Source organism: Leptopilina boulardi, unplaced genomic scaffold (assembly GCF_019393585.1).
Source record: "Leptopilina boulardi isolate dan_hultmark-lab unplaced genomic scaffold, ZJU_Lbou_2.1 LbouV2_399, whole genome shotgun sequence".
Classification (NCBI taxonomy): domain Eukaryota; kingdom Metazoa; phylum Arthropoda; class Insecta; order Hymenoptera; family Figitidae; genus Leptopilina; species Leptopilina boulardi.
This window is the reverse complement of record NW_026137972.1, coordinates 938,548-1,082,726: the sequence shown is the minus strand read 5'-3', so window position 1 is coordinate 1,082,726 and position 144,179 is coordinate 938,548. Positions and strand designations below refer to the sequence as shown.

General features: G+C 26.7%; 6 protein-coding genes across 10 annotated transcripts; 4 read left to right on the top strand and 2 right to left on the bottom strand.

Moving 5' to 3' along the window:
* The first annotated feature begins 17,949 nt into the window (after positions 1-17,949).
* On the top strand, positions 17,950-18,795 carry LOC127289009 (uncharacterized). Its single transcript, XM_051316750.1, has 2 exons — positions 17,950-18,525; positions 18,614-18,795. The coding sequence occupies exon 1, from the start codon at positions 17,970-17,972 to the stop codon at positions 18,483-18,485; it is 516 nt and encodes a 171-aa protein (XP_051172707.1). The 5' UTR covers positions 17,950-17,969; the 3' UTR covers positions 18,486-18,525; positions 18,614-18,795.
* Positions 18,796-30,893: 12,098 nt separating this feature from the next.
* On the top strand, positions 30,894-36,210 carry LOC127289000 (uncharacterized). Its single transcript, XM_051316731.1, has 3 exons — positions 30,894-31,038; positions 31,103-33,428; positions 33,499-36,210. The coding sequence occupies exons 1-3, from the start codon at positions 30,937-30,939 to the stop codon at positions 35,667-35,669; spliced, it is 4,599 nt and encodes a 1,532-aa protein (XP_051172688.1). The 5' UTR covers positions 30,894-30,936; the 3' UTR covers positions 35,670-36,210.
* A 6,439-nt stretch (positions 36,211-42,649) lies between these two features.
* Positions 42,650-46,557, bottom strand: LOC127289006 (putative ankyrin repeat protein RF_0381). Its single transcript, XM_051316745.1, has 2 exons — positions 46,346-46,557; positions 42,650-44,630 (listed from the first exon to the last, which is right to left on the bottom strand). The coding sequence occupies exon 2, from the start codon at positions 44,591-44,593 to the stop codon at positions 42,878-42,880; it is 1,716 nt and encodes a 571-aa protein (XP_051172702.1). The 5' UTR covers positions 44,594-44,630; positions 46,346-46,557; the 3' UTR covers positions 42,650-42,877.
* A 106-nt stretch (positions 46,558-46,663) lies between these two features.
* Positions 46,664-50,586, top strand: LOC127289007 (tudor domain-containing protein 1-like). The gene is made up of 5 exons (XM_051316746.1): positions 46,664-46,827; positions 48,307-48,509; positions 48,921-49,059; positions 49,389-49,604; positions 49,802-50,586. Exons 1-5 carry the CDS (start codon positions 46,786-46,788, stop codon positions 50,507-50,509), a joined length of 1,308 nt encoding a protein of 435 aa, XP_051172703.1. The 5' UTR covers positions 46,664-46,785; the 3' UTR covers positions 50,510-50,586.
* A 10,851-nt stretch (positions 50,587-61,437) lies between these two features.
* On the bottom strand, positions 61,438-117,257 carry LOC127289001 (R3H domain-containing protein 1). 5 transcript variants are annotated; one of them, XM_051316732.1, is made up of 18 exons: positions 86,249-86,441; positions 85,262-85,596; positions 84,727-84,896; positions 82,592-82,848; positions 82,174-82,405; positions 81,607-82,014; positions 78,481-79,087; positions 75,689-75,864; positions 75,190-75,614; positions 74,733-75,101; positions 74,282-74,461; positions 72,419-72,557; positions 71,403-71,596; positions 69,287-69,463; positions 69,021-69,177; positions 68,670-68,856; positions 67,432-67,535; positions 61,438-66,023 (listed from the first exon to the last, which is right to left on the bottom strand). In XM_051316732.1, exons 3-18 carry the CDS (start codon positions 84,740-84,742, stop codon positions 65,974-65,976), a joined length of 3,678 nt encoding a protein of 1,225 aa, XP_051172689.1. In that variant the 5' UTR covers positions 84,743-84,896; positions 85,262-85,596; positions 86,249-86,441; the 3' UTR covers positions 61,438-65,973. The 5 variants fall into 5 exon arrangements, with proteins under 5 accessions (XP_051172689.1, XP_051172693.1, XP_051172692.1 ...); XM_051316736.1 differs by having other exon boundaries at positions 74,733-75,095; XM_051316735.1 differs by having other exon boundaries at positions 74,733-75,098; positions 86,249-86,440.
* Positions 117,258-137,824: 20,567 nt separating this feature from the next.
* On the top strand, positions 137,825-140,511 carry LOC127288999 (translin). The gene is made up of 5 exons (XM_051316730.1): positions 137,825-138,095; positions 138,936-139,032; positions 139,112-139,327; positions 139,654-139,733; positions 139,815-140,511. The coding sequence occupies exons 1-5, from the start codon at positions 138,024-138,026 to the stop codon at positions 140,055-140,057; spliced, it is 708 nt and encodes a 235-aa protein (XP_051172687.1). The 5' UTR covers positions 137,825-138,023; the 3' UTR covers positions 140,058-140,511.
* Positions 140,512-144,179: the final 3,668 nt, after the last annotated feature.

The window sequence follows — 144,179 nt, the reverse complement described above, 5'->3', positions numbered from 1 at the left end:
AGAAGAATCCAGTGAAGAAGAATCTAATGAAGAAGAATCCAATAATGAAGAATTCAGTGAAAATAATTCTAATAAAGAAAAACTTAAGAAAGAAAAATCAAATGAAAAAGAATCAAATGAAGAATCAAGTATGAAATCATATAAATTTCAAGAAATTCAAGAAAAACAATTCGATGAAGAAGAATCCATCGACAAAAAATCAAATAAACAAAAAGAAAAGAAAATAAAAAACACTAAAAACAACTGCAAAATAAATGTAGTTGTAACAAGAAAGCAAGCAAGGAAAAATTATGATGAAAATCTCGAAGAAAATAAGAAAATCGAATTCAATGAAGAAATAAAAAGGAAAAACGTTAAGAAAAATAAAAAAAATACAAGAAGAGAAACTAGTGAATCTGAAGAAGTATATAAAAATACGAAGAAACAAACAAAAATTATTAAAAGAAAAACTCCCCTTCAAAAAAAAAGAGGGAGACCCAAGAAACAAAATGATGAAATAAATAAATCCAATGATTCTTCTAACCCAGAATATAATAATAAAAATGAAGAAAATTATGACACTAGTTCCAGTGACAAAGAATTTTTTACAGATGAAAGTGAAAGTGAGTCCTTAGAAAAAATATTTTTACCTAAACTTAATCCAGAAATAGAAAATACACAACATCAAGCAACAGATAATAAATCTCGACCCCCACCGGAGCCACCCCCTTCTCAAGATATTCCGTCGATCGAACAATTACCTATAAAACGAAACATAATAGAATGTAGAGACCAACTTACAATGCGAAAAGATAATTACGCTTATTTTACTTCAATAACAGGTGAACCTAGAGATACAGGATCAAAATTACTTTTTCAAAGAAACGAATTGCCAAAATTTAAAAATTTAACCTTAGGACAAGTCAAGGAATATCACCGTGGTAATAAATATCACTTAGTATTACCAATTGATTCAAATATAAAACTGAACCTTACAGATAAACTAAATTTTATTAAATCAGCTATAAACTCATTATATGTAAAAGCTAGAGAATTAAAATTACATTCAATAAGTATATCAAAAACTGCAGAAATAAACCATATATCCTGGAATGAAATTTTAAATATTATAAATGACGTTTTTTCCGATTTTTCATTAAAAATAATTATTTGTTTGGGAATAACCCAATTCCCATCCAAAGAGAAACAAAAAGATTTGATTGAGGAAGCACATTCTTCGGCGTTAGGAGGACATAAGGGTGTATCAAAAACATACAACAGAATACGTCAAAATTTTTATTGGCAAAACATGAAATTAGACATACAAAAATATATACAATCTTGCCTTAAATGCCAAATAAAAAAATTGGTGCGCGTAAAAACTAAAAATCCAATGGTTATCACTGATACCCCAGGTACAGCGTTTGAAAAGGTCTCCATGGATATAGTAGGGCCATTACCTGTAACAGAAAAAGAAAATGAATATATATTAACGATACAAGATAATTTTACTAAATATTCTTTAGCTATTGCACTACCCAATCAATTAGCAAGTACAATAGCAGATGCTTTTATTAAAAAATTTATTTGTATTTTTGGTTCCCCAAAAGCGGTACTAACTGATCAAGGAAGAAATTTTCTTAGTAATCTCATCAAAAGATTAGCCAAAAGATTTCGTATTAGACAATTCAAAACAACAGCTTTTCATCCACAATCAAATGGTTCTCTAGAAAGATCACATCATGTTCTTGCGGAATATTTAAAACAATTTGTAAATAAAAATTCTCAATGGGACGATTGGCTTGAATTAGCAACCTTTTCTTATAATACTAGTATTCATGAAGGAACACGTTGCACCCCATACGAATTAGTTTTCGGCAAACTAGCCAGACAACCATCTAGTGAATCTCCAGCAGATCATGAAAAACTTGAAACATACGATGATTATTTAATAAAACTAATAACTCGTTTACATGAAATCAGAGGAATAGCTAGAGAACATCTAATTACCGCAAAAGAAAAATCAAAAACATATTATGACAAAAAATAAACCCCCAAAATTTCAACATAGATGATGAAGTATTTTTATTAAGCGGACCTAAACCAAAGAAATTCGGTGATCAATATACTGGACCTCATAAAATTCTAGAAATTTTATGAAAAGGAAATGTTAAAATTGAAATAAAGAATAAACCAAAAATAGTACATGTTAACAGACTCAAAAAGTCAAAAATAAAACAAAATATATAATTTTCTTTCAGATAAATATTGAACAACAAAGAAGAAACTATAAAATGCCCAAAATTACACTTAAATCAACAGAATTAATTGAAGGAGAACTGGAATTCCAAGTCCTATTAAACACAAAACACAGCTTTTTATCAGCTAATGTTTTAAACGTACCTTACGAACCTATTAATAAAGAAACAATTTTGATAGGTAATCATTGCTTTTCTATTGTTGGAGGAATAGAAATAACTGTAGAAAACAATTTATTATTTTTCTTAATCATAGACCCTGATACAATATCATCACTTCAAATAAATTCAGGAATTATCGGATCAAAAAACGCACTAGCACTAGGACTAGTCGATCTTCAAACATTAGAATTATACAATTTCATACGCAACCATTTATAAAACAAACATAAAACTTTCAGAATGAATGAAGAAAATCGAAAAACAATAGAAAAATACTGTGACCTTATAGCTAATCACGTTGCTATGATTAAACTATGGCCACATTTATTTAACAAAAGAATATTTAATCTGGACGACTGTAATGTACCAAGATGGAAAGATAATCTCAATACATTAGAAACAAAAAAGGATATAATATTAACCATAAAAACACGAGGACCATACGCTTTTCGTAATTTTATAAATAGTCTACGTGAGTCAAACCAAGAAATTTTTGCAGACATATTACAAGAGGTAGTTTAATTACAAAAATACATACATAACAATATAAAATACTATCAAATCAATAGAGAGAAAAAGAGAAACATTTTAACTAAATCTCTTTTTACAGAGATACCTATCAGAATGATGGCAGGAAAAATTCTGATACTCTTGATCTTATACCTGACGTCAATACAGGCTTTCATTGGTTTTGATTGCGGAACTAGTATGCTTAATATAACTACAATATCACTTCTGGAAGTAGGAGATTGCGACATACCTGAACCTCAGGTACATACAGAATCACAATATATTCAATTAATACAAATAGCTGATTTTACACTAACTAAAGTTAAACAATGTAAAATACAAATAACTAGAACAATTTCACATTGTGGAATGAGTTCTTATATTTCCGCAATGGCCAATGGAATAAGCGAATACATACAAGAAGTTACTTTTGAACAATGTAAAGGTTTACACTCAGGAGGCACAATAATTTTAGGACAAAGTGCTCAAATTTCAGGCTTAAAAGTTAATCAAACAACTTATCATAGCATTTTAATGGCAGGATCATTAGCATTTGACGGATCTTGTGACGGAACTCAATATTCAGACCCACTTGGAACATGGAATAACGTAATTGTTCAAGCAGTAGTAAAAATAACATTAAAAGAATATTACGCATCAGTTAACGTAAACACAAATAAAATTCATCTGAAATCAGGAGTTACATGTCTTTTATCAGACTTGAATTGTTTTGATTTAGAAGGTGGACAAACTTTTTGGGATTCTGTACCCCAAGATATTTGTAGACTTAACAAATACGATGTAATATATCAAGGATACGCAAATAAAACTAAAGAAATAAACTCAAACAGTTCAGAAATATTATACTCATTAAATACTGATGATATAACATTCGTACTTACTCAAAAATCACAAACAGCGGTTTGTAGTTATGTTATGTATCATACAGAACATCCTAAACTCTTAATAATTGAAACAACCCCAGAACGAGCAATAATTAAGGATAGAGAAGTAACAGTTCAAAATATGGACCTATTTACATATGTAAATTCAAAATTTGTCTACACTGAAAAACATATTCGTACCCAAATGAAACAAATATATTATGATGTCCTAATACAAAAATGTGAACTTGAACAAAAAGTATTTAAAAATTCATTAACATTAGCATCTCAATCCCCAGATGAATTCGCATATAACTTAATGAACGGACCAGGCTATACATCTGTTATTGCCGGTGAAGTAGTACATATAATTAAATGTGTCCCAGTAGAAGTTCAATACCGTAAGACAGAAGAATGTTTTCTACATTTACCCATTTTTAAAGGGAATCACTCTATGTTTCTTACACCTAAAACCCACATAATTATTAGTAAAGGAACACAAACAAATTGTAATTCATTTATTCCCTTAATGTATTTCTTAGGAGAAACATGGTATAAAATATTACCAAACCCTGTCGAATCAGTACCCCCCACTATTATGAAACCTTCAACACAACATACGTGGCATTATACTAACCCTTCATCTTTAGCAACAAGCGGAATTTATTCTCAAGCAGATTTAAGTAAATTACATAACCACATAATGTTTTCGGCGGAAAAACCAATGGTTTTAAGTAATTTAGCACGCACTATAACCGGACAGACAAGCGTAAATCAGGGTATGTCTTTATTACATCTATTAGACGAAGAAACTATGGAAAGAATCGCGCAATCAACTTGGACTAAATTATGGACAGCTTTTTCTAGTTTCGGAACAATTAGTGCAGGATTTATAGGTGTCATAATTATGATTAGAACAATCAAACTGCTCATCGACACTATAATTCACGGTTACACACTTTATACTGTATTTGGATGGTCTTTTCAATTACTAGGATGCATATGGGATTCAGTAACTAATTTACTTTTACATTTAGGAAAACCAGAAGTATCACAGAAACCAGATACACAATATACACAACAAATCAGAGTTCCAGAAGAAGAAGAAGAAGAAAAAGATCCAACAAAACAAAAACAAGGTAATATACATACAGTCGAATCAAATATCTACCCTCACCAAGAATTATATCAATTAAATAAAAATAACACTAATTTCAACTTCTAACAAAAACAAGAATAAAACTTCAGCATGCAGCCCTCAGCAAGAATCGAAGAAATAATGCGCATGACTAATAAACCACCAATCAATTATAGATATAAAATAACTGAAGACCATAACAAAAAACTAATTTTCGAAATAACAATTAAACACGATAAATTTAACTATACTGGTATCGGAAACGACCCAGATTTGGTAAAAGAGCATGTTGCCTTTAAATTTCTACAAACATTACCTGATATTGATAACACTCCTATTAATTACCCTCGAATGATAAATGTAGAAAACGAACTAGAGAGAATATGCAAAACAATTGGAATGCCAACACCAAAATATTCATCCTTTTTTACAAAATCTCACCACTCGAACAGAACATAATAGTAGTTTGCAAAGTAGGAAACATTAAAGAAAGCGCAATTGCACGAATCTCAGAAATCGCATCAATTCAAGCAGCATCAAAAGTACTACATATAGTGTCTAAAAAACATGAAGAAGTCAACACAAAAATAGTAAACTCAATAAAAAATTTGAACTTAAACCAACCTTCATTACCACCAAAGAAAAAACCTATACAAAATATACACCCAGAAAAGAAATTAATTAGAAACGCAAAAATGATTAATAAATGTAATAAACATGAATTTTCTTCTCAACCAGAAACCAGTAACACTACTAAAAATTTCAAAAAATGTTTAAACTGTAATTACAGACCACCTAATCAATATTTTAAAGTTTGACTGATTATTTCCATTTTAATAGGAAATGGATCATACCTACGAAGAACCACGCCAAACTCAAAGATCAAGAAAAACCAGACGCAACTCTATGCACATCCTTAACCATATGAAAATATTATCGGATTTTTTAATTAAATATGGCCTTCCGCCACCTCAAATCACATCCTACGTCAGTCAAAACATTAATGACACATATTTTGTAACACAATTAATGGTGTTAGAACACCTAATAATACAAACAGGCAAAACACAAGAATTATCTGAAAACAAAGCTGCACTTAACTTATTACAATTATTAATAAAAACCTATGATCTTTGTGATGATGAAGTCTATAACTATTTTGATACAAGAAAAATTAAAGATCAGGAAGTTCAAACAGATCCGCGTCCAAAATTAGTATCGTGGCGCAATTCATGTAAATACTGTTACACTATTCTACATTCTACCACAGAATGCCGAAGACATAAAAATATATTCAAAACTAACAAAAGCACACAATTCCCTTCTCCAAGTAGAATTCCTGCATTATCTCGACTATTAAAACCTTTCTATAAAAACAGACCAAAATCTACTTATGTATAAATAAAATTTTAGATTTCCCATTCTTTTCATTTTCAGATTCAAAATGTATACTCTATTAATTTTGTTACTTCTAAAAACAACCCATTCGCAATACATCAATACACCTTTTCTTCATCCTGGAGGATTACTTTTTGAAAAGGACATTGATATTAAAATTCTATCCGAAGAATTCCACTTCATCTCCTACCTAAATATTACTCAACTTATTCATGTTAAATATAATATAACGATAATTTATAATGAACTACACAAAGGTTGTAAAAACTGCGATACACTTAAAGAAGAAACTTAATTTACCGTAAAAGATAGAATGATAAGTAATTTAATAGAAAGAATCTTTAATATCCTACCAAACAGGACAAACGAGATACCCTTAAATATTAAAAATTTGTTTTCACAAATAACAAACAACAATAATATGTTCAATACAAAAGAGAACAATTCACTTTTATATGAAAACAAATTTTTATCAAAAATGTCAGAAATAATTTACCCAATAATAACATGTCGTGAATATATTAAAAATGGAAAACGTAATCGAACTAATATACTACCTTTTTTTAATGTCATACACGAAACTCAAGATAATTATATTAAATTCCTATTAGATATTCTTGAAAGCTTTATACATATTTCTAATGGATTTTGGGATCCCTTTCTACTTCCCCATATATTACTAATACCACAAAAGAATAACTCTATATTTAATATAGAAAACATATTTTTCTATACATCAGAAATATTACCATTTTCAAAAATTAATCTTCATATTTATAAAAATCACCTAATTTTTAATCTTTTAACATATATACCATCTTCTTTTCAATTTCAATTATTTAAAATACATTCAGTCCCTATTCTTACAAAAGACACCAATAAAAACATTTCAATCAACATATTATCTAAATTACCTTATATAGCAATAACAGAAGACAAACAAACATATTTACCAGTGACTGACGAATTATTTAAAAAATCTTGTTACAAAACAACAAAAGGAAATTTTTGTTTTACAAAAAATCCAACATTTTCCACTTTCAAATACCCAAACTGTGAAACAGAATTACTTACTAAACCAATGAGTAATAGATGCAAATACTCAATCAATTTAGAAACACAAAATACTTGGACTCCTCTACAAAATCATAACGGATGGATCTACTCTCTTCCTTACGCAGAAAAAATTCAAATATTATGTCAAAATTCCGAACAATATAACTTAAAATTAAAAGATACCGGAATCTTAAGAATACAACATTCCTGCAATCTAACCCTTATAAACTCAACATATTTCTTGGAAAATAAACACTTAAACGAATCTCCTTTTTCATTAGAAGCCTCAGATTCTTTTATCATGCCATTATTAACAAATTATTTAAATAATTCTAAGAAATTATTTACTAAAATAATTCTAAGAAATTATTTACTAAAATAATTGATAAATTATCTAATGAAAAGAAAATTCTATTTTTATACAAAGAATATCAGATTTTTAATACTAATATTTTCTATAATTTAGAAGAAGTTATTATCATTATATTAATAATAGTAATATTTTTTTTACTAACTTTACTAATATTTTTAAAAAAACGAAATAAAACCATTAAAGGCATGAAAGGCATTAAAAGAAAAACAAAACAAAGTACAGAAATACCATTGACAGAAACTAATTACGAATGTTTAAAAGATATAGAATTTCAATTTAACCCTCAAAATACAGAAGAAGTAAAGTAAATTTTATTTTTTATTTTTAGCATGTCAAACACTACAGATAAAACAGCAACAATATCTACAATCCCATGTATAACAGAAATATACAGTAATGTATCCTTCAGAGAATTTGAACCACCCACCGGACAACAAAATATCGTAGAACTTTTGCAATTTTTCGTCTTTGAATTTGAACTTCCCTTACCAAAAATTTCTTTGACAATAGAAAAAAGAAGAAATTTTTTGCCATTATTTAGGGTTTGCATCTCAATTGATAACAAAATGGCTACATTGCAAATATTTAATTTTCGAACCCAGAAAACCGGTAATACTCTTAGCACAAAATCACGAACTATACTATTTACTTAATTTTATACGTCAAAAATGGTCAACTTCTAATTTTATAAAAGATAACTAATATAAAAATTCTATATTTTCTAGTTCAACTGTCAATCCTACTGCATATACGGAATACAAATAATTAATTTACAGGAATAAAAGGAAAATTTTTGGTAAATTAACTCTTATTTTTACTAACACTCTTTCATAACTCTACTTCTAACATTTCTATTAAAAAATAAATAAATAAATAAAAAAAAAAAATAAAAAAAAAAAAAAAAAAAAAAAAAAAAAAAAAAAAAATAAAAAAAAAATAATAAATAAATAAATAAAAAAATAAATAAATAAATAAATAATAATAATAATAAATAAAATTTTTTTTTTTTTTTTTAATAAAAACATGATAAAATAAATAAACACTTACCTACAGAAACATTATTGTTGAAAAACAGTCTTTTTTTTTAATCAAAAACCTAAAAACAAATAAATTAACATAAATAATTTTACCAATAGATAATTTTTTTTTAACTTTAATAAATTTTTCCTTACTCGAACCAATTTATGAAGTCTTCCTTTAATTTTCCACCGACATCCTTTAAAAGTAAATGTCTCCTCGAGACATTTATCATTCTTTAATAAAATTTTCTTAATCTGGATTGCATAATTTTTCCTTGTTGATGGACACAATTCTAACCATCTTAGTGGGCACAAAATCTTTTTGCCTTCAAAGATGAAAGATGGTCGAGAAACAAGAAGTCTCTTATTTCCTTCATATCTTATTAGCATTTTATCAATCTAAAACAAATATATATTATTTATTATTAATATTAACTTTAAAAATTATTTAATAACATTTTGTTTTTATTACTTACCATTTGAAGAGAATTGTTTTTAATAATAAAAAATCTTTCGTTATAAAAATAAACCCCTTTAATATCTTTTAAATTTTGACCCCCTATTCTTTCTCTAATCTCCCCTTGCTGTCCAGCAGGTAATGTGGACCAAAAACTTGGTCCATATATTTTCCTATTCCCCACTTGCACTAAGAAGAAATTCTAGCTATTATCACTAAAGGACCAAATATTGTTCTCCCATTTATTAATTTCATATCTATGATTCACCTCATCATCACCACTATACTCAGAATCACTATCTATTTCTTGACTATTTTCAACATCTTCCTCAATATCTATTTCACTTATTATTCTATCTAACTCTTTTTGTGTACTATTATTTACAACTTTGTCTAATAACAAATCTAAATTTTCAAAATCAAAATCTAAAATATCCATTTTTCTGAAGTGTATACTCTCACAGAAAAATAGAAACTGAATCAATAATACAAAATTATCAGAAAAATATATTTGACGTTACCCTTCGCTCGTAAAATTTGGAGTTCTTTTAATGACATCATAAAAAACCCTAAAGATTTTTTTTGAGATAAATGCAAGAACATATGCAAATAAGTTTGTATATATATATGTATAGAACAAAAAAAAAAACAATTTTTTCTTTTTTTTGTTGTTCTCTTTAGATGCTTCCAATCGATCAACAACCAAATGAAGTTCAAGAGAACGTATATAAAAAAAAGCATTAATTATTAAACATATTTTGTCTTTATTTTACTGCTGCGTGATGTACAAACATCCTATTGTTTATAAAAAAGAAAACGAACTTTTATGTGACAATTGTTTTAACACTAGCGAAAATAGAAATTTATATAACGAGTTTTATAGTATACATTTTCCGTCAAATAATATTAACAACTTAAAATGTAAATTTTGCCATATTCAATTGTATTATGTAAAAAGACGTGCAAATGAATGCGAGAGCTGCACGATTGAAATAAAGAGGAATGCCCACAAATACCACCCAGATCTGGTAGGTGTTCCGATTTACTTTGATCCAAGATATCCATTCATTATGGACAAATATTACGATTCTGAAGCAGAAACAGATACTGAAAATTAACAATAAATTTTTTTTTTCTCTCTACAGAAATATCACGAAAATATTCAAATATTACATATAAATATAAAATAATATATATATTTATACATATACATATAAAAAAAATATATATAATAATAATAAATATGTAAAAAAAAAAAAAAAAAATAATAATAATAAACATAGGGGAATAGTGTCAGGGTTGGACACTTGTCAGGGTTGGACACTTGGCTTTTTTTAAATAATAACACTAGCGCCACCTGTGTGCGTACGAGACGAATCTTCTAGTAGTGTAACCTAACTTTTTGTGGCATTACATTTTTGGAGAATCAAAAGTAGCGTCTCCTGTGACTTCGGTGCAATCGAAGAGACAAAAAAAGTTTTGTTTGACTTGTGAATACACCTAAAAAATGTGTAAAAAAAGCAAGAATTCGGCAAGGTAAGCTTATTGAATGTATTGTGGGGTACATAATTTAAGAAGAAAAAAAGTGAAAAATCGAATGGCGACACATGTCTGGTTATGGTTAGCACAATTCGAAAATGATGCTTCTAGTTAGGGTTGGACACTTTATACAGTTAGGGTTAGACACCCATATTAATTATGAATTTGACATAATTTATAAATAAATATACAAATAAATTTTATTTTATTGATATTTCAGTGCAAAATTGTGCCAAAGATATTAGAAAAATAATACTTAAATTGTATAAATTTTGTTCATCATTTCATTGAGTTATTTGGAACAATAAAGCGTTATTTTTTGTAATTTGAGTTCATTCCTTTTTTAAACCCATGAAGCTTTACAATTTGTAAACAATAAGTAAAGATAACATGAAAAAATAAGAATAAAAAACATTACAAATGTTATTTTACGTTTTTACCAATAATGCGTTTCGATTTTCAAAAAGTGTCCAACCCTGACTGAAAAGTCCAACCCTGACTAGTTTTTTTTTTTTTTTTAATGTTTATAACTTTTTTAATTTTGGACCAATCAATTTACGGTCCACAGCAAAAGTCTTCCTCTTTTGTAGATCTTTCCACCCATATACCACAATTGACTGAATTTATCTAAACAAAATATTTATAAACAAAAAACCGAAACTGTGTCCAACCCTGACACTATTCCCCTACAAAATTTTTTTTTTTTAATTTTTTTAGATAACGAAGAATACCGACACATCTTAAATATAAAAAAAATATATATATATATATATATATATATATACAATATGATTCCTACAATGGAAATTCCAAAAATTGTTACAAATAAAACAATAGACGGTGTAAAACCAATTGATCATCCCGCCACATATAGTCTATTACTTGGATGCTCATGTTTGATGATGTTGCCGCACATTTTATTTATGTATTTCAATGAAAAAACAGAAGTTAGGTTATGTTCATTTTGCTTCGAAACATTAAATGACACAGACAAATTAAAATATACAGAATATTTTGAATGGCATTCAATCGCCAATATAAATAGAATTTTTACATACTGTCATATGTGTAGAGAAGAATTGATTACACCTCGTTGTAAAGCATCTGAATGTTTAGCATGTATCGAACAATTTCTTAATAGCAAAAAACAAATCAGACAGGGAATTGATGTGTTAGTTAAGGTCGAAAATTAAAATAACAAAATAAAACTTACTGTAAGAATATAAAATTGTCGACCATGTCGTTTCACTTCGTTCCACCACCATGCTCGATTTGGGGGGGGAGGTGTCACGTCACCGTAACATATTTTATAAATAAAAGTTATTATTTTTAATTAATTAATTAAATAAATAAATATATTTGTAAATAAATAATTGTTTATAATTAAACAAATATTTGTAAACAAATATTTGTAAATAAACAGTTGTTTATAAATAAACAAATATATTTATAAATAAATAAATGTTTATAAATAAACAAGTATTTTTTAAATAAACAAATACTTGTAAATTAACAATTGTTTATAAATAAACAATTGTTTCTAAATGAATATATGTATTTATAAATAAATAATTATGAAACAAGTATTTGTAAATAAACAAATACTTGTTAATAAACAATTATATGTAAACAAATAATATTTTATAATAATATTATATTTATAATGCAAAAGATATATATGTTGTTTTTGATGTTTGGTGGTTGAGGAATATAATTTTCAAATGAATGGACCATATATGTGAGTCACTACTACATAGAAGAGGGGACTAATACTGTTTACATCGGTGAGGTGGTACCGTCCTAGAAAAAGACTTCCTGGGTTAGCTGGTCCCATCGAAAGATTTACATTATAAAATTTTTGTATATAAAGGGAAATCTTTCCCATGGAGGACAGTCAAAATCAGTATCAATATCAGTATCAGTTGTGAAGCAGTTTAGTTCGACGAATATATACATATATATATACATAAGTGTCGGCAGTATCTACAGTTACAAAAAGTCATTCATAAGTGCTATAAAAATACAAGTGTTCAGCAATTAAAGAAAAAGGGTCAAAGAACTTAGTGAAATACAGAAAATACGGTCCAGAAGTTCCAGTGAAAATTCTGTCATAAAATTTTTACGAGCGACCTTTTAACATCTGACATAGAAGATCTTATCTGACGTTGAGTGGTCCAGCTGTCGAAACACCAATAAAAGACTCGAGGTAAACAAGAACCCAAATCTTATAGGAAGGAATATTTGATAATTGTTTCTCAACCATTAAATAATTAAAAGCATAATATTTTCTTTTAAATAAACTTTTATATTTTGTTTATTAATAAATAGTTTTATTAAATAAATAATATTTTTTGACCATTCATTTAATACCTCTTCCCAACTTAATTTATTTAATTAAGTTAAATTGAGGAAACAGATTAGGGAATAATTATAAGTTCATTAGATTAGGAAAATTTAATAATATTTAAAAATTTCAAATTTAAATTTTAGTCATAACATTATGTTATGTCATATTTATTTAAAGATTTTAATTATTATTAATTTTTCCTACTCTTTGAATTTATAATATTTCCGTATTCTAACTCCTGAATTTAATTTAGTTAAAAGAAACTGTTATGTCATAAATATTATTTTTAACTAATCTGAACTTATAATTGTTCCCTATTCTAATTTCCTCAATTTAACTTAGTTAAATTAACTAAGTTGGGAAGAGGTTTATCAAATGAATGATTTAATATAATATAAAAATTATTTATTTAAAAAAAAAATGTAAAATGTTCTTAACAATTTGTACAATCAAATAATTCCTTGTTTGAATATTTGGTATGGTTACCTTTAATATGTTTATATTGAGGAGTCTTCAATGGGCACCTGTTGTATTAACCTCCTAAGGATGGATCTTCTTGGTCGTTAAGATTTTATTACTGTATTGACACGTATATTTTAACTGATGTACTATGACGACACTTTAAAAAACTTTGATAGAGCAAAAATTATATAAAAAATTGTTATTTATTTTAAAAAATAGATACAATCCATTATCCTCAACTTTTGAAGAATGTAATAAATTAATGACTCTTTGTACAAAACATAAATTAGAAAAATTTATATATAAATTTTTCTCACAAATTAAAAAAGAATGCTCTATTTCAGTTTATGTACACGATAAAGTAGAAACTGTTTTTATAAACGATTTTTCTGTTGGCCAAACTCTTGTCGCCAATAAAATGATAAAAAAAATATTATCTATTTCAAACTCTTTTCAAATTAAAAACAAAAAACCAAAAAGAAAGAGTTATTCTTAATATTCCTAATATTAAAAGACGAAAGAATTCAATAATTTTCTCTACTCCTGAATGCTAAACTGCTAACAAATTGTTACCTAAATCCTCAATTTCCAACATCATTAATGATCCTAAGTTCCAAAATTCTAATTTCTCTAAAATTTCTCCAAATTCTAAAATTCGTCAAAATAGTAAGAAAAAGGTCAAGAGTCTGGTCATTTGTAAAAAATGTATTAATTGTGGTTATCATATAAAAAAATATAAATAAAATAAAATAGAATAAATTAATGAATAAATCTCTGTTTCAGAAGCAACAACTCAGTTTAAGTTTTTCAAACTTTCTATATCTTCTCTATTTTTTAATCCAATAGTCAACTACAATGGTTTTTTTTCTTCGTAAAAGATGACACTTTAATGTCGATTGAAGAACTAAAAGCAATCACGTTTTTTTTAATCAATAAATTTAAAAATTTCTTTTTTTCAAAAAAGTTACTGTCAGATAAAAACGTAAATATTGCGCGAACTATAAGTCTAATTGAAAAATGTCATCAATACTTTTTTGTAGAGAATTTAATTAGCTTTAACATGAGCACAAAAAAAATCGGGTGAGTACTTACCGAGATATTTGCAAATTAGTGTAGTATAAATTTTTGTTTTTCTGATTTATAAAATTTTCCTATAAATTTTTTTTTTATTATTTTTAATATAAAATATTATTTATTTACACACACACAAAATACATACATACATACATTAAAAATACAAATATATTTATTTTTACACTAAATCCGAAATTATATTTTTTTTATAATAATACTGCCTGCCCATAAACCACCTTGCCCCTTGTTGAGACTTTCTCATCTCCTTTACAAGTGCAACTTTTAAATGCACGGGATATTCGTGCCATTCATATGGAAGCGTATATGTCACTCCATCATACAAGAGCTCTGGATATACCCTTTCGAACCTTTTTCCTCTCAATTCAATAAAGGCTTTTGCGGGAACCTGTAATAATGAATACATGGTATACTCAGATTTCAAAAGTATATTCCTGTAACTAAAATTTAAACCATTAAAAATGAATTTAAAATGAAAAGAATTTGGGCGAGAGGGGGGTGTCCGAGTTGAAAAAGAATGCCTCTTAACCCACACAGCACAGTATATTGCTGTAAGCTTACCTCAAGCTTACATGTAATTTTTGTAAGCTAACCCTGTAAGCTTCAGGTAAGGTCGAGGTAATATAAAAATGTCCGCCATACAGTAAGCTTACACAGTAATGTCATGGTTAACTTACATTGTAAAGTCATGGTAAGGTTACAGTAAGCTTACACGGCAAGTTTTCAAAGGTATCAATAAATAATTTTTTAAAAATATTTATGCGCAGTAGCTTTCTATGGCACTTACGAATGCGCAGTAAATTTTTTTAAGCAAACCCTACCGGGGTTTTTATATAAATGATAAAATAAATATAATTGTGCAAAACAATTTATTGTTTACTGTAAGTTGATAAATTAATACTTTGTTCTTTGTTAGCAATTAATATAAGCTTACCGTGTAAGCTTACTGTAACCGTACAGTGATGTTACCGTGTAAGCTTACCATGACTTTGCAATGTAAGTTAACCATGACATTACTGTGTAAGCTTACTGTATGGAGGACATTTTTATATTACCTCGACCTTACCTGAAGCTTACAGGGTTAGCTTACAAAAATTACATGTAAGCTTGAGGTAAGCTTACAGCAATATATTGTGCTGTGTGGGAATATATGTGACAGTCCCCGAGAGAAGGGACCTTAGCTCACCAGAGGTCAATATTGAGTTTTATATGGTAAATGATAGATTTTGAATTGCTTTTTCACATGCAAAAGTCAAAAACTGATTAGGATAATTGCTTTTGACACAATAACATTTTGAAGATGGGTATGTCAAGCGCATTTCGAGGCGGATTGTGGCACTCAAGAAATCAGCCCCACTACTTTACTTACACAACTATACTCTCGCGTACGTGAGCTTCGCTCGGTTCGTGCTGACTGAGACCCGAAGATACACGAAGTAGACGAAGCTCACGTATACAGAAACACAACGTTGTGTTAGTGTGGTGGGGGAACTTTTCAGAAGTTCCGCCCCACTCTTCGAGTTCCGCGTTTCTGCTTCTTCTTCAAACGCTTGCCCTGTGAAATTCGTTTTGGTGAGCTAAGGTCCCTTCTCTCGGGGACTGTCACATATATAAATTTTTCTAATTTATTGTTATGTCATAAATATTATTTTTTATCTAGTCTAAACTTATAATCGTTCCCTATTCTAATTTCCTCAATTTAACTTAGTTAAAATAACTAAGTTGGGAAGAGGTTTTTACTAAATGAATGATATAGTATTATATAAAAATTATTTATTTTAAAGAATATAAATGTTCCCGACAATTTGTACAATCAAATAATTATGAAATCTATTATATAAGATTTGGTAAAGCTACCTTATTTTATGTTATGGTGGAGTTTCCAAATTTTCTTCGTGAGTTTTGATGATTCGGTATTCTATTGAGTTTTTTTTACGACCGCTCGTAAAAGTTTGTTATTGATGGGTGTCACTGTTGAAACTTAGACTTTTAACTTCCGTATATACTAGAACTGTATTTTAACACATGAACTCCGTACGTATGATTTTTGGGACTGCCTTTGAAGTGAAAGGTCTCCCTTTATATAGGTATATTTTCCTACGTATTCTTCGCGGCGGTACCAGCTCGCCTCTTTGGGTTAGTTTCAAGATTTCCTCCCCAAATCGAGCATGGTGGTGAAACGAAGTGTAACAACGTGGTCGACAATTTTGTTTACATATATATTAGTAGATTTATTATTATTTTTTTTGTTATTATTTTTATTTATTTATTTCCCTTTTTTTGTTATTAGTTATATATATATATGTATATGTATATATATATTCTTTTTTTTTTTACATGTATTAATTGAAAGATATTATTTTAACAAAGGTATAAATATTTATTATAAATGTTTTAGTTCTGTTACATATGTTATATAAACGAAGTTATTGTTACGTCTCAAAAATAAGAAATAACTTTAGAAACAATATTTTATTTTATTTATGGCCGCTCGGTGATTCAGTGAATTCCTGTTTCATTTACAGAGCAGAAGGCTCTGAACTAAGGGTACAGGAAAGAAAGAGAATAGTAATTAATTTTATAATTAGATTACAATATCGCTCGAAACATCGTTCGCAAGAAGAACTCCATTTTATTAATTGGACTTTATCGCTCCAGGTATCTATCTCATTTTCATGATTATTGAAATCATATCGCATATGTAATCTTTTTAACATTGTCTGAGCGAGTTTTCTTTTAGTGTCTTTTGTATTTGAATGTTTCTCTATAGATACTTCTAAATAATCATTTTCATGTTCTATAGAACACGTCGCTATGTCTTGGTCCCTCGATTCCGGTATTAAGTATATAGGTTTTGTAAACGAGAATTCAATGGCTAAATTCTCCAAATCTGTTACTGGAGAATTTACCCGTTTCATAGTTTGCGCGTTCATATTACCTAAAAGAATTTAGGATCCAGTTAGGTAAGGTCATAAATTTTCTTAAAAGGTTACAAGTTAAAAAGAGATTCTATTCTTAATTCTATGTTTTCTTTTTTTTTTTTTTTTTAGAATTTTTTTTTGCATGTTTTCTTTTAGAATAAATGGGAAAAGAAAAGGTATATCCGTTTTTTTATAGAACATATATATATATATATATGTATATACAGATATATATATCTATATGTTCCAAGAGAGAAAAGTAAAGGTGTTATAGAAGAAAAGATAGTTTTTTGGAAAATAGTCATAGTAAGAAATTTGTGAAAAGAAAAAAAAATTGTAAAAGTGGGGAAAATTGTACAAGAGGTGGGGAGAAAATGTCCAAGAATTATAAAAAGGTGTTAGGATGGGTTGACAACTTTAGTTTAGGAAAGGTCAGTGCCTATTTACTTGTCATCAAAGTTCTTATTTTTTTTTTTTACAATAACGCGATGTCTGAAGATTTTAGTGTCGATTTAGATGCTTTTTTGCAAGAGGAGAAATTCTCCTCAAGTGAAATAGAGGAGTTTTTAAATGATTTGGAATTTAAAAATTTTATTTCTAAATTGGAGGAAGTGGAAGCCAGGAATTCCGAAGACAGTGAAGGTGTAGAAGAGGAGGCAGTTTCTGTATCAATAAAAAGGAAAAATGAGGAAAAAGATTCGATAGAAAAAAGAAGAAAAAGTGACAGTGTGGTGGAGAAGTCAATGTCAACGGTAGAGAGGAAACAAAATGAATATATTGAACTTGATGGTGTAAAGGAGGAGTTACCCACCCATTTAAGGTCTATAAATAAAAGAACTGAACTAGTGGCCGAGTACAACTGTCAGGGGCCAAAAGGTGTTCTGTGTTAGAGGAGCTTATTATTCAATAAAGAATAATCGGCTGGTAAATGTAAGTACATTTATATTTCATAGTTATAATTATTATTATTATCAATAATTTTGAATTTGAAAATAAGTAATAAATTTTATTGTTACAGATTCCTTCAAAGTCAATCTTTGAATTAGGGGGAAAAAGATTTGAGAGGATGTATCCCGAATTTTTATATGATGACGTCACCTATATTTTGCCTTACGAGTGGCACGGCTATCCACAATTTTTAAAATTAGAATTAGTGAGAGAGATGAGGAGCGCTCATCACGGTTTACGATGGTTTATGGGCCGTCAATATTATTATAAGGGAAATGTGATATCGGATTTAAATTGAAAATATATTTTGATGTATGTATGTATGTTGTATGTGTGCATGTATGTATATTATAATTAAATTGACAATAAAAAAAAAGATAAATAAATAAATTTTATAGGAAAAATGTTTTTGTTTTAATATACCTGTATCCTTTCCTTAAAGTTATATTGCATAATTATAAATTCTATATTAATTTATAAAAGTATCTTATTATTATATTTTTTTATATATATATTTTTTTTATTTATTTATTATTATAATTATAAAATTATTATTATTATTATTATTATTATTAGGGAGAGTGGTCCTATGTCGGCCCTGTGGGTAAAGTTGGCCCCCCCGAGTTTCTCAGAGCTGGCGTTCGCGTCGAATTAATAATTTTGTGGTGTGACATATTAACAAACACTAAAATAATTATTTTAGTGTATGTAAAAAAAGAGTTTGTTTAAAATTATTAATTGGACGCGAACGCCAGCTCTGAGAAACCTGGGGGGCCAACTTTACCCACAGGGCCGACATAGGACCACTTTCCCCTATTATTATTGAATACAATTACAATTACAATTATTATTATTACAATTACAATTACAATTATTTTTGAAATTAATTGATATAATGGTAAAGTAGATTCAAAAAAAATTAATCTTCTCCTTTGATAATAATGTAATTTGATTTATGTTATTCTTTACTATATAAACTTATACTGAACTTTAATCATTATAGCGCCTACCTAGATTTAGTTAATATTTTATATTTTGTATTGTTACTTACGTAACTATTAGAATTTAGGAGTACTTTTGTACGAAAGGGCATGTCCCGTTAATAAATGAAATTGAAATTAAAATTATTATTATTTTTTTTTTTTCTTTTTTTGAATTTGAATTTGAATTTTGAATTTTTATTTGAATTTTAAGCAACTGGGGTATCTAAAAAAAAATTTGTAGATGAGATTAAAAGAAATTTTGAAAATTTGAAAAAAAATAAATAAAATCTCAATTTACATGTTTTAAATCTCAAAATTTCGTGGCACGTTGTGGTAATCAAATTTCGGTATTGATACGAACTACAAGAAAATGAAGTTTAAAAATTTTTAAAAATTGATTTTTTTTTATTTTCGAATATTTGAATTTGGGAAGAGAAAAAAAAATTTCAATCTCGATTTACATGTTTTAAATCTCAAAATTTCGTGTCACGTTGTGGTAATCAAATTTCGGTATTGATTAAAAGAATTCTTATAATTATGAATGTAAAAGTTACGGTGACGTGACATTATATAGATTATTCTAACGAAGATAGAAATATTTATTACAAATGTTTCAGTTTCTTACATATATTATTTAAATGAAGTTACATAGATTATTTGAACAAAGGTTACATTTTTAACAATATTTGTTATAAAAAATTTTATTTTGTTAAATAAATTATTTAAGCGATGGTAAGTATATTTTAACATGTTTTATTTTTGTTATTTTAATCTTCGATCTTAACTAATACATCAACTCCCTGTCGGATTTCTTTTCTACTTTTAAGGAATTTTTCAATACATGCAAGGCATTCTGATGCCTTGCATCTATCTGTAACTAATTCTTCTCTGCATAAATGGCAATAGGTAAATATACGAATAAAATTGGCAATTGAGTGCCATTCAAAAAATTCTGTGTATTTTTCCTTATCAGTATCGTCTAGGGTTTCGTAACAAAATGAACATAGTCTAACTTCTGTTTTTTCGTTAAAGTATAAAAAGAAAATATAAGGTAACAATTTCATGCAGGAGCATGCTAATAATAGGCTATAAGTCGCTGGGTATTCTGTGGGTATTACACCGTCGATTGTTTTATTTGGAATAACTTTAGGAATTTCTTTTGTAGGAATCATTTCGTTATTCCTTGTAATCTAAAGTAAAGTATTTCGTATGTTTATTATCTTGTTTTTATTTTTATTTATTTATTTTTTTTTATTTTATTTTTTTTTATTATATATATATTTTTTTTTTAACATATATTTTTACTTATATTCTATATATAAAAGTTTTAATAGTAATTCTTATTTAATATCTATTAAAGAGAAAAAATTTTAAATTAATTAATTAACCATAGTTAATTTCGGTCTCGGCATCGGAATCGTAATTTTCGCCTTCAATGAATGGATATCTTGGATCAAAGTAAATAGGAACACCTACCAGATCTGGGTGGTATTTGTGGGCGTTCCTCTTTATTTCGATCGTGCAGCTCTCGCATTCATTTGCACGTCTTTTTATATAATATAATTGAATTTGGCAAAAATTACATTTTAAATTATTAATGTTATTACATGGCAAATGTGTTACATTAAATTCCTCATATAGATTTATATTCTCGCAACAATTTTCGCACGAAAACTTATCTCCTATTTTATATATTCTGCGGTGTTAGTAAATGACACAGCAATAGAATAATGACAGTATATGTTTAATTATGTGAACTTTTTTCTGATACGTATTTTCTTGTACTTTATTCGGTTGCTGATCTACCGGAAGCATCTGAACAAAATAATAATAATAATTTTTTTTTATAACATACTTATTTTTTGATTATAACTTTTATTATTATTATTATTTTATATATACAATACTATTCTCATGCAGTTTTTTTGTTAGAAAAATTAATGTTTATTTGTTAATTAACTTTTTTTTTGTTTGGGGGCTTTTTTGTCTCTTTTTTTTATTTTTTGAAGGAAAAAAGAAAATCTTTGTTACTTCAAGATAAAAGTTTTGCAATTTTTTTATTTGCAAAAAGAATTTTTTCTCTTTATTTTTATATATATATATATAGATATACATCTATACATCCCTCCCTCCTTTAAGAGAAAAACGAGAAGCATTCGAAGTTTTGACATGAATACAGAGTTAATGATGTTAATGATATTTAGATATACAACAAATTTTGGCTTAATTCTAATCTGGGTATTTTTTATTTCTTTTAAAATTAAAGCAATTTGTCGCCACATGGTATCGTTCGAAACATCGCTCGCAGGAAGATTCCCATTTAATTAATTGAACTTTATCGCTCCATTCATCTATATCAGTTTCAATGTTATTGAAATCATATCGATCATATAATCTTTTTAACATTACTAGAGCTAGCTTTCTTTTTGTGACTTTGATATTTAACTGTTTTTCTATAGACACTTCCTCCAAATAATCGTTTTTATGTTCTATGGAACATGTTGCTATTTCTTGGTTACTCAATTCCGGTATTGAATATACGGGTTTTGAAAATGAAAATTCGATGGCTTAATTTTCCAAGTCTGTCACTGGAGAATTTATCCTTTTCGTAATTTGCGCGTTCATATTACCTAAAAGAATTTAGGATCCAGTTAGGTAAAGTCATAAATTTTTTAAAAGGTTACAAGTTTAAAGATATAGAGTGTTCTTAATTCTATGTTTATTTTTTTTATTACTTTACTTTTTTTTTCTTTTCCTTAAATGTATATATATATATATATTTGAGAGAAAACAAAAAAAATTCCTTTTTGAACTTTTAGGTACGTTTTTAGAATAAATGGAGAAAGAATAAGGTGTGTCCGTTTTTTTATAACTTTGTTCTTATATATACATTATATATATATCTATATATTTTGAGAGAAAAAACAAAGGTGTTATAAATGAAAAGATAGTTTTTGGAAAATGGTCATAGTAAGGAATTTGTGAAAAAAAGGGAAAAATTGTACAAGAGGTGGGGAGAAAATGTCCAAAAATTATAAAAGGATGTTAGGATGGGTTTAAAACTTTAGTTTAAGAAAGATCAGTGCCTTATATTTATCATTAACGCGATGTCGTCAAAAAAATACTCAAGATTGTAGTATCGATTTATATACATTTTTTGAAGAGGAGAAGTTTTCTCCTAGTGAAATAGAGGAGTTTCTCAGCGATTTAGATTTCACAAACTTTATGGCAAATTTAGGCGAAATAGAGTCAGTGAATTTAGAAGAAATTAAAAGTGTAAATGAGGAGGCAGTTTCCGTAGGAGTGAAAAGGAAAAGTGATGGTGAAGAGGAAGTGCTAAAAAAAAACATGCGGGGAATCATTACATCCAGTTCGACAAAGTGGCAGTGGAATTACCCACACAGTTAAGGTCTGTCGACAAAAGGACAGAATTAGTGGCGGAGTATAACCGCCAAGGACCACTAGGAGTATACCATGTGAGGGGTATATATTATTCTATAAAGAATAATCAAATGGTGGTGGTAAGTAACTTAATTTTTAATATTTTAAATATTGTTCAATAATTTGAATTGAAAATAAAAAAAAATTCATTATTACAGGTTCCCGCAAAAGCCTTTATTGAATCGAGAGGAAAAAGGTTCGAAAGGGTATATCCAGAGCTCTTGTATGATGGAGTGACATATACGCTTCCATACGAATGGCACGAATATCCCGTGCATTTAAAAGTTGCACTTGTAAAGGAGATGAGAAAGTCTCATCAAGGGGCAAGGTGGTTTATGGGCAGGCAGTATTATTATAAAAAAAATATAATTTCGGATTTAGTGTAAAAATAAATATATTTGTATTTTTAATGTATGTATGTATGTATTTTGTGTGTGTGTAAATAAATAATATTTTATATTAAAAATAATAAAAAAAAATTTATAGGAAAATTTTAAAAATCAGAAAAACAAAAATTTATACTACACTAATTTGCAAATATCTCGGTAAGTACTCACCCGATTTTTTTTTGTGCTCATGTTAAAGCTAATTAAATTCTCTACAAAAAAGTATTGATGACATTTTTCAATTAGACTTATAGGTCGCGCAATATTTACGTTTTTATCTGACAGTAACTTTTTTGAAAAAAAGAAATTTTTAAATTTATTGATTAAAAAAAAACGTGATTGCTTTTAGTTCTTCAATCGGCATTAAAGTGTCATCTTTTACGAAGAAAATAAACTATTGTAGTTGATTATTGGATTAAAAATAGAGAAGATATAAAAAATTTGAAAAACTTAAACTGAGTTGTTGCTTCTGAAACAGAGATTTATTCATTAATTTATTCTATTTTATTTTATTTATATTTTTTTATATGATAACCACAATTAATACATTTTTTACAAATGACCAGACTTTTGATCTTTTCTTTATTATTTTGACTGCTTTCACTTTTGGATCGACTTTCACTTATAGAATTGTCATTTGTGTTAAATGTAAGTAAGAAATAGAAGGATTTTTAGATTTATTGGTTCAAGAATTTTTTCTCCTCTCTCATTATTTTTGAAAAATATTTTAGAAAAAAGAATGAATTTAGTTTTTCTTCCCTGTTTACAGCGGAAGATGAACAAAAAATTATATTTTTAGTGTATAGATTTTAAATTTATATTCTCTTTCCTGTTCACACCGGCCGATGCACCAAAAATTTTATTTTTAGTACATAGACGTAGGAAGATACAAAACGCAAGGGTCATTTATACATAAAAGAAAGATTTTTTATAAGGTGTTATTATTGTTGATCAGAGTCCAATTATTGTCATAGATGTTGATTTTGTTTATATATACTGATCTTTATTTCATAAAAATAATAATGTTCTATTGAGAAATTTCTCAATGATTACAAATAAAATAATAAAAAATCCAGCTTTCGCCTCTCTAAGAAAGGCCTTTTCAAGATAACGGTTTTAAAACTGTAACATAACAAGTTAAAAAGTTATAAAGATTACGTCGGAATAAGTCAAATTATCAATATTGCAGACGTTTCTAACCTATACGGACCATGTGAGCATTTACACTTTGTTCCTTTCGGAAACATAAAGGCATATCAATTTATATTTTTTCATAAAGTAAGAGTAAAAAATTGTATTTGTGTTTAAGCATTAATATTTTTGGATAGAGAACTTGGTATTTGTGAAAAACAATTGTTTTTGCAAGAACACACAATATAGTATTCTTCTTATTTTTTTTTTTTAAAGTCAATTCTTTGACAAAAGGTAGAGAAAAAATTTAGAAAAGTGCAAGAGGTGGGGAAAAATGACTAAAAAAAAATTGAGAAAAGTGCAAGAAGTGGGGAAAAATGACTAAAAAAAAATTAGGAAGGTACAAGGATGGGTTGACAAGCTAGTGTAAGAAAGGTCAGTACTATTTTGCTTCTTACATAGTAAACTTTGAAAATCTCAAATCTTACTAAGTCTCAAAATTCTAAGTGTCTCAGTTGATTTTTTTTTTAAATTTCTTAAAAGAAAAAGATATGGCCGCTGAAAGTTTCGATAATTTTGATTCTATTTTTGAGAAGGGAATTTTGTCCCCTACTACTATTGAAAGGGTTCTAGGAGACACTAATTGTGTTCAAGAAAGTGAAAATAGTGTTAGTAAGAGTGCAGGGCATGTGAGAGCTGTTAAAAGAAAAATTGAAAAGGGGAATAACATTGGAGAGAAATTTAAGCTGATATATTGCATTAAACTCGGGGAGGAAGAAGTTGAACTACCCTCAACTCTTCGATTTATTAATTTGCGGCAGGAGCTGCTTAGAGAATATGAGCTACAAGGACCAGAAGGGGTGTATAAAGTTAACGAAGTATTCTATAAGCTGGAAAATAAACAACTGTATGTGGTAAGTAATTTTAATCTTGTTGTTATTGTTAGGATTTATTAATTATTTGAAGTAGACTGTAAACAATAAAATTTATTGTTACAGGTCCCTTCAAGAGCGGTTATAAGATTGGGGGCGAGACGGTATGTAAAAAATTTTCCAACAATTATTTATAAAGGGGGTACCTATGTTTTACCTTACAAATGGCATGGGTACCATGAATTTCTAAAATTAAAGTTAGTAAAGGAAATGTCAAGGGGAAACCAAGGAATAAGATGGTTCATGGAGCAACAGTTTTATTTTAAAAATAATAAAATTAGTGAGTTAGATTAGGTTTTTTTTTTGATTTATATATGTATATATTTTATATGAGTGATATTTAAAATAGATTAGAATTTGTATGGGAATTCTAAGATTAAGGTTTGAATGTATATGTTTATATGTATCAAATTAAAGCTTATTAAATTCTCTACAAAAAAGTATTGATGACATTTTTTTTATTAGACTTATAGTTTACGAGATATTTATGTTTTAATCTGGCAGTACTTTTTTTAATTTTCGAATATTTTGAATTTGGAAAAAAAAATTTCAATCTCGATTTTTTAAAAGAAAAAAAAAGTAAATTTTATAATGTTAAAATATATCCTGGAAGAAAAATAGCAAATATTAATATAATGAATGTCCATAATATATTTTAATCACCTGAAACAGAAATATCTCTATATTATTATCAATTATTTAATGTCTCTTTTTATTATATCTAAAAATTAAAATGTATGCTTAAGAAAATACTCCAGTTGTTCAATATAAAATTCGAGTCATCTTGATTTATTACAGATAATTATATATTTTTTATTTTTTAATATGATAACCACAATGAGTACATCTTTTACAGATGACCAGACTCTTGATTTTTTTCGTATTACTTTGACGAATTTTTGAATTAGGAGGTTCATGTGAGAGAGTATTAATAAATTTGGAAATTGAGGATACTGATGGTATTTGACTTATAATTCTGGAAATTGAGGATAAAGGTGACAATTTATTTGCAGTTGGGTCTTTAAGAATAGGAGAGGTTTTTGAATTTTTTCGTCTTTTAGTTTGAGGAATATTAAGAATTACTTTTTCTTTTGGTTTTTTGTTTTTCATTTGAAAATAGTTTGGAATAAATAATATTTTTCTAATCATTTTATTGGCAACAAGAGTTTGGCCAACAGAAAAGTCATCTATAAAACCATTTTCTATTTTATCATGTACTTGAACTGAAATAGAGCATTGTTTTTTATTTTGCGAAGAAAATTTATATACAGGTTTTTCTAATTTATATTCTGTACAAAGAGCCATTAATTTATTACATTCTTCAAAAGTTGACGATAATGTCCGTGGGAGTTAAGAGGAGAAATAATGAAGAAGATGATTTGTCAAAAAAGAAACAGAACCAATACATTGAATTCAATGATGTGAAGGTGGAATTACCTACTCATTTAAAATCCATCGATAGGAGGACGGAACTGGTGGCGGAGTATAACCACCAAGGATCATTAGGAGTTTATTATGTGAGAGGAACATATTATTCTATAAAGAATAATCGTTTGGTGGTGGTAAGTACATTTACATTTTATAGTTGTTGAACTATTTTAGCAAATTGAGGAAGAGGTGGAAATGGACAACATGGCGGAGACGGGGCTAATGGCGCCGATGGGAGAACTTAGGACATACCGCAATTAGAATGTTCATCAAATTTGACCAACTGGGAATGTAAGCGAATCGGAAAAGATTATCAGAAAGCTCATGATAATTAAACATTGGGAGCACCAAGTTTTTCCCACCGAGAGATTTATGAAATAAAGGGAAAGCCTGGACAGATTGGTGGAAACGGAGGTAATGAAGGTAAAGAAGGAAAAAAAGGTAGTGTTATTATTATTAGTGTTATTTTATAGTGTTATTATTAGTGTAATTACCATTCTCTGATCGTCCTTCAACTCCAGACATTTGTCTAAATTGTCTTCCAAAGATACTTTAAATTTTACAGGTATTATATTTCCTGTAACATTTAAGGACATCCGACAATTTTAATCTCAAAATGATGTTTTAGTAAATGTTTATGGTTTGCAAAATCATAAATCAAAATTGAATGTAATTATATCTCTCATCTAGTTAGGAAGTTTCACATGTAAATCTTGTCGCATTGAGAAAGATTATTTAGATGAATGTGACGAGGAAGATTGTGCTGAAAAATCAAACACTACCACCTCTTTCAATTATCATTTTGTTTGGATAAAAAATTTATCCAGGATTGTAAGTAAAAAATTATCACAGTCTACATATAAGAAGCATTTTTGTGAGCGTTGTTTGCATTATTTTGAAAATGAAGAGAAACTTAATAACCATACAGAAAATTGTATAAAATTAAATAAAACAAAAACTATTTTACCAAAGTCAGGACAAAAAAGGGTCCAATTTAAGAATTTTTATAATAAGGAGCGTGCTTTGTTTATCATATATGCTTACTGCTTCCTGTAACTGATTCTTCATCCATAGGGGATATTACAAAAGTTTTTTAAAACCATAAACTTCTAAGCTTTGGCTACTATTTAAAGTGTTATGATGACACTTTATGAGTATACAAAGCATCCCCTATTAATGAAGATGCAGCAAAGTGGTTTGCTCGTGAATTGAAACAGGTTGGAGAGGATGTTGAGTGCAGTTTTTAAAGACACGTACTTTAGTGTCATTCATCTTTTTAATATTTTTGAAACACAAAACAAAAGTAGTAATGAACAGTACTCAAATGCAACTCAAAAAGCGGCATTTAGAAGTGCTAACGTTTGTCACATCTGTAGAAAAAATATCACGGATGGGGCTGGTAAGGTTAGAAATCATTGTCATATAACAAGTAAATGAAGAGGAGTCGCAATATTAAGATTGCAATCTTAAATATCAGGTTTCAAAAACTATTCCTGTGGTTTTTCATAACTTGAGTTGTTATGATGCTCATTTCATTATAAAAGCTATCGCGACTGAGTTTGAAGGTAATATTAGTCTTCTTCCAATAAATAAAGAAAAGTACATAAGTTTTATAAAACATGTTCAAAAAAATGATATCAAATTTAAATTTATAGATTCCTTCAGATTGATGGCATCATCTTTGGATAAATTAGCTTCTTATCTGACAAGTTATAATATTGTAAATTCAGAATTTCAAGCCTATGATATGGATAAAATTCAGTTACTAACCTGTAAAGGAATTTTTCTATATGAGTACTTGGATTGTAAATTAAAACTTGATGAGGAACAAGTCCGCCAATAGAGAAATTTTACAGTTCCTTAAATGATTCATAGCACTGAGGCTCTTATATAGAAACCTAACTTTCACACAAGAGCTATCTTTAATGAAAACATTATTTCTGCGGAACTTACAAAAAGTGAAGTGTTTATGAATAAGCCAATCTATATTGGACTTAGCGTCTTAGACATATCAAAGACATTGATATATGATTTTCATTATAATTATATGCGAATCAAGTATGGTGATAATTGTAAATTACTTTACACTGGTTCTTTTGTTCTCTTCAGATGCTACCAATCAATTAGCAACAGAAAGAAGTTCAATAGAACACATATCAAAAAGAAGCTGTAATAGTTAAACACATATTGTCCTTATTTTATTGCTGTATTATATACCAATACCGTATAATTTATAAAAGAGGGGACAAGCTATCATGCGAAGATTGTTTAAATAATTGCGAAAATACAAATTTATACGAAGAATTTTATATAACACATTTTCCGTCTAATAAAATTGAAAATTTACTATGTAATTTTTGCCAAATTCAATTATATTATATAAAAAGACGTGCAAATGAATGTGAAAGGTGCACGATCGAAATAAAGAGGAACGCTCACAAATATCATCCAGACTTAGTAGGTGTTCCTATTTATTATGATCCAAGATACCCATTCATTATGGATGAAAATTACGACTCGGATGCTGAAACGAAAATTAGCTATTGTTAATTGATTGAATAAATTTTTTCTCTTTACTTTTGAAGAAAATCAATCATGGATTTGATGGAATGGAAAAAGTTGAAAAATCAACTCATGAGACTAACTACGGAATATCACGTCCCGATGATAGGCAATCTTCATTGTTTTTTTAAAGATAATTAATATGAAGCGAATCTGGCAGAAAATTAAAATGAAGAAATTATATTTAAAAAGCGACCTTCACAAATATCAAGCTAAAATCAAAATTGTAAGAGAACAAAATTCATAGATTAAAATTTAAAAAATTTTTAATTCGCAACAAATTTTTAAAAATTGTTTTTTGCACATGTTGTCAACCTGCATTGCGGAAAAACGCAGAAGAAATGAAAGGTATGAATGACATAAATGCAAGAAATATTGTATGATGAACCTCAAACATCAGCTTCAATGTACCATCTACTCCAGGTACGGAATAACGAATTTGATAAAGGATCTACTTTGATTAATCCATTAAAATATTAATTCTACTCAATGAAAAAATAGATTGTGATTTAATATTAATTTTTAATTTAAATTTATTATGAATATAATGATATTGCTAATAACATTCATATGAATTTTTTTATTATTAAAAAATTAGAACATTGTATTAACATTATTACTTATGTTTTATTTTGCAGGACTGAAAAATAAACATCAAATTAATATGGCATAATATTTTTAAATATTTTACAAATGCTCAGCGTATACAAAATTGATTTAAAATATTTATTTTTAATTTTTCCTGTTAAAATTAATTTTAAATTTATTTTATTCATCTTCATTTTTAATTTTCTTATTCTTCTTGACATGTTTTAATTATGATAGAAAAATGTTTTTTTTATATCAAAATGCGGAATTTAATTCAAATGGAAAAATTTTCTTGTATGCTAATTTCCGTTACATCGCCATTTCAATAGCGCAGTTAATAACTAATTATAGTTTTATTATAAATAATATTGTTATTCAAATAGAATATCCGAATATGCGAGTCTCTAAAAACAACATTGCATCATGTTAAAATATTCAAATACAAATAATATTCCGCTTCCTATAGTAATAAAATTTTTAAAATGTAATTCTCTATTAACATAATCAACATCTGTTAAAATAATTGATATTTATACATTTTTTTTCATTTCCTATAAAATTTTATGGTTCAATATTTGTATACATCTATAATTGTAAAATTTGTCTTCATTATATGCATATTTTGTATCTACTCTGTTGACAATTTACAAGTTATAATATTTTAATAAATTAAAATCAACACTCTACTTGCGTCAGAACTTACGCTAACAAAATTTCTCTATTGTTAATAGATATATTTTTATATGTATTTTAGGGAAATGTCTAGACAATTTTTTAATTTATTATAATTACTATTTGAATAGAGAAAAAGACGTAAAAATAATGAATTAATTAATTAATTAATTACTTATATATACCGTAATAATTTTTGATCTAAATATTATTTTGCATTTATCGTTGGAAAATTATATTCTAAAACAGTAAAAAAATTTTTTCTTAATTATGGATATTTGGAGAAAGATATTTATTTCTCTCCTTTTCGTTGCTTTAATTTCATTGAATTTAGCGAAAAATTTATATGAAAATTACGAACTATCTGCTAATGTAAGTAATTTAATTATTAAGTTTCAAAAAATTGTAAATAACTAAAAAAATTTTTTAATTTTAGAAAATACGTTGCAATGATGAGGGAAATATAAAATTTCTCGAAAATTTGAAAAATGTTGAAAAATTTAAATCACCTGTTGAAAAAGTACTGATAGTATTAACAGATACAGAAAATATTTATCCACCATTAAAAAATGAACTTTCTATGAAGAATGCAATTTTCCTTCCTTTGCATGAGACATTTAAAACTAATATTACGGACATTTATAAGAATGTTTTATTTCTAGAATCAGCTGTATATGTAAAATTCATTATTCACTCTGATAATATTGAAAAAGCTACTAAAATTTTCCAAGAATTTGTCAGTATTTTTAAGGATATTTCAGATATTTACAATAGCGTTGGTATTGCATTGACACTAAATACTGATGTACAAAAAGTAAATATTGTCGCAAAATTAAACAACGCTGTTGAAAAACTAAACAGACCGGAGCTTATCGAATTTGTTGGTCGTTACTTAAATGAGAATGGACCACCAATTGCTATTTTTAATAAACAATCATCAAATAATCTAAACGTTGCTACCTTTATTCAAAATATTTTTTATTCCAGCAGAAATGAGGATTCTAGTAATTTTCAATTTAATCTTGATATGCATTTTCAAATAATAATAAATTGCGCTACAGATTATGTAAAAAATAAAGTAATCATTGATGTAAAAAATTTTGCGGAGAAACGATTGAAAATCTATTTTGATACTCTTACTGAAAATGGAAACAATAATACTGACGAAGCGTCGACGAATATAGCGAAAAGTTACAATTATCTATTACGATTTGCACAATTAATGAGTAGTGCCAAAACTCCAAGAAGTTTTCTCCAAAATATGGAAAATACATTTGAATATACAATATTCGAAGAAACTTTTAAAGAGACATATTTTTTGCCACAAAACATTGATGTTATTCAATTTCTCTATATGACATCAGATACATTTAATTCTGCTCTAGAAGAATGGACAAAACCTTTAAAGAATTTTAAATTAGAAAATCCGGAAAAATTGGTGAAATGGTATCAAAAAGAAGAGGGAGGGTATTTTTATTCGAGAAATTTTGAAACAAATTGTATAGTGATACGGGAAGGGAGAAAATTGCAAGTGAGAGGTAAAATTATCAGACTGAGTGAAATTGACACTGAACAATGTGGAAGAAAAACGAGATTTATAGAAATATTTGCAGTGGAAAAGGTTATTGTAAACGATAATTTAGATTTGAGTGGTAAGGAGATACAAGTGGCAATTATTGCTCCAATTTGGGAGGTGATTGGGAGAACGGTAATTAAATTAAATGGAAAAAATGGTGATAATTTGAAAGAGGATTATGCAAGGAATGGAAATACAACTGGTAATAAGAATGGAGCCGATGGAAGGGCTGGATTACCAGGAGGACCTGCTGGAAGTTTTTATGGAATTGCAAATAAAATAATCAATGGACATCAATTAAATATATTTGCATTTGGAGGAGCAGGTGGAAAGGGTCAAGATGGTGGTCATGGAGCAATGGGTAAAAATGGAGATACTTTACAAAAGGGAAAATTTGACTGTACTAGCCGTACTGCAGAAGGGTTTAAAATTGAACGCCTAAAAGAGTCAATTGTGACTTATGCTTTAACTGTTCAAATTCACACTTATGAACAGTATCTTGTTTATGGACAGAAAGGACAAAGCGGAGGTAGAGGTGGAAATGGTGGTGCATATGGATTAGGAGGTAATGGAGGAAGTGTTATTCTGTTCGATTTATCAAAGGAAGATGGCGAAAGTTATGTAAGAATTAATAATGGTAATGGCAAAAATGGTGCTAAAGGACTTGGTGGATATGCTGGACTTGGAGGCAAAAATGGAGATAAAAAGAGAGCAATATGTGCTATATCTATATTGGGAAATTCAATGTACCATTTTCTTGATGAATCAAAAGATAATAATCGCGGTAATTCTGGTAAAAACGGAGTTAATGGAATTAGTTTGAAAATGCGTCAAGTGCCAAAAATTGCTCCTATTGTTCAAAGTATTTCCCAAACAATAAACGAATATAAATTATATGTCAGGCCTGAATTGACTAAAAACAATGGCAGTAGTGAATTACCTTCTTTCTACGATTCACTGAATAGTCGACAAGAAATAACAAATCTCTATGACACCAAGAGTTTAGTTGACGAATTTACTGGATTGGAGCTTCAACGTTTTGGCTTACAAGAGCGTTATCATCTCATTCCGTTATATAGAAATTTGCAACAACGGATTCATAATTATTCAATAAAGGCTAATTATGAAGTTGAGAATAACAGATTGTTTAAGGATATTATCATTGGAATTGAGGATCGAATTAACGGTACGTATTACTACATTTTCAGAATATCTAATTTTCAAAAATCATTATTTAACTATATTTACGTTTACAGATACACTTAGGATTTTAAACAAAAAGGCAGGATATTCTGTAATGACAAAACTACACAAAGGACTCAACTATTTGTTAAATGAAGTTAAAGAATTGGAAAAACAGAAAAAAATGGACTCTGACATTGAATCACTTAATACTACTTTAAGTTCCTTGGACGATCTAACTGAGGAAGCAAAATTTTTAATTGGAGATGATTTGAAAAACGCAATGACAGACTTGGAAAATACATTAGATGGGGAAATAAATTCTCTTCTTGAAGAGATTTCAGAATTACAGAAAGCATCAAAAGAAAACGAAAAAGAACTAATTGAAAATCGACAGAATCTACAAAAGATAATGGTATTAAAAGGTTTATTTGGATTAATGAAAATTGGATGTGTACTACTGGGAGCTGTTAATCCGGCACTTGGTTTGGTATCAACTGCAGCTATTTCTTCTTTGTCGGTTCTAGAATCGCAACTTACTCAAACTAATTTCTCAGCACAGGTTGCAGAAGTACCTAAAGCGGTCAAATTACTTTCATTAGCCACCGAAACTTTTTTGAAAAAAGACGAACCAAATGAAGAAGAACTCCTAGAATTAAACATTTCACAGATGATGAAAAATGTGTCGAATTCTGGAAAGAATGTCATTAATGGCATGCGAAATAGAATAAAAAATATATTTAAAAAATCTGATTCAGAACCACGGTTAATAAGTTACAAATCTTACGATCGACAGGGAATTTACATAGCGGAAGAAAATGTTATATTGAATAATTTGGATCAAGCTACAAAGGAAAATGACATGACAAAAGTTAATGACTGTAAAATTAGTTTAAATGTTTTAAAATATTTAAAAGTAAATGCAGAAGTATTACAAACTACGTCTGACACTGTTTCAAGCATTATGAAAGATGTCGATAAAGTTGCAGAAATTGACAAAGCTTTAAAAGAATCTAGTGAAAATTTAAAAAAATTGTACATAATCGAAGAAAAAATTTACGCTGATACTGAACCAATGTTAAAAAAAGTGACAGACTTTGTAGATCAAGCATATAATAACATAAACGAAATAAATGAAAATCAAATTATCATTGCCGAATGGAATGTTGCTAATACTATCGAAAATGTACAACGCACCTTAAATAAAACATTCGATGGTTTTCAAGTTCCCGAAGAAATGAATTGGACTCTTCAAAAAATTCTAGTCACCTTTCAAAAAGTATGCCAAATGCATAACAATATTTTGTCTTACCAAAGAAGAAAATCTGAAATAAAATATACGGCTATGCTGCAATTATCCAAGTACAGTAAAATATTAGCCAAAGATCATCACTTGACGGGAGCATTAATAAAACTAGAAACGGCCATTTGGTACAACAAAATAAATGAAATTTATAAAAATTGGAGATTTGCCTTTAAGCAATTTTCTTTTCCAAATGGTGGCGATATTTTAAAGACAATAGGATGGAAAAACTCAATACAAAATGATATTCACAGTGAGATAGACGCTATAATAAGTAATGTCGCAAAGTTTAAGTCTTTCTTTAATGAGGATAAAGATTTTAACGAAATTCTACAACACAGAGCACAAAGACCCTATAGAGGTAGTTGTAGTTCATATCAAAGGTCATTTTTTGTTTGGAGTAGAGAAAATAGTTTATCGGCAATTAATAACATTCTAAATGGTAAAGAAGAAACAATAGTTGCACATTCACCAACGAGCAGTGTCAATGCTTTGAAATTCAATAAAATTGGAATACTTTTTACTTCAACGAATCCTGAAATACAAAGAAAATTGTTTGAGATATTGAAAACTGTTCGAGTGAATTTAACACATCATGGTGATTCTCATTATCGATTTAATAACAAGACCTTTGAAATTAAAACAAATCAAACTGTTATGACTTTTAACTATCCAGAGACATGTGGTGAAATTTCGAGTTATCCATCCCTAATGTATGAGAAAATTGCAAATGGTGATTATATGTTAAGTCCCTTTGCCACGTGGACAATAAAATTGTATGTTGATAAAAATAAGATTTTTCCAAAATTAGAAGAATTTTTGGGGCAAGTGGATTTAGAATTAATTGGAGAAGGTTTAGTCTTTGAAAACAATGAATGTAACAAAGAATGTGAAGCTACTATGAGAGATAATTATAAATATGCGTACGATATCTATTATTAAATATGCTAAATATTTTAAAAATATTTCTTAATAAATAAATTGTATAAAAAAGTTTTTAAAATATGTTGAGGTTCGCTTAGAATATGGAATAATATTGTTATGTTTATGACAATTTGTACATTATAATAATTATGAAATCTACCTTATTATATATATATATATATATATATATATACATAAGTGTCAGCAGTATCTCCAGTTACAAAAAATCATTCATAAGTGCTATATATATATAAATATATAAATATATAAATACAAGTGTTCAGCAAATAAAAAAAAGTCAAATAAGTTAGTGAGATACAGAAAATACGGTCCAGAGTTCCAGTGAAAATTCTGTCATAAATTTTTACGAGCGACCTTTAACATCTGACATAGAAGATCTTATCTTACGTTGAGGGGTCCAGCTGTCGAAACCCAAATCTTATAGGAAGGAATATTTGATAATTGTTTCTCAACCATTAAATAATTAAAAGCATTATATTTTCTTTTAAATAAACTTTTATATTTTGTTTATTAATAAATAATTTTATTAAATAAATAATATTTTTTAGATCATTCATTTAATACCTCTTCCCAACTTAATTTATTTAATTAAGTTAAATTGAGGAAAAAGATTAGGGAATAATTATAAGTTCATTAGATTAGGAAAATTTAATAATATTTAATAATATTTATTCCAGTGAAGTGGAAAATGGTTTAGATGATAGTGAGGATGAATTACTTCATATGTATGAAGTAAATAAATGGCAAAGTAATGTTTGGTGTTTGGAAAGTAAAGAAAATAATTTCTTTATTACAAAACTAAAAGGGAAGCGTATATATGGTCCTAGTTTTTGGTCGACATTGCCTGTAGGCCAGCAGGCAGAATTACGGCAGAAAATTGGGGATCAAATTATAAAGGATCAAAAGGGTGTTTATTTTTATAATAAAAAGTTTTTTATTATAAAAAACAACGAAGTAAAATTGGTGAGTATTTTTATATTGTTTTCTTTATATTAATATTAATAGAAAAAGAATAATAATTATTATTATTGTTATTAGTATTATTATTTTATTTATATATATTTTTTTATAGGTGGACAGAGAACTTGTTAAATATGAAGGAGGGAGGTGAACACTCTTTTCGGCACCCTTCTTCATACTTAATGAAAAGAAGATATTATTTCCATCCAGATGGGTTGAAATGTCCATTCATATGTATGAAGTAAATAAATGGCAAAATAATGTTTGGTGTTTGGAAAGTAAAGAAAATAATTTCTTTATTACAAAACTAAAAGGGAAGCGTATATATGGTCCTAGTTTTTGGTCGACATTGCCTGTAGGCCAGCAGGCAGAATTACGGCAGAAAATTGGGGATCAAATTATAAAGGATCAAAAGGGTGTTTATTTTTATAATAAAAAGTTTTTTATTATAAAAAACAACGAAGTAAAATTGGTGAGTATTTTTATATTGTTTTCTTTATATTAATATTAATAGAAAAAGAATAATAATTATTATTATTGTTATTAGTATTATTATTTTATTTATATATATTTTTTTATAGGTGGACAGAGAACTTGTTAAATATGAAGGAGGGAGGAGAACACTCTTTTCGGCACCCTTCTTCATACATAATGAAAAGAAGATATTATTTCCATCCAGATGGGTTGAAATGTCCCCATCTACAAGAAAAAACTATGCTGATAGGATAAAAAAAATTCTTGTAAATGAAAACAAAGGTCTAGATGAGAATTTTATTTTCAAGGGATGCAAATATAAAATTAATGGAAGATTGAATAAATTAATGCGAGTAAAAAAAAAATTTATAAGAACCAAATTATAAAATAATTTATTGATATAATTATTTTATGTTAATTTATTTGTTTTTAGGTGTACGATTGAAGGCAAAAAAAAGATAATAAAAAAAAGAGAAGAGAAGATTGTTTGGTAATAATCTTGTCTCTGTAGGCGAGTGTTATCTGTTTTATTTTAATTGTTATTTATTATTATTATTTATTATTCTTTTTTTTTTTTTTTTTTTGAAATGTTGAATGATTTAAAGAGTGTATGAGAGACTCCATAATAGATTTCCTGCTTTTTTTAGATCGTCTTTTCTAATTTTAAATATTAAGAACATCACACCTTTATGAAATATAATAATTTTACATATTGATTAATATTAATTACATTGATTATTTCTGTCTATATATTTAGTTTTGATAATAATTATTTTTGTTTATAAATAGATTTGTTATTTATAAACAATTGTTTACTTGCAAATATATGTTTACAAATATTTGTTTATTTATAAACGCTCATTTATAATTTAATATTACAAGAATATTTATTTTATTAAAATTAATTATTAACAACAATTATTATTTATTATAAAAAAATGTGACGGTGACATGATTATATATTATATATTTGTTTATTTATAAATATATTTGTTTATTTATAAACAATTGTTTATCCACAAATATTTGTTTATTAAAGAACAATTATTTATTTACAAATATATTTATTTATAAAAGAATTTATTTTATATAAATATTTATTTATTAATTATTATTATTTTTATAAAAAATGTTACGGTGACGTGACAAATAAATAAAAATAAAAATTCGTTTTTAGTACATATCAGTTACTCTAAATGCAGATCAAAAAGCCGCATTTGAAGTAGCTTATATTTGTCATATTTGTAAGAAAACTATCAAGCACGGAGAAGTAAGAGTTAAAGATCATTGCCATCTAACTCTAGAAAATCCGATGACGATCGACTCATGACGTTTCAATGGCATCACAAGTCTATACAAAATTATGCAATTTTAATTAAATTTTTTAGAAAATATAGCTTCTCAGTTCCTCAAAAACATAGGATCTTAACGTTATTACATCATATAAATTACTTGAAATGCCACTTTGATTCGCTGATGAAGCGCGGTGCAGGACTTAATCAATCAAATGAAAAAATTAAATGGGCTCTAACTGATTCGGCTTTTAATAATTGATTACAAATCGGTACAGTCATTAATTTAAGTCACTTAGATGTTAATGATTTTTTAGATGATGCCTTTGTTCCTTTTGAAAATCACATTAAAACTTGCTTAGACACGTTCGGTGCGTTGAAAGTATATACAGTATTCAATGCAAAATATAAAAAACTTTTACCTGACGGCACTACAGAATTCGATATAAAATATTTCATTAATAAGTCAGAGTCAATTTTCTCTTCAACTGAGTTACGCGATTGGTATAATGATTATGTAAAGCAGAAAACCCTTAAAGAAATTGAAGATTTTCAAGATAAAGAATCAAATTGGCAACTATTCAATCCATAGATTAGATGTCAATATTAACAAATACAATCCTTTGCGTATTGGTTCTTTTATTGATCTACCGACATCTATTAAAGCTAAACGTGCCTGTGTCAATGTCAGAAATGAAGAGGATAATGAATGCTTCAAGTGGGCAATATTATCGGCATTGTATGAAGCTTCGTCAAATCCATCTCGTTTGCAAAACTATGAAAATATTCAGCATCATTTAAATTTTACAAATATTTAATTCCCCGTAGCACTCAATGACGTTGCAAGATTCGAAGTGCTTAACAATATTTCAGTAAATGTTTATTGTCTTGTTAAACGAAAGGGGAAATTCACCGTCTCGCCAATACATCTAACCTCGCAGAAACGGTCGAAACATGTTAATCTTCTACGTGTTGATGATCACTACATTGATGAGGATGATGATAAAGAAGATTCTTCAATTTCCAACAAATATCACTATGTTTGGATAAAATTTTTATCGCGTCTTATAAATAACCAAGTCTCAACAAATGGGCATGCGTTATTTATTTGCGATCGTTGTCTTCACTATTTCAGAAGCAACGATAAACTTACCGAGCACGTTGAGGATTGCCAGAAAATGAATAACACCAAAATCATCTTACCGAAACCCGGATCTAATAGCATTCAATTCAAGAACTTCCCTGGCGGATTCGATTTACCTAAAATCGACCCAGCTGGGTCGAATCTAAGTCGAATTTAGGTAATTATCAAAAAAAAAGCTTTAAATTGATGAAAATTTATAAAAATTAGTATTGTGAGGTTAAATGAACATTCATAGAGTTAATTTTTGTAAGAATTTTAATTATTAACGTGATAAATAATAAATAATTACTTGATATGTGCAAATGGTAACTGTAGATTTTAACTCGTTGTCAGTTTTCATAATATTTTCAGAAATTAGTGTAAAATGTGTGAAAAAATAATTTATATTTAATAGAAATTGCAAATTTTATTAATTATTTTATTATTTATCGAGCACAGTTTAAAATAATTGCAATTTAATTTTAAAAAAAAGTTTTCTTAAAAGTGATAAGAACTCTACTATACCGACAGCAAGAGGATATTTTCAGGTAAGTAAAGTTATTGTAGCGTGTAGTTTTGTTTTGACTAAAAGATGTCGCTTTATGTTCTATAGTGATCAGACAGGAACATCGAATCCACGGATCGAATCTCATGATCAAATATTCATGAATATTCATCTCTGTTCTATCTTATATCTAATCTATAGAACATAAAGCGACATTTTGTAGTCAAAACAAAACTACACGCTACAATACTTTACTTACCTGAAAATATCCTCTTGCTGTCGGTATAGTAGAGTTCTTATCACTTTTAAGAAAACTTTTTTTTAAAATTAAATTGCAATTATTTTAAACTGTGCTCAATAAATAATAAAATAATTAATAAAATTTGCAATTTCTATTAAATATAAATTATTTTTTCACACATTTTACACTAATTTCTGAAAATATTATGAAAACTGACAACGAGTTAAAATCTACAGTTACCACTTGCACATATCAAGTAATTATTTATTATTTATCACGTTAATAATTAAAATTCTTACAAAAATTAACTCTATGAATGTTCATTTAACCTCACAATACTAATTTTTATAAATTTTCATCAATTTAAAGCTTTTTTTTGATAATTACCTAAATTCGACTTAGATTCGACCCAGCTGGATCGATTTTAGGTAAATCGAATCCGCCAGGGTTTAGTAATAAAGAAAAAGTACCATTCATCATATATGCAGATTGCGAGAGTCTACTAGTTCTAGGGGAGAATTCTTCATCTATGGGATGTCGCACAGAAGTAGTTCAACAACATCAACTTCTCAGCATCGGATTCTATCTAAAGAGTTATGATGACTCTTTAAATGAATACAGGGCATCACCCAAGAATGAAGAAGATCCGGCGAAATGGTTTGCGAACGAGTTAAAAAAGTCGGCGGAAGAAATTGAGCCTACATTTTTGGCAAACATTGCAATGGATACTCTAAATTATTGCAGTTGGAAAAGCGGGGAAAATTGTATAAGAGGTGGAAGAAAAATGTTTGAAAAATTGGAAAAAAGTATAAGGATGCTGGCTTAATGTCGATTTCAATACTAGTCAACGAACATAGGCTAGTAATGAATTCGAGAAAAACTTGTTTAAATTAATGAATAATGCGGTGTATGGTAAGACAATGGAGAATATACGTAATCACGTAAACGTAAAACTCGTGACAAAGTGGGAGGGTAGGTACGGGGCAGAAGCTTTAATTGCTAAACCAAACTTCGACACGAGAGCTATCTTTAGTGAAAATTTGATAGCTGTGGAACTTAGGAAGACTGAGGTGTACATGAATAAGCCGATTTATATAGGTCTTAGCGTTTTAGATATTTCGAAAACTCTGATGTACGATTTTCATTATGATTATATGAGAAAAAAGTATGGAAACAACTGTAAACTACTTTATACTGAAACTGACAGCCTTATTTATAATATCAAATGTGAGGATGTCTATTCTGATATGAAAGCAGACATTTTCAAATTTGATACTTCTGATTATCCCATGAATAATGTATATGGTATTCCGCAAGCTAAATAGCACTAAGTCCCTATGATGATAAAAGATTTTTATTAAAACATAATGATCCAAGGATGGAAAATGACAAAAAAGTTCATTGCATGAGGAGAATTAATCCCGCGGAATAGGGATTAAAATCAAATTGGGCGGAAAATGGTCGAATAATTCATCCACAGAAGTTAGCTGAGGAGCATATTATCGAGAGGGTGAAAAGAACAAGATGAGTTCATTGCATGAGGAGAATCAATCCCGCTTAATAGGGATTAGAATCAAATTGGACGGAAAAGGGTCGAATAATTCATCCACAGAAGTTAGCTGAGGAGAATATTATCGAGAGGGTGAAAAGAACAAGTTGAGGACCATTGCTGGAAAATTCGTCTCAACCAACAACATCATTGAGGCGATGAGTTTGCTACCGCCGTCAAAGAGGTCACGACATGCCGTGGCTGGAGCGGCTGCTGCTGCATCGTATGCTGCTATTCCATTGGGGAGGCGAAATATACTTTTTTTATTTGCGATCGCTGTCTGCATTATTTTAGAAGTAATGAGAAACTTACAGAGCACGTTCAAGATTGTCAGAAAATCAATAATACCAAAATCATGTTACCAAAACCTGGATGTAATAGTATTGAATTCAAGAACTTTAGTAACAAAGAAAGAGTGTCATTTATCGTATATGCAGATTGTGAGAGTCTATTAATTCCAGATGAAAATTCTCCAACTATGTGATGTCACACAGAAGTTATTCAAGAATAAGGAGCTAGTGAAGATTAATATCTTTGCCAATTTAACAAATAAACAAATGTTTAATTGATAAACTAAGGTTTTCTCTAATGAATTGTTACGTACAAAAAATCATTGAATTTTTGTTGTAAATTCCATCGCATTTGAGAACATAAAAAGTAATATTATATTTATACATTACAATCTTTTTTTAAGTTTTCTGTTATAATAATACTTTTTCCTGAAAGAAACCAAACGTTCTGTATTCAGGGAAGAAAAAAGAAGAAATATCAATTTAGTATTTTTTTATAAATGTATTTTAAATATCCTAAATACATTTCTTACATATGAGTACCAAAAATAGAACATTTTTAATGCGGAAAAAATTTAAAACTTTTTTTTACTGTTTCTATTTTTTAAGCTTTATAATACATTAACAGAACGAGTAATTAACTTTTGACAACTCATGACAAACAAAAGAACGATAAAATAAAACGATCAACAAAACACAAAATATGATTCTTAAAACATCTGCTCATTCTCAGTTAAACATAAAATTGAATATTTAAAAACGCTTAAATATTTACTTTAAATCAATTAAAGAACAAACGGACAATAATCTTCGTAAATTTATAACTGATAGAAATTTTAAAATATTTTCAATAACTAAAGAAGGAAGTTGAATTTTATGAATGTCATTAACAAGATTAAACAAATTTAATGCAGCAGCTTTGAATAATTCTTTTCTTTCTTTAACTATTTTAATTCTTTGCTCAAACAATGAAATATATTCCGTAAACATTTTGAACGAAGATTCTAAAGTTAACATTAATTTCTCGTGTTTAAAATAATTTGCAACTTTATCAATAGGTTTCGATAAAATATCATAATAAGTCACATTAATTCCCTCGATTATTTTTAAACTTTGCATAATCTTTAACTTCTTATTACAAGCACTATAGTGTTTTTCAAGCATATTACGAAAAAGAAGAAAAAACAAACCATCAAAATTGGTATTTTCATAGGTCAATTGTAACAATGCAATTCGCGCCACAATGGATTCAATGTCTTTACTTTTAATAAATCTAGCATGCTCGGTGTCTAATACTGTTACATAATTTAATGTACCAATAAGCGTTGCAAAATTATCAACATGATCAATTAAAGCAATAAATAATTTAGAATTACTTCTGTACCATTCATGAGAAACAGAAAAATTACTAATATCATATTCAAAAAGAACATCAAGTAATTTAACAGGAGCTTTATATGGGAATGCATAATTTATACTTGAAAAAATTTGTTCATCAAATTTATCGTCCGGTATGTAATTAATCAATGACCTGAGTATTTTAACAAAATATTCAACTTTTAAACTTTTCATTCTTTCTCTTCTATTTAAAACTGAAACAATTATTTCTGGAATTTGTTCATTGTAAGATTTAGATAACTTAGATCCAGCATCAAGAAGAAATTCCACGACAATTGATTTACCCGAAACTGCTGCAAAATACAATGGGGTATTGTTATCTTTTGATTTTGTATTAATATCAACACCGGCTTTAATTAAAATTTTTATTAATTTCCAATGACCAAATTCAGCTGCAACGTGAATGGGATGTTTTTCTTTAAGACAATCATTAAGAGGATATCTTGCTTCAATGAGCATATGAAAAATTTCTTCATTTCCATTTTGAGCAGCTGTGTGAACGGCTAAATTTTGAAATACAAAATCATAATTTGTTTCCTTGCCTTTAAGACTTAAGAGTTCTTTAACAATTTCCACTTGTTCTGCTTTTATCGCATAATGAAGGGGTGTTTCATTAAAATCCGTTCGTATATTTATCTCAGCACCACATTCAATTAAATATTTCAATATATTTAAACGACCATATTTTGCTGAATAATGAAGCAATGTTTCAGTCTCGGCATTTTGTTCATTAATTCCCACATCATTGTCAATGAAACATTTCGCAATATCCAAACGATTATTTAAAATACACTTACGAATGAGAATGTGATTCTCTTGAATTGATAATTCTTTTTTAAAGTCATTATCAAGTAAGTATTTTACAACTTCAATATGATTGTTTTCCACTGCTGAGTTTAGGTGTTGTTGATTATTTTCTCTTTTTACTTCGATTGTCATATTCTTGTAGAATAATTTCACTAATTCCAAATTTCCGGTTTTAATTGCGTCATCAAGTTGTAATTTTTTATTTTTGGGTTTTTTAGCCGGTACTTCTTTTTCTAGCGTTACACTTTGGCTTCTCTTATTTTTCGAACGGGTATTCATCATGAATAACCAAAATTTTTGTTTTTACAAAAATAAAAAACTGTAACAAAGAGATGGAAAATTCAAATTATGTGCAACCGATTATTCCTGATGGGAAATTAATAATACAGGGTGATTTTTATGTTCCGAAACCTATAAAAATTTTCTATTTTTATTTTTTAAAAAAAATAGAATTAGAAAATTTTTAGGGGGGACCGAAACGTAAAACGAATATTTTCAAAAATTCCCGCAACTAATTCCTAGTGTTTAAATGTTACAAAATTGTAAAAAAATTTGTAATCTTTAACAAATATTTTGATTAGTATAAATAAATTGCTGATTTTTCTGATTAATCTTTATAATATCAATTAAGTTCCTATTTTAAATTCACATCATGTAATTTTTAAAATCTAATTTATTAACTTTATTAATTATTATTAACTTTTTTAAATTCAAATTGCTATGAAAACGAAACGTGTTTTTTTTAAAATACTTGATTAATCGGACTTAAGAGGACGGAACAGTAAAATAATTTTTTACCATTTTACATTTTTTAAAAATTTATTTTTTTAAAAAATTGAAATTTTATTTAAAATTCATACGATTGATTGTTCGGAATCATGAAAAAAGTCGAGAAAAAAAAATTGGCAATGAAAAATAATTAAAATAGTGAGAGAAGATCAAATTTTAAGTTTTTAAGAATTTCGGGTTAAAAATAAAAATAAAATAATAATAAAAATAAATAAAAAATTATTAAAATTATTAAATTTCTATTTATACGAAAACAATTTTTTTTACTATTAGTAAGTCTGTTATAACATAAAAAAATTAAAAAAAATTTTCATTTTCACCTTTTTTTTTTATTTAAAAATTAATAAATATTTTTAGTTACTTTTAAAAATAACAAAAAAATTTTAAATATACATTACAATTTGTAACAAATGAGTTGAAAATTAATTTCATATTAAAAAAATTGGAATTAATTACACGGAAAAAAATATTTATTTGATTCAAATAATCAGTTATACTTGACTATCATCAAATAATTATTTATTCAGGTCTAATAAATATTTATCTATATCAAATAAATATTTATTTAATAGCAAATAATTATTTATTTGAATCAATTAACTGGCATTTGTTTGAAATACAGAAATTATTGTTTCAAATACAATTTATTTAATTCAAATAAAAAGTTATTTTATGGCAAAAGTTTCAAGTGAAACTAAAAAATTTACAAATTTCTCCAAAAAATTGATAAAAAAATTTTTTTTTAATTACTGAAATGTTTTTATTATATATTTAAAGTTACGTACCTTCAACGAAGAGATATTTTTTAATTTTAATAAATTTCACTCATAAATTAAAAAAAAAAATTAACAAAAATCAATATTTTTAAAAATAACAATCAGAGAATGTTCTTATTTGAAAAGAATCGAAACGAAAATTAGTCAAAAACGTAATATTTTCGAATTTTTAAATAAGAAAACAATTTCTTCACTACTTTATTTCAAGTGTGAACAATTGTAATAATTTTGATTAAAAGTTGAATTTTAATTTTAATACAAAAAAAAAATTACAATTTGTTGACAATTTACGTTTCGAGTAACATAACCTAAAATTCAACAATTGTTTCTCATAAGAAATTCAACTTAATCGATTTATTCAACTTTTAATAATTCAGAGTTAAAAATAAAAATTTACACCCACACTTTTGAAAAACTATTCGATTACAAATTATTTAATTTGAAACATTTAAAGTATATTTATAGTTACCTTAAAACACGAGTTTAATAAACACTTGAAAATAGTGTATTTATTATTACACTTTATTTGAAGTTGAAAACTATCCAAAAGATTTGTTTTCTTTTTTTATCTGTTTATTATTAACATTTGGAAGAAATAATGACTGAAAGCAATCGAAATGTAAAAGCATGCGACCGGAAATAGCAGTCGAAAATAAAATCTTAACCATGGTTGGGAAGTCACCGAAACGATCTTGGGTCCCTGTGAAAATTTATATTTCAAACGTTTTACTCGTTTTACTAATCAAAAAAGTCCATTGTATAAACGGTCTTAGAGTATTGTCAACATATACATATTTCTCTGTAATTCGAGATCGAGATACGAACCGTACTTCTGTCAGTGAACTATGTAAACAAAGTTTATGCGTTAAAAAAAGATTTATTTATTTTTCTATATTTATTTAAAAATAAATGCAAACTATGCTGGATGACATAGAAGTAATACCCAACTTGGTAAGTTGTTTTTGTTTCCATACATAATTGCAAAGCCGTCCCGTTCATAAAATGCTAACATAAATGTCAAAGCAAAATCTAATTCAAATTTTCGTTCAACAAATAATTCTATCAAAAATGTTTCTATAACTTTTGACACGTATTAAAAAAATGCTCACTGAACTTTAAAATAAATTTCTATTGTCTTTTATTTTAAAAAAAGTTTTGTTTTATAAATAAAAAATAACGTTCCGCAACAAAAGTTGCGCCTTAGCTTCCAAAAATTTTAGTTTATGTTTAGTTGATAGTTTTACCACAATAAAAATTCATTTTTAGGCAAAATCAAAAATAGATTTTTTTAAATTATTTTATTATTTTGAAATATTGTTTTTTTATTATATTTCAAAATATTTTCGTTTATAAATAGAAAAAAAAATAACGCTCTGCGATAAAAGATACCTAAGCTTTAAAAAATTTTAGGTTATGTTTCGTAATAGTTTTACTTCGGTAAAAATATTTTTTTTTGGTTAGTCAAATTTGAAAACGGATTTTATTAAATATTTTACAAGTAATAAAAACATAAACATGAATAGTTTGTATAAAGAATTAACCCTTTTTAAGTATTTTCATTTCAAAAATCAAAAACATAACCTAAAGTTTTTTTTTTTAATTGGAAATTCAATTAAACGCAATAGAGAAAGTGCATCAATTACTGCGCGTTCATAAAAAATAATTATTATTACTATTATATTTAATATAACTGTTGCAAAATGATTTAAAAATGTTATTTTAATCTTCTTTTTTTATATAATGACTAATAAAGATACACATTTAAATAATTATTAATTTAATTATTTGAGATTTAATTTTTTCCCTCGCCGTAATTGGAACATTTTTAAGATTTCCATTGGCTTCAATTACAGCGGGCAAAGTATCTTCAAAATACACGTAATTTTGCTCACCGTAATTGATACACCGAAACTGATACAAACGCCCCGTGATAAAAAATTTTAGTTTTAATTTCTCATATTTATTTAAATAATCGATTTTTAAAAAGTTGAAATTTTTTTTTAATATCTAAATAGCTTTTAGTTTAATAAGTTTTAAATTTATTTTATATATTAGAAATGTCGAATTTTCTATTTCAAAGATGTTTTGATTCGAATCGCGCCGTAATTAGTGCATTTACCCTAACTGAAAAAAAAATTTGAATCGAATAAAATTTAAAAATTGAAATTTTGGTGGAATTTAAATTTGAAGATTCAAATTTTACATTGAGTTGATTGTTGATTACGCAATTAGAATGAATTTAAATTTAGATCGATTACAATTTTAATAAATAAAACTGATTTAAATTTGAAATTTCACTTAAATAATATTTAAATTGTAAAAAATTAAAATTGATAAAAATTAAAATTTTTTTTTTTGATAATAACTTAAAGATTTTAAGGCAATAATTTAATGTTTATTTTTAAAGAAAAAAAAATGTTGAATTTTCAGGATATTAATCAAGTTGGTAAATTACTTCCCGATGAAGTAATAAAATTTAGCGAATCAATTGGGCATTTGAGTGTACTTAAATTAGGCAAAAGTCCACATTATTATGAGGAGGTGGTCGTTTGCGATGTTTATTCGCCATCTCTTTTTTGGGTTCACTTGAGAAAAAAATTGCAAAAATTTGAAAAATTCTCGAAGGAATTACAGTGAGTAGTTTTTAAAAATTAAAAACAGCAGTTTTTTTTAAGAGTTTACAATAAAAAATTTAGATGACCTTAAAACCTTTGAATTCTTGACTTTTTTTTGAAAATATTGAAAACAATTTGAATTTTAGAAAAAAATTAAATTATTAAATTTCTTCACTATTTCCATTAAAAATTTTGTAAAAGAAAAAATCGTAGAAATTGTCATAAAAGTTTAAATTTTCAATTTTCGGTAATTTTTAGTTTTATTTGAAAAAGTATTAATAAATTTAGTTTTTATAATAATTATATTTTAATAATTTTTTAAATTATAATTTTAAATACTAAATATTGTTAGAAAAAAAATTGACAAATTAATTTCAATGGATTGAAATTTCACTGATTCCTCCCCTTTATGTTTTCTTTTATTTTTAGTCAGTTTTACGAAGCAGAAAGTGAAAAATATCGTATTCCTTCCATTGCAATAAAAGTAGGCTTAAATGTTGTATGTTTGTTCGGTAAAAAGTGGCATAGGGGAATAATTAAAGGAATTCTGCCGGACGGACATTCTTACGTAAGTTTCGATAAATGCAAATAATTTTTTATTTTTAGTTTAGTTTTTTTTTAAGTTTAAACAATTTTTTTTAGAAAAATCTAAAACGTAGAAATTTAAAAATTTTTATAAAACTTAAAAAATTAGAAAATTGATAAATCGATTTAAAATTTTTTTTAAATTGAATCTTTTTTTTAATTGTTATAAAAAATAATTTAAATTTACAAATTACTATGCAATTGACAAGTTTATAAACAAAAAAATTTCTTCTTTTAATTAAATTGAATATAATTAATAAAATTAGAGAAATTGTTTAATTTTTATTGATTTAGGAAAAAAAAATTTTCCAGGTATTTTTCTACGACTACGGAACAATAGAAAATTATTATCCTCAAGAATTATATTTTTTAAATCACCGTTTTGCGTATTTGCCTGCACAAGCAATACTCTGCAGTTTAAATAATGTAAAACCAATAAACAAAGAATGGAAGAAAAATATTATTGCCGAATTTATCTCAAAAACAAAATATCCCCTTTGTGCGGAAGTTGTCACAAAAAATGTCGAGGTAAAAATTATTATTATTATTATTATTGTCCAAATTGTATAATTTAACATTCATTTTTGTTTAAAATAATTCTAAATGGAATTTCGATGAATTTATTTTTAATAAATAAAAATTTTAATCTTTTAATTTTAACAATTAATAAAAATTTCTTCAACGAAAAACGATTGTAAAAGAATAAATTTATTTGCAAATTTTAGGAAAATTCAATGTCAGTCAATCTGATTGATACTAGAGGGGAAGATGATGTTAACATTAACGATTGGCTGCGAGAAAAAGACTATGCCATAAAAGGAAACATGCCTTGTCAAGATGACAGAAATTTTTCTTTCACTTATTACAAGAAATGTCTTATTCAACTTGGCTACAGTCCATCGATAATTTGCAATTTAAACTTTAATTTCGAAGAGCCGGTAATAAATTCTATATCAAATTTAAATAATTCAGAAGCTATTGAAAGTTTTATATCAAGTGAAGATCTATCAAATGACAATCCCACTTCGATTGAATCAGGTGACATTTACGAAATTACTTATAAAAAAAATCAACTTAAAGCACAGGAATTGACGAAAAAAATCATGAATGTTTGCCATCTACCTCGCGCATGTCCGCCACCTAATAAAGTACAATCAAATTATAAGGAAACATTTAGAACTGAAAGAAAAAAAATTGTATCACATTCTAATGATGATTTTAAATTTATTAAAATTGAACATATTGAAAAAAATTATCCCCAAAATGTACAAACCGGTACTTGTGATTTGCCACAATTTTTAAAGAGGACAATGCATTTACTCGACAAAAGGGAAGAAAAAAAAACACGTGATAATTTAAGAAATTCTTTGAACTTTATAGAAAAAGAAGATTCACCGGAAAGAGAGAATATATTACAGATTTTGAATCTTTAAAAATATCGCAATAATTGAATATTTTTTGTACCTTTTTTGCAGGATTTAATTTTTTTTTTTTTGTTTGTTAATTCTTGTGTGTGGTATTCTAGTAATTTACGAAAAATAATTATTTAAAAGAAAAATTGCAGTTAAACAATTATGTCTATCTGTTCATTTGGAAGTTTAATGTATGGTTAAATTAAGGTTTTTCGTTTAAACTTTTGTGATTATTTTGTGAATACGCATTGATTTATCATTTTTGTATATGTATGTTTTTGTAAAATACAAATATTGAAAATTACAAAAATTAGTATCCACTTTAATTATTATTCTATTTTTTTTATTTTATTTGCTAAATTTCAATGGTTACTTTATGACTCCAGCAGTACATTTCTGACAATTTGGTTCAGGAAATTTAGCTCTCAGAATTTTTAGGCTAAATAGTAAATTGTTTTAATTTTGAAATTTATTAAATTTTAAAATAATTATACATTTAAATATTTAATAATATTTTTTGTTTTTATTTCTGATTCTCAAAATCAGAAACACTTATTGCATAAAAATATGTACAGCTATCTAAAAAATGATGCTTGAGACAATTTATTCTTAATCAAAAATATTTATATATATTTTTGTGAAATTGGAATTGAAGTGACTTTTACCAACGTCAGAAATTTTGGTTTTTATTTCTCTTTCTATCGTGTTAATTAAAGTAAGACGAAAAATGAAAATATGGTTATTATTTTAAATAAATAAAATAAAAAATAAATTTTATTATTTTAAAAAAAATTTGTTTTAATTAAGAGGCAATTTTCTTTTTGTGGTCAAATTCTAAACTATCTCTTTTCTTTTCGAGAACTTTTTTAATCTCCATTATTCTGAGCGAAACAAAGAAGATTTGGTTTCTTGAGAGGCCGACTCATTTTTGAAGAGTTCGCCCCCTCTGTCCCCACAAAAAAGTTTCGAGTCTAGAGAGCCTTTTGAAAAAAAATGTATTTAGCTTCGGCACACCAATATCCGCCATTCTGATTAATTACTAAGCTATTCTAATAATATTAGAATTAATCTAATTTTAATTTTAGAATTCACTTTTCAAATCTCACAGCTAAATATTTAGTTGTTCCAAGCGACCTGTGCGCTGTAGCCTCCACTTGTCGGACATTTTTCTCACCTTACTTTTCATTACTTTTCGATTTAGATTTTGACTACATTATATTAATTTTACCTCTATAGTTTATCAATTATATAAATTTCGATTTTTTTAATGGAAGAAATCATTTTTGATTTTCAACAAAAATTACAATATATTTAATTAAGATAAACGTTTCTGATATAAAATAAGTGTTTTTGATTTTTACTAATTTTTACTTTTTCACTTTACTAAAATAAAAGCACTAAACAATTTTATTCAAAAAAAAAAAATTTTTTTAATTTTTAAAAATTTTTATTTTGCTTAAAAAACAAATAAAAGACAAAGGTTTGGAAATTTTATTGAAAAAACTGAGAAAAAGCTAAAAAACTGGATCCAAATTGTGCATTTATGTACCTAACTGGAAATGTACATATTTCAAGTAGTACTTATTAAGAAAAAAATTATTCAAATACGAGACAATTATTTAATAAATATTAAAAATTATCAAATTTATTATTTTTTTTTTTAATTTACATTAATAACTTTAAATATTATTTCTCTAATGTGAATTTTTAAATACAGTGAATTCCCGTGTAGAGCATACTTTTTTCGAAAATTTTCGAGGTCAAAAGAAATTCCTCTCTGACAATTTTAAGGACGTTTATTTTACAAATTTTTCCTGGCAAAAAAAAAGATGTATTTAAACAAATCCACGTAATTAAAAATTAAATTTTCTAATTAATTTTTAAATTTGTAATTTTTAAAACTGAAAAACTTTTTTCAAAGTTTAAAAAATATTTTTATATTTGAAAAAACTTAATATTTGTTTAATGTTAAAAAATAAAAATTTTCATATTAGAAAAACTGAAATTTTTTCAAATTCAAAGACAGCTAGACCTTTTTTCCAAAATTGAAATTTTTAAAAAAAATTTCGTTATACATATTTTACAAAAAAAAAATTTTCATCATAAAAAACATTTTTCAACATGGAAAAATTTGCAGTTTCTAGAAATATAAAAAAATGTTGAAAACTTTGTAGAATTTCATAAGAATAATTCTGAATAATTTATTTACATAAATTCTAGAAAATATTCTAGTGTTTTATATAACAATTGTTCAATTTTAAGAATTAATTGAATATATTGTTATTTTATGTAATTTTTTGAAACTGAAAATGTTTCTAAGTTCAAAAGAAAAAATTTTAAACTTAAAATACATTTTCTTATTTTTTTTTAAATTTTATTATTAGTTTTAAATAATTTCTTTTCTAAAAAAAATTTATTTTTTTAGTTTTTCATTTTGAAAATTTTAATTTCAGTAAGTTTGCATTTGAAAATTTTAAAATATAATTTTCATTGAGCCGAATTTTATTTGTTCGAATGTATGTATTTTGCAGAATTTTCTCTAAATTGATTTTCTATATTATGGAATTTTTATTTAATCAAAAATTAATTTCATAAAATATTAATTTCTTCGAATTTTTAATTTAACATAGTAGCCATTTTAATGAATTTTTATTAGGTAGAATTGCTTAGAATTTTCATTTTATTCTTTTAGATCAATTTTCATTTAATAGAATTATTATTTGATAGAATTTTTATATGACAAAAATTTGCAAATAATCGACAGAAAAATTTCGGTGCAATTTTTAAAAGTAACCAATCACAACTTTAAGGATAATTTTTGATTTTTTAACCCTGGTTTAAACATATTAAGAACATTCTCTGTCTACTATTTTTTTTTTTAAATTCGATTTTCTATATCAATTTTTTTCAAATTTTGCGAAAATCTTCCTTTATCTATCTATTAACTGTGGGCAAATTTTCAGAATCCCTATACACAAAAAAATCTTCACCTAAAAGAGCAATAATTTTCTCTGGAACAGCGATATATTTCTCTAGAATAGCTAAAACTTTCGCTATTTTAGTGAAACATATCGCTGATCTAGGTAAAGATTTTTTTACGTGTAAGAATTAAAATTTTAAATTTTATATTACGTTAAAAATTTTATTCTAAATATTTCGTTTTCTAGTATTGCGAAATATTTTTAAATTTTTGCCACTTTTAAAACGTACAGAAAAAAATTTTGTTTATGAATTATTTCAAAATTCCAAGAAATTGTAATGAAAATTTACAATTTAAACAATTTACCATTTTTTAAGTTTCTATAATTTGAAAATTATATTTCGAAATAAAAATTAGTTTAATATAAATACAAAATATTTAAAGACAGTAAAAATAATACAGAATAAAAATATTGATAATTAATACTTAGCATAAATCTCGAAATGATCGAATTGGGAATATTTTACAGGTCTCGATGAGGACGATTCGTACACTCACTTTGAAATCACATGAATAAATAAATAAAAATTAAATTGTGTTTAAAAAAAAAGATGAGAAAAAGTACATTTAACAATTTTAAAATTTCATTTAACTAAAATTTAAAATAATTACATCAACACTATTAAATTATATTAAAAATAAAAGTCACTTTAAATGAAACACTTTGCACTGCTCTCTAAATTTGAATTAATAAAAATTCCTTCACTTATTTAAATTAATAAAAATTTCTACTAATTTTTTAGTCATTTTTCACTAAAATTTTAGTAAAAAAAAAATATATTACTAAATCAAATCGTAATATTTTATTTAAAAAAAAATTAGTGAAAATTTCTACTAATTTAAATTGGTGAACGAATTCTCATCAATTCAAATTTAGAGAGAGAATCGGAAGAGAGTTCAACCGACTTGGACGAGAGTTACTTAGAGAATGCTAGTCAAAAATATGTTCACTATTCCAGGATCCTTTCAAGGACTATGGGACTACCTATAGGACCCATTAGGACTTCTTACCCCCACTTACCTGCCTTATTCTGATGGTCAGAAGAAGGCATTCCAATCTTCCCCCACTTTTCAGCTGGGACCATAAAATTTGTCTCAGAAATTTTCCCCACCAAAATGACTGAATTTTTAATTTTTAATTTTTAGTTTTCCTTGTTTGAAAAAAAAATGGAAACGCATTAAAATTTATAAAATTCTTAGAATTTTAATATATTTTAATATAAATACTGGGCAAAATTAAACGCGCGCCAAATTGAGTATTTAATTGTTTATTATAAAGAAATTAAAGATTAATATTATCAATAATAATTTAATTTATTAGAATATTATTACATATTAAATGATAATAATGAAAATTATATGTTTACAGGCCTCGGATTATACGAATTTTTCCGACTTTTTTCAAAAATACGACTTTTATCGACTTATTTTAATAAAATGCGACATTTTTTTTACATTTGAAAAGAAAATGTAAATAAAATACATTTTTTTAGTATAAAATGTAGATCTTCTTCAATTCAATTATTTAACAAATTTTGAATTAAAATGATTCTTCACTAAATTAATTATTTTTAATAATTTTAATTAAATACATCACAAATTCAATTATATCAAAATTATTTTTCAATTAAAATTTGTATGAAATTTAACAATTGTTTATAATTTAAAAAAATATATCACAATAAAATTGAATTATTTTTTAAAAATTTCAATTCAAAATAAACTAAAATTCAATTATTACCCGAAATTTTAATTGAAAATCAATTACAAATCCAATAATTATCCAAAATTTTCAATATAAAATTTAATTATTTACCAAGTTTTTAATTTAAAATGAAATAAAATTCAATTATTTTCTAAAATTTATATTCAAAATTAATTATCCAAATTTTCAATCAAAAATGAACTTAAATTAAATTATTATCCAAAATTTCAATTAAAACTCAATTATTTCCCAAAATTTTCAATTCAAAATGAACTGAAATTCAAATATTTTCCAAATTTAAAATCAAATAAAATTTAATTATTCTCAAAAATTTGAATTCAAAATTAATTGAATTTTGAATAATTTGAATTTAAAAACATCTAAAAAATTAATTCTAAAATTTTCCATCGAAAATGTTTTTTTTGAAATTTTTAAATTTCAATTATAACTCTAAGGAAATTCAATTATTTTTAACTATTTTAATAATATTCTTTGAAAATTCAACTATCTGAAACCATTTTTCAATTAAAAATGATTTTCAAATTATTGTATTTTGTCCGCATTTTCTAATAAATTTTTAGTGAAATCATCTAAAATTTTAATTACAAAACACTTAAACAATTAATTTCAAAAATCTCAATTTTAAATCTTTGAAAATTCAATTAAATTTAAAAAATGTTTTCCAAAAATTGTTTGATAAATTATTTTTAGTTCTGTAAAATTTAATGATTGTTTGAAAATTAACAATATCTTTTGACATTTAATTATTTCTAAAAATTTCAACTTTAACCCTTCGAAAACGATTATTATTAAAAAAAAAATTTTTATTTATAAATCTGTAAAATATTTTTGTTAAAATAAAAAACAAATCCACTTTTTTTTTGGAATATAAATCGACTAAAACGACTTTTTTGTGTCTTTAAGTTGATTCGAGGCCTGTGTTTTTATAATTAATATTTAATAGGTATTCGTTGGCCCCTGGTACCTTAAAAATTAATTTTTAAAAATTAATTTTTTTCAAATTACTATCTTGTACGAAATTTCCTGGCGCATCTTTTTTCTCATCATAAATTTTTTCTATTTGTACACAATTTTTGAATCAATATACAACTTTAAAAAAAATTTCGTTGGTAAACGTTGTGTACTTGAGCTTCGTGAATTGAATTTTCGAATTTGGAATTTTAAAGAAACTTATTCCGAAATTTGGAAACACAATTATACAACTTTGGCAAAAATGAGAAAAAGAATTGTCAAAATTTGACACGTCATAAGTTTACTATTCAAAAAAACACGTGAAATCAGAAAAGGCCAACTTCAAGTTAGGGCAGACCAAGCATTTTATTATTATATAATAATTTTATTAATTAAAAACTGGAGCTGAGTATAATAGCCCCTAGGTGAGTATAATAGCCCCATTAAATAAAACTTTGCTGAAATAAAAATTCTACAACCAGAGAAAATTTTTTTTTTGATTTACAGAAACCATTTTCTTTGGCATGTTTTCTTTTATTCAAAATAAAAAAAAAAATTTTCTTCTAAACATTTCAAAATAAAGTAATTTTGTTTTCCACATAATTATTGGTTATTAAATAAAATGTATATTATAGTAAAAAATAATAAAAATTTTTTATATACTTATCCTTAAAACCCATAAAAGAAAAACTACTATAAAATCTTCAACTTTTTTCAAAAATATTTATTTCCTGTTATTTTGCACTTAAATATAGATTTTCAAATGCCCTCACATGGAAAGTAATAAAAGGCTATAAATGATAATGGAGGAGATGTATGCAGGTTGAGACACGTTCAGACATGCATATTGTGACGCGCAGAGTCACTTGACTTTACTTCGATAACTTGATATTTATTCTAGAACAAATTTTTTTTATTAATTCCATAAATACTATAGAAATCACGTAGAATATATTCCAATTATTATAAATCCCAAAAGTATCTAAATCAACCCTTAACGATCATCCCTCACTAAACATTTAAATAAATTGGCAGTAACTGTGGGACAAATAAACTAAAAAATTTTGGGACGTATGATTATGTTCTAAAAATTATTATAGTCAGAAATTTCAGTCTATCGAATTTCATTTGTCATAATTAGTTTTAAACCGAATTTTTATTTGTTCGAATTAGTATTTTGCAGAATTTTTATTTCATCGAATTTTCATTTAACATAATCGGCATTTTAAAGAATTTTTATTCGGTAGAATTTCATATTGCATAGAATTTTTATTTTATTCTTTTAGATAAATTTTCATTTGTTAGAATTATTATTTGATATAATTTCCATAAAATCGATTTTTCTGCAGAATTTTTAATTAAGCGAAATCTCATTTAACAGAATTTTTAATTGATAGAATTTTTATTTGTCCGAAATTGCAAATGGCCTAACAAATAATCGATTTCGGCGCGATTTTAAAAATCAACCAATCACAATTTTATGGATAATTTTTTATTGATTGATTTTTAAAATCGCGCCAAAATCGATTGTTGTTTCGACCATTTGCAATTTCGGATAAATGAAAATTCTATCATTTAGAAATTTTGTTAAATGATTTTTCGGTTAAGTAAAAATTCTGCAGAAAAATCGATTTTATGGAAATTATATCAAATAATAATTCGAACAAATGAAATCTCATCTGAAAGAATAAAATGAAAATTCTATGCAACCTATGCAATGAAATTCTACCCAATAAAAATTCTTTAAAATGCCTATTATGTTAAATGAAAATTCGAGCAAATAAAAATTCTAGCAATTAAAAATTCAAACAAATAAAAATTCTGCAAAGTGAATTTTCGATTATATAAAAATTCTGTAAAATAGAAAATCGGTTTGATGAAAATTCTGCAAAATACTAATTCGAACAAATAAAAATTCGATTAAAAAATAATTATGACAAATGAAATTTCATAAAATGAAAATTCTGACGATTTTTAGAACATAATCATGCGTCCCTATATAAATTGAATTAAAAATTTGTTGATAACAATTTTCATTAAAAATATATTAAATTAGTCCTTTTTGGAATAAATTATGTTTCTCAGTAACGATAAAATTAATCCCTTTTTTTATTTTAAGAAAATGAAAAATTTTAATTATAAGAAAAATTGTTTTGACTATACATATTTAATATTTAATTTTATGATTGTTATTTCTAGTTTTAAAATTAACTGTTATTATAAAGTATGTAACAATGAAAAGAAAATGCTAATCGTGAGTTTTATTTTTATTAGTGCAAGTAATATAGTTTTTGCAATATTTGTAATTTAAAAATAGGCCCCCATTTTCAAGACGTCATAAATATTTAGCATTCTCTAAATTCGAAAATTTATTTCTATTCTCAGAAAACTTCTTTCTCTATCGAATACAAAAAAAAATTTTCCTCTAATTTAACATCGCCACCTGAGTTCGAAATTATAGTTGAGGTATTGTTATTTTACGAAGAGAGTTTTTATTTTATTATATAGGTATCTCCTTTTATTGAGGATCCTTGAAAATAGGGTCCCAGATTTATCTCAATGCGATCGGCCTTTTCAATTGTATTTTGGAAGAATAGCTTCTCAGTTGAGGTGGGCTTTCCTTAAAATTTAAGTACAAACCGAGGTACAAACATTAAACGGTTGTAAAAATTAAACACGCTGCTTTACATTGTAATTTTTTTAACGACAAAATTTTTTTCTAAAATTCTTCGAAATTTTAGTGTCTTATTCGTTTAAGAAAGGCTGAAAATATTTTTACCCTATCCTATACCAAAGAAACTCAAACTCAATACCAAAAAAATTTTGTAGAAATTTGTATTTTTCGAAAAAAAAATTATGAAACTCGGATTTTATTCCGCCTGGTAATATTTTTTTTTTTTACTTTATTCGTAAAAATACAACTGAATATTGAATTTTATTTTTCTAGGTTTAAAAATCGTAAAATTTAAGGAAAAATTGCATTTTATTTTGAAAATATCATTCCTAATCTAAAAAAAAATTTAGTAATTATAATAAAATTTCTATAACGGTAATAATTTTCGACTAACTTTTTAAAAATTATTTATAGAATATAAATAGTTAAAATTTTCATACAGTTTAATTCGATGTTTTTTTTTTATTTTATGAACAAAACACAATTTTTAAACCACAAATATAATTATAATTATAATTATTTTTATAGACGAATTTTTATTTTTCGAATTAACATTTGATCAGAATTTCTTTTTAAACAAATTTTTACTTTACGGAATTCTTATGTATCGAATTTTTATTATACAAAATTCTTAAAACGCCGAATTTTTATTTGTCCGAAATTGCAAATGACCGAAAAAACAATCGATTTTGGCGCGATGTTTAAAATCCACCAATCAAAAATTGTCAAAAAAAAAAAAAAAAAATAGTGATTGGTAGATTTTAAAAATCGCGCCAAAATCGATTGTTTTTTCGGTCATTTGCAATTTTGGACAAATAAAAATTCGTCATTTTAAGAATTATACCAAATAAAAATTGCCTAAAATTTCTGTTAATTAAAAATTTGTTTAAAATAAAATTCTGTCAAATATGTTAATTCTAAAAATGAAAATTCGTGTAAAAAAATAATAATATTTAATAAAATTTGTTAAAAATGAAAATTCTTACTAATAATTTTTATGGGTTAATCATGCACTTCGAAATTTGTTTTGAATGTCCGACGGAGACGCTAAAGATGAAATAAAAAAAAAAAGTTCATTATGTAAATAAAAAAGACATACAATTAGAAACTAACGCCTTTTTATTGAATCATATATAATTCGCTTTTGGAAAATATGATAATATATTATGTATATAATGTAACAAGAGATATAATTAGAATGACACGAGTTTTTTTTATTTTTTTTTTTTCTTAAGCGATTAATCCGCCTTTTTTCCTTTACGATATTGTGCACATTATTTATTTCTGATGGTCGTTCATTTTATTTTATACTCCCTTCTTTTTTTTGTTTTCATAATTGATGGAGTTTATTATACTCGTCGATAAAATCGAGCCTACAGCAAAAACGTCTGAGAAAAAATTTTCTTTTTATATTTTTATTAAATAATTAAATTAAATATGAAGAACAAATTTTTTTTTTATGAAGAAAAATAGTTAAACGCACTATTGAGAAGAATAATATTTATAAAATATAGAAACAGTCTTTATTTATGTATGGGGAATTAAAAAATTTTTATGCGTTTGTAAAATTGTCTATAGTATTACGTTCAGTAGAAATAGATAACAAGATCAAAGTTAGAAAAATGTAATTAATTTTCTAAATATTTGAAAAAAATTGTTTATAAAAAAATTCTTTTTTTTTCTTTCACAATATTAAAATATGTATTTAATCAAAATTATAATTACAAAAAATTTTTTTTAATCAAACGATTTTGCTGGCTTGATTATTTTTTCTCCTAATGGAATGCGGAAAAAATATCGAGAATTAAATTAAAGTTCGTGAAGTAAAAAAAAGGCAGAATCTACATTTTTTTTTTTTTTGATAAAATTGAAAAAAAGGAAAAAATAATAATGCCAAAAAAAAATTTAGTGAAAAAATTATTTTATCACGCATCAATTCTGCTAAATTGTTTTTCATTCCACGAACTGTACAACAATTTTATTAACTTATATAATTTATATCGAAGATGACTTTTCAAAATAGAGAAAGGAGATGGTAAAAGAGAGAAAGAGTGAAAGGACTTTGGTCGCTATATAGATAACTAACATTTGCGCGATATTTCATATTTTTACTTTTTACTTATATGACAAAACAACGATTTTTTTTTTATTAAATTAGTAGCACGCTTTGAATTCAAAAAAAAAAAAAATAAACAAAAAAAACAATCGAAAAATTCCATTTTTATATTGAAATCACAGGACAGCAAATTTCCCTCCTCTTTGGCCTCGGATTTTTCAAAACTCAATAACTAGAAAATAATCTGGAGTGAAATCTCTTCCTTTGATTCAATTTCCTGTCAAAAATCTTGTAAAAATTTCAAAATCTCTTTTTTAAAAAAAGATTAAAAAATAGTTTTTTAAAATTTCGGTTTTAAAAATTCAGTTTAAAATTTTGGTAAGAAAAACTTTTTTTCAAGATATTTTGACAGGAATGGAAATTTGAAGTTTAACTAGTTTTTTTTTCTCTTTTTTTTCTTTTGGTTTATTTTAATAAAAATAACGATAATTCGATGCGTTTTGTGGCTTTGGTGACACATTCGTTTTTTTTTTTTATTAGTCTATATATATTTGTTTATATATATATATATATATGTATGTATGTTTTTTTTTTAATGAAAGAATAACAAAAGCAAGAATCTCACAAATGTCGTTCGTATCCATAATCGTGTTTCTCGTCTCGTATAAATATCGTTAATTAAATAATAAATCACATTTTCGTGTTTAAAAAAAAACAAATGACACTTGTGAGTTGATTATTATTCTGTAACAGCCGAGAATTATTTCAGAGATCTTTGAATCTTTAATTAGGTACATTACTACGGTCTTAGTTTAATCTACAAACTAGAATCACTTTTTTTCTTCCCTCATAAAAAATATTTCTTTCCGAAAAAAAAATTTTTTTACCAACAATTTTTCAAAGTTCTTAATTTTTTTAATAAAAAAATTAACATTTTTTTTAATTAAAAAAGTTTTAATTAAAAAAGAGACAAATTTAATACGGGAAATTATTAGAAATGATTTTTAAAAAAATTTAAATAATGATCTGCTTTAAATACAGGAAAGTAGTTAAAAAAAAGAAATAGGCAAAAATTTAAATAAAATTAAAAATAAATAAATAGATTTAAAAAATGAATTTAATATAAAAATTTGTATATATAATAAAAGATATTTTAATAAAAAGATAAAATAGTATACCTATGAATAAAAAAAAATATATAGAAATTTCTAAAATTGTTTTTTCGACATAAATATTTTTATTTTTTTGAAAACCAGTTTGAAATTTATTGAATTGAAATATAAAAATTATTTCAAATTTAAATTTTAATATTTTACAAATTAAATTGTAAAAGTTAAAAATGTGAAAATGTTTTATTAAAGAAATTCGGTTTTTTTATGAAGGAAGAAAAAAGCTAAATCTACAAACTTAAGTACAATCACCGTAAGCAAAGCTTCTGGATGGAATCCACTTTGTATTTTTCGCTGAACGAGACAAAAAACTTTTTATCGGTTTTTATAAAAATATAATCATTTAACTTTTAAAATAAATATTTTAATAATATTAATAATAATAAAAATAATAAAATAGTAATAAAATAATAATAGTAATAATAATAGTAATAACAGTAGTAACAATAATAGTAATAATAATAATAATAAAAATAATAATCATGATAATAAAAATAATAGTAAATTGTAATAAAAATTTAGACATTTACTTTGTTAATATAACTTTTTAAATAAGTAAATTCGATTTTTATATTTTATAAAAAAAAAAATTAGATTGAATTTTCGTTCGTAATGACAAGACATCAAAAAATATTCTTAGTGTATATTTCAGGAGAAATTAGAAAGAAATATGTTGTTTAATTTTTTATTAAAATAAATAATAAGTTTCATTAAAAAGTTGTTTCAAAAATAAATTTATTTATTATAATCAATAAATTTTTTTAAAAATATTATTTCAAGAAACATTTTTTTTTTTATTCAATTGACACTTTTTTTAATGATTCTTTTTATTTAAATCAAAAATGTCGACATTTTCACTGAAAATACATGTAAAATTATTTAAAAAAAAAAAATTGTTTCTATTGAAAAAAATTGAAAAATATCCACAAATAACTTTTATCAGACTTTTTTCTGATTCAACTCATGCCTCAAAAGGTCAAAAAAAATTTTTCGAAAAATGGAAGATATATGATAAAAAAAAAAGTTAATATCTTTAGGCATTTATTTTCGTGCTGAAATTTATAAAAAAAAATATTTTTTTTAAAGTTATATTTTTTTTAATTCATTTTTTTTTTTTTTTTTTTTAATCTTTCATGATTTTTAAATACTTTCGAAAAAATTTTTTTTTTCTTTTTAGACATGAAAAAAATGTGTTATTCTTAACGTATCAAAATTTTGAAAAAAAAAATATAAATGAAAGAGGAAAAAAAAATTCTTTTTCCAAATGAAATTTTGTGTCCCGTTCATTATAGTTTTACAGACGGAGATTTTACATGGTCGTATGTTGCCATTGCGTTTCACTATAGATACATAAGACTAGCTACTGAATACGTTTACCAATCGATCAACTAATTTCAACTCAGCTACTTTTGCATTGAGATGAAAAAGAGAGGAAAAACCCCTCTTTTATTGCGCATTCAAAAAATATAACAGTTGCATTCCCTTCAATAAATTATGGCTTTCTTAAGCGTATAAATATTCTTTGGTCAAAATCACATTCAGCCTCAAGTAAAACTTGAAAAAAAAAATTTAATTTTAAAAAAATTATCAGAATAAAACATGATGTAATAAATTAATTCATTTATAAACCAAAAATCGGTTTGTTTAATTAAATTCAAAGACAAATAATATATCTCATTTTTTACAAATCAATTAATATTAATACATTTTTTCTTCACATTTTAAAAGAATTACAATTTTCAAAAATTTTTAAGGTTAAAAAAAATAGAAGTTGAATAAAAATATTAATTAAGGTTGATAAAAATCAAATGACTTTTTATTTAAAAGAATTTTAATTTAGCAAAATTTTCTTTTAAATCGAATTTTATGTGATTCGAATTTTTAAACTGAGAAAAATTCCAATTCAACGAATTTTAATTTGTTCTAATTTTTATTTGTAAGAATTTTTAATTATGCGAATTATTAAGACGCCGAATTTTTATTTGTCCGAAATTACAAAATGACCGAACAAACAATCGACAGAAAGAATATTCAATATTCGATATTCTCGATATTCTGCTACAAAAAAAAAAAAAAAATACGGCGCAATTTTTGAAAATTGATCAATTAAAAATTATCAAAATAAATCGTGATTGGTCAATTTAAAAAATTGCGCCAAAATCTTTCTGTCGATTGTTTGTTCGGACATTTTGTAATTTCGGACAAATGAAAATTCGGCGTCTTAAAAATTTGTACAATTAAAAATTCGGACAAATTTAAAATTCGAACAAATTTAAAATTCGTCGAATTTAAATTTCTGTCAATTCAAAAAATAGAATATCGAATCAATTCGATGAATCAATTTGATTTTGATGGATTTATTAAAAAAAAAACACAGTAGTATTTAAAAATTAAATTATTTTTTTATGATAATTGTTCATTTAACGTTCAAATTTCTTTTGATTACAAGTTGTAATTTTTGTTTTTTTATTATAATTATGTAAATTAATTTTAATATTAAAAATATTAAAAATATTCAAACTTTTAAAAAAATAGGCCTCAACGATTTTTTTGTTGAAATTTAATGGATTGAACCTTTCATTCGATTATTTTAATAATAATTTTATTTCAACAAAAATAAATTCAAAATTTCAATACCTTCGACCGGGGCTATTCTACTCAGCAAGGGGCTATTATACTCAGTATTTAATTAATAAAATATTTATATTGAAATATTTAATAATAAATTAATTAAAAATAATTTTTTTACTAAACGTAGATTTTAGTAAAATGTTTAACTTTCAGTTAAACAATTGTTATAGAAATTTTTTTTTTTAATTTTCTTTTTTTTTATCGTAATCTAGACTATGTGTAGAAAAGATTTTATAAATCTAAAGATGTATAAAAAATTTTTAAGGATATTTTATAAATAAACAAACTTTGCTGAGTATAATAGCCCCAATAACGTTTGGGGCTATTATACTCACCACTTAGTTTCTATAATTATGGTAAAAAAAAAATTCTTTTGTCATCTAACTTACAGAATACCTTCTTTTTGTTGAATATAATAGCCCCGCTTGACGGTAATTTAATTTTTATTTAAATTTAAAAAAAAAATTAATATATTTCTTATTCATATGCAATTGAAAAATCAAGTTTAACTTTAATGGCTGAAAGAGATTACTCCAAAAAAGCGTTATTATATATAGCGAAATGAGGTAGAACCGAAGGTGAAAAAATAGACTTTAGATCGTATTGTATTTCGATCTGAAAGACACTTTAATTCCCGTAAACGTACTCAGTAAAAGTATCTTTATAGATTCGCATTTATATAATTTTCGACATTTTTCGTGTAGTTTCTCTCCCCCCCCTTTTAATATTATAAGCCTTTATGCTTAAATATATAATTCACATTCTTTATAAGATCTGTAAAACCGCGGTTAAAATATCTTCACGTTTAATGCGTGTATATATATATATATTTATTTATATATACTTATATATTTATTATAATATTAATAATAAATAAATAAATATATATTCATTTTATATTTGTATTTATATAATCACTGTAATAGTAGATAAAATTCTGTGAGTGACTCTCTTTGCGCAGTCCTTACTCTTGAGTAGTGAATAAAAACTCGGGACTCTCCTGGTCATCTTCCTTTCCCCCCCCCCCCAGCCCTCGCACTAGTAGAATCACTTAACTCTTTTTTTTTAAACGATAATATCATTAATAGTTTATCATTTCTCTTTTTCGCTTCTTATCGATAAATCGCTTTTTAATTTACTTCTTTCTCTCTATAACTTCATACTTTTTTTTTACATTTAGTTTTTCATTTCTTTTTTTTTTTTGGTATATTTTTTTTTATAGTCGCTTTTTTTGTACCTGGTTCCCTTTGCTTTTGTTTGTGATTTTTCTGTAATCTTCATTTTTTTTTCTTTTGCATTTAATGTTGTACCAACGGATTTTGACGGGTGATTGTCACCTTTATGGTTCCTAGAAAAGTAAGAAAGAAAAATTATTTTGAAAATTTTTTTATAAAAAACAAAAACATTGTCGCAAAAATTTTTAGCAGCCGAATTTTTTGTTTGTTAGAGTTTTTATTTTACAATCATTTTTCATGCATTTGAATTTTATGTGATTCGAATTTTGAAATTGACAGAAATTCCAATTCGACAAATTGACATTTGTATGAATTTTTAATTAATAGAATTCTTAAGACGCCGAATTTTTATTTGTCCGAAATTACAAAATGACCAAACAAATAATTGACAGAAAGATTTTGGCGCCATTTTTGAAAATTGACCAATCACGATTTTCTTGATAATTTCTAATTGGAAAATTTTTGGAAATTGCGCCGAAATCTTTCTGTTGATTGTTTGTTCGATCAATTGTAATTTCGGACAAATGAAAATTTAGTGTCTTAAAAATTCGGACAAAGAAAAATTCGGTGAATTGGAATTTCTGTCATCTTAAAAATTCAAATCACATAAAATTCAATTGAATGAGAATTCTGTTAAATTAAAATTCATTTAAATAAAATATCTTTTAAATAAAAAATTAAGTACAGAAAATGATTGTAAGAGAAAAATTGTGGCAAAAATTAGCTAGCTAAAAATTTTGTTACGTAAAAATTCCTATAAAAAAAATCTTGTGCCATTTTTATTTAAAAATTTATCTAAAAAATAATTATTTCTAATAAAATTCTTTAAAATGAAAATTCTAATGAATGCTTTTTAAGGGATAATCATGCGCCCGGTATTTTGTTTTTTTAAATGATAAATATAGAAATAAAAAAAATAACAAAAATTATAAAGTAGATTATTAAGAAAGAATCGGATAAATAATAGAAAAAAAGTTCAAAAACTTAATATTTTTTGAATTTGTAAAGAAAAGAAGAAATTTGCACTTTAAAATTTGTTGTAGTAATATAACTTTTTGTTTTAAATGTTCATCCAATTCTTTCTCAAAGCGATCAATAAACGAATAGTCATCATTTTTTATGTATATTTGAATTTTTGTACCTTATATCATATGATCTTCCGAGGGTTTTGCTTTTCAAAACAAAAAGAAAAATCAGAATAACTTTTCCAAAAAAAAAAATTCACATAAATTTATGTCGATAAACAAACATTAATAATTTTTAAATGTAAAAGTCATCAATTTTTTATTTATGCAAATAATTTTAAATCGAATAACGTAAAAAAATTATTTTCTTATATAAAAATTTTTTCAAAAAGATTTTTTAAAACTTTTCAAGTATAAAATTAAATATTTTCATATTTTCGAGTTAATTTGTTTTTGATATGGAATATTTAAAAAAAAATACAAATATAGAATTTATTTTTGATTTAACAAATTAATATTTTTCCGAATTATTTATTAGAAGAGTTAATATTTTTACCTTCTCTGATATCTTTAGGTGCATTACAAGAGAGCGATGGCGCTGAAGAATTTTGATAGACATTGGGTCGCGCACCTGTAGGTGGTAGGGTTGAAATTTTGGACCTGTAATTATGAAAATTACAATTTACATAAAATTCTCAACTATTCAATTTAATATAAATGTTTAAATTTTTACAATTAAATAAGTGGTACTATATAATGTTAAAATAAATATCAGTCTTAATTCGAACATTTTGAAAACAGTATTTGTCCTTGAATTTTATGAGGGTTAGTAATCGACTCTTACAGGTATATATTTTTTTTAGACTTGACGGAATTTTTATGGTGTCGAATTTACCTTAGAATTTACAATTTACAGAATTTTAAAAAAGGGTATTTTACTCGAGATTTTATAATAAGCCCAATTTTTAATGTCGAAGAATTTCTATTTAACAAAATTCTGATTTTATAGAATTTCTATTTAACTGAACTTTGATAACGCAAATTTTCTAATACATTGAATTTTCAAATAATACAATTTCCATTTAACAGAATTTCTATCTTGAAAAATTTTCATAAAAAGGAATTTTTATTTATCAGAATATTGTTCTTTTGTCGAATTTCTATATATTTATTCGAATATTCACCTAAAAGTATTTTTATTAACTGAATTTTCAATTAACAGAATTTCTATATAAGAAAATTTTTATTTAACAAATTTTTTATTCGATAAAATTCATATTCGATCGAAGTTTTACTTATCCAAATTTTCATTCAATAGAATTGTGATTGGTTGATTTTAAAACTCCCGCCAAAATATTTCGGAAATGTGAATGTTCAATCAAATGGAAATTAACCAATCACAATTTTCTTGATAATTTTTAATTGGTTAATTTTAAAAACAGCTGCGACTTTGCATGCTTCGGCCATCTGATGGCGACAGAACGTAACCAACTTGTCATTATAATATTACTTTTCTATTTTTTATTTTGTAATCGCATTTTTGCATCGATTCGCACAATCTTTTGGATTTAGGAAATTTATGAGATAAGGATCATTGATACGTTGGCTAATTTCGTAAAAAGTATCCGCGCTTCGAGAAAAAAGTATTTTAAAATTATTGTTTATCATTTTTAAAGCCGACCGATCTCTCTCGTTCTAATTTTCCCTAGCAGATGGAGTATAACATTTTAATCGTCCCCAATGGCAAAAAATATTGAATATAAAAGATTATGTTAGGAAAAATAAATAGTTTACCTCTGTTTACGAATCTTCGGATTCCTGCCGTCAAACGAATTAGGTGTTCCAGCACCGGAAACGTTTGAGTTGTAAGAAGATGGTCGATAAGGACGCGGACAGCCTTGAATAACGGGTGGCGATGGAATTGGCGCGTATTGCAGCCGCGGATTACCAGGAACTGCAGGATGCATAAGCCTCATGTCCCCTGAATAATAATTTTCAAAACACAACTTAGTATAAAGAAAATATAAATTTTACCATTTTTTTACTCTCCAAAATCTTAAATCAAGACTTAAGGCGCAAAAAATGAAAAGAAAGGAAATTTATACTTTTTTTATTGTGAAAATTATAATTTTTTTTACGACTTACCTTGCACAATATGAATACCCTGATAAACTGGCAGTGGGTAACGTGGCTGAGGTTGTGTGTTTCTGTCTCCACCTCCAAATACTTCATGTGCAGGGGTGGGCGATCTGCTCGCTCTTTGTGAACTCCCTGGTGTCGATGCACGAACACCAGTTACAAGCTGAAAAGAAAGCGAAAATGAAAATATTTCTACATGAATAGTGAAACATTGAGAAAACAAGATGTTTCTTTTTTTTTGCACAAAAAATTTTAAAGAAAAAAACTCTTACTGGTACATTTTGCCTAAAGACAATATTAGGAACAAGAGCGGGAGCCATGTATGCCCCTGGAGGAGCAGGCGAAGCACCACTAGGAGCAACTTGATGTCCAAATGTTCCTGTGGAAACCATTGTACCAGGTGGCGCGTAACTTCCAGAGTTCACGTACATTAATGGCAGACCTGGCATCTAGAAAAAGAAATAGAAAACAAAATTTGCAAAACATATTTTACTACAATTTTCAGTGTGCAGATAAAATTTGTAATTTTAAATTATGAAAATTATTCGTATTAACGGGTTCAGAGTGTTTACCAAATTACGAAAGAACAATTTTCTGACTTTTCAATGACAACCTTCAAAATGGCGCCAAATTAAAAATTAAATTAAATTAAAATTAAAAATTTGGCGCCACTTTAATTTCTGCTGTAGTGTTTCTTAAAAATGGGACAGAAATTAAAATGGCGCCAAATTCTAACGGGGCCATTTTAATTTCTGCAGTATTTTTTTGTAGAAATAGACTGAAAACCGCGCCATTTTAATTAATGCTTTAGTTTTTCGTAAAAATAGAACAGAAATTAAAATGGTGCCGTTTGTGCTCTACTCTTTAGTAAAACTAGAGCAGAAATTAAAATGGCACCGATGTAATTTGTCGAGATTTTAATTTATGCGTTACTTTTACTAAAAAATAGAACAAAAACGGCAGTCAGATTTTTATGAAAAACTGGAGCAGAAATTAAAATGGCGTCATTTTTATTTTAATTTTTACAAAAAACTAGAGCAGAAATTAAAATGGCGCTAAATTAAAAACGGTGCCATTTTAATTTCCGCTCTAGTTTTTGGGAAAATTAAAATAAAAACATCGCCATTTTGTTTTCTGCTTTAGTTTTTCGTAAAAATAGGGCAGAAATTAAAATGGTCCCTTTATTTTTTATTAAAATAACGGCAAAAACGGCCCCATTATAATTTCTGTCCTATTTTTATGAAAAATTAGAGCGGAAATTAAAATAGTTTCAAATTACAACGGTGCCATTTTAAATTCTGCTCTACTTTTTTGTAGAAATACAGCAAAAACTGCCCCATTTAATTTTCTGTCCTTTTTTTTACGAAAAATTAACGCAGAAATAAAAATGGCGCTGTTTTTGCTCTATTTTTTAGTAAAACTAAGGCAGAAATTAATATTGGTGCCAAAAACTAGAGAAGAAATTAAAATGGCGCCAAATTATAACGGAACTACTTCATTTTTTGCTCTAGTTTTTCTTAAAAATAGAGCGGAAATTAAAATGGTGCCATTTTTTTTCTCTATTTTTCATTAAAATTACGACAAAAACTGACCTATTTTAATTTCTGTCGTTCTTTTTTGAAAAAATTAGGGCGAAAATTAAAATGGTGTCAAATTACAATGGTGCCATTTTAATTTCTGCTCTTATTTTGCGGAAAAATAAGGCAAAAATAAGCGCCATTTTAATTTCCGCTCTAGTTTTTTGTAAAATTAAAATAAAAACGGTGTCATTTTATCTTCTGCCTTAGTTTTTTTTAAAAATAGGACAGAAATTAAAATAGTGCCGTTTTTGATCTATTTTTCATTACAATTACAGCAAAAATGGTACTTTTTTATAAAAAAAAATGCTTTATTGCTTTACTTTTTAATAAAACTAACGCAGAAACTGGCGGAAATTAAAATTTCACTAATTTTAATTATTAAACCATGTTTAATTTTTTTTTTCTTGCATCATTTGGGTCCTAAAAAAATATAAAGTGGTCAAAAAAAAGAAAATTTTTTACCATTTTAGAATTTTTATTTTTTGAAAAAAGTTAATGATTTTGAAGAATCATTAAAAAAAATATGAAAAAAATATAACCTCGTTTAATAATTTATTTAAATTTCAATTATGGTGCCTCCCCTTAAATCTTAAATTAGATTTTTAAAATAACATATTTTTTCCCAGAGAATTGATTTCAAAAATTATTACGAATTCTTGAATTATGAATCCAGTGACAAGAAAAATGATGAGTTTAATAATAGTTAGCAATAGGAAATTATATATTTTTTAATAAGATTACTATATATTTTATTATTATTTATTTTTATTTTCAATTATTTTGTGGGTGTAATTAAAATTATACAAACCTGACTGGAGGTTGGCGTATTCGGAGGAGTGGGAACTCGATACATAACTGGCGGGGGTTGTATTCCAGGTTGCGGCTGCGGATAATAGGCAGGAACCATGTGCACCGGAGGTTGACACGAAAATTCTCCTGGAGTTGGAGTAACAGCTGGCATCGAATTGTACGGTACACCCGAATAATTACCGACAAAATTCGCTGAAATTTACATTCGTTTATTTTTCAATTTATTTTATTTATTAAAATAATTTATTGTAGGTACATAACATCATTTTTTATTTTTACCGATAAAATAACAATATTCTTCCAAATAAAAATAAATAAAAAAAAAAAAACACTTTAAAGAATTATTTTTATGTTTTTAATTTGCAAAAATTTTGCAATTTTTGCAATGCAATTTTTTTAAAATAAAATATTCTTTTAACTTAATTTTTTGTATTTTAAACAAAAGAAAGAAAATCTTTTACTGAATCACAGTGAGTTCAGTAAAGTTTCAAAAGTTTTATTTTATATTTTTAACAGTGGCTTGAAGAAAGCGGCAAACTCTAGCGCATGAAACGTCGCTTCTACCTGACCTTTCCTTGATCATTTACAACTTAATTTTATTGTTCTTAAAAAAAATTTACAACCATGCAATGTGAAAAGAATTTTTTCCCAAAAACCTTTTAAGGGACAATGGCAAAATAGAAGAAGGCTCCTCAGGTATCAGAATCAAAGTGTTAACCAACGAAAATTGGTTGGAATGTTAAAAACTTGTTGCAATGTTAGAAAACGAGGAAAAAAATTTCAATTTTTAACTGTTAATTAAAAATTCAAATAAGTCAATTTTTAGAATATTGTAAAAATATCGAAATTATACTTGTATGAATATTTTTTCAAAACATACAAGAAAATTTCAAGAACATCGTTTTTTTTTTCAAAAATGGCAGAAAATGTTCTTGAATATTATTTCATCTTGATAAAGTATAAATTTTACTAAGAATTCTTATTGGATTTCTGTAAAAAAAAATAACTTCTCACCATTTGATTGACTTGGTGGGGTCATTGTTTGTAAATTGAATGAATAACTTGTCGAAAATCGTTGCTGCTGTCTCTCTCCAGAATTTTGATTAACTGAAATCGCTCCTGGTGGCGGCACAAAATACATTGTCTGCTGGGGCTAAAAGTTAAATTACAATAACCTATCAGAATTTTCTCCAATAGTAAAAATAAATAAATGATATTCTTTGAAATAATTTATTATGTGTGTTAAATAAATTTTTTACTTTAAAAGCTTAATTTCAGGTAATCAAAAATTTTAATCATTCTCTCTATTCTCATAAAAGAACAGAGAGATGTGAAATTGTTTCAAGTCCTAAAATATTAACTTTTTAAAAATAAAAATTTTCAAATTTAATATTTCCGAAACGAAGCACCTTTACTAAATTTTAATAGCAATTAAATTATAAATTTGCAAAACTTGATAAAAACACTCAAGTTTTCTTATTTATTAAAAAATAATGAAAAAATTAATTTTTTTTGTAGAAGTGTACATGTTTTTTTTAGATTTGCCCATAATTTTTATTTTGACCATGATTATGTTCTAAAAATCATTAGTTAGAATTTTCATTTTATGGAATTTCATTTATTTTTGAGCCGAATTTTTATTTGTTCAAATTAGTATTTTACAGAATTTTCATAAAACGATTTTCTATATTACAGAATTTTTATATAACCGAAAATTCACTATACAACGAAGCTGAAGTACGCAACGTTTATATAAACAATTTTTAAAGAAATAATTTTTTAAAATAAAAAATTTTATACTTTTTTGCCTAAAAAATATTTTTTTATAATTTGTTGATTAATGAAAACTACAAGAAATATTTTTTAAGCAAAAAATTATAAAAATTTTTAATTTTAAAAAATTATTTCTTTAAAAATCGTTTATATAAACGTTGCGTACTTCAGCTTCGTACTACAAAGAATTTTTATTTGTTCGAATTTTTATTCGCTCGATTTTCATTTAACAATAATAGGCATTTAAAAGAATTTTTATTGTGTAGAATTTCATTGCATAGAATTTTCATTTTATTCTTTTAGATGAATTTTCATTTGTTGAAATTATTATTTGATATGATTTTCATATTAACCGATTTTTCATACTACAGAATTTTTAATCAACCGAAAAATCATTTAACAAAATTTCTAATTGATAGAATTTTCATTTGTCCGAAATTGCAAATGGCCGAACAAACAATCGATTTCGGCGCGATTTTTAAAATCAACCAATCACAATTTTATGAATAATTTTTTATTGGTTGATTTTTAAAATCGCGCCAAAATCGATTGTTGTTTCGACCATTTGCAATTTCGGATAAATGAACATTCTATCGTTCAGAAATTTTGTTAAATAATTTTTTGGTTAAGTAAAAATTCTGCAGAAAAATCGATTTTATGGAAATTATATCAAATAATAATTCGAACAAATGAAAATTTATCTGAATAAAATGAAAATTCTATGCAATGAAATTCTACCCAATAAAAATTCTTTAAAATGCCTATTATGTTAAATGAAAAAAGCAAATAAAAATTCTGACAAATAAAAATTCTTTGAAATGAATTTTCGATTACCTATATAAAAATTCTTTAATATAGAAAATAGTTTTAATGAAAATTCTTCAAAATACAAATTCGAACAAATAAAAATTCGTCTCTTAAATAATTATGACAATTCCATAGAATGAAAATTCTAACTAATGATTTTTAGAACGTAATCATGCATATCACAAATTCTAAATGTTTATAATTTAGAATTATAAATTATAATTATTTATAATTTTAATTTTTTAATTAAAAATTCGATTATTTTTTAAAAATAAATTTTTAAATAAGGACACTTACTGGTATATTGTTAGGCGCTTGCCAGAAATTAGGTTGAACCGTCTGAACATTTTGCAGAGCTGGATTTGATGATGGAGGGGGTGGTGGATAAGGATGGGGAGGTGTAGTTTGACTATCGCCTCCACCTCTTTGGTCGTAGATGTTCATTCCCATAAAGTAACCGGATAAATCGGACGCGTCCTAAGGGAAAGCAAAATAAAATTTTATATTAAAAAAAAAAAGTTGCCTTTTGATTTCGTTATCGCAAAAAATCAAAACTAAACAATAAAATTCACCTCTGATTCAAATTCCGAATCAAAACTTTACTTTTGATTCAGATATCTAAATGAAAACTAAACAAAGCTGACTTTTGATTCTGATCCGAAAGAAAAAAAAATGTATTTTCTATTTCTTTCTTATTCTGTGATATATAATAATATATTTTATTGAATATGAATTTTTCCTGACTTACAGGCTGGGGAAGAGGTCCTTGTTGAACAGGTACAGCGTAATTGGCATAGAGTGGATTTTGGTTGAAAATAACATCGCCCTGTCCACTGTTTTGCACCGCAGGCTGACCCTGATGTGGGGTCATCATCACAGTCGGTTGCGTCGTTGAGGCTTGATAGATGCTCTGACTGTTTGGCTCTGAGGTAGGCAAATACGTCACGTAGGGCTGTACAAACTGATTGTGCCCACACGATTGTACTGTTGAGGTTGTTTTGACTAGAGTTTGCGAAGTTGAATTGCCATGCTGCAGGGGCGGCAACGGCGGAGGAGCCGGTGGCGGCGACACTGGTAAACTCGGCGACGTCGCCGAATTCATCACTTGTGTCTGCTGCTGAAATATTTAATTCCGATTTTCATTTTAAATTCTACAGAAGCAAAGGAAGATCGCTTAGTCGCTTTTATAACAAGTACAAACCCACCTGATTCGAAGCCGAATTGCCGCCATTTTTGTGAGATCGTCTCTTCTCCTTTGAGTTTCGTGGCTCCGTTGGTTCCTGCTTTTTGGCAATTGGCTCGCATTCCTCGGGGAAGAATTTCGGCAAATTCTTGGGATCGAAACGATAAATCGAGCCGTCTGGATTGGTGTATGGTTCATTGGTCTGTGGATCGATTATCACACTGCCAGGTGGGACACTCGAGATACTCGACACTGCCCAAACGACAGTCTGATTATTTGGCTCTGGTGAAACGGAATCTTGACTAGAGATTTGGTTATGATTACAACCGAGCGGAGGAATTGGTGAGGGCGACGGCGATGGAGAAATTGTTGTGTCGCTTCGTTGACTTTGCGATTTGTAACCACTGCTCGATGGACTGAGCCGTGAACACATACTTGCACTGGAGTCTGAAAAAAATTTCGAGGATTTAAAATTTTTAACTGGATTCAATTTGAAAATTGAAAAATCAAAAAATACAAACCCTGCTTTGTGAGACGGGGACCGGCGCTGTGCGTTGACATAACGCTGTCTCCTCTCGAGAGCATTCCTCCAGTGTAGCCACCGAAGCTAAAGGATTTTGATACCGAGGGTCTTGGAACTCCGTTTCGCAGTGTTTCCCGTCCATCACAAGATTCGCCCTTCGCAAGTCGCGGTTGTCTAAAAAATTGAAAAAATGATTTCTTCTTTCCTAGAGCCAACAAAATACTTAGTCTTCCCTGCGGTTAAAATTTCGGATTGATTTCAGATTAAATACAGACAAATCAGATCGGATTAGTCGGAAAACAATCCGAAAATGATCTGTATTCCTTGACTTTTCTATAATTTTTCAACGACATCCTTGAAATGTTTCCCTGAGATATTATTAACTATGGTAACTTAATACATATATGATGAATGGCACAATTTTTTGGAAAACTAAAGCAAAAATTAAAATGGCGCCAAATTACAATGGTGCCATTTTAATTTCTACTCTAGTTTTACTAAATAATAAAGCAAAAAACGGCACCATTTTAATTTCTGTCCTATTTTTACGAAAAATTAGAGCAGAAATTAAAATGACGCCGCTTTTTCCCTATTTCTATAAAAAAACTAGAGCAGAAATTAAAATAGCACTTTTATGATTTGGCGCCATTTTAATGTCTGCTCTAGCTTTACTAAAAAAAAATTTTTTTAAATTACGCTAGTTTAATTTTTGACCTATTTCTACGAAAAAGTAAATTAGTAAATTAGTTTTATTAAAAAATAGAGCAAAAGCGGCACCATTTTAATTTCTGTCTTATTTTTACATAAATTAGAGGGTAAATTAAAATGGCGCCAATTTTGTTTTATTTCTATAAGAACCTAGAGCAGACATTAAAGTTGAACTATTTTTGCTCTATTTTTTAGTACAACTTGAGCAGAAATTAAAATAACACCGATGTAATTTGGCGCCATTTTAATATCTACTCTACTTTTTAGTAGCAATAGAGCAAAAATAGCGCCATTTAATTTCTGCTCCAAAATTTTGTAGAAATAGGATAGAAATTAAAATGGCGCTGTTTTTTTCTATATTTCTACAAAGAAACTAGAGCAGAAATTAAAATGACACTGTTAAAATTTACGCCATTTTAATTTCTGCTCTAGTTTTTCCTACAAATAGAGCAGAAATTAAAATGGCGCAAAATTTTAAGAGTGCCATTTTAATTTCTGCTCTAAGTTTCTTTGTAGTAATAGAGCAAAAACAGATTCATTTTAATTTCTACTCTATTTCTACAAAGAATCTAGAGCAGAAATTAAAGTGGCTCAAATTATACATAAAGGTGCCATTTTTATTTCGGCACTAGTATTAGTGAAAATTAGAGCAAAAAGAGTGCCATATGAATTTCAGCTCCAGCTTTTTGTAGTAATAAATCTAAAATGACGCGATTTTAATTTCTGTCCTTTTTTTTACAAATATAACTAGAATAGAAATTTCTGACACTGTTGTAATTTAATGCTATTTTTTAATTTGTCTTGATTGTACAAAAAACTACAGCAGAAATTAAAAAGCTTTCGTTTTTGTCATATTTTTAATAAAAAATAGAGGCGCCATTTTAATTTCTGTCCTATTTTTACAAAATTCTAGAACAGAAATTAAAATGGCGCTATTTTTGCTCTATTTCTACTAAAAACTAGAGCAGAAATTAAAATGACATCAAATTACAAAACGGTCTTATTTTAATTTCTGCTCTAGTTGTACTCAAAAAATAGAGTAAAAACAGCGCAACTTTAATATCTGCTCTAGGTTCTTATAAAAATAAAGCAAAACTGGAGCCATTTTAATTTGTTATTTTTTTTTTTTTGTAGAAATCAGTGCAAAAACGGTGCTAATTTAATCTGCCCTATTTGTATTCCAAAAAACTATATCAGAAAATAAAAAGCTGCCGTTTTTGCCATATTTTAAATAAAAAAATAGAGCAAAAATGGCGCAATTTTTATGTCTGCTCTTTTTTTTTGCGAAAAACTGGAGCAGAAATTAAAATGGTCTTTTTGTCCGCACTGATTTTGGAATATTTCATATTATTTTCGAACTGTTTTCGTACAATTTGGATATAGATTCAGTCCGTTTAAAAATCTGAATCCAAATTGAGTCTGGTAAAATCCGACATTCTGTATGTATTAAATCCACAATTAGTCCGTCATTAATCTGGATTTAGTTAGGTTTTACTGCTTTTATTACAGTTTCTACTCATGCCGCCAGGTGCAGTTCTCTCACAGTTGAGATGAGTCTCAAGTTCTATAAGAACTGTTCACTGTCGGCGTAAAAGACATGTTGCCTTTTAAATAATAGTCACTACTTTGGTTACAATTTCGGAATGTGGAATTAATCCGAAAGTCTGCTTTAAAGTCTATTATCCGGAATTAGTCCAGTTAAGTCCAAAATTATTATTATTTGTGTGAATAATAATCCGGAATTAATCCAGTCTAATCCGAAATTAATTGGATCATACACAACTAATAAATGCAAAATTACTTCCATTGAATCAGAAATTAATCCTGCCTGTGTAATTAGTAAATCTAAAATCTGCATATTCACTAGTTACGTTTGATCAAACTGACTTCGGATTAGACTTGATTAATTCCGAATTCACTGTATTTATACAAATCAGAGAAATTTTGGATTTAGCCGTTCTAATTCTGGTTGACAAAAACCTGACTGTTTCGGACTAATTCCAGATTAATCCGAAAACAATCCAGAATATTTTCCAGGGTTAAAAGAGAAAATAAAGAATTGCTTGTTAAAAAAAATTAAACCTCATAATATTATCAGACGGATGAAGAAGCCGATATCGTGCTGATGCATCGGAACTCTCGGACGACGACCAATATGGCCAGGAAGTGACCTCGCTACTCTCACCGCTGCTATCTTTAAAAATCCTCTGCCTCGCTCTCTCGTACTCCTCTTCTCTCTCCTCGAAACTCTTACTCCTGCGGCAGTATTCTCCTGAAAGTCGATCCGGCGACTTAAAATTGAAACTATCCTCAAATGAGCTCGAATCCCTCTTGAGAATACTTCTTCTTGGCTCTTCTGACAATATCAAATCATCACGAATATGTTGCTTAAAACGTGTATCGGGAATTCGCATATTTTTCGTTCTTGTCACTATCACGCATAATCCTGATTGGTCCACATTGTGCTCCATTCCAAAATAGGCTGCCACACGATGTACCAACATTCGATTGTATGATGACATATTTGGAAATTTGTGACACACCTTTTGTCGATCTTTTGCAAATTCAATGAGATCTTTTTCAATTTTCAACAATACCGTACGATCCTTTTGATTACGATTTATCGTCTCGGCGATAAATTGCTCTAAATCTATTCCCGTGCTGTCTGTATACAATTCCGTACTGCTGTCTGAAAAATAAAAAAAAAAAAAAACATTCTATCCTGACTCTCATTGTTATAATTTTTTTTTTTGGTTTTATTAAAATTCATCAGATGATTGATTTCTTTTGCCTGAAAATTGTTTCGCAAAATTTTATCAGAGCAAATTTGAAACATGAAGGAGCTAAATCTTAATTTTTCAGCTAATTTGAACTAATTTAATTATTCCTCCCGATTAACACTATGCGGTTAGATTGGAGGTTGGCAGTGTGCCACTTGCCTATCAATTTTTTCGAATGTCCTCGTTGAACAAACTGCTCAATATCAATGATCATGCAGAAAATTTGGTTTTAAACATTTTTAAACTGTTTACAGTTTCAGTGAATTTTAAAATTAGTGGCCTCAAGAGATAATTTTTTTGAAACACTTGGTTATGTTCTAAAAATCATTAGTTAGAATTTTCATTCTATGGAATTGTCATAATTATTTTTGAGCCGAATTTTTATTTGTTCGAATTAGTATTTTGCAGAATTTTCATCAAAACGATTTTCTACATGACAGAATTTTTATATAACCGAAAATTTATTTCACAGAATTTTTATTTGCCGGATTTTTTATTTGGCAGAATTTTTATTGGCTAGAACTTCATTGCATATAATTTTCATTTTATTCTTTTAGATGAATTTTCATTTGTTCAAATTATTATTTGATATGATTTCCATATTAACCGATTTTTCATACAAAAGAATTTTTAATCAACCGAAAAATCATTTAACAAAATTTCTAATTGATAGAATTTTCATTTGTCCGAAATTGCAAATGACCGAAGCAACAATCGATTTCGGCGCGATTTTTAAAATCAACCACTCACAATTTTATGAATAATTTTTTATTGGTTGATTTTAAAAATCGCGCCAAAATCGATTGTTGTTTCGACCATTTGCAATTTCGGATAAATGAAAATTCTATCATTTAGAAATTTTGTTAAATAATTTTTCGGTTAAGTAAAAATTCTGCAGAAAAATCGACTTTATGGAAATTATATCAAATAATAATTCGAACAAATGAAAATTCATCTGAAAGAATAAAATGAAAATTCTATGCAATGAAATTCTAGCCAATAAAAATTCTTTAAAATGCCTATTATGTTAAATGAAAATTCGAGCAAATAAAAATTCTGTTAAGTAAATTTTCGGTAACATAAAAATTGTCTAATATAGAAAATCGTTTTGATGAAAATTCTGTAAAATACTAATTCGAACAAATAAAAATTCGACTCAAAAATAATTATGACAATTCCATAGAATGAAAATTCTAACTAATGTTTTTTTAGAACATATTCATGCGTCCAATTTGAGGCGCGTGAAAAATATACAAAACCCAATTGTCCGAATGACCATTTGATCGAAAAACCAGATGTCCGAATGAAGTTTTAGCAGAATCTTTTTTTGTCCGAAATAAAAATTGCCAGAATATTTATTTCTTCAATTTTACAATGAACATAAAATTTACTGTTCCGAAATCATTTTTGATCGAATTTTCATTTCTCAGAATCTAGATTCATACGAATATTTATTTTTCCGAATTTACGTTAATCCGAAAGTTTTTTTTTACAAAAAGTGGAAGTATTCGATTTTTATTCATTTATTTTCAACAATTCGTAACAAGGAATGACAGAAAATATTTTTAAATACAGTCAAATAAATATTCTGTAAAACGTTATTTCGGACAAATGAAAATTCGGATAAACGTATTTTCTATTAAAAATCTTTTCTGACAGACGTCATTTCGGAAAAAAGAAAATTTAGTTAAATTATTAATCGGTTTAATTAAAATTCTGACAAACCTTATTTCTATTTAAATAACTTTCTGTCATTTTGTAATTCGATTTAAAAAACTTTCTATCATTTATTAATTTTGTTTAATAATTTTTCGGTTCAATATTATTTCAGAAAAATAAACATTCTGTCTAATGACATTTCGGAAAAACAAATTTTCTGTCATTCATTGTTTCGAATTGTTGAAAATTCGATTAGACAGTAATTCGGTATAAATAAAAATCGGACTTTTTGTAAAAAAAAAACTTTCGGATTAACGTAAATTCGAAAAAATAAATATTCTTCTGAATCTAGATTCTGAGAAATAAAAATTCGGTCAAAAATTATTTCAAAACATTAAATTTTATGTTCATTGTAAAATCGAAAAAATAAATATTCTGGCAATTCTCATTTCGGACAAAAAAATATTCTGACAAAACTTAATTCGGACAACTGGTTTTCGTTCAAATGGTCCTTCGGATAATTGGGTTTTATATGTTTTTCATGCGCCTCATCTGATTTGTTTTTAAAAAAAAAGAATTGAGGGCCTCCATGCAATAAGGGGACGAGCGCGCCAGTAGAAGTCCCCACGGACGGCGCGCGGCCGGCTGCGCAAGGAGACAACGAAAATCACGTTCGTCCCCTTATTGCATGGAGGCCCTCAATTTAAAGGCAAAAATTATACAAATTGAGAAAAAAGAAACGTATAATTATTTGCCGAATGATACGAACCTCGCGAAAGAGAAGGCGAAGCACTCTCGTAGCTTCCCTGTGACGATGAATTTTGATGCCTAAGTTTATGCCTCGAGCCAGGTCTACTCACTGATAATGTATTTCCACATTGTTGCGAGCATTGATTATTGCAAACATTGAGCGTATTTGGCCTTCGTTGCTCCGATTTGTGCTGATTATTTTGTGTCTGATTACCACTTTTTTGCGTGTTATGCTGTTGTGCGCTCTGATTCGTTTTTGAAGGCGAGATCGGCGTTTGCAATAAACCGGGTCTTTCGTTTTGATTGTTTTTCACGCAATTATTACATTTTGAATTATTCGATTTTGATCGATGATTCTGATTCTCCTTGCCATTCGTTGAGGATACACCATTTTTAGGGGAATGGACTTGCGAGGGACTAGAGGGACCTGCAAATAAAAAAAATTATTAAAAAAATATATATATTAACTAGAATTGTTTGCAAAATTAATTATTTTCAATAATTTAAAACTAATTTTTCGAAATTAAAAAAAAAAAAGAAAAATAATTATCAGTGGAAGAAAAAATTTGAAAAAAAATACAATTACCATTTCTTGATGGAGTGCGACAAGTGGGAGAAGTGGCGGAATTTCGCATTTGCTTGGAATTCTGATTTGGACAGAAATTGCTGTTAAACATTGGCTCGTTATTGTTGAGTTGCTTGGAATTGGGATTTGGTGACAAACTGTTCGGCGAGGAGCCGTTGTGAGGCTCTCGGGGTGGTGACGTTGACTCCCTCATCGCATGGCTTCTAACTAACAGTTTCACTTTTGTGTTAGACTGGAAAAAATAAATTTTCCACATTCAGCAAAAAAAAAAATTCAAATTAACAAATTTTAATATCAAAAAATTGTTTTTCAAAAATTCATCAAATCTTAATTTAGTTATGAATTTAGTTCTACATAAATGAAAAATAAAGTTGAATTTTGAAAATAATTTTTTTTTTTTCAAAATATATTTTCTTACTCGATTGCGAAAATTTTTGTCGGAATCTTTATCTGGAGGTGTCGATCGATGTTGAGGATTCGAAGTGGTTTCATTAGGAGGATTTGCATTTCCGTCTATCATATCCGAATCTGTGTTCGAAAAGGACGCGGAGGCACCGACGACGAGGCTCTGCTTCGAGGATGACAACGATGGCATTCCTCCTCCGCACACCACCACCGTCGGACTCTCCGGTCGACTCTGCGACCTATTGCCCTTATGCACCACAATGCTTGGAACTGAAAAATCAAAAACAGAAAATCAATTATCAAAATTCTTTAATTAAACAAAAATAAATTCCATTACTTTTTTCTAAATAAATTCAAAAAAAAAAAAATTAAATTATTTTTTCATATTTATTTTTTTCTAAATAAATAAAGTACCTAAAAAAAAATTACAATATATTTATTCAATTATTGACAAAATTTAGTGATAAATATTTTTCCTTTCAGTAGGTACAAATTAATGTAAATTATTACATTTTTAAACAATAGAAAAAAATAAACTCATATTGAGAGGAAAATTTGCCTTCTGATAGCCATATCATATTGTCCTCTTAAAACGAGAATACTATTTTTTTCAATGAGATTTTATTCATATTTTAAAAGGGAGAATAACAAATGGAGTATTTTAAGTTCCATTCGATTGTATAATTTGCATGAGTATTTTATTTCGTGGTAGATTTTAGGGCGTATGAATATCCCATAAAAATCATTAGTTAGAATTTTTATTTTAAACTTTTAAAGTATTTTAAAATGAAAAATAATTATTTTTTTTCGACGAATTTTCAATTTTCGAAACAAATTTTGCCAAAATTTTGTTTTTATACAAAATTTTTCCCTAACGAATTTTTATTTGGCAGAATTTTTATTTTATAGTCATTTATTTTTCATTGACAGAAATTGCAATTCGCCGAATTTTCATTAATCCGAATTTTTATTTGTACGAATTTTAAATTTTACGGATTTTTAAAACTCTGAATTTTTATTTGTCCAAAATTGAAAATGACCGAAAAAACAAGAAAGATTTCGGCGCAATTTTCAAAAATCGCCCAATCACGATTTTCTTGATAATTTCTAATTGGACAATTTTTGAAAATTGCACCGAAATCTTTCTTGTTTTTTCGGACATTTTTAATTTTGGTCAAAAAAAAAATCAAACAAACGAAGAATTCGGATAAATTAGAATTTTTTTTTTAAATAAAAAATTGGATAAAGCGAATTTCTGTAAAATAAAAATTCCATTAAATATTAAATATTTGGTACCTAAAAATTCTGTTAAGTAAAAATTTGTTTAATAAAAAATTCTCTCAAATGCTAATTCGAAAAATGCAAAATTCGCCTAAAAAATAATTATATCTAATAAAATTCTTTAATATTAAAATTCTAAACAATGACTTTTATGGGATAATCATTAATTAGTATTTTCATTTTAAAGCATTTTATTAGATATAATTATTTTTTTAAACGAATTTTCATTCAATTGAATTTTATGTGATTCGGTTTTTTAATGTGACCGAAATTCCTATATTCATCGAATTTTAATTTGTTCGAATTTTTATTTGTACAAATTTTAATTTGTTCAAATTTTAGTTTCTCCGAATTTTTATTTGTACTAATTTTTTAATTGTACGAATTTTTACGACGCTAAATTTTTATCTGTCCGAAATTACAAACGGCCGAAAAAACAATCGACAGAAAAATTACGCCAAAATTATTCTGTTGATTTGTTTGTTCGACCATTTGTAATTTCGGACAAATAAAAATTCGGACAAACTAAAATTTGGACGAATTAAAATTCGGACAAACTAAAATTTGGACAAATTAAAATTCGGACAAACTAAAATTTGGACAAATTAAAATTCGGACAAATAAAAATTCGGGCAAAATATAATTCGGTGAATTGGAATTTGTCTTTTCAAAATTTTTAATTTCAAATAAGATTTTACTCTTATGAATTAAGTGCTCCATAATAATATTTGTGCCGATTTTTTTTCATTGCGGATAATTTTCTTTTATAAAACAAAAAAAAATAAATAAACGAGTGCAAAATAGTAGTTTTGAAAATTTTTTTTTTCCTCGTCGAGTTGGCGCAATAAAAGAATAACACACACTTACTCTCCAGACGGGCCATGTGTTAAATGTGTCATGGATTATAGTGCAGGACTCGGCAATGCGGTGAAGTTCAAATGAGTGCAAAGTTAGTACAAGAAATTTACAAAAACATGCAGCTCAAACAGCTCAACTAGGAACCAAACTGCACCGCCACCTTCCAACAGCCTATTATTCTGCAAGCAAATTAATAAAGCCTCTGATTCACTCTAACCAATTAATATATTATTAATTCCAACCGAATTTAATTACCGAAAAAAAAATTTTAAAAAAACCATTTAACTAGGCAATTAAAATTAATTTTTTTTAAAAATAATTTCTATGCTAAAATAAGTGTTTTTGTTATAATATTTTAAAAACGTTAATTTAAAAGCAAATTTTTAATTTATTTCTTTAGAGAAAAAAAAAATTAATTTTCTATTTCAATTTCTATGCTAGAAATAAGTTGTTCGTTAAAAATTAAAATATTATCTTTTTTTATAAAAAAAAAAAAAAGAAACATTACAAAGAAGTAAATAGTTGGAAAAATAAAGAAACAAACCTCCAATTGCAAAAAGTATTGGTCTCCATTTTTTTTTTTTTAAGTTATCAAAGCGAGGGAACCCTTAATAACATATTTTTTTAATCCTTAATAGAAAATTAATTTTATTTACGCACTATAGTTCAATTAGGAACTTTATTTAATTTCGAATTTGAATCACACCATAATTTTTTTTTTTTTTTTTTTATTTTATTTAATTAATGAGCATTGACGGTAGTAGAAAATTAAAAAGAAATTTCACGTCTCTCCGATGCACTCTTTCAAGCTGGAATGGTAAAAAGTTGCGAATAATGCGCCGCAATATTGTTCTCACATCAAAAACACTGAGAATTAACCTAAATTTCAATTAAAATTATATGAATTTTTGAAAAAAAAATTATTTTTTACAACCCGATTTTTTTTTATTTTCAAAAAAAAAAAATTGTTTTCGGAATTTTTTTCCAAATTTATAATTCCAGTTAATTTTTAAAATCCGGAAATCCGAAAAAAATTAAAAAAAAAAAAAAAAAAAGTAATAAGCTCTTTGGAGACGAAAAAAATATGCAATTAAATTGTCGCCGTAAAGTTCGGCTGAAGCGTTGAGCGCGCGCGTTGCCGAAAGTAAAAAATCAATTTAAATACATTTCAATAGAGAATATTGTTGAAAAATAGATTAAAAATGATTAAAAATGGATTGTTTAATTAGATTAAACAATATATTTCATATAGAAAATTTTATTTTGTAAATAATTAAATTAAAATTATTATTTTATATACAATTTGAATTTTCTAATGAGAATTATTTCCGATGTTTAAAAATTGTCTTCAAAACAAAAATTTAATTAAAATTGACTTAATTATATAAAAAAAATCTCCTTTTTTAAAATTACACCTACATATTTAAAACTCTAAGCATATTTTTTTGTTTGAAAGCAATTCGTTGAGCGCTAAGCGTTCGCGGTTCTTGATTAAAAAAAAAGAGAGAGAGAGAGAGATGAAAATCACAACCGTAGATTTCAAAAAAAAATCTCGCACAAATTCTATGAGACTATTCGATTGTAAATCATCATGTCAAGTTTCGCTTTGAAAAATGGACAAAGCAAAACGCGAGGCATTTTGGTGTTTTTATTTATTTATTTTTTATTTTTATTTTTTGAAATTTTGAGCAAACACATATACACGCACGACCTACCCGAAGAAGCTTAAAGGAAAGACTAAAACTCGACGGATCCTAATCGCGGGGAGTTCGTACGCTGATGAGAAAGACGCGTGCGCACGATGCGTGATCTACCCCATGAGGTATAACATCTCACTAACGGGTGTCTAAGAGTTTTTCTCCGAAATTTCATCGAAATTCAGAAACAAAAGGCAGAAAACAAGCGTAATTCAAAATTCTAAACTTTTTTTTTCTTTTTTTTTTTATATTGATCCTCCCCCTCTGTTTTTCATTGTCATTAAACTTTCAAGGACAAATTCTACATCGATTTTTTTTTCCATTAAAAATAGAAGAGGGCATTTTTTTTTTAAACATATTAATTATTTTTTTTAGACAAATTATCAATTTTCGAATTAGCATTTGACGGAATTTTATTTATACGAATTTTTATTTAACAAAATTTTTAGCTATCGAATTTTTGTTTAGCTGAATTTTTTGTTTTACAGTCCTTTTCTTTACATGACTTTTTATTTAAAAGAATTTTAATTTAGCAGAATTCTCATCCATTCGAATTTTATGTGATTCGAAATTTTAAATTCCAATTCACTGAATTAAAAATTGTTTGAATTTTAATTCTACGAATTTTTATTTGACCGAAGTTACAAATGTCCGAACAAACAATCGACAGAATGATTTTGGCGCAATTTTTAAAATTGACCAATTAGAAATTATCAAGAAAATCGTGATTGGTCAATTTTAAAAATCGCGCCGAAATATCTTTCTGTCGATTGTTTGTTCGGCCATTTGTAATTTCGGACAAAAAAAATTCGGAAAAATTAAAATTCAGTGAATTAGAATTTCTGTCATTTAAAAATTCGAATCACATAAAATTCGATTGAATGAAAATTCTGTTAAATTAAAATTCGCATAAATAAAAAGTCACATCAAAAAAAAAATTGTAAAATAAAAATTCAGCCAAACAAAAATTCGGTAGCTAAAAAAATGTTGTTAATTAAAAATTTGTATAAGAAGAAATTCTATTAAATGCTAATTCAAAAAATGAAAATTCGTTTAAAAAATAATTATATCTAATAAAATTCTTTATAATGAAAATACTGATTAATGATCATCCCATAAAAAGTCATTGTTTAGAATTTTAATATTAAAGAATTTTATTAGATATTATTATTTTTTAGGCGAATTTTGCATTTTTCGAATTAGCATTTGAGAGAATTTTTTATTAAACAAATTTTTACTTAGTATTTTTAGTTACCAAATTTTCTATTTAACGGAATTTTTATTTTACAAAAATTCTCTTTATCCAACTTTTTATTTTAAAAAAAAATTCTAATTTATCCGAATTATTCATTTGTTCGAATTTTTATTTGTCCGAAATTGAAAATGTCCGAAAAAACAAGAAAGATTTCGGCGCAAATTTTTAAATTGACCAATTAGAAATTATCAATAATAATCAATAATTTATTGATTCAACTAAACTAAATTATTTAATATACAAATAACGTAGTATTTAATACGATAAATTAAAATAGATCTAGTAAATATTTATTTGTTTCAACTACATATTTACTGGATAATAGACAAGTAAATTATTTACTTGGATCAAGTAATTTTTTTATTCAATCCAAGTAATTTTTATTTGATCCAAGTAATTCTTTCTTTTTCATTGTAGTGTTACGTTTACAAATAAAATTGAGATGTTAAAGTCATCCTGTGTAATAAAGTTTTAATAAATGCAAAAATGAGTTTTTTTATAATCAGAAAAAAATTTTCTTCAAAAAACATTAAATGAGAGAATTTTAAAACAGCTCAGTCTGCTAAATTCTTTATTAAGACTATTTTTTGTTGTCTTGGAAGACAAGATAAAAAAATTAAGAAATCCACCAGAATATGTTGATTTTTTTATACAATTTACTAATTATTTGACCTGATTCTGTTTTTATTAATAAACCATCTAAATTATTTATACATAAATGGTATTTCAAAAGTGAAGTTCAAATTTGTTTTTCACTATATTATTAAATTTATTTACTATTTCATAATTTTTTTTTTCTTTGGGTAAACATATAAAATTGAATGTCTAAAGAGTAAAATAATTCAATACCTATATCATTAAGAATGAAACATATTCTACGTCGTTAAAAACTATTTCAGCTAAAATTGAAGAAATTACGAAACCAATTCGTGTTCCATTCACTTGGTTATAAAATTATAAAATTTCAAATATATTAAATTCATTATTTTTTATAGAATTCAGTAAATTTTTGGAATTTTTACTAAAAATATCAATTTACCTTCCACTACTTTTTTAAAGATAAAAAAACTAAATTGCGTCCTCGTAAAATTTCGAGTTAATTCAATCCTTACCTAAAATTATAAAATTAAAATTTTTTTTTTAATTATTAATCTAAATTTTTCCTTGAATGAATAATTAAATAATTTATTAAAAATTAAATGATGAATTGAATAATAAAAATTTGTGTATTGTAGAGGTATAAGATTTAAGTGTATGTTTAAAGTTATTATATATTTTTTTTTTGAAAAAATGTATAAACCTAAAAATCTCAAGTTAGGAATGAATAAAATGATCGTTACAGTAAAAATATCTCTAAAGAACCTATTATATATTTCATTTTGAAGCTCTGTATAAATGCCATTTATCTGTACATCTGTGCATTTAAATAATCGATATATCCGCCGCACTCCGAAATCTTTCCACTTCGTCAATCGTTGCTCGTATCTCAGAGCACATAAAACGCGAAACTCGTATATTCACTTTATTCGACATTCCAAAGTTAACAAAATGATGTCCTTCAACAAAATTACTTGAAAAAAAAATTCAAATAATAATTTCAATAGTCAATATTTAATTTACCATCAAAATTATTATTTTTATTTATTTTCTGAAATTATTATATATTATTTAAGTAGCTTAATTATTTAAAATTTCTAAATTATGTGACAAAACTTAAAAATTTTCGATCTTGTACGCATAATTATCAAAATAAATGTAATAAATTTCTTATTAATGGGAAATTAATTATTAAAACACGAACTCCTATTCAAATCGCATTCCAATTGGAATTGTCAATTATCAATCCGCATTCTTAAAAACTCATCCGATTCCCAAAGGCATTTACTTAATAATCTTTTTTTGCCATAGGTAACTAAAAAAATGAACAAACGAGACAAACTTAACTGATAAACAAACACTGTACTCATTTTTGTACTCTTAAAAAGTATAATTTGAATCTAACGGTGTAATTTCCTTTCTCCCCAAAAATGCATTTTCAGTGTTTCACTGTGGAGGTGTGATGAAAATCATTTCCATTATTCGTGACAATAAATCTGAGAGGTTATTGCAGAAGGGAATGTGTGTTGCTCGACATAATTCGCATTGTAATGTTCCTTTCTGGATCAACGAATGGTGTCTATGACCTATATAACACGCGCAAGCGGAACTAGGTCGTGCACCCCCGTATGCCCTGGAATAATACAAGGTGTCCCTTAAATACCCGACTTTCACCATATATATATCTTTTATTTTAGCAGAAAAATATTATTCAAAATGATAAATTAGTTAAAATAAAAATCAGGATATGTTTTTTTATTGTCTTATTTCTCTGTTGTTTTAATTATTATCCATCAATCAGGAATTAAGAGCAGCGGATTTGTAATCCATTCTATAATCATTAAATTTCTGATTAAAAATTTAGTTACTATAAAAGTGAGATATTTTTATGCGATCGATAAGTAGATCAAGAAAATAGTGATAAATCGACCTTTAGTATTGTTATAAAAGTAAGTTGTTAAAAATTTATAAACAATTGAAATTTTATTTAGTAAATAATTTTTTTACAACTTTCTTTTAAAAAATATTAAAATATAAGCGATTGTAGAGTAGGTTTCACTGAATAAAATCACAGAAAATTAAAAGGCATTAAAATAAGTTGCAATGCTTATTATTTTAATCCAATTTTGCTTATTTTAATCCATTTTGGTATTAAAATAAGCAAAATTGGATTAAAATAATAAGTGTTGCAGCTTATTTTAATGCCTTTTAATTTTCCGTGATAAGCCATTGTTTATTAAAATTAGATAAAAACTGCGTGATTTTTGTCTGAGCTGAAAGAAAACAAAAAAAATGTTAAAACAAATAATTATTTAAAAAAAAGATTTTGAATCAACATCGGTTTATTCTGCAAAATGGATAAATTCTAAAATTGGTTGCAATTAATTTCAATCATAATTTTGTTTGCGTTAAATTGTTAAAAAAAAAATAATTTCTTAGTTTTTGAGGTTATGTTAACGTGCACCATTCCTCCTTAAATAAACATAGTATATATATATTCAACTTCAGTAATAAATCATTCCACAAAAAGTACATCTGAAATACTAATGACTTTGGCATTAACTTCTTTTTCAAGAATTTGCACGCAATTAAATAATTTTAACATTGTAAAATTTATTATTCGAGTCAATTCCAAAGAAATCCTAAAAAAAACCACTAAATAATTGTAAATAAAAACTTACTAAAGGTTCCCATTAAAGAATTTGTCCTCCTAAAATTCCTACTAAAGACTCAAAACACCACTAAATTTAGTGGGGAAAACCATACTAATTTGGCAAAAATAAAAGAAGGATTGCTGATTCGAATTCAGAGTTAAAATTTACCTTAGAAGTAGGTTTAATTTCTGTCCTATTTTTACTAAAAACTAGAGCAGAAACGGCGCCATTTTAATTTTTGCCCTATTTCTACGAAAAACTATAGAACAGAAATTAAAAAGTCGCCGTTTTTGCTCTATTTTCTACAAAAAACAAGATCAGAAATTAAAATGGCACTGTTAGAATTGGCGCACTTTTTAATTTCCGTACTATTTTTACAAAATACTGGAGCACAAATTAAAATGGCGCCAAATTATATAGGTGCCATTTTAATTTCTACTTTAGTTTTACGAAAAAAAGAGCAAAAAAGCGCCATTTATCAGTAAAACTAGAGCAGAAATTATAATGGCCCCTCTGTAATTTGGCGACATTATAATTTGTGCCCCAGTATTTCGTAAAAATAGGACATAAATTAAAAAGACGCCGTTTTTGCTCTATTTCTACAAAAAACAAAATCAGAAATTAAAATGGCACTGTTAGAATTGGCGCCATTTTAATTTCTGTACTATTTTTACAAAATACTGGAGCACAAATTAAAATGGCGCCAAATTATATAGGTGCCATTTTAATTTCTACTTTAATTTTACGAAAAAAAGAGCAAAAAAGCGCCATTTTTTAGTAAAACTAGAGCAGAAATTATAATGGCACCTTTGTAATTTGGCGCCATTATAATTTGTGTCCCAGTATTTCGTAAGAATAGGACATAAATTAAAAAGACGCCGTTTTTGATCTATTTTTTTAGTAAAAAAAAAAGCAGAAATTAAAAGTGCACAGTTGCAATTTGGCGCCACTTTAATTTCTGCGGTAGTATTTCGTAAAAATAGGACAGAAATTAAAATGGCGCCAAATTACAAAGGTGCCATTTTAATTTCTACTTTAGTTGTACCAAAAAATATAGCAAAAAAAGCGCCATTTCAATTTCTGTCCTATTTTTATGACAAAATTGAACAGAAATTAAAATGGCGTCGTTTTTATTCTGATTTTACAAAAAACTAGAAAAGTAATTAAAATGGCGCTGTTTTTTCTTAATTTCTCCAAAAAACTAGAGCAGAAATTAAAATAAGACTGTTAAAATTTGACGCCATTTTAATTTCTGCTCTAGTTTTACTAAAGAGTAGAGCACAAACGGCACCATTTTTATTTCTGTTCTATTTTTACGAAAAACTAAAGCATTAATTAAAATGGCGCGGTTTTCGGTCTATTTCTACAAAAAAAAATACCAGTAGAAATTAAAATGGCCCCGTTAGAATTTGTCGCCATTTTAATTTCTGTCCTATTTTTAAGAAACACTACAGCAGAAATTAAAGTGGCGCCAAATTTTGAACTGTGCCATTTTAATTACAATTATAATTACAAAGGTGCCATTTTAATTTCTGCTCTAGTTTTACTGAAAAATAAAGCAGAAAAAGGCGCCATTTTAATTTCTTTCCTATTTTTACGAAAAACTAGAGCAGTAGTTGAAATGGCGTAGTTTTTTCTCTATTTCTACAAAAAGCTAAAGCAGAAATTAAAATGAGACCATTATAATTTGGAGCCATTTTAATTTCTGCTCTAGTTTTACTATTGAATAGAGCAAAAACGGCGCTATTAGAATTTCTGCCCTACACGCATATAGAAAATGTTTGCTGTAGCAGCGAACTGGTTGCTGTCACATCAAATTACGATAGCTAATATAGGGACAGCGAATAAATTTGCTTTTGGGATCAAAAAAGTTTGCTGTGATAGTAAATTTTTAAAAATTAAGACTGATATTGTTTATCACAGCAAACTTTTTCGTTGTCTTAGCAAAAAATTTAGCTGTGGTTACTAATTTTGATAGATCCTATAGAAAAAAATCACTTAGCATCTGTAATCATTTCCTTTTTTTTCCGTGTATTTTTACGAAAAACTATAGAGCACAAAATTAAAATAGCGCTAAATTGCAAAGGTGCCAACTTAATTGCTGCTCTAGTTTTTTTTTGTAGAAATAGAGAAAAAACAGCGCCATTTTAATTTCTGCTCTAGTTTTTCGTAAAAATAGGGCAGATTTTTAAAATGGCACCGTTTTAATTTGGCGTCACATTAATTTCTGCTCTAGTTTTTTGGAAAAATTAAAGCAAAAACGGCGCCATTTTAATTTCTGCCCTATAGTTGTACTAAAAAATAAAGCATAAACGATGTCATTTTAATTTCTGCTCTTTTTTAACGTAAAACTAGAGCAAAAATTAAAATGGCGTCGTTTTTACATTAATTTTTATTATCTGTTTTAAATTTCCAGAAATTTCCATGACTTTTCCAGATAAAAATAAATTCCATGATTTTTCCCTAAAATTTCCGCTGCCTGTTAGACACCCTGGATTGTGATTATCGCAAAACGTTGTCTAAGATTGTAAAATCGCGAGAGTTAAGGAACAAAGAAGAAGAAGAAGAAAAAGAAGAGTTTTCAAAATTCTAATTTCACAAAATCTAGATTGCCCGAAAAAGCAGGATGACCCAATGTGGCTCCATAGAGAGCGCAGGAGAATCCGCAGGAGCTTCTGGTGATTGCTATCGGTAGAGAGGGAAGATGGAAAGGGATGTATCCGGGATGGGAAATAGGGAGGAGGAGAAGGATAAAATGGACGAGGAAAAGAGAAGGGTGGAGAGGGGTGAAGCGCAAAAAGATAGGTAGTATGAGAGAATAAAAGAGGGGGGGGGAGGGCAGAGTGGATTGTAGGAAGCAAAATAAAAGGAGTGGGAAGGATGAGGAGGTTAGTTTAGGGATGTGCTGCTCTTCGTGAGCGCAAAGAGGAGGGAGGGGGGGAGGGTGTTACGATGCACCCCAGTTGCCATGGAAACGACCTACTCTCCCTGGACGGACGCATCGTCGACCGTCGACGTGTTAAAACCTCCGAATACGGATTTCCGGGTATATCAACTCTCTTTAACCTTGAGATACACACGCGTTTCTTCTTCACGAAATTCAATCGACTTACAACAAAAAAAATAAATCCTTCTTTCGAATTAATTAATTTTCTTTTCATAATCCTTGGAAAAAACAGAATATCAAAATTTTTGTAAAGGTATTGATTTATCAGATCAAAAATCGATTTTTCCAAATTTAACAAAAAAAAGAAGATTTAAAGGAAGGAAAATTATTATAACCTTGTATTGAGAGATATACATTAATAATCATGAAAAATGTCCCTGGCATTTTTCGAGCGACATTTTCTCAACAATTTACGGGCAATGACGTCACACGCGTCGAAAGTGAGAGACGCGCATGCGTCCCTTGACAGTTCGACGACACACTCCTTCATCATCATTCCCGCACTCCGCTATATATATATACGAAGTTCATAGCTACAGAAACGTGCACTTGAGACACTTGTGTGTACACGCACAAAGATAAAACCATCTTCTTCGGACATAATAATTATGAGCCATTGGCGCGCAAAGATTTTGGCTTACTGCCAAATGAATTTCTAAAAAAAAAAAAATTTTTTTTCCCTACCTTTTGAATTTTTTTTCATCTAAATGCTTTTTGTGTAATACCAATACGAAATTTTAAAAATATTTGCAATTTCTATTATATTTTTTCGGAAAAACAGGCCTCGGATCGACTTTAAGGTGCAAAAAATATAAAAAAGACGTATTTTGTAAAAAAAAAAATCTCATTTTATTTAAATAACTCGAAAAAATCGTATGATCCGAGACCTGGGAAAATTGTACCTCTATCTGTTAATAGATAATTGGAAAAAAAGGAAAATAACGAAACAAAAACTATTTTACATAAAAACATTAAGTATACGGGAAACGTCGAAGGAAGGGTTGGTGAACTGAGTGACCTATTTTTGTTGAAAATGGGTCAAAGGATAAGCGCGACAGATCGAATTCATCTTAAGGGATTCGCTTCTGTCAAATGAAAGGGTAATTTTCCATCAATTCAGTTGACTTTACTTGCAAAATCCTTTTAGAATTTAAAAATATAACCCAGCTCTGAATTTTTGTTTTTTTTTTCAAAAAATGCGGATTTCATTTACAAAAATTGACTTTGAACTCTCGTCAAATAGATTTTTCAAAATTTATATTCTATTTGCTTTTCTGGTTTGATATTTCTAAAATTTTGAGACTATGTATGTTTTCATCTACGCGCAATGACTAGTTCCGGTGTAGAAATATTTTTCTCTAATCTCTTTGGCTGTCGTTCAAAAGCAGCACACGCCCGAAGACTAAATATCCACATGACGAGTTAATTTATCAATTAAAGTGTTTTTGATTACTTCGATTGCTGACAATTTCAAATAAATCATTAAATATTGCGAATTTAAAAAAATAAATAATAAGTTTAGGAAATTCAAAATGGCGTCCCTACTGTGACAATATTTTCAAAATTTTTTTACTAACTCATCAAACAAATGTATTAATTATCTTGAGAAAGTCATTGCAATTAGTTGAATAACTGCGGTCACTATTATGTTTTTAAGCTCGCTGATTACGAATCTGAAGTCAGATTTTTGAAATTTTGAAAATTCAAAATGGCGGACATATTTTTAAAAATTCAATGGATTTGCTTGAAACTTGTTACTCGGGGGTTTTTGGGGTCGATGATCACGAATCTGAAGTCAAATTTTGAAAATTCAAAATGGCGGATCCCATATGACGACCATATTATTTTTAAATTTATCTGATTAAAAATTTTTTTTTTTGGGTTTTACTTACTTGAGGCTTCAAAACCCCCAAAATAACAAGGTTTTAAAAAAAATCATGTAAATTTGAAAATTATTTGGTCGTCATATAGGATCCGCCATTTTGAATTTTCAAAATCCGACTTCACATTCGTAATCAGTGACCCCAAAAACCTCCGAGTAACAAGTTTCAAGCGAATCCATTGAATTTTTTAAAAAAATGTCAGCCATGTTGGATCCGCCATTTTGAATTTTTGAAATTTATAGTTCTCGCATATAAAATATATTACTCAATGCTAATTTTGACATTAATACAGCGGTGTTTCTTTCGCCAGATTCATTTTTATGACCCTTTTCAAGGATTTAGATGCATTTATAGGTTATGTTGCAGCCGCCATATTGGATTTTTCAAAGTGCCACATAGTTTTCGAAAATACTTATAATACGAATAATTTTCTGATTCGAACAATAATTTTGAAAGTTCTCAATTTTAGAGAGATGGGTCCTCAAAAAAAAAAAAAAATTATTATTTAAAAATAAAAATACGAGAATTCTTTTTTAAAAATCAATTTGACAGATGAAAAAATCCATTTAATTTTTAGTTGTAATGCAGAAAATACATAGATAGGCGAAAGCGACGATTGGCTAGTACGTCTGTAAAAATAAACAGGACACCGGTCGACGCTATTTATAATGAAAATATTTTCGCGACCAAGCTGCCGGCTACCTCTCTATATTGACAGATATATGTCTGTTTCAGCACATATTTAGCACCTATGAACAATCGATCTTCTTTTGCTGCTTCTTCTTTTTTTTTATATATCCAATGAACACGTCGTGGCCATCTGGACGAATTTCAATTTTAGAACTCAATCGATTCCACAATAAAATTTTTAGAAAGTTCACCGCCGCTTTCTCTTCTTCGTTTATTTTTCTATACTGTTATTCAATCATTTCGAAAGTTATTATTGTATACTTGACAAATAATAATTTCTATAGAATTTTTATTTTTTATTTTAAAAATTCGTATTTATAATTTATAAATTACAACAACTCGCTTACATGTTGAATTTTCGTTCGTGTTTTAACTGTCATAAAGACTTGCAGCTATATTCATGATATTAAACAATGACTGTAATATAGAATTGCGACTATATTCATGTCACTAATCACTGACGGTCATATAAGACTTTTAGCTATATTCACGTTAGTAATCAGTGACAGTTTTATGAACTTACGGCTATATTCACGTGATTAAAACTTTTTAAATCAGTTACGACGGCGGTGAAATCTTTTATACATCACAGGTCCTAAGTGGCTTTATTTATTTTAACTTATGACCTGCAATTTTGAGGTTATGTTGTGTTATGTCATATAATTTTTAATTTTGAGGTTATGTTTGTCGAACATAGCCTCAAACGGTCCCTTGACCTATAACCTTCAATTTTGAAGTTATGTTTGACTTTTACCCTTGAATTTTAAGATTAGGTTTGACCTTTGGCCTTCAATTTTGAGGTTATATTTGACTTTTACCCTGGATTTTTAAAGTTATGTTTGACCTTTGGCCTTTAATTTTGAGATTATGTTTGTCGAACATATAATTTGGAGCTATATTCACGTTATGAAAAAATGACGGTAATATAGACTTGCAACTATATACACGCTCTTAATCAATGACGGTTATATTCCATATTCACGGCCTTCAAAAGATTTTATTAAATTAAAAAAAAAATAATTCGAAAAAGTCAGATTTTATTGAAATAAGTCGAAAAAAGTCAGAAAAAGTTGTATAATCCGAGGTCTGGATCTTAAATTTTAGGTTATGTTCATCTTTAACCTGTTCTTGATATATGACCTTGATTTTAAAGGTTATGTTTGTCGTTAACCTGTTCTTGCCTTATGACCTTGATTTTAAGGTTATGTTTGTCTTTAATCAATGTTTTTGACATAGTTAGTACAATCCTGGAGATAGCGGCGAATTTTTTTTTTTTAAACCGAATTGAAGGTTCGATTCCCGTCGTAATTGAATTTTTTTTCCCCTAATTCACAAAATTGATTTTAAAAACATCATTTTATTAAAAATATAAAATAATAATAGGAAAATAATAATGGAAAAAAAAATAAAATTTTATAAATAAACGAAGTGAATCATATTTCGAAAATAACTGAAATAGGTTTTACCTGGCTTATCCAAAAAAAAAAAAAAAAGCTTTTAGTGCGTATCGTGCCAAAACGTCGATGGCACTATCGCTGTTCAGCACGTGCGAGCGCCGCAATGGACACGATTTGTGGATCAGCGAGCATAGAGAATGTCTGTTGAAATTAAGAGTAGCTATATAGATTCAACGGTCCACGAGATCAATACTTTCCAGAATCACAAATGTTTTCCTACACTTTAACTCCAATATTTTTCATATTGAATACAAAAAAAAATTTTTTTCATTGAAAATTTAGAAATATATTTTCATTTAATCAAAAAAAAACAGCGGTTTAATTATATAAAATAAATATTATTATTATTATTATATTTATTATTATGTTTAATAAAAATTAATTTTAAAAAATGGAAATTTCCGAATAGCTCAGTTGGTAAGACACCCAGCTGGCATCTAATACAATGTATTAGGGGTTCGATTCCCAGCACCTATTTTTTTTTTCTTTTCATTTAATAGCTTTTTATTAATTTAAATCGGGCAAAATTTTACTTAGTAACATTTTGTATTTAAATTAATTAACAATTTGGATATTATTATTTTTAAATTGAAACAAAATTTTCAATTTCTTTAAAAATAATTTGTATTACTCAATTGAAAATTCGAGTTTATCTGAAAGATTTTTCTATGGATTCGGCAAAACGAACAGAGAGGGGTGGGAGGAGGGCCATTAAAGTTTGAGTCGATGGCGCGTCTTTACTACACAATCTCGACGTGTCTTGTTGGCAACGATCCAGAACTACGTCAACGAATATTCTGACGCCAGCATCAATGAAAAGAAGAGGCGAATTTTCTCGATTCCCTTTGCCGCACGTCTAAAAATAAAATTTTACTAAACATTTTCCGAAAGTTCCTTTGCCGTGTGAAGCGTCCTTATATTTTAAATCTTGCGTAACACTTTATTCTCTCCTAAAAACGAAATAATTAAAAATAATCATTAAAAGTGTCTTTGAAAAAAAAATTTCACATTGGCTTCAAGTGTATAGAACGCGACTGTAAATGAAAACGTATCGGGTTCGAATCCTCACTGATATAATTTTTTTTTATATATTTTTCGGATATTTTAAAATTTGTTTTTTAAATAATACTTTTAAAAAATAAAACTTTTTTATACTTAAAATAGAGAAAACAAGAAGGGGGTCCTTTATGTTTATTTCATAAACATTATGCTTCCTCATTATGTGAAGCAAAAAATTCGCTTCCTCGTGAAGGAAGCAATGAATTTGTCCAATTCAATTGATTGATTTAAAAACTTTCGAATTAAAAATGTTTTAAATTAATTAAATTTTTTGAAAAATAAAGAAAATTTTAATTAATTTTGAGTGTAACATAAACTTTATATATACGAATCGATTCGTTTTAATGCAAGGAATACAATTATTTTATTCATCAACTTGAATTTTAAAAAAACACAAAATTTTTTAGCTAAAATATGAATTTTCGATTTTTCAATTTTTATTAATTCTCAAATTTTAAATCAAATCTATACTTTATATATACCAACCAATTCGTTTCAATGCAGGGAATAAAATTATTTCATATATAAACATGAATTTAAATAAACACCTCATTTTTTAGCTAAAATGAGAATTTTTGATTTTTTAACTTTCTTTAATTCTTTAAATTTCAATCAAATCTATACTTTATATATATCAATCGATTCATCTTGACATAAAGAAGACGATTATATTATATATTACCTTAAATTTTTCGATTTAAAAATTTTTTCAATTAAAAAAAAATTTTTGGAAAAAAGACGATAAAATTTTTTTTTTGGGGTATTTTTAAAAATCCTCTCGTCATTTTTGAGAGATTAATGAGTTAAATAAGCCTACCAAATTTTATCCAAATCCATTAAAACCTGTTAAAGATATCGTGTTCACAAAAACGATCCACACACACATACACACACACACACACACACACATACACACACACATACATACATCCGGACAATTGATCAGGATCTCATATAACATGTTTCTATATAGAGGAAAATTTGTTTTCACCATTTTTAAAAAGTTTATAAACGAAAGGACTACATAGCTTCCTCCACGAGGAAGCAAAAGAAAAAAAATTGATTACATAATGAAATTTTTCTCATGAACGAGCGTTTTGATGGAACACAAACACAATTGAAAATTTAAATATTCATTTACTTTGGGAAAAAAATTGTTACTACTTTTTTTTTTTCCTGTTTTCCTATCGGGACAAATGAAACTGTCATATGCACATGAAAATCGAGTGCAACTGCAAGAGATAGTAGCAGCCGATGCTTATATAGAGAGACGCGAACACGTGATATTCTATATGCCTACAGGCAGAATCCGTTTTGTTGCTATATCGCAACTTCATTATTCAGATAATTCTGAATATTACATATACCGGAAGCTTGAACGCACAAGGGAATAGACCACAAACGTGACCTGCAAGTGGCTTGACCCTAAAGCTCCGTTCATAACACTTTTATAGTAAAAAAAAATTATCTAAAAAAAAGTCACCTAAAAAAATAATACCATTAACTTGGGGCTATTATACTCAAAAAAGCTACTTAATTATTTCAACAAAATTCAGAATTCAAATTTTAAAAAAACTTTACTCTTGTCTTATGTTGTGGAAATCCGTCTGAAAGTATTCTGTAAGTTAGACGACTAAAATTTTTTTGCAGATTTATAAAAACTTGAAATGTTGAGTAAAATAGCCCCAACCGCGGGGCTATCCGTTGGGGCTATTTTACTCAGTAAAGTTTGTTTATTTATAAAATATCCTTAATATTTTTTTTACATCTTTAGCTATATAAAATCTTATTTGCAGATAGTCTGGTATTGTGATAAAAAAATATATAAAAAAGATGCACTATACACTTATTTAGCTTCTTCAAAAAAAAATTTTCGAAAAATAATTAATTTGAAGAAGTGAGTATAATTACCCAGTGAATAAAAAGCATCAAATAATATTTACATCAATCGTCAATTTTAAACATTTCAATATAAATATTTTATTAATTAAAAATTGACGCTGTGTATAATAGCCCCATTGCTGAGTAGAATAGCCCCGATTTACGGTAATGTAAATTATTTTATTATTCTACAGGTATTTGGAACCGAATTTTGGACTCGATAAATTCGCAATGACTCTACATGTAGATTAGCTAAATAAAACAAAAAATTTTTTTTTGTGAAATAAGCTTAAACGATAAATTCAATTGACTATAGTGCATAAATGATTGAAGAAAATTGTACAACAAAAAGCCAATGAACCTAAAAAGTTTTTCCGATAACGATATAGGCGCGTCTTTACACACAACAATTTACTATATGTAAAAAAGAATAATTTATATGCGTACTTTTCTATCTTTTAACAGTCTGCCATAAGATAAACATACATTTTCGCAAAGAAAGAATAATAAAGACTTTATGAAAATCATTTGAAATTCTTGTTTAATTAAATAAAAGAGATAAAACCATATTTTATTATTTTTTAAATAAATAAACTTAATATACAATATTTTTTTTATTTAATAATATACTAATCGGTTTAAAATTTGCTCTTTATTTGTTTGGTGACGAAATCAAAAATAAATGTTTTATTTATAAATTATACATAATATATAATTTAAAATAAATACAAGGCACTTGTTTAGAGCAATAAAAATAAATTACGGATTTATTGATCCGTTTTTATTGTTTTTTTTTTACAATGAACAATAAATATTTATACTTCTTTCAAGAATGGAAAATCGATGAGAATTGAATGAATAGTAATTTTTTTTTTAGAAAATGGTATTCATTGATCAGGAAGAATGAAAACTGTTAGTCATTCACAGAAAAGAATTTTACGATTATTTCTTTAAAGTCAAGGCTACTCGTAATATATATATATTATTAAATATAATACATCTTCAAAATATCTAATGTCAAGTTCATAATCAGCGACCCCGAAAAACCCTTAAGTATATAATGAGTTTCATATGCAAATCCAATGAATTTTTTAAAAATTCTTTTGACATTTTGTATCTGCTTATTTGAATTGAATTTACAAAACGATGGTTAATTATTTAAGGAGAATAAAAACTACTACTTTTACTCCATTGCGGGAGTAAAAAAAAATCGATTTTTTTATTTCATTTTTTCAAAGCTATATATGTGTGGAATATATGTGTAAATCGATTTTTTGATCCGAAGAATATTTTCGTTTCTACAGCGTCTTTAACTCACCGACGACCCGAAGCTGAGTACCGCTAAGGTCATAAATTGTCTGCCATTTTAAATTTTGAAAATCTGACATCATATTCATAATCAGCGACCCCAACGTATTTTAGGCAAATTGAATCGATTTTTTTAGAGTAGACAAATATTACACATAAAAATGTTCCCAAAACTTTAAAAGCGTTTTTCTCGAAACAAGATTTTTCAAATTGGTGGGCATCGTAGCGTCTAAACTATTTGACCAATCAACTTCGGATTTGCGACTAATTGAAGGTAACTAAATTCTGCTGGGGTTATACCTTTAATATGATATACAATTGTTAGCAATAAAGATTTTTTACAAGAGGTAAAATATGAAAAAGTAAGGCAAAAAACGCAGTTTTTTAAAACAGAAGCCGCCATTTTGTCATTTGTTTAACTTTTTAACTATTTTATAGGTATAACCTATTCTTTAGGATATCATCTTTCTAAAAAATTTTGAGTTTTTGTTTTAGACTCAAAATTGCGCACTGTAGAATCCCAGAATAATCCAAAATTTGTATGTAAGAATATGAAAAAAAGTTTTTTCAATTATTATTTCTTTTGTAACACATAATTATTATTATTGAAAAGCAAATTCTAATCTAATTTAAGATGAGCCTAATCTGGGATTCCCTATTACGGAAGTTGGCACCTAAAAGTTGTAATATCCAATAATCCTAATACTTTGTTTTAACCCCTATGAGAATCTTATTGCGCCCTTCTACAAATCGAAATAGTAGTCGAGAATTTCTCCTTAATCAGTATTCTTCTTACAACTTAGCTTCTTATTTAAGATTATACCTTGCCGAATCAGGAGAAGAGATTCCTTTTTCAGAAAATACTGATTTCTTTAATTTAGGAATCCTTGTGTTTTCTGTGGTGGAAATTAGGATGCTCGTTGTCGTTTGGATTGACAGAAAGTTTTGCCTGAGCACACACCACTTCTTAACGAACCTCCAGAATTCTTTTCGTTGGTTTCAAAAGCAGCTCTATCGAGAAACTTCTCATATATATAATTATGTACATAACTTTATGTCGATGATTTTAATTGAAAATTTTCTTAGGAATTCGTTTGTCACTAGCTCAGATAAAAATTCCGGACTGTTTCCGGACTAATTTGAAATTAATCCAAAACAGTTCGATTCATTGTTAGGTTTTCGTCACCCAGAATTAGTCCGGCCAGGGTGTCTAACACTCAGGGAAACTCTCTAGGTTAGGAAAAAGTCATGGAATTTAATTTTTGTACGGTAAAATTAATGGAATTTTCATAAATTACTGAAATTTTAAAACAAATTATAAAAATTAGAACAAAAACGGCGCCATTTCAATTTCTGTTTTAGTATTTCGTAAAAATAGGACAGAAATTAAAATGGCGCCATTTTTGCTCTATTTTTTAGTAAAACTAGAGCAGAAATTAAACTGCCGACAAATTACAACAGTGCCATTTTAATTTTTGCTCTGGTTTTACGGAAAAATTGAGCAAAAACAGCACCATTTTTATTTTAGCTCTACTTTTTTTGTAGAAATAGAGCGAAAATGGACCCATTTCAATTTCTGTCCTATTTTTACGAAAAACTAGAACAGAAATTAAAATGATGCTGTTTTTGTTTTATTTCTACAAAAAATTAGTGCAATAATTAAAATGGCACCGTTATAATTTGGCTCAATTCTAGCTCTATTTTATAGTAAAACTAGAGCATAATTTAAAATGGCGCCAAATTACAACAGTGCCATTTTAATTTTAACCTATAGTTTTTTGTAAAAATAGAGAAAAAACAGCGACATTTTAATTTCTGATCTAGTTTTTCGTAAAAATAGAAGAGAAATTAAAATTGTACCCTTTTTACTCTTTTTTATAGTAAAACTAGAGCAGAAATTAACTTAACCTAAAATGAGTGCTGAATAATCCGGAGTTTGTATGTAGAAAATTCGGTATTAATCAACAAAAATCCGGTCTTAATTTGGTATTACATCTTAATCCGAAATGAGTTCGGAAAAATACGTAATTTATATGTACACAATCATCATTATTGAGGACTAATACCAAATTTTTTACATACTAATTTGTAATTAAGATTTTAGACCAAAATTTTGACCAAAAAAAAGTACTTTTTGTCACACTCTGCCTCGTCCCAATTTGAGTTTTTATTAAATCAAAAAACGGTGTAAAAATGAAATTTTAGTTCGAAAAATTATTTAATAACATAAAACTAATATTGTTCAAAAATAAAATAAATTAATTATTTGAAAAGATGATTCACATCAATGTTTTTTTTTTTCAACAAATTCTTAACGTTCTGGGATTTCTTATGACTCATTGTTAGAGTTCACCACTTATGCATAAAACTTCCGTTCCTCTATAGGTCACGAGAATACGTGGAATGATAATCTTTAGAATAATAAATTCAGTGGTAGATATTTCCTAGGAAATTTTATGTTATAATTAAATAAATAAAATTTGTTAATTAAGTACATTTACATAAAATGTGTAATTCTACCTAAATTACACAAATATTGAATTAATTATGTATTAGTAATATTTATTAAAAATTAATTAATTATTTTCATAACAATAACAAATATTAAAAATTGTAACTACTTAAAATTCCCCTATTTTGTAAAAGAAATTAAAAATTTGTTTACCCTCGAAAATCAGAATTTTGATATAGAAAGAAAAAAAATTGGGTCATGATTATCATCGTGGAATAAACCAACGATTTTAAAAAGCTACTAAATTTTATTTATTTTATGTGAAACCGCTTTTTTTATAAAGTGAATTGTTATCAAAGTGAAAGAAAATTCTTTGAGGTAGAAATGGAGTCATTATCAAATTGATTGCACTACTTTTTTTGATTAAATCACGTTCCACCTTTCGTTCTGATTAAAGGCATGATGTAAGATGTCAGGACGAATAAGGGGTGGAGTCATATATTCATCTTTTATATAGGCTTTTCTAATTTTTAAACAATTCTACTTAAGAGGTTACGCCTTATTGTTACACTAAAAAAAAAAGAATTACTTGGATCAAATAAAAATTACTTGATCTAAGTAAATAATTTACTTGTCTATATTATACAGTAAATATATGTTTATCTTTGAATTAAATAAATATTTACTAGACGTAAGTATTTTATTTCATTGTATCAAAGAAATATAGTAATTTTTATCAAATACAAATATGCAAAATGAAGTCAAATTTTCAAAATTCAAAATGGCGGATCTTGGTACTTAGGAGTTTTTGGGGTCGCTGATTACAAAAATGAAGTCAGATTTTGAAAATTAAAAAACCCCTAGGTAGCAAGTTACTTAAAAATTCGTCCCCCATATTGGATCCGACATCTTGAATTTTCAAAATTTGACTTCCTTTTCAGAAATCAGCGACCCCAAAAACCCCTAAATACCAAGTTACGTGAAAATTAAAAAAAACATTTTTAAAATTTTCAGCCATATTGGATCCGTCATTTTAAATTTTGACTTCATATTCGTAATCAGCAACCCCAAAAACCCCCGACGAACCAGTTTTAAGTAAATCAAGCCAATTTTTAAAAAATTTGTATGATACATAAAATCTAACATATTTTTTGAGGTTAGAAAAAAATCCTGACGTGATAGAGAAAATCTATTTCACAACTTCTAATATCGTTTCGAGACATTTTTCAACTGAAAATTTCTTAAAAATTGACTTTTTTTTAAGAAAAATGAAAATTTTTTTGAGAAGAGAAAAAAAAAGATGTGAATGAAACGTAAAAAGAAGTTTTCTTTTTCTTTTTTTATTGTAAGAAAATGAGGTCGCATGTGTGAGAATGAACTTCACCTTGACGGGGTGGGCCTTGAAGAGTATGACCTTGTAAAATAGGGGATTCCCCTCGAAAGTGGCTGATAGGCTTACCACGTGATGCCGCATAATAAATGGCGTGGTAGGCCTGCTGCCACCACTTCAGGTTCGTTATATTGTTCTCGGAAATCGAGCAATCCGTGCCGTACCGACAAAATTTTCATGTGGTGAAAGAAAGAGTGAGAGAGAGGGAGAGAGGAACCTGCGGAGATTTGATCGATGCTTAATTTAACTCGCAGGAGGCGTTCAATCCTTTCGTGATTCATCCACAAAATGAGATGACCTTCAAGATTGTACTGAATTACTCGACAGACACTGTATATTGCCCTCAACTTCATATATTTAATGTTCCGAAACACTTTCATGCAAGTTTAGTAATGACTTTTATAAATTCATTCCAAACAATAAATTTTTTAAAGGTGTTATACGAAAATTTCTTGTTAAATTCATCGCGGAACTCAAGGGTAATTATTCTCCATAAACGTTTAAATCAAAAATTAAAAATTGTTCAATTCATTTGAAACTTTGGTAAATTTTTGTTTTATACACACAGAAAAAACCTGAATTCAAATTGAGTATAGATTCTATACTCAATTTGATTCGCAACAAAAATGAAACTGGTTGTCTCATTTCGAGTTCTAAGGTAAAAGTATCAAAATGAAACAGGCAAGTTTCATTTTGAGAAAAAGAAAAATGGAAAAATATTGTGAAATAACGAATAATTTTGCACAAAAACATGAAATATAATAATTACAAAGAAGTAAATAACACGCTAGACTTAATATATTTGATTAAAAATTGCTTGTAATCGCGTAATAAAATAATAAAGGAAATATGTTTTTAGGTTAGAAAAATGAAAACATGTGTTTTGACAACAGGAACGGTACTGCCAACTTAAATAATAGCGGTAAATTTAAAAACTTATGAAATTAATTATTATCTACGTAAATAATAATAAATAATTTTTATTTAAAAACTTCTAAATATTCGTACTGGTCAAAATAATCTTTCTGGTGTTGTTGAAATATTAGAAACAATAATTGAAATACAAAATTACTCTGCTTATGATGCCAACTTAGAAATCTGAAATTCCAGCCAATATCATTTTGAATAACATGAAGTTTGTCCCATACTCATTTCGATACCCAAAAGAAAATGAGTTGCAACAAAAATGAGTCCAAGTTTTTTCTGTGCACAGAAAAACTCGTAAACTGAAATTAAGAATATATTCTTATTTTAAGAATAAAATATACTGAATTTAAGTATAAAATATTCTTAAATTAAGCATAATGGGCCATTCTCTGACAAAAGAACATCCTCTAGTGTCCGAAATTGGTTTGATATATTAAAAAATCATTCAATACATGAAATTGTAGGCTTAAGATGTCTAGTTTCATTTGCCGTATGGCGTTTTTAAAAATTCAAAATGGCGGATCCAATATGGCGACCAACAATATGAAAATTTGATCAAATTTGTCTGAAACTTTTTATTTGGGGGTTTTTTGGGGTCGCTGATTACGAATTTGAAGTTGGTTTTTAAAAAAATTTAAATGGCGGATCCAATATAGCAATTTTGATATTTTTGAGCGCATTGGATCCGCCATATTGGATTTTTCAAAAGACCACATAGTTTTCGAAAGTACTTAAGTATACCAATAATTTTCGCGCATAAACAATAATGGCGCGAAACGTATATATTTTAGAAACTAGAATTATTTTTATAATTACAATTATTGTTATTACTCTCTAAATCTGAATTAGTAAAAATGTTTACTAATTTGAATTAGTGACTCAATTTTTGCTTCTGAATTAGTAAAATTTTACTAATTATTAGTAACTTTAACTAACAATTAGTAAAATTTAACTAATTCTAAAGCAAAAAGTAAGTCACTAATTTAAATTAGTAAACATTTTCACTAATTCAGATTTAGAGAGTATTTATTATTATTATTATTATTATTATTATTATTATTATTTTGGTATTACTGTTAGAAATTTTTTTTTTTACACGACAAGTATTTTTTTTTAGATGTCAATGATAATTAAATTATCCATTGCAGGTATCCGCATCAAGCGAGTGGTCTGACCACATTCAGCAATAACTACTTATTAGGGGAACGAGTTTGTCTGACTATAACGTCCACACATCACTTTAATACAAAGTAGGCGTTTGACAGACTCTATATTGAGTCACGCTACTTGACCGTTTCCCCGCATTGTTTAATAATATAGCTCCATCTATCTGAGATTAATTAATTAAATGATATAAATGCGTAAATCTAAATTAAACAAATAGATATAAATTGCGCACAATTATTTATATTTATCACATTTTTTATCTTGATAACATGTCAAGTACCTATATTATTTGAAATTATTCGAATTGTTGTCAGAATTTTTAATTTATCGATTTTGATTTTTTTTTTCTGACGTATTTTGATGCGCTGAACACGAATCTCTGTCCAATTTACTGCATCATGTTAAGGTTTTTTTTTCTCAAAAAACATGTATAATTAAACAAGTAAATTAAAATTCTTGTGAGATTAGGTTCTGGGGGTTTTTGGGGTTGCTGATCACGAATTTCATCTCAAATTTTCAAAATTCAAAATGTCGGACAAGTTTTTTTTTTAAATTGTAGATTTTTATGCAAATCAGTATCTAGGAGATTTTGGGGTCGCTGATCACGAATCAGATGTCAGATTTTAAAAATTCAAAATGGAGAATGCAATATGGATGACATAGAAAAAATGTTGCATCCTCCGTTTTGAAATTTTAAAATCTGGCATCGGATTCGTTATCAGCAACCCCAAAAAACCCCTAGATACTGATTTGGGAAATCGAATAATTTTTTTTAAAAACTTGTCCACTGTATTGCATCCGCCATTTTGAATTTTGAAAATCTGAGATCCGATTCGTAGTCAGCGACCCTAAACACCCCTAGAACCCAAGCCCACAAGAATTTTGAATTACTTGTTTGCTTAGACATATTCTCATAAAAATCAAAGCTTTATTCTAAGTTTTTTGTGAAAAATAGGGAAAATTTAGGGGAAATTTTTACAAATAGGGTACTTTTAGTGACAAATAGGGGAAAAAGGAAATTTTCAGGGAAAATGGTGGACTATGAACTCTGTATACGAACTAAATTTGTTGTTTTTTCTTGTTTCTAAAAAATATTATTTTCTCTTATGTCAGATTGTTATTTTTCGCAATGTAGATGGAAGTATATAAAGTTACAGAAGAGATCACGTATATGATGGGACACAAAACGTAAAAAGGTATTTGTGAAAGAGAAGATATAAGGTTCTTTATTATCTATAAGATTTCTTTATTATTTTTATGAGAAAAATAATGCCATATTTTTAGGTACTTCGAGTATATATATATATATGAACATTTTCAGTGTATCAAATTGTTTACCGTATATAGAATAAATGTAATTTGATCCAAGAGACCCGAGTCCTTCATAGAGTGTAAAAACTTGAGATTTTTTTTTATGCCATTTATCAAATATTATCAATGATATATATATATATATATATATATATATATATATATATATATATATATAATGCCCCTGAGGGTATACCAAATAATAACACACAATGAAAAAAAGTTTCGGATAAAATAAAATAGTCCAAATCTAAGGCATTTAAAAGATAAATTGATAAATGTGCGCAGGCAATTTCTAAAAAAGAAAATGATAACTTTTATCAGTTAAAATAATGTCCTTAAATAAAAATTATCAAAATAATGTTTCTATCAAGTATAGAAAAATTATTATCTGTAAAAAGAAAGTACTAAAATAGTACCGATTTTAGGTATCAAAATAGAACCAAATGACAATTTAGTACATATATCTAAAGTAGGTATTAAATTAATACTTTTCGTGTTAGTGTTAATTTTTTTGAGAGATATTTCTAATTTTCTGACAAAACATTTTGTTGATTTTTTTTTCATTCACCCAACAAAAGTTGAGAAAATCTAAAATTTTTGTTAAAAAACCAAATATATAAGAAGTTGCAAAAATGAGTTTTTTATGAAAAGAAAATAATTTTCTCAGTGGTAGATTCGAGAATTAATAAAAAAAAATACGCTGCAATTGGTATATTTCTGTGTATACAGCTAATATAAAAAAAAAGAAAGCACAAATAAAGAATGCCAACAAAGATACATATATATGATTTAATGGAGGAAAAAGGGAAAAAGACGCGCCCCTTTTTTTCATAGAGTTTTGCCTCGAGCGAGATATTTATTTCAGAGGCATAACGAGCATATAGATGTGAATGTTGAGAACAAAGAGAGTAAGCGTTGAGATCGATCCATAAAGGAAGAGGTTTGTCCGCATGAAAAGTTTTCAACTTTATTGAAACACCTCGTGAATTAATGATATTTCTTTTTCGAAAATTATAGTGAAAATACCAATAAAGTATACATACATCCAAGTATTGTCATAAGAAACTTTATACTTTTTTTTAAAAGAAATTTTACTTTTTTTTTGCTATTTAACATTTATTTGAAACTGCAAGATTCTCGTAAATGCAAAATTAACTCATTATATAGGTTCTGGTAGCTAATGGTAGAAATTTTATTTCGTCGAAATTTTGTTTTGAAAATGTCCTACACGGGAAAAAATGAAAAAACGAATGAAGTAACTTTTACTATCTTAAAATTAAAACCCAAACTGTCCCCAGTTTCTGTGCATTTCTAGGAATTTTTACTCGCAGAAATAGTAAAATTTACTCCTGAAATAGTAAAAATTATTCCGGACATAGTAAATTTTACAATTTCTGGAGTAAAAATTTTCAAAAATGCACAAAAACTGCGGACAATTCCGGTTTTACTTTTAAAGTATAGAAAAAGTTACTTTATTCGTTTTTCCATTAAAACAAATCTAGTCCATTTCAAATTGAATATAGAAATTTTAGATTTGTTATTTTCTAATAAAAAATTAGTTCAAATTTTCGAAAGCATAGTTAATAAACAAAAAAAAAAAACTGTTTTCTTTACTTTTAGAATATAATTCACTTCGAAATTCCTTCCTTTCCGTTCGTAAATTGCCCACATATTTTTGTCTCAAAACCAAAACTTCATTTAAAAATTCCTGTCTCCAGTGAGTTTACTTTACTGAATCTCTTGGGAGGAAATAAATTCTCTCCGTGCAAGAATTCAACTATCTCTCTCTCTCTCTCTCGTTTGTAACGTTCTTGAAAAATATTTAAACGGACATAGAGGGTGAAAAATTTGGTGGTTCACTGAATGGAACATTGACCCCCTACTGTTGATTTCCTTAAAAAGAACAATAACGAGATGAGAAAAATGCATATATATATATAGACAAAGAGGCAAAGGACTGGATCATCAACGATCTCAGAATGTTTCATCTGTGCGAGAGACACAGGAATTGAGGGGGATGAGGGGAATTCTAGGGCACATGGAAGGGGTTTCATAAAAGTAGGGCAGTAGTGCGGTAGAGCAATCAATAGTCGTTGGGGGAGTCTGGGTGGGGGATAAAAGCCACACAGAGGAAATTTAGCAAAGAGAGAGAGGGTAGGGCTATGACGCCAAAGAAGGGTTGGAAACCGGAAGTGGGAAGTAAAACCTGCTGCGGATCAGGATTCCCACTTGCCTCTCTACAAACACGAGACGTCTTCACTTTACCTAAACAAACATTCACATTTTACCATAAAATTCCGACTTTTCCACTGAGAATTATTATTATTATTTTTTTTTATTCTGTGACAAATTTTTGCTACTCTGATTTTAAATATTTTTTCAACTTTTCATTATTAATACTAACAGTTTTTTTAATGTAAAAATTTTAAAAAAAAAATTGAAATATTTATCCGCTGTTGTATGAGCTTGATGTTTTATAGAGCGGACAGTAGATAATGCCAAAGCGAATGTAAACAAAAAGGACCGTACGAATTATTTCCTTTTTCTTTCCGCCATTTAAAAACAGAGGGCGCTGAAGCATGTTCAGTGGCGTCACTGCAGTGTACTGCCTTTTTTAAATCTCTAGGATTTTATCCAAAATCTATATCCTTAAATTATTTGTTCAATGTATTTTTTCATTACAGAAAATAACATTCATTTTCACTTCTGTTTCTATGTCCATATCTATCATTAATACCAATACTCTTATATTTTTAAACCAATATTTCCATATATCAATAGAAATATTTAAAATTTTTATTCAAACACATTCTTAATTCATCCATTTTTCATCTTTAATTTTCAATCTATACTCTCTAAATCTGAATTAGTAAAAATGTTTACTAATTTGAATTAATGTCTCACTTTTTGCTTTTAAATTAGTAAAATTTTACTAACAATTAGTCAAATTTAACTAATTTAGAAGCAAAAAGTGAGTCACTAATTCAAATTAGTAAACATTTTCACTAATTCAGATTTAAAGAGTAAATTCTTAGTCGGAAAAGTTCTATAGAATGTAACTATAACGTTTTTATATAGATTCTCGAATGATCCCTTTACCTGCAACCATTAATTTTGAGATTATGTTTGACTTGAATTTTAAGGGTTTCGTGGCTCAGGCCCAAAAGCCTTATAGTTTTGCTTTGGTGTCCGTCCGTCCGTCGTACACTCGTATGATTTCCATGGTAACAATTACCATAGTAACCTTTACCATAGCAAGTTTCCATAGCAGTTATCGTTATCGTTACTATATCAACCATTGCCATGGTAAACGTTACCATATTTACCGTTACTATGGCAACCGTTACCATAGTTACTGTTACTATGGTAACTGCTGCACTAAACGTTACCAGTTACCGTTACTATGGCAACGGATGCCATGGTAAACGTTACACTGAAAAAAAATTCTAGTTAGAATAACCAGAATTTTGGTTAGGGTATATTTAACATTTTGATTCTGGTTAGGTTAACCAGAATTCTGGTTATATTAACGAGAATTCTAGTTAATTCAACTAGAATTCTGGTTAACATAACTAGAAAGTAATGTTAAATATACCCTAACCAGAATTTTTTTTTCAGTGTACCATAGTTACCGTTACTATGGCCACCGCTGCTATGGTAAACGTTACTATGGTAAATTCAATCCTTTTAAAAAAAAAATTAACCGCCATTTATAATTTCTAAAATCTGACTCGAAATTCATAATCAAAAAAAAAATCCCTAAGTTATAGTTAAAAATTAAAAATGGGGGTAATTTTTTTTAAAAATCGACTAAATTTACTTGAAACTTACTGTTACTCTCACAGAACCTAAAATTACCAAAAATTACTATATTATTGTTGGAAAAAGAATTGACTAAATGAAAAAAAAAAAATGAATAGTAATAATAAAAATAGATTATAAATATTTATAATGAGAATAATTTTAAATTCAGATTTTGTTCGCAAAGTGTTAATTCTACCGCGATATAAGTTATCGGATTTATTAAATCTATTTTTATTAATAAACGCTTATTTTTTACTGTTATCTCTGTTACAAATATAAATTATGTACACTAGTTATCGAGGGCAGATTTTAAATATATATATAATTCTAAAAGTTTTCGATTTTTGAATAAAAACAAAATAGAAAAACCGTTAAAAATTTTAAATATACACAGGAAAATTTATGATAAATTTAACTTACTTTTTTTTACTAGGTATTTCTTCTAGTTCAAAGAGGCCCGAGTTAAAAAAATGTGGAATAAAAAAACTAATTCAAAAACAGACTAACAGTAAAATATAGTAATGAATACTATTTTTGTAGTAAATTTAAGTGGGGCGCTTGAATATCCCATAAAAATCATTAGTTAGAATTTTCATTTTCAACAATTTTATTAGATCAGAATTTTTTTTTGTCAGAATTTTTAATTAACAGAAATTTTTGGTAATTTTTATTTGGTATAATTCTTAAAACGCCGATTTTTGATTTGTCCGAAATTGCAAATGACCGAACAAACAATCGAAAGAAAGATTTCAGCGTGATGTTTAAAATTCATCAATCAAAAGTTATCAAGAAAATCGTGATTGGTGGATTTTAAAAATCGCGCTAAAATCTTTCTGTCGATTGTTTGTTCGGTCATTTGTAATTTCGGACAAATGAAAAATCAGCGTTTTAAGAATTCTGTACAATAAAAATTCGATACATAAGAATTCTGTTAAGTAAAAATTTGTTTAAATAACAATTAGTTAATTATAAATTATTAATAAAAATATCGAACATTATCCTTTTCTTCACATTCCAAGAGGATGAATTTTGATTAAAAAATTTATAAATATTATTTTTTTAAAATGTTCCTATTTATTATACTGTCCTAAGTCAAGTTATCATATCTCAAAGTGTCTATTTACTTTTCATTACTAATTTTATATTAAGTATAGCCACTACCTTAGCAGGTTTTTTCTTTGTGTCATCTATTTGTGTCATGAAATATATTCTTTTTACATAATTTAAAACTAGTTTCAAACGTTTACATTATAAATGTAAAAAAAAAAAATTTTAACATTAATTTTGAACAAGTTTTGACTGTAAAATATAATTAGGTTTTAAAATAATTTTTAAATTATGTAACAAAATATTTTGTTTGTTTATTTTTTGATTTCTTAAATCAACTTTATAACTTTTCAACTCTTTAAATAATTTGTAAAAATTTTAAACTAATTTAAAATAGTGACTCATTTTTTGTTTCTGAATTAATAAAAATAGTGGACAAATTTTTTTTTACTATTGAAATTGAACTAGGATTCAAAAGGAAAAAGTGAGTCACTAATTCAAATTAATTAAAATTTTACTAATTCTATAATATCGTTTTTTCTAACGATAAAAATTTACAACAAAAATGTATCAATTGTTTTTTAAAAACATGTGATATTATGTATAAAGATAACCTAAAAAAAAATGTTGAATTGAAATAAAATGAATAGACAATAATGTGGAGATAAAAATTTCTTTCATATATTGTATATACATTATTTTGAAAAAAAGGTGATGTTTTTATAAATAAGAAACACGTGTATGTCAACACATTTCTTGGCATTTTTTTCTCCAAAAAGTACTTATAATTTGAAATTTGATTCATTTTTAAATCGGCCTATTTCAGTCAAAGATAGCGTGGTTTTCTTTTATATTTAAAAATAGAATAATTAACATATTGTTAATTAAAATTAATTATTAAATAATTTCTATAATCTACTATAATTTTTTTCAGACCGATTAAATTCCGATAACAGGTTTAAAAATCAAAAATTAATTTTATTTTTTAAATAAGTAAATACCTTTTAAACATTTTTTTTTTAAATATTTTTTTTCTTAAAGTTCAATAATTTTTGCGTAAAAAACATTCAGATAATAACTTTTTTGTACTGTAAAAAATAAAAAAAGGTATAATCGATTTAAAAAAAGAAGTTTCATTAATTTGTTAATGAAAAAACACCTAGAGAAATGTTTTATTAGAACCAAATCTAATATATTTGAATTAAATAATCGTATATTTGTGTTACAGCCAACTAGTCTATTTATTTGGCGTAAATAAAATTTTTTATTTAAATTAAATAAAAATTTATTTGAATCAAACAAAAATTTTATTTCAATCAAATAAATATTTATTAGGCTCTGAGACAAATTTATCATTTTTCTCGGTGTAAGTTGAAAAATAATAAATATTTTTAATTAATATTTGGTATGGTTAATTAGATCCCTAATCTCTATCAAAAAACGGAATGATGAATAAAATCACAGAGGTTACCCCTGAATCTCATATGAATCTCCTCAATTGTAAATATTTATAAAAAAAATTATTTGATTCAAATAATTGGATGACTATTATCAAATAAATATTTACTTGAAGCAAATAATTTTTTATTTGAATTAAATAAACTGTATTTGAACCAATTATTTCTGTATTTGAAACAAATACCATTTCAAATAATAATTATTTGATACAAATAAATATTTATCTGATGCACATAAATATTTATTTGATGCAAATAAATATTTATTTGATGCAAATAAACATTTATTTGATACAAATAAATATTTATTTGATAATAGTCATCCGATTATTTGAATCAAATAAATTTTTTTTTCAGTCTATAATATGATTATTATTTTCTCCATTATAGATTTCCTTATTTTATGGATTTGATTAAATTAATAAATATTTAGTTAAGTAAAAAATTGTGTTATAATAATAATATAATATATATATATATATATATATATATATATATATATATATATGTTATAATAATAATAATAATAATAATAATAATAATATTAGAAACTTAGTATTAATAACATTAAAGTTAAAATAAAATTTTTTATTTCATAAATAACAGTTAGTAAATAAAAAAATTTTGAGGTTATATTTTATTTATAAATATTTTACATCTAGTTATTAAATTCCCTATGCAAGTAATATTAAGTAATAAACCTAATTTATTTAGGACAGTTAATATATACTGATAAAATAATTATTGTAATAAAATAAAAATGAAATTTATAACCTAAAAATCGATTTTCGTATTTGAAATTAAATTTTTTTATTTCAATAAAAAAAAATAAAATAAATCGTTAAAAATTTAATTAGATATCTCGAATCGAATAAAAATTGAAAATTTTAAAATTCACAATAATAAATCAGAAAGAAAATCTCTCTGATATGATGGGAATGAGCCACGATAGCTTAAACACAATCAAAGCTTACGTTAAATGTGTATTTTTGCATGTGACTGTGCAATAATTTAAAAATTACTATAATAATCTTGAACACAATTAACAATTTAATTCTCATATATATAAAGAATCATAATCAGATACAAAAAGGTTATGATCGAATCTCAATATATTTTTCATTTCAATAGGGGATTTTGTATTTATTTAATTTTTTTTTTTTTTTTTTTCATAGAAATAAAATAAAATAATTTTCCCCCAGATTTTTGTCGAGTTGAAAATTGAGAAATCCCAAAGTGTGTGGATTGAGAAAATGCGACGGACATTTGGAAAACAACCAAGTGGAAAATGTAGCGAATACACAGACAAAAAAAAAATATCGATGAATAAGTTTTTGATGTGATTTTCATTTGTTTCATGACGCGTGTCGCGTTACGATAACAATGTTATTTAATTTGTTAGTTGTCGAGTACTCACCTTAATCTAAATTTACACACGCCACAAGTTCACCATTTCACTAATTTTCACCACTCCACTCGACCGAATTGTTGCCTTTTTTTTAAAACACAAATTTTCCTTGTAATCAGCTGGACATGATGGTCGATCTAGCGGCGAACATTGGAACTTATATTGAATCAAGTTTATGCGCCGTCGACGCAATCAAATGCGCGGAAAATATGAGTCAGTATCAAAACTACACAAGAATTTTCATAAAAAAGTTATATTGTACAAAACTTAAAAATTGTTATTTTTTACATTAAATTTTTTTAATCTTGTTTTTATTTTTTGTAAATTTTAACTTTTTTGTAAATGAAAAAAATTTTTTTTTTAATTTGTTATTTTGTACATTGAATTTTTTTTTGTTTTTTCTCAACGTTATTTTTTACATAATTTTTTTAGTTATTTTTTACATAATTCGACGCCTCCCGTTGATAAGATGCCCGTTCATTTGTCAGAATAATAAAATGCCAACTCGAGCTCAGTTCAATATGAAGCTAGTTCAATTGTCAAAATAATAAAAGGCTATCTCAGTTTCAGAATAATATAATCCTATCTCGCATTAAATTCGAATTCAAGTTTTCGTAAATTAAAAAAAAAGTTTAAGTCGATCAGAATATTAATTCATACTTTTTAATGATTAATTAGTGATTAATAATTATTAATAAAATAAGAAATAGAATAAAAAACAAATAATAAAATAAATGAAAATAAAAAATATTATTAAAAAAGAAAAAAATTAATTTAGCCTTGAATTATTTATTACTAATATTATTTTTTTTATTATAATTTTTTTATTAATTTTTTTATTTTGTTAATCATTAATTAATCATTACAAACTATTAAATAATATTCCGATCGAGTTAAAAATTTTTTATTTTACGAAAACTTGAATATTTTTAACTCGATCGGAATATTATTTAATAGTTTGTAATGATTAATTAATGATTAACAAAATAAAAAAATTAATAAAAAAATTATAATAAAAAAAATAATATTAGTAATAAATAATTCAAGGCTAAATTAATTTTTTTCTTTTTTAATAATATTTTTTATTTTCATTTATTTTATTATTTGTTTTTTATTCTATTTCTTATTTTATTAATAATTATTAATCACTAATTAATCATTAAAAAGTATGAATTAATATTCTGATCGACTTAAACTTTTTTTTTAATTTACGAAAACTTGAATTCTAATTTAATGCGAGATAGGATTATATTATTCTGAAACTGAGATAGCCTTTTATTATTTTGACAATTGAACTAGCTTCATATTGAACTGAGCTCGAGTTGGCATTTTATTATTCTGACAAATGAACGGGCATCTTATCAACGGGAGGCGTCGAATTTTTTTTGTTATTTTTTACATAATTTTTTTTGTTATTTTTTACATATAGAAAAAAAATTTCTCGTTATTTTTTTGGGGCGGTTTGAGGTGCCCACAAACTAAATGCATACATTGAAACTGTATATAAGTTGCATTTACAAGTACAAATGAATTTTAACATTAATTCGTATGCAGTTTAAAGTTTGGGTCAGTTGGGGTAAATGGGGACAAAATCCGTATTTTTCACAAATTAATTAATTTTATGCATCAGAAATAAATTTAGATAAGCTTTAAACGCATGAAACTGACTGTCCTTATTTACAGTAAGATTAAAAAAAAATTTTAATTTGGGGTAAATGGGGACAGCATAGTTTCTAAAAAAGGTTTAAGAAAAACGTTTCCTTAAGTATATTACTGTATTAAGGGATAAAAATACTTGAAAGGAATTTTTAATAGGGCGGACGAACTTAAATTTTTTTTATAAATTGATTAAATTTGCTTAATTGATATCTTTTATTATTTTTTTATTTAAGTATTTTGTCTAGCATTTCAAAGAAAACAGACTTAAAAATCATACAAAATTTTTTTCTTATTCCTTATGATTTCCTTAACAAAAATACACTTTAATTTCTGATTTTTGTCGATTTGGTTAATAATAACAAGTTGTCCCCATTTACTCCGAGTTTTCAAAGTTTTAGGGTTATTATTAACCAAATTGACAAAAATCAAAAATTCAAGTGAATTTCTGTTATGGGAGTCATAAGGAATAAGAAACAAATTTTGTATGATTTTTAAGTCTGTTTTTTTTCAAATGCGAGACAAAATACTCAAATAAAAAAAAAATTTAATTGGTTCAACTATTATATATCTACTACAAATTTTTTTCAAGATTTTCCATCCCTTAATACAGTAATATACTTAAGGAAACTTTTTCTTAAACCTTTCTTAGAAACTATGCTGTCCCCATTTACCCCAAATTTAAAAAAAAAAATTTTAATCTTACGGTAAATGGGGACAGTCAGTTTTATGCGTTTAAAGCTTATCTAAATTTTTTCTGCTGCATAAAATTAATCCTGGGAATGTAAATAATAACTTAAAAAATAAATCCGCAAATATAACCTTTTAAAGGAAGAAACTTACGTAATTTGTGAAAAATACGGATTTTGTCCCCATTTACCCCAACTGACCCAAACTTTAAACTGCATACGAATTAATGTTAAAATTCATTTGTACTTGTAAATGCAACTTATATACAGTTTCAATGTATGCATTTAGTTTGTGGGCACCTCAAACCGCCCCAAAAAAATAACGAAAAAATTTTTTTTCTATATGTAAAAAATAACAAAAAAAATTATGTAAAAAATAACTAAAAAAATTATGTAAAAAATAACGTTGAAAAAAAACAAAAAAAAATTCAATGTACAAAATAACAAATTAAAAAAAAAATTTTTTCATTTACAAAAAAGTTAAAATTTACAAAAAATAAAAACAAGATTAAAAAAATATAATGTAAAAAATAACAATTTTTATGTTTTGTACAATATAACTTTTTTATGAAAATTCTTGTGTAGTTTTGATACCGACTCGAAAATATTCAATAAAAAAAATTTTTATTTCCATCAATCTAATTTTATTTGCAAGAAAAAAATTTTTTATTAAACATTTTAACGAGGTATTAAAATATACATGAAAAAAAAACGGTTTATTATAATATTAGGTAAAATTAAAACGTGTGTTTTAATATTCTTTTTTTTTTATTTTCTAGATTATTGTTTATTTAACAACAACAAAAAATGTGGTTTATTTATATATTTTTTTTGGTACAATTTAATAAAATCAGGAAAAAAAATGATAAAATAAAATTTTTTTAAAAAAAAAGTTATATGATTACCTCTCCGGTAAGTGCTGCCCTCTACGGTCGGTAAAACCACTTTCGAAATAATTATTCAAATTGAAATCGAGGGAATTTAATATTGAATTCTTTAAAAATCGAATTTGAAATAATAAAATAACAAAATATTATTTATAAAAAGTAGACAAATTTACAAATTTAATTTAAAAATGAAATGAATTTTACTGTTTACGTTTTCTGCGATTTTATTGTTATTTAATAAATTATTTTTATATTAATTAATTAATTATTAATTTTTATTACATTTATTTAATCAATTTTTAATTATTATAAATTATTTAATTAATTAATATTTAATTTAATAAATTAATTATTTTTAATAAACAATTCAAATTTAAAAAATATTTTAAAAATATTTGCTTCAAAATATTATTTTTTATTTGGATCCAAAAAATTGGTATTTTTAATTCAAATAAATTGAATTATTTGAATCACACCTATTTGTACCAAATAAATCGTATTTTGTTTCAAGTAAATAATTAACTGAATCTAATAAATTAATTTATTTAATACAAGTAATAAATTATTTATAACAATTCATTTATTTATTTCACTTAAATATTTTTGACTTTTTCATCCAAATAAAAATTATTTGACACAATAAATTTATTTTATTGATTCTAATATACTAAATTATTTAATACGAATAAAGTATTATTTAATACTTTTTTTTTATAAAAACAAATAAAAATTTACTTCGATCAATTAAATATTTAATTAAAATGAAAAGAATGAGTTAAATAATTTCTGATTTAAGTCAAATTTCGATTTATTTGAATCAAAAAATTTGTTGTTTTAATGCAAATAAATTGTATACTTCAATCGAATAAAGAAAATTTTTAGTTATTTCAAAAAAAAATTTATTCAATGCAAATAAATATTTATTTGAATTAAAAAACATGCAGTATTGAAATAAAATAATTTTCATAATTGATTTAGAGAAATATTTATTAGCTTGAATTATTCCATTTATTTGATTTAAGTAAATTTGTATTTGATTTACAAATTACTATATTTACGATAAAATAAAATACTAAGGTCTAGTAAATATTTATTTGGTTCAACTACATATTTACTGGATAATAGAAAAGTAAATTATTTACTTGGATCAAGTAATTTTTATTTGATCCAAGTATATTTCTTTTCTTCAGTGTAGATCCTAGAGTGTCAATAGTAAAAAAAATTGTGCTTTATTGAATGTGTATATAAAAATAATAATTATAAGAAAACTATTTTGACAAATGGAAAAATTTTGAATTTCATTCATGCGACCTTGAACTTGACCGTTAACGTGTGTCCTTGACGAATAACGGGGTCATTTGTGAAGTACGAGCCCTGACCTAACCTATTCTAGGCTATGTCTCGATACTTTAATTACAGACAAAGCCTAGGAGAGGCTAAACCAAGTTACTCTTGCCATATTTTATTTCCATCTTCGAAAAGTCTATTTCTATTTTTATCAATTAATTGCTCATGATGATTAGTCAGCATCTGAAGTTAAATCGAGAAACATACAACTTTTTAAAAGTCGATGTATAATATTTTTTTTCGCCTTTTTATTATATCGTTAGTCCAAGTAAATAAACAACTAACATATTTATGTATGAGGCAAAATTTCTAAAGTGATCCAATAGTAAAAATGTTCAATGAAAAAAAAATTATTTGTCAAATACTCGATTACTTGACTATTATCAAATAAATATTTACCTGAATCAAATAAATATTTACTTGAATCAAATAAATATTTACTTGGATCAAATAATTTTTATAATGAATTAAATAAATTGTTATTGAACCAATATAATTTCTGTATTTGAAATAAATACAATTTAATTGATTCAAATAATAATTATTTGATACAAATAAATATTTATTTGATAATAGTCAACTAATCGAGTATTTGAATCAAATAATTTTTTTTTTTCAGTGTGAACATTGGATTTTTTGAAAAATCATAACTGATTTGTATGAAAGGATGAAAAAAATTTTGATCTATGTATTATAGAAAGATTTTTTCCTGCTCTTTCGAATGGTGCAAATTTTTCTTTTTTAAATAAAAAATTTACCCCTTTTTTAAAAATAAATTCAAAGATATTATTGATTTTCAAAAAAAGGGGTGAATTTTGTATTTAAAAAGAAAAATTTTGCACCATTCGAAAGAGCAGGAGAAAACCTTTCGAAAACTGAAAATTTTTTTCCATTCTTTTATGCATTAGTTGTAATTTTTCAAATACATCCAATATTCACATTTGACCAAATCGAACATTCAAAGCGCTAATTCTTTATTTATACGTCATTTGCAATCAAACGTATTGGACTATCTATTTTGGGAACAAATTCAACTTAGGACTGCTATATCTGTTAAAATCCAAATAACAGATTCAACATACCACACTGCAATTCGTTTTCCCGGATTGTGCTACCGGAATTTTTTTACAATAATGTTAAGGTTAATTAATAAAAATAAATTTTTTTACAAGTTTTGTTATTTATACTCTCTAAATTTAAATCAGTGAGATTTCACTGATGAAGTAATTGGAATTTAAAAAACTGAATCACTTCAACAAAATTCCCACTAAAATTCAGTTATATTTCACTGAAAATTAGTTGAATTCTTTACTAATTGAAATAGTCAAATCTGTTTTACCGATTAATGATAATGCAGAATTTATAAATCAGTAATATTTTTACTGATTTTCAGTGAAATGAGACTGAATTTCAGTGGAAATCTTATACTGAAACGATTCAGTTGCTAAACAACTATTTCGTCAGTGACTAAAAATTAGTAAACAATTTTTATCTCAATTGAAATTATTGGACGATTTTTCACTATAATTTAGAAAAAATTTAGTTTCAAATTTTTGTCTAATTATAAAATTATACATATACGTTAAATAAATAATACATTGTGACTAATTTATTACAAAATAAATTATTTTAATACCCGTCACAAAAAAAAACGAAAAAATACCAACATTGATAAAAATGATTCAGAATTATAAATAATCAACTTTAAAATTCCACAACTTGCTTCTCCGCATCTTTATACCTGCTGAATGAATGAACAATAAAATATGCATTTTTTTTTGTTTTCAGTTTCTTTTTTTTATAATGGTTTTGTCAAAAACAGAATCTTAAGGCTATTTCTGTGAATCTACTCTTGCATATATATATATATATAAAGAAATCGTGTCACGACTAAAAATACGCGTGGGGACTCGCAGGTAGTCGCAAAAAAAAGGTTGCGAAGGGATTAAAAAAAGGACATTGAAATCGCAGAAAATTTGGTATTCAAATCTCTACGGCGCGGTACATCGCCTGTGCGGATATCAAAGTCTCTCTCTCTCTTTCTCTCTCGTTCAAGTCCCTCAAACTTTTTTTTTTAACAGAATCTTCTTGTCACTTTTTAATTGAATTCTATAAAATGATTAATTATTATTAAATATTTTTTTAATTAAAAATACATTTTGAATTAAAAATTAATTTTTTTATTGTACTTTTTGAAAAAAAGAACCAATGTAAGTAAAAAATTTTAATTTCTTTAAAAATAGTTAATTAAACAAAAAAAATAAAAAGAAATTAAAATATCTTACATTATTAATAATAACTGTTTATTTTTGCCTAATTATTTAATTTACTAACTACTAGTAACTTTTGCTACTTTAAAAGTAAAACTTGAATTGTCCGCAGTTTCTGCGCATTTCTGGTAATTTTTACTTCAGAAATAGTAAAATTTTCTATTTCCGGAATAATTTTTACTATTTCAGGAGTAAATTTTTCTATTTTTGGAGTTAATATTTCTGGAGTAAAAATTGCTAGAAATGCGCAGAAACTGCGGACAGTTCAGGTTTTACTTTTAAAGTATAGTAAAAGTTACTTTATTCGTTTTTCCATTTTTCTCCGTATGTACCTCATTATTGTTATAGTAAAGAAATTATTTTACAAATTTTACTCGTTAATCACTTTCGTTATTATTAAAAAATCTTTAACAAGAACTGATTTTCAAATATGAATTTTGAATGGATCATTTCGCAATAAAAAAAAATATATACAATGATTTTATATGATTGCACAATCAAGAGTGTAGGCTGACCTAAAAAAATGATATGCGAGGGAAAATGATTATTCAATCCTTTAAATATCTCATTTCACAATATCCACTCTTTCGCACATAGTTTCGTCGCACTTTCTCCATTAATATTTCAATTCACTATATATATGTATATACATATATATATATATATATATATATATATATATATATATATGTATATATATATATGTTGCGAGAATTTAATAGTTTTTCTATATATTAAATTCATACTTTCCAATAGATTAAAAGAATGATTTTTTTTTCTATTTTATCGCGACATCTTTAAATAGCAGTACACAGCTTTATTTGCAGGTTTGTAATCCTTCTCTCGTTGCATACCTTCACTGAACTGTTTTACTGTCGCAGAAATCACACAATTAATACCGGGTGCCTTTAAAACACATCGATTATAATTTAAAAAAAAAAAATTACCGCGGCAATGCAAATTTTGTACAATTTTTAAATTAATTTATCCCTACACGAAATTAATTTTTTGAAAAATTTATTGTAATTATTAATAACTAGAATTACACAAAAAATTCATATTTCAATTTGGCAGCGGTTTTTTTTTTATTTAATTACAGAACTAGATAATTTAATACAATATGGATAAAAATAAATTAATTATTTAGTTAATTAACGCAAATTATTGGATTTAATTTTTATTATCAGGCGTTAAAAATTTAAAAAAATATAAAAAAATGCTACACTAATTTAAAAGTATCGAATTGATACCAAAAATATGAAATTGATTAAATTTGTAATTTGATATTTTCAATACCAATTTGATACTTTTAAATTAGTGTATGTTAAAAAAATTGTTTGCGATTTTTTGTAAATTTGAAAAAAAAATTTTTTTTTGCACAAATTATAGGAGATTATTTTTTGCGCGGTAAAGAAGCTATATGGCTGAGAACGCGCGCGGTAAAGAAACCGAACGCACGGCAATCTGTGCACCCACTAACCAACGAACCGGCGAACCGGCCACTATCCAAGGACCAGAAAAGGCCAAAGTGTGTGTGCGACGATAATATATGTAACCACACGTATGTATCAAAGCACGTGAGAGTGAGAGCAAGAGAGCAGCATCTTCCTTTCGGGGGTTTCGGTGGGGAAAATCTACTACCATCATCAAAGACTCCTTCAACTTCAATCGTTTGGATGGAGGAGCAAACTATTATAATAATAATAATTATCGTCATCACTGTAATAATAGAATATTGCAATAAGTTGTCGGGGATTTGCCAGAGAGATTCGGTTTCAAACTTCATTTGTGTTACTCAAAACTACAGGGGATTTCCCCCAAAAAAAAACATTTCGTATCTTCTTCTTCGTTTCTCTACCAGGGTTGCCACTAATATTGAAAATTTTTTTTCCCTGATTTCCAGATAGAATTTTGTCTTTTTCCCTGATCTTAAAAAAACTCAAGAGGTGTTAAATTATAAGAAATATAAAAAAATTTATATAAAATGCATAATAATAAGAAAACTAAGAATGCAATATAAAAACATTTTTATTGTTTTTTTTGTTAATTATATTGCTTTGTAATTAAAAAAAGTGGTATATCGCTATTAAAAATTGTCAAAGGAAAAAAGTGTTTATTTTTACTCGCAATTTTCGAATAAAAATTGAAAAAAATTTTTTTTTGAAAAATGCGAATTTTGGAAATTTTTAAAAACTAAAAATTTGAATAATTTTGTTGTTTTTCAACGAAATTATCTGTCCAACGAACTCAGGCGACATTTTGGTACACTTAAAGTGTATACCAAATTTGAAGTCGATTCATTAAAATTTATTCGAGTTATCGTCGGACCAAATTTTGTCTACAGACATACATACAGACAGACATTTTTTTAGGACCCATTTTTTCGGCATCAGAAAGTCTCAAAACGTCGAGATTTACTGGAATTAGAGATTGCTGAAAATCGCCCAAATGTAATACTTTCTCATTATGATGAGAATGTAATATTAATTTTCTTAACGTACTTAATTATATAATAATAATAATTATTATTATTATTATTTTAATATTGACAATAATAATAATTTTATCATATTTGTAAAGCATTATTGTAATTATTTTTTATATATTGTATCTATTATTATCATTATTATTATAATCAATATAATATTTATTTTAATTAATTATTAAATTACATTTATAGCTATTTAATTAATAAATATTATATTAATGATAATAATAGATTATACGATTCCACGTGAGATTTACCTATGACCTTTTAAATTCGTCTAAATATATTTTTTTCTTATTCTTTGTAGGAAAAGAAGGTTTATGTATTTTTTTATTTTTTTATAAGTGCTCAAATTTTCGAGTTATGAATTTTTAAAAATCTGATTTTTTCAAGTTTTTTTTGAAATACACCTAATTTTATTTTTGTGCAAACAAATATATATATATATATATATATATATATATACCTGTTAAAAATTAAGAGATTCAATTTAATTAATTGAGAATATTAAGATTAAATTCTAATTTATATTTATTTATACAGGTTAGGTTACCGATATTCACGTAATATTATACGGTTAATACCAATTATAATTTACTTAATTATTAAAAAAAAAAACACTTAAAAAAATAACTAGGTAATCTTTCACAAACTGTTTAAATAAAATTATTAATCTTAATTTAATAATAAATAAATATGTTTAGGCTACATTTTTATTATAAATAAGTGACAACCAACGCATGCATTAAAGGTGCTTATATACCTCAAATTTCGATCAGATGAACATTATTTCTGGACCGTGAAAATGCGTGAAAAGTCATTTTCACGGCGGGTATTTTTGAATTGTTTTAAACAAAAAATGTTTTTTTAAGAAATATAATATTAAATAATTGTTTTAATATGTAAGAACACTTTAAAATAGTGATAGAGAGATGATTTGATTAAAAAATTTAGCAAATTTTGCTTTAAAACGTTTTCTGCTACAAGAAAGTGTAAAATGACGAGGTTTGTGAAATGGTTTGTACAGTGCTTCTTCCTTGTTAGTGTCTCTCAGAGTTTTGTTTATGTTATGTCGGTTCTTTTTAACTTGTAATAAATAATGAGTGCTGAAAATAAATCGGTAAGTTGAAATGTTTATCAAATGAATTTAAATTCAACTAATTGTTTCGAATAACTGAAAGAAACATGTACACATGTACACTGTACAAACCATTTCACAAACATCGTCATTTTACACTTTCTTGTAGCAGAAACGTTTTAAAGCAAAATTTGCTAAATTTTTCAATCAAATCATCTTTTTATCACTATTTTAAAGTGTTCTTACATATTAAAACAATTATTTAATATTATATTTCTTAAAAAAAACATTTTTTGTTTAAAACAATTCAAAAATACCCGCCGTGAAAATGACTTTTCACGCATTTTCACGGTCCAGAAATAATGTTCATCTGATCGAAATTTGAGGTATATAAGCACCTTAAGGCCTGAGCAGAATAGAAACGTAACCGGAATCGTAATCGCAAACGGAAACCAGAAGAACCAGTTAGAGAAGGATAGATATACCGCTACTAAGCAGGGCTGAGTCGCATAGAGTAATAAAATAATAGACTTAACCAATCAGCAGATTTCTTTATCTTTGTGCTCAGAAACTGCTACCATCTGATTTGGCATGTAATTAAATTGTCAAATGAGATAACGCATATTCGATTGTGGATCAGAATGTAATATCACGGTTGCAATTGATTGGTTTCCATTGTCCCCACTCGCCATTTGTCATAATTCTCGTCAACTACCGCACCCTGCTCTAGTAAAAATTTAGTAACTTTATAGTAACTTTTAATTTCAACAATAAAGTCACTAAATTTTTACTACAACAGGGTGCGGTACTTGACTTAATACTTCGAAATTATTTTACACATCCACTAAACAAACTGCACTAAAAAACATTCAAAACAAACCGTTAAAAAAAAACATTGAAAATACATAGAGTGCTATAGAGAGTTCACAGTCAATTATTTGAATATATTTTTAAGTAATATCTTTATATCAAAAAAAGTGAAAATTGAACAAAAAGCATATATAGACGCATTATGAAGTACCCTTATGTGAGACATTCCAACTGAATAAAAGCTTTTTTGGAATGTAAATGATTTTCAGTCTGTTTTAATCGCGAGAGTGACAAATGACATTTTTTGCAAAGATACATATACACAAGTGTGCATGTGTATGTGTTTTTTTTTTTGGAATGTTTCCTCGCCACCCAGTAGAGAGTAACTTCTCACTCAGCATTCTCGGCAATCTTTGATCGGTTGGTTTTTATGAAGGTCGTACGAACTATGCGAGTCTACCCACTTACTCCAGCTATAAGTACATATATACATACACCGGTACATGTGCTTACGCCATTCAGGCCTGCAAAAGTTGTATAGATAGATATATATATATATATATATATATATATATATATATATGCGTACAGTGCTCTACATTAAAGAGCGTAAAAAAGGACATCGGTCAAATTACTATAATACTTCATTACTATATATGTAAATTTGTCATCAGAGGTGAAAGAGGTGACAGTAGCTACTGCAGGAACGTGGCTTTTTTTCCATCAAGGCCAAATCGTAATTAATTGATTGGGAGCTTATGGTGTAATCTGATTTATAACTTTTATTCCTAACTTAATTTAACTGCTGATAATGGATTATTAAACAATTCCTTATTGAAAATTCCAGCACGTGGAATCCTGATCCGATATAGGTTCCTCTAAAAACTAGAATCTACTTGGAATTCTATGCCCTGGTTAAAATTTCCAAATGATTTCAGATTAAATCCAGACAGATCAGTGAATCAGTCCGACTTAATCCAGAAATTGTACAAAAACAATCTGCAAATGATCCATATTAGTCAGCAATCAGTCGGGATATGAAAAGATAAATCCGAGATCAGTCCGAAATAGTTCGAAATTGACATGAAATAAATCCGCAATTAGCCGGCAACAATTTGATTTTAGTTGGATCAAAAAACAATTGGGATCTGAAATACTGCGATACGCCATCTGGTGAGAGCCTTGTTGTGGTGGCCATGTTTTCATTCCGTGTTTCTCTAACATATACAAAAGAAAGTGATAAAAAACCAAGATGGTTGTCACAAGAAGGCTCAGGGGTGGGTCAGTATCGCGTGATTTCTGATCCCAATCCAAAATAATCCATAATTTTTATGTAAACTATCCGCAAACAGTACGCAACAATCCAGATTAATTATACTGTCAAAAAATTGAATGCGACATGAGTCCGTAGCAATCTGAAATCTTTATTATAAATCCGGTATTAGTCGACAATAATCCTGATTTAATCTGATAAAAAATCGTAATTCGAAATGAGTCTAGAAAAAATCGGAATTAATATACAGAGTGATTTTTATGTTTCGGACACCCTGAAATTTCTTTTGTTTATTTAAAAAACGAAAAAAATTAAATTAAAAATATTTAGAGGGTCCGGAACATAAAAATTACCCTGTATACAAAATCAGCTGTCGCAGTCTACTCTCTTAATTTGAATCAGTGAAATTTCACTGGTGAAATAGCTAGAAGTCGGTTATTGAATCATTTAGTGAAATTTTCACTGAAAATCAGTCATATATCACTGATTTTCAGTGAAAATTTCACTAAATGATTCAATAACCGACTTCTAGCTATTTCACCAGTGAAATTTCACTGATTCAAATTAAGAGAGTAGACTGCGACAGCTGATTTTGTATACAGGGTAATTTTTATGTTCCGGACCCTCTAAATATTTTTAATTTAATTTTTTTCGTTTTTTTTCGTCTAACAGTCAGGGAAATTCTACAGTTTAGGGAAAAGACATAGAATTTACTTAATTTCTGGAATTTTAAAACAAATTATAAAAATTAGAGCAAAAACAGTGCCATTTTAATTTTTGCTCTTAGGATTTTTAAAGAGATTTATCATCCTTGCACTTTTGGTAATTTTTACTATACTTAAAGTGAAAAATATGAATAAACTAATTTTCCAATTCTAAAACAACAGTTTGATTTTATTTATACATATAAATATAGACTTATGTGGAGAATGCACATGAACATCAGTGAATAAAGTTATTCCGCGTCCTCATCAGAGTCTGCATGCAAAGCAAAGATGGCGGACTGCGATAATTTATTAACTAGTCCGACGAGTGGAACCTGCTGGTACCTTGACGGTTCTTTATATATTCCCTCGGAAAGTTTAATGCGAGGACTTTGTCTCAAGTGTGTGTGTGTGTGTATTTGATTCTATGTCTAGAAAAAAATCGCAAACTTTTTAATAATAATTCGCACCGCTTTATTAAAAATTAGGTAATTACTTGATTACTTAAATTAATATTCATTAATTAATTAATTTGGCAAAAAATTATGTAACTTATTTAAAAATAGATAATCCTTTTCTTTATAATGTGTTTTGAAAAAATTTACTCTTATTCGCCAAAAAAAAAATATAATATATGAAATATTTAGAATTTAATCTCAAGAATTAATCTTTGTCTTGGAATAATGTAATTTCACAATTTCTTTTCTCATAATTTGCTAATTTACATTTCCAAAATTAAAGCCCGCATTCCTATGGCGAGGATTTTTAGCGAAGGTACAATCTGCCACTTTCTCTCGCGGCCTTGCGCGATTCTCTGTCTTAAATATATATATATATATGTTTCTCAAAATCATACAGAGTGTCGAATTAAAATGTTGGCATAATTTAACTGTAGAAATTTTTTAGTCAAATTAATAAATAAATTAGTAAACTAAAAAAAGTGTATAACAAAAATTACTCGTTTATTATTAAAAGTGAGAGTTTTTGAAAAAAAAGGTGGAAATCATTAACAATTCTGCTAAATTTTTCAGACTACAATTTTTAATATAAATATATATTTTTATAAAAATGTTGTTCTTCCATTTAATTATATTTTCAATAATGTATTTATTTGTCAATTGTATTGCAACGATTACCATACCAATTGGTATAGTAATTTTTACCGTGGTAACGGTAAACATAGCAATCGTTGCTATTGGGATATGGTTGCCATGACAACTGTTAGTATAGTAACGACCGTTATACAATTAATTAAAAAAAACTATTTTGAATTACGTTTAAAAAAATAAAAAAAATTTTTTATGACATTATTTTGAGAGGAATTCTGATTGGACATTTCAATAGATAGAAAATTCTCAAATAGTGTGACATAAAACATAAAAGCGCCTAGGGCGCTTCTTTATCGCGGCGCCACCACCAATATACGAAAGGGATTAACCTTGTATTCCTCTTCAGGTATGCTCTATTGCGGTTTTATGTATGAAAACCACGTACTCGCATGCGAAACACTTGTCTATCTTTAGCCTTCGCTTTGCAGATTTGTATTCATAGAATAGAAAGGCAAAAAAAAATATATAGTATTGTATCATATCAGTTAAAAAAAACTGAGAATATCAACAAAATCTCAAGTATAAATTAAATTGATTAAAAGCTTATAGGACCAAAAGCAAAATTCGACTACTGAGAGAATAAATATTTCTTTGAAACAAAGAAATCGGTTTTTTTAAAATCACTTTTTGAATCAATGATAAAATTTGTTTGAATTAAAAAAAGTTTTCTTTGAATCAAAGAAATATTTCTTTGAGTCAACAAAAACGAAGTAAAAAATAATTTCTTTAAATCAAAGAAAGTTTTCTTTGACCCTATATATATTTATATAAATGTCCAAATTTCTTTGATTCAAAAAAAATTTCGTTTGAAACAAAAAATCTTTTTTCTAGGTGATGTGAAAATGGATCCGCCATTCTGAATTTATAACTTAAAATTCAGTTTCAGAGTCCAGTAAATATATTTTTTATGCAATATTTAAAATTTTTTATTAAAAAAATTTCTTTTAAATAATTGATTTTGGATTTGCAATTATTTTTAAAATCAAAAGAAAAAATAATTTTTGAAACTGAAAGAGAATATAAAAATAAATTTTACTTTAGTATTTTTTTTGAGTTTCTTTTTTATTAATTAATTATCGATTTCTCACGATACGCATGAACAAAAATATTGTGATTTAATTTCAAGTGTTTTCAAACTGTAAACTCGTATATATATTTTCACGAGTTCTTTTTTTAATCTTTTTATTATCTCCACTCACATTAGAGGTTTATTTATATTCATTACACGTGTAATTAATGACAACGTACGCTGCATATTAACCAGGATTGCAGGATAATGGGCTTGTTAATTTTTCAGTTTCAATTTACGTCTTTTTTTATACATCTGAATTTTTTACAATTAATACAATTTTTAGAAAAGAATTTTTTTTTACTTCATTTTTTTTTTTGAAATTAAATGTAAGAATTAAGTTTTTTTTAACATTCTGTTATTAATAGAAATTTTTGGATTTTTTTTTTGCTTTTTAAAAATTTCTTAAACTCGTAATACTGACATTAAGAAAACAAAACATTCAGTGAAGGCATTGGCATTTAATTGGTATTTGTCCGCGAGTCTGTCTCCATCTAAAGTGACCCTGACATTTACTCAAATGCATTTTGCATATTATTTCCAGTTACTGTAAAGAAACTATCACAATATTAGCAAAATGATTAATTTAATTTTAAACGTTAAAATATTTTTATCAGGAATAATGAAAAATAAAATAAACTGCTCTACTTTACCGACTGAAAAACCAATTTTCTTTAACGTTAGTCGATAAAGTAAATAATCCTTTTTAGAATTATTTTAGAATTTCACAAGTTTTAAATCATGAAAAAATGGTGTATTCTTGTTACAATTTGTATATACAACAATTTTTATTTTAGCTTTGCAAGCAAGTTAAGAAACTTTAATTTTTTTTCTCTCATTTCTTGATATTATGCGTTTACTTTCTCTTTATAATTCTTTTAATTTATATTTATTAAATAAATAATGAATAGCTATTTAATAATTTTAAAAATGTGAATTTCACAGTAAAATGGAATGTTAATTCTCTATACTAAAGTGTGAAATTCATTACTGTCTGAGGTTGGATTAATCACAACCTTCGTTTACCTTTTGCAGCCACGATTATCTTCGTTTTTTTATGAGATTAAAATCTTGTGGCAGTAAAGTGTGTCTGATGACTTTCGTAAATATATGTACACAACATGGCAATTGTATATTCCATAATAGTGTTAAATTTTTATTTTATTTTTTAACAATATTGTTTATTTTTCAAAAAAAAAAAAAAATAATAACAATGGAAATTCTTTCCATAATGCGAATTTCTCAATTCCTTCTAAATCAATAGAATCCAATTTAGAGAATTTTTCAACTTCATTTGAAATGTGTTTCTTTACCTACAGTCGATATTTAGAATAATTTTTTGCCAAATCAACTTTTAGGTGATTTCTATCATATTAATTTGTATATTTTTTCCCTCTAATCAGTTTTATAGAACTTCAGTTTCTGCATTACCAACCAATGTTTAAGAAAGGGCCATCTGTTTTACCTACAGTCGGTAATTATTTTAGTTTTTTCTTTATTTCAGACTGTTTTGTGATTTCTTACATTAATAAATTAGTAAATATATATAATTTTCCTCGATATTAATTTTAAAAAAATAATGTTTATTTTTTCGAATAGTTGTAGTTTTCTATTTTTTTAAAATAATGAAAGACAAGCATTCAATACGGCCCTGCAGTGATTCGAAAAAAAAAAAAATTAAAAAAAATGAGTGTCCAAAGTAGCACGCAGGTGATTTCTACGTCTCTCGAAAACTGCTACCAATCTCTACTCTTCGTGCTCATACACGTATATTTTATATGTGTGATTTTACACATATTTGTACAAGAGCAAAACGATCCTCGGTACACACGCCGATTCAGGTTTCAAATATTGATATGCTACTTCCGTTTTCTTTTATTTGTCCCATAGGACAAGTTACTTTATACTTTGTATGCGTTCAATTTAAATCGAAAACTTTCTTCAATAAATTTATATAGCGATAATATAAAATTTTCAAAGCTAAAAATAACTAAAAAAATTGTTTATTATTTAATTTTAAATTAAAGAACGAATTTTATTAAATATTATTCAAATATATTTTTCGTTTATTCCAATTCTTGTAAAATAGGAAAAAATTTGTTTTTAGATAAAACAGTTTTTTTGATAAAAAATTCGTGCTTCAAAAATTAAAGTTTTTCGGGGTTTTAAAATAACACTAAAAACAGTGCGATTTGCGGCTAAGCGATTTAATTCAATCAATTCATTACCTAATGTTCTTTTTTTAAACTATTTAAATGCAAGGTTTTATTATTATTTTTGATTCGAGAACGTCGAAGGTAGGCGTGAATATTTTTTTTTTTTTTTTAATAAAGGAGCAGCACTCCAAGGCGTATCGGGATCAATGACACGCCCGCAGATTCTTGAGGCATCCTCCACGACCTATACGTATACATATAGGTATATATATATATAGGTACTGGACAGAATTCCAACAACCTTCCCCGACTTCCCAGCAGGACCTACTGGTTTCTATTTATACACACTACCAGTGAAGTTGTGCTCTTCACTGTAATCCTTGAAGCACGCAATTTTGAAAAACTTGCTTTCAACCTGTTTAACAGATTTTTATTTACCCCAAACTTTTATTGAGACGAAAATTCATATTCTCATATAGTGTGTAAGATTTCAGTTATTTCGGAGTAAGTAAACAAATTGCAATGAAACTCACAGGAATTTTAATCATACATATAAAAAGAAATGTTTCCACCAAATATTAAGTCAAAATATTCACTAATTTTTGAGATTTCGAAATTTTAAAATCGTCGTTTCTCCTTTCTATTTTAACCAAATCACTTAATTTTCTTTTTAAATTCAGCTTAAAATAAAGAAAAAAATTCGTTTATATTAGGGTAAGTGCACCAATTACGGCGCGTTCATAAAAAATAACTATTATTACTCCCTCACAGCACCGAAACTTTCCCAAAGATTTCCTAAAGATTTATTTGAAATGTTCCGAATATTTAATTACAATGTTTAGTGAAAATTGTGTAAAGATTTAAATGTCCTGATTAAATAAATGTTTAGTGTAAACATTTCCTGAACATTTATTTGAGTGCGGGACATTTAAATCTTTACACAATCTTCACTAAATATTGCAATTAAATATTCCGAACATTTCAAATAAATCTTTAGGAAATCTTTAGGAAAGTTTCGATTATATTCAATATAACGATTGCAAAATGATTTAAAAACTATACTATACTATAATAAAATTTAAAAATATACTTTAAAAATTAAAACGACTTGAATCGGAAATTTCCTTTTAAGAATGCGGATTCATTATCTAGCTCCCAACCGATTCAAAAACAAGTGAATAGGTTTTTATTTCCTGGGTACAAACAAAATAATTCCAAAATCCACAGGAAAATCTCAAATTTGTTTTGAATTTTGGTTTAATTTTTTTCAAACGCACCGTTAAATATTTACCTAACAAGTCGATTCGATTTACAAAAGTTATTGTGTTTACGGACAGACATACAGACAGATACTTTCGCCGGACCATGATTTTTCGATTCAGGGGCATCTCAAAACGTGAAGATTTCATGGAAATAGAAAAAGTCAATTTTCGACCAATCATAATACCTTCTCATGTAATGAGAATGTAGAAATGTAATATTTTTTACACTCAAATCTCCCTATATTACGACTTTCTATATAACGAGCACTCCCTGCTTAAAAAGCTGGATAGAAATGGAAAGAAATAAATTTCTTTCCATTTCAATCCTATTTTTGAATCCGAAATTTTCAACAGTTTCTTTAAGATTCTATCAACTAAGTTTGATCAAAATCAATCATTTTTTAATCCTAAAATTGTCCCTTGCTGTTCCACATTATTATTAATTATTATTATTATTAACTATAATAATTTCCGTATTCATTCATTCCGTCTGTTCACACTTGAAGTTAGTCGTATTTTGTTCCTTTTGTTTTTCTAAAATTTTGACAATTCTTGATTTCGTAATATTTTATTGTTAACGCGACGGATATTTTTATTCATCGTCATTAATTAAGTCATATACTAAGTGACAGTTTAAAGTAAAAAAAAATATTGTTCATTGTGTGCAGCACCAGTATATTTCGTACTTGGTATTCATTATTATTTATTATATATTATTATTCATAAATTTATTATTATTAATTTGTTTTTATTATTAATTATTAAATTGTTATATTTTTTATCTGTAAACAATATAAAAACAGTTTGCTTTTTTAAAAAGTTTTCAATTTGTTTTTAATTTTTAATTTAAGTTTAAAGTTTAAAACATTACAAAGTTTTTTTTAGGTTTTATTTTTTCAAAATTTTTAAATATTTTTTAATTGCTTAATACTTTTTAAAATATAATTAATCATTTTCACTTTATTTAATTTTCTTTTTTTATTACATAATTTTTTAATATTTATTAATTATCAGTTAATTAAATTTTTTTGAAAAAAACATAAATTTAAAATTTTCATTTGCAACGAAATATTTATAAAAAATACAAAAAAATATTTAGCAAAACTAATTTTTTGTAATTTCAAAGATTATAAAAAATCATCGAACATTGACTTTATCAAAAATATTTATTTCTAAAATTTTAATATTTATATTTTAAAATTTTTACTTAAAAATCTTATTTTTTTACTATATCAATTCACAAAAAAATTATCTTACTCGTTATATACATTTTATCAATAAGAAAATCCATTCGTCAGTAATATCTTTTATCCCAACAATACTAGAATTGATTTATCAACATTTACACCGCCAATTGTAACTATTGGTTTTAATTTATGTTTTCCTTATCATCACTTTTTTGATAGATTTTTCCTTGGGTTTTCATTGTTGTTACCGTCAACAATCGAACTAATAGTTTTACAAATTAATTAAATTTAAAAATTCACATTTTAATGTATTTCTTAATAGTTTAATATATAATTTAATATTCCGAATTATCCAGTTAAAAGAAATTATAGATTGTTTCATATGCATATATATATAATAAGAAAAAGGGGTTATGTTTACAAATGTTACAGTTTATATATGAATGACAAATTTTAGTTCGATTTTTACAAACTAAAAGAATAATTAAAATTACTTATTGATAGGAATTCACAGTAGATAAATAACTGATGAATAACAAATATAACTGAATGAGCAAAGTTGGGAAACGACGCGCCAAAAGTAAATAGAGCTTATAAGGCCGTTCCAACAATAATAATATTTCAACGCAAGACAATGAATGAACGTTCCTTTATCCGAATTGACGTTTTTAGTGGAGGCGCTGCGCTACTATTGATAAAGCGGTTGATTTTTCTCTCAGTCAAGTTTCGCATCTACTATTTTGCTAAAATAAATTCTTTTCTCAATTTTTCCTTTCTATATACTTTCTGTTGTTCGTTGCTTTTTAGAGTTCTGACAGTCGGTTAACCTAAGTTTTATTCAGTTGTTTTTTTGGCTTTTTTGCGGCATTTAAAGTTTGTAGATAAATTATATTCAACTAATTATAGAAAAGTTGAAAACAATAAATAATGACTGAAGCGATGCAAGAAATTTTTAATTCTTTCCAAGATTATCTAACCAATGAACAGGATTTACGAGAGGTAATTATTAATATATTGTTTTTATTTTATTTTAAGGTTATGTCAATTCTGTTATTTTGCAATTAAATTGTTTCCACTTTTATTCAATATTTTTAATAACAACTGATTAACATTAAGAGTTTCTTGCACATTTTTTTTATTACGTATTAAATATTTTATTACTTATTTAAAAGCCTTATTCTTTAGATACTATTTTTATTATTAATATATTTATTTTATTCACCACCAAAGGACTTTGTATTTTTTGAAAAAAATAAGATCAAAAAAATTTTTATTGTTTCGGAGCCGATAATCAACACTAAATATATTATTAATAATAATAATGAGGACGTTAATGAAATATTGATATTTTTGTTATTATTTATTTTTTATTTCCTTTATATTTTCTTTATTTATAAATTTGAATGCTTCGAAAAAATTGTGTATGGCATAAGGAAAAAAAAAATTTATTTGATTAAAATAATTGGTTAGTTTATTATCAAATAAATATTTACTTGAACCAAGTAATTTTTATTTGACTTAAATAAACTCTATTTGGAACAATAATTTTTGCATTTGAAACAAATACCATTTAATTGACTCAAATAAAAATTATTTCATTCAAGTAAATATTTATTTGATAATAAAGTAACCGATTATTTGAATCAAATAAATTTTTTTTTCTGTACAATATACACATTTTAAGATACAAATTTTTCTAGAATTAATTATTAATTTATTTATTTAATTATAATGTACGGGCTTACAAGAAAAGAGAATAAAAATGCAAAAAAAATTTTACAAATTCAATTGTGTTTCATTTAAAATAATAATTTTTCTCAAATCATTTTTTTACAACAGGAAATTCGTAAAACTGTAAAAGAAATTGAAAAAACCGGAAGAGAAATTCTGATGATTCTTCAGAATATTCACAATGAAAATAAAGAAGAAAATATAAGTAAGTTTTTACAACAGAAAAACTAAATTATATACAAAATTTTATGGCTTATGAAAAAAAAAAAAATTTCTTTTTTCAGTCGTCTCTCAATATTGTGCCAAAGCTCGCGAATTATTTGAAAATGTTCGTACAAATTATGCAAAATTGGCAGAAATTGTACCAAAGGATCAATATTACAGATATCACGATCAGTGGCGAATAGCAACACAGAGACATTGTTTTCTCGCTGCGCTTACTGTTTATTTGGAGATTAAAGTTCTTGTCACTAAAGATACTGTCGCCGAAATTATCGGAGGTAAATTAAAGAAATTTCTACAAAAACAAATCTATAACATTATTAAAAATCTTTTAAAATGTTTTTTTCGGTTTCTTTCCCCAAAAGTAGTGATTAACAATTTTGATGAAATAATTTTATAAATCAAATGAATTTAAACTAAAAATACAGAAATTTAAAAAACGAATTGATTTAAATTAATAGAAAAATATTTTAAACTCAAAAATGTAAGAGAAAAAGTTTTAATGAAAATGATAATTTTATTATACAATAATATATTAAGTAATTATAAAATTATTATTATTATTATTATTATTATCATTATATTTATAATATAATATTTTTAGTTAAATCAAAAGCACAAGATGGATTTCATCTCGACGTTGAAGACTTTCTAATGGGTTTACTTCAATTAGCTTCAGAATTGGTGAAATAACTTGATTAATTCATTTACTAAATAATTATATTTGAAATTGTCTAATTTTTTTTTTTTTTAACTCTTCATTAGGTTCGTTTCGCAGTGAATAGCGTAACAAACGGTGATTTCAATCGACCTGTGGAAATTGCTCGCTTCGTCAGCGAATTGAACGCTGGATTTCGTCTCTTGAACTTGAAGAATGATTCTCTTCGTAAACGTTACGATGCTCTAAAATATGATGTAAAGAAAATTGAGGAAATCGTTTACGATCTAAGAATTCGTGGACTGAAACCAGAAAATGTAGTTGAAGCTCCTCCTCAGGAAATGGAGTAACTTTTTTTTCAAATTTCAAGTTTAATTTTTCACATGAAACTTTTTCTTGATATTGTATTAAAGTCTGATCATTCTAATTTTTCACATCGATAGATTGTAAGTTGTCTTCGAAGGATTAAAAAAAAAAGAAACATAAATTGCGAGAAATAATTTCTAAATGTCAATTTTTTTTCTTTATTTTTTTACATTTTTGTATGAAAAACTTGCCTTTTTTAATACCAAATTGGTATAAAAGGTATACAATTAAGACAATGGTACTACAATAATTTCTATATATTTAATGAATAAGAATTATATTAAGTAATATAAATTTTCCTATAAAGTTCAATATTATTTTGACAATGGAAATTATCGTAGTTTAGGTAGCAACAGATAAAAGTTGTATTTAAATGAAAAATGTTACATTGTCTAGTCTTTCAGGTTTTAAACTTGAAGTAAAGATATTTTTACAAAAGAGACTATAATTTCTAAAATAAATACCAGTTTTAGCAAAAAAAAAAAAAACTGTCTATTAATTTGAAAATTCATTTCAGTTTGCTACCATCGCTAACAAGTTTTTACACAGGCCCACTCCTTCTAAATACAATTAAGTAATTTATTTATTTATTGAACAAATTCAACAGTCTTCAAAATCAATAACAGGATTATCATAGTACAAAATTGTAATTATTAGTAATTATGGCTATAATATGTTATATGTAAAAAAAATAATTATTATGGCACCGGATCCTCTTTATAGTATTCAACAACAGCAGACAAGAATGAACTCATCGTTTGGTTAAATATATCTAAAGTTGTAGTACAATTAGAATGAATTGTATTAAAAGTATCACAGATTCTTAATAAGTAGATAAGGATCATTACAAAAATTACTTGTTTAAACAAATTAGTTTGTATTTAATAGTTTAAAAATTGAAAAATTAACTGATAAATAAAAAACCCCGCACCATTTACATGGGAATTTGGGGTCCGGTGAAATTTTCTGCAACTTTGAACTTTTGTAGTTTTTGACCTCCTGAACAAAAAATGTAAATGGCAAAATTCCAAAAACTGGACAGATTTTTTAAAAATTGAGGTTTAAGTTTAAAAAATAGTGTTAAAAGCGAAAAAAATTCAAAAATGAGTAAAACCAAAAGAACTAAACAAACTTTCTTAAAACTCGTTAAAAAAATAGTTTTTAAACCTTTTTTCGCCAGTCTGCATCCGCTATTTTGGATTTTGAAAAACTATCATCAAATTCGTAATCAGCGACCCCGAAAACCCCCGAGTAACGAGATTTAAGGAAATTCAATGTATTTAAAAAAATCGTCGGCTATTTTGGATTTTCAAAAATTCACATCAAATTCGTAATCAGCGACTCCGAAAACCCCCGTGTAGCGAGTTTTAAGAAAGTTTGTTTAGTTCTTTTGGTTTTACTCATTTTTGAATTTTTTTCGCTTTTAACACTATTTTTTAAACTTAAACCTCAATTTTTAAAAAATATGTCCATTTTTTGGAATTTTGCCATTTACATTTTTTTGTTCAGGAGGTCAAAAACTACAAAAGTTCAAAGTTGCAGAAAATTTCACCGGACCCCAAATTCCCATGTAAATGGTGCGGGGTTCTTTAAAATTTAAGAAAATAAAAAATTTTCAAGAAATGGAAAGAAAAATAGATAATTTTAGGAATTCCAATTAATAGAATTTAAAGATAATAATTTGAAAAAGAATAAAAAACGCGAGAAATTTATAAATTTTTAGAATAAAAGGAGAAATTGCGGCAAAGTTGAAGTTGAGTTAATTATGGCATTTTTTTCAGTCTTGCGCGTTTTGGCGTTGATGACGTCACTTCCTTTTATGAAAGAAAACTTGAGATAAAAGTTGTTTCATTTCTCCATCCAAGATTTTTTTTAAAATCTTCAATGACTGTTCTTATATTTTGTCCAAGGCCGGCTGAAAATTAAAATTTTAATACAAATATCAACAAAAAAAATTGCCCTTTATTTTGTAAAAAATAAAGTTTTTTTTTTTAATAAAAGAAACCAAAATATTTTTTGCAAGATGAAAAATTTTATTTATTTTTGTAAAAAGATTAACTGGACTGAAAAAATTATTTGATTGAAATAATCGGTTATTATTTAAAATTTATTTTTAAAAAAAGTGCCTCGCCTCGAAAATAACTTTTTGTTAGCTCCTTGTCTAAAGGAAATGTGTCTGATCATTCGCACCATGCGGCTTGAAAAAGTGTTTCCCTGACTGGATGAGGATCCCATGATGATTAATAATAATTGTCCAAGGTATGCTGCGCCATTCTCTACAAATAAATATCAAGTAAATAATTTTGTATTCTCTTTTTTGTTTTATTTATTTATTCTAATTAAAAATTTTATTTGGTTTGGCCATTTTTTATATTTTGTGGTAGACTTTGGCTTCTCGTCAACTACCGCACCCTGCTGTAGTGAAAATTTAGTGACTTTATTGTTAAAATTAAAATTTACTATAAAGTTACTAAATTTTCACTAGAGCAGGATGCGGTAGTTGACGAGAATTATGACAAATGACGAGTGGAGACAATGGCAATATTCCGTCCAATTCCGTCTAACCTAGATAAAGAGACAATCGGAGAAGAACGCGAGAAATGTTTAAAGCTTAAGTCCTGAGCAGAATATAAACGTAATCGTAATTGCAATGGTAAATGGAAGAATGGGTTAGAGAAGGATTGTCATATATTATTGTTCTTCTCTTACTAATTCTTCAGTTTGCGATTGCGATTACGATTGCGGTTACGTTTCTATTGTGTGCTTAGGCCTTTAGGAAGGAAGATAAGTGTCTTAAGAGGATTGAAGAGAAGATCGGAATGATAGGAAAGTCTTGCGAAGTCCAGAAGAATGTCAACATGACTATTAAGGATGGATTTAAGACTCTTTAGAATCTTGTTAGTGAGGCGAAGACAAAGCACGTCCTAGTTGATAATGGAGATAGCAACCTTGGTGGAACTACAGGCTCTGGGAGTCCAGAAAGGACTCTCCGCCGTGGCGAAAAAGAAGCAAGAGAAGACACCTCTTGTCAAAAGACTGCGCAGGTGACGGTAGCACCAAATCCCAAGCATACCAGTAAGAAGAAAGCGACGAGTGGATCAACTTTGTAGATTCTGCAATGGTCATCAGAGTCGCAACAGGAACAACGTATGCTAACGAACTGAGCAAACTTCGGAGGAACAAAATCCGGACGTCAGCCACACGCAGGTCGCCGGTGCAAGACCTACAAGAAAGAAAGATTTGCTGATCAAAATCGGAGGAGATTCCAATAAGGAGGCATTTACTGCTGAGGTCAACAAAGCGGTTGGAAGCATGGGAAGGTGTAGACTGTAGATCGTCAAGTTACACTGGATCCGCGACCTGGATTGCCTTACCTAGGAAGAAGAGATCCACCAGGCCTTGACGAAAGTGCTCCAGAAGCCAGGAAGGTGACGGTTCTAGGACCCAATCGATGAAGAATGAAGCTCGCGATTCTAGTCACCGACTCAGAGAAGGTGGGCAGGCTGAAAAAATTGGGACGCATAAGGATTGGCTTTACGTGTTGCGCAATATGGCGTGCAGCCATATAAGAAGAATTTGTAAGGCAATTGCCTTACAATGGTATGTCCATTAATGGACATACCGACTGCGTGCTTCAAGTGCGGTGAAGTCGATCATAAGTATGCAAACTGCAGAAGTAGCTCAAGTTGCTTCTTATGTAGAGAAAATTATGTCGATAAAGCGAACATCAGCCATGTCACAGGCAGCGGAGGATGCGGAGTCTTCAGGATGTTTCTTGAGGAGACCAAGAAAACTCTCGCAACAACGAAGAATAAATAGACCAGAAGGATCGGCAACGGCACGAATTGCGAGATCCCAGCCCTACTGAAAATCCCTGTACAAGATCTTGTACAATTTCCTGTACAGGATCAGCAACTGAACTTGTACAAGATCTTGTACAATTTCCTGTACAGGATCAGCAACTGAACTTGTACAAGTTCTGACCAGTTCCTGTACAGGAAAATGCATACGAATTTGGAACAAGTTCATGTGTGAGATCTTGTACAAGATCTGGTGCAAGATCTTGTACAAGAAAGATGCTTGTACAAGAAAATGTTCATGTACAA

Coding starts and splice junctions, on each gene's coding strand:
- LOC127289001 (XM_051316733.1), bottom strand. Junction 75,615..75,688: donor TCCCCGTCTCACAAAGCAGG/GTTTGTATTTTT, acceptor AATTTTTTTCAG/ACTCCAGTGCAAGTATGTGT. Junction 72,558..74,281: donor AAGCGCCTAACAATATACCA/GTAAGTGTCCTT, acceptor TTTAACTTTTAG/CCCCAGCAGACAATGTATTT.
- LOC127289007 (XM_051316746.1), top strand. CDS start 46,786: ATGCAAACTATGCTGGATGACATAGAAGTAATACCCAACTTG. Junction 48,510..48,920: donor AAATTCTCGAAGGAATTACA/GTGAGTAGTTTT, acceptor TTTTATTTTTAG/TCAGTTTTACGAAGCAGAAA. Junction 49,605..49,801: donor TTGTCACAAAAAATGTCGAG/GTAAAAATTATT, acceptor TGCAAATTTTAG/GAAAATTCAATGTCAGTCAA.
- LOC127289000 (XM_051316731.1), top strand. CDS start 30,937: ATGGATATTTGGAGAAAGATATTTATTTCTCTCCTTTTCGTTGCTTTA. Junction 31,039..31,102: donor ATTACGAACTATCTGCTAAT/GTAAGTAATTTA, acceptor TTTTAATTTTAG/AAAATACGTTGCAATGATGA. Junction 33,429..33,498: donor AATTGAGGATCGAATTAACG/GTACGTATTACT, acceptor TTACGTTTACAG/ATACACTTAGGATTTTAAAC.
- LOC127289009 (XM_051316750.1), top strand. CDS start 17,970: ATGTCCAAGAATTATAAAAAGGTGTTAGGATGGGTTGACAACTTTAGT.
- LOC127289006 (XM_051316745.1), bottom strand. CDS start 44,593: ATGATGAATACCCGTTCGAAAAATAAGAGAAGCCAAAGTGTAACGCTA.
- LOC127288999 (XM_051316730.1), top strand. CDS start 138,024: ATGACTGAAGCGATGCAAGAAATTTTTAATTCTTTCCAAGATTATCTA. Junction 139,033..139,111: donor AAATAAAGAAGAAAATATAA/GTAAGTTTTTAC, acceptor TTCTTTTTTCAG/TCGTCTCTCAATATTGTGCC. Junction 139,328..139,653: donor TGTCGCCGAAATTATCGGAG/GTAAATTAAAGA, acceptor TAATATTTTTAG/TTAAATCAAAAGCACAAGAT.